Genomic DNA, 121,896 nt, shown 5'->3' with positions numbered 1-121,896 from the left:
ACAAGAAGACATTTTCCATTCCTGAGCCAGGTGATTCCATAGGTAAACTCAACTGTAGCCTTGACCATTTGCTTCCCTGGGTGAAGAAACGATGCTTTTGGCAAGGGTCTCTTGATCTGCTTTCACTCTCCTTTTGCCCCAGACAGGGATGCTCTTCCGTTCATTGCTAGCTTCTAGCTAAGAAAAGCCATTCCAGAAACCCAAGTAAAGAAAGATTTTTATTAATGAATACAAAACTACAAAGACGTAGCCTTCAGAATAGTTTTGTTCGGCATTTACAAAACTTGGGACAAAATTAAGGTGGGAAGAAGAGAGCGTTGGCTCCCTGTATCGCCGTTCCTCACACCAACCCCTGCCCTTGTGTCCTGCCTCTCAGTCCCTTCTTCCCCCTGCTGCCACCACACGCTCCCTCCCCTCTCAGCTTCCTCCTCAGCGCTCTTCTCTCTCCTCTTTGCTACCAATGAGTGAACATTTGCTGCTAGAAACTGCACATAAACAGACCATTTTTATTTTGACTGAGGGAACCGAATGTAGTATCTAATTTGTTGCTTTATCCCTTGCCCATATGTGCACGCATACACTTTCCCTCTCTTGGAAAATACTTTAGTATCTGGGAGAAATGTTTTAATAGTCAAAAAGTAATAAGATGACTACAAGGGGTTATGAGGGACCCCGAAATTAAATTGGAGTTTGTGATTACAAGAAAGGAAGAGGCAAAGGGAAAAATGAAAAGATAATGTCCAATGAGTGGACTTTGGAGGCGGTGGGCTAACTTCCCAAACTCTCCTGAAGAGGGTTTCCCAACACTACCAGACCTCTCTCTCTTGTGGCGCAGAAACGGGCCGAGGTCCTTGCTTCTCTCATGGCATGTTAATTGAATTCTTCTTATAGTGAACACATAGGTTAGGTCTTGTGCAACCAAAATGGGAAATGGGTCTGATTTAGAGCAGTTCAGAGTATGTCCAGGTTACTATGGTTTTAAAAATACCCCTTCACCACTTTCCTCTTTGAAATTCATAGATTCGTAGGTACTTAGCATTCCCAAAGGCTTATTTTCTGGTAAATAGTAGAATTTCAGTTGGAAGGGACCTGCGATGATCATCTAGTCTGACTGCCTGACCACTTCAGGGCTGACATTGCAAATGTTAAGGGAGGAAAAGGGAGCTGGTTTACGGGGCTGAACAGGCAGCAGGAAAGGTTTGATTCTGCATATCAGTGATACAGAATACTCTGATCCATGGGGCCTTGATAAAGGGGCGTAAAACAGCGCTGGATTCAAAGTGAGAGACTGGTAACACCTTGTGACAGCCTAGCTGCAAGGAGTGGCAGGCATTTCAGTCTCTTTAAATACTCGGTGTGAAAAAGCTGCACAAGGCTTAAAATGATTTCAGAAATGTAAGTGTATTACAGGACATCGGGAAAAACAGGGTTTCTTTTTATTTTTTTTTTTTCTCTGCCATTTATAGCCATTTATAAAAAGAAGAGCTTTCTCTCTTCACTGCTGGCTGCTGCAAGTTGAATGTGGAATGGGGCACCCTTGTGTGACATTCAAGCTAATTGAGAATTACTGCTTTCCTGTGCATTACAAGGTACAGCTTTTGGAATGCCCCTATTTTTTGTTATTCAAAATCAGCTTTTCTTCTGCTAAGAACATTAAGTTCTGCAAACTACTCCAGACAGTTGCAGCCACATGAATTTTCTTGCCCATCCTGAGAAGGAGATGGCACGCTTGTCTTTAAATGTACCAGAATTGTGCGATCACTAGAGGCTACCTTGCAGAGAAATGTTCCGTTTGTATTACTTGCTATCAGAGATATCATCTGTTCTCTCAAAGCAATTCATTTATGTACTGATTGTAGAGAGCTGCATCTTAGTTGGGATGAAATGTCCCGAACACCTGATCTGAGAAGTTCCCAGGCACTTTATGGGATAAGAGAGCAACGTTCAAAGGCAAATTAAAATGTTAGAGTGTGGGATCCTTTAGCTGCCACTTGACAATAATGCAAAGATGCTCTGATCGAAAGGTCCTAGCCCAAACTCAGTCTCGTGTGTATTTACCCATTCTCCAACTATGGGTGGTATGTCCGACATTCTCCAAAGTAGCTCTTAGGGGTTTATTTCTCTATTTGAAGAAAACCTGTCTGAATATTCATTACTTTATCTTAGGAAAGAAAAAATCTGTGTGATTTAGCACGGGCAGCAGATGCCAAGCGGACAGGTTGGTGTTCACCATCTCCTTACACAAAGAAGAGGCATCCATTTTTCTTCTACCCTACCTAGAAAAAGTGCCTGCAATGTAAGGGACTCTTCTATTTATCAACGTCCATCTTACCTCCCACTTCTCTGAGGCTGTTTCCACAAAACCCCAGGATCTGTGAAACACATCGGTTCATTCATTCTGAACAGATCTGGACTTTTCAGACGCCAGTTAAGAAAGGATGCTTCCTAACCAGTTGCACTGGATCTAAGCCAGCAGCCTAAAGGTCTACATCTCGATCATTGCCATGTTGCTACAAAAAGACTTGGAAAAGGGGAAGGGAGACCTGATGTGATTAGATTCTTGCTTTAGTGTTTTAAGTACCAGCAAAACACACACACAGCCCCAGCGGTGAAAAGGCTTAGTCATGCAGATAACAGCGACATACATGCAAAGAGTCCCACCCTGCAAGCTGGCCCAAAGTCAAGTTGACAAAGAGAGTTCCCTCCCTCCCGGGAGGAGTTTGCTTTCTCCCCTTTAGGGACTTCATGCCACTATCATCAGCCTGCATCAAACATGCCGCTCTTCCATACTACCTCCTGCAGAACCTCCTGCTTGGTTTTATCCCATGTGGTTGCACAGATTTTACAGGGCCACTGTTCAGCTTGCAGCTACTATCGGCTTAACCACAGAGATGTCTGTCTTTCCTGACTGGATGTTGGAGGCTGGTGGAAGGACATGGGGGGCCTGTAACCTCCTGAAGTTGGTGTTTTCTGGCCAAGCCAGTTGGTAGGACAGGACTGTGGAGGGAAGCCGCTGTTCTGTGGGCCTGGGAGGTTTTCTGCACATGTTGAGCAAAGCCTTCAGTTCTGATCGGAAGCTGTCATTGAGCCAGCAGTAGATGAAGGGGTTGTAGCAGGTGCTGCTCATTGCGAACCAGTGGAAGGCGAAGTACAGGGCATTATTGGTGTGGATGGTCTGGCTGGAGAGAAGGACAACGTAGCAATTCAAGGGGAACCAGCAGACTGCGAAGAGGATGACAACAAGCATCAGCATCTTTATGGTCTTCTTATTCTTTTTGCGAAGGGCGAAGTACTGCTCAGTGGTGACATCCCCGATGACATTGCGCAGCCAGAGTTTCTTGGCCACCGTCATGTAGGCAGCAGAAATGATCAGAAGGGGCAGGACATAGAGCAAAATGAAGGTTGTTAAGTCGAGGTACTTCCAAAAGAGGTCAGCAGGCTCGGGGAAATCCGGCAGGCACAGGCACCGGGTAACCTCCTCGCTGCAAGTGAAGATACCAGACAGGAGGTGAGAGAGCATGGGGCTGGCCACTGCGGGAGAAATACATCAGGAACGAGGAGGCAGATGCATGAGGGCTCCAGCCATGAAGCCTGGAGGCAGACACCTCGTTTAAGCACGTGTCACAGTCAAGCAGAACTCTGCTGTCCAAGGACTTCAGCCTGTGAGCAGCCTATGAGCAATATGGTGATAATTTCTCATAGGCATTCATGACCTTATGATAATTTTATGAATTTCATCAGTTACAAAATTTCCAGCTGCACAGAAGCAGGTTTTTATTGTCTGTGCTTTGGCAAACACAAACGCAGTATCTGCACACATTAAAGATCCTTCCCTCATTAAAGCACTTTCCAAATATCAAGGCTCATAACAGCATTTTATGGAACAATTATGGGACAAGCAGCTGAGGCAGGTTTTTTCACTTTCCCAGGGCTAAAGAGTAGATTAAAACCTGTTAGGTTTTAGGTTTTTTCCCCATTCCTGGTCTGCCCAAACAGGTCAAATTGGTACATCGTGTAAAACACCAGTGTCTAGAGGGGCCAGGCCAGACCCTCTAACTCCTTAGCCTATTTCATGGGATTAGTGTGACAGAATAAAGATAAAATAATTATAAGTAGAAACAAGGACAGGATATCAGCCATTGCAAAAGGAATCTGATGAAACTTATAGACTAGATCCATATTTGGCTGACCTCAACATAAGCTCAGGGCTTTCAATAGAAGATGCCAAAGTACAACCACTGAGAGTTTGGCCTCCAGGGAGGCTGTGGAGGAAATCAAGGCACAAAATTACCTGTATTCAAAGGTAAAGAGTTTCTGGTAGATAGCATGTGGTAGGGAAAAACAAGTTGCCATGATCCAGATTACTGAGATGTAGATAACACCTTTTGCAGTAGATATGCGAGGTTTCAGAGGGTGCATTATAACCTGTGCAAAATAAACGAATATTCAGGCTTATTGATATTTCAGGAAATAATTATATCATTTTTTCATGTGGTCTTTCAGCCTTAAATCTATTACTTAATGTGGAAATTTAGCATGCAAGCAGCACAGTCTTCACCCAGCTCCCATTGACTGTAAACTGTACATGAAAGCCTGAATTTTTGCTCCATGGAAACAGGTAAAGATGACAGCCCTACCCTCACATTTCAGTATTTGTGTCTAGGTGGGGAAAACTGGGTACTGGGGGGTCTTTCACACATGTTAATTTCCAGGTTCAATTTACTTAATAGCAGAAGAATGGTGGGGAGGGGGGGAGAAAAAAAAAAAAAAATGAGAGGAGAAAATAGTCTCAGACTCTTCAGTATTGGTGACCCAAAGAAACACAGGTTTGTGATTTGTCCAGATCTCCCTGGGGATGCTTCTGACAGCCAGTGTATTTTCTGGAAATGAGAAGCTTTCTAGCAGAAAATGTCAACTGTTTTGTGTGGTTGTTGGGTGACTCCAAACTGATAGTGCCTGACTGTCCGCAGTTTTGAGTCCATTATCAACAGCAAGCCACAGCTCTGCTAATGACCAACACCAGTGTGCTACAGCCAGCTCTGCAGTGTCTGGGGTAACAAGGGGTGAGACGTCCCAGAGCAAAGGGAGACAGAGCTGCAGAAGCTAACCGGGATGTCCCGACATCCATGGTGCTGGGCAAATCACCCCAGAGGAGAGCTGCCCGCGTGAATTCCAGTCAGGATCTTGAACTTTCTCCTTGTTTGAGAGCTCCTGGACTATCTACCGCAGAAAAGCTCCTGTTCCCCAGCTGGAAGCAGTCACAAGGCAATGGACATCTCCCATCTCCCACTTTGATGCAAGGCATCATAAACCGGGATATGTTAAACCGGGAGCTGAGAAGGAAAGGACACAGGATCATCCTTTCCCATTTTAATTACACCCTCCCAAGCTTTCCATCTGTCTTTCAGAGAGCTCTCACCTGGTGCCTGTCCAGGGCAATGGCTGTGAGGGTCAAGGCAGAGACGTGGAGGGAGCAGTACTGTGCAAACCTACTGACATGGCACATCCCCTTCCCAAAGATCCAGGTACTGTTCACAAAACGAGCCTAAAACCAGAACACCATTAGTTTTGTGCACCCCACGCACCATCTCCACATGCTTATAGATATCTGAGACACCTCTGGCACATAATTCCTTGTGCTATGTAAAAGGTATGTTTAAAATAGCAGGTATTTTGTATAATTGTTTCTTTTTCTGGCTTCTGAACCCTGAAGAGGTACATTAGTGCTGCTGAGTGGCCCAGCAATGCCCTCCAGGACAGTTCCACAGCACGGTACCAAAGCTCTGTTCTGTTTCATCCACAGCGTGTCCTTCTGCAGCCTAACTATTGAGTCAAATCATTTGCGTTTCCCTTTTAAGACCTCCTTACAGGATAGGGCTGACCTATACATCTTATCTCACTTTAAAGGAAACTACAGCTTTTCAACACAGCTTGTCAAACGATGGTGAGCATTAATTTTTTTGTCGAGAGGCTCATAGTACTACCTTAGAAATACCTCAGAGAGGGGAGGGAAAAAACCAGACCAGATACTACAAAGCACTAAGTAATCACTGTGAGGTGATTATTATTCAAGTACTCTTGAAAGGACCACTTTTAACAAATGGATAATTTCAAATCTTCAACTAGATGACAGGGATTAGAGAAGAAAAAGACACATTGAGTTTCCCATAACTCAGATCTCTGTGATTTGGACTGGACAGGTATCTGCAGAACATCCATGCACTGCCTATAGTGGCGTAAAAAAGAAAAGGTCACTGAAGTAACTGATGCCTTTACAGCACCTGTGCCCCAGTCTTACCAGCGTAAAAGGCGTGTTGAGGAGCGTGATCATGATATCGGCTACAGCCAGGTTCACAATAAACAAGCTAGTGGCAGAGTGCATGCGTTTGGTCTTGATGACAACGTGACAGACCAGGACATTGCCGAAGAGGGAGAAGACAATGATGAAGGAGTACGCCGCGATGAGCAGGACTTTCACTGTGACGCTCTGGGACTCCGCTCCGTACCGGCTCCTGCCCACAAAGCTCTGCCAGTCAGCCAGGCTGTCATTATCCCAGGAAAAGAAACCTGAGATGTTCGGGATTACAAAAGTCTTCTCCAGGCTCCCGTTGAGGGGCAGCTTTCCCAGCATTGCAAAGGCGTTAACCACGTCAGGGAGGAAGAGCCACACAAAACAGGACAACATCTCCGAAGCACCGCTCTGCTCCTCCAGTTTGGAAATAACTCATCGGCAAGAGCAGCGCTCACGCCGTCTCGCTCAGCCCAGGGGCTGCAAGCACAGCATGCAAGCAGCAGGAGCGGGTGGATGCTCCTGTCCTCCACAGCCTGTGCTTCTCTCCTGCGCAGCTCGCTGCTACTTTTGCTCTGTCTGCCGGCTTTATACCCCGAGGCGAGCTCCGGGCTGGGATCTTCTGCAGTCATTGGGCTGCATGACATTATTTCTGCTCTGACGTGCTGCTTTTCCACACAGTCACGCTCCCCCAGGCACTACTCCAAGACAAGCACATCTGTGAGAAAGGCAAATCAATCTCTCCAGTCATCAGCATCCTTTTTCGCTACAAGCAGCCCAGCTTAAGCAAATTCTGTGCCGTTTATAAACCAGCAGCATGTGTGGCAGCTCTGCTCTTTTCCAGGACACCATTCAAATTTTAAGCTGCTTTAAATATCTGGCAGGCAAGCTTCAGCCTATTTCACAGCATGACATTAGGGCGTAAAAGATGAACTGTGAATAACAAGCCAGCTTACTGTACTTAACAGTATTTTTCCAAAGACCTTTTTTCCCCTCAGAGAAATACTTCGGCTTTCCCTTGGCAGGGATTTCCTCTTGGCTGAGGGAATAAAAGTTCGATGCAAAACTGTGCTTTCTAGCTTTTGTAGCAATACAGAGGTGGTTACAAAGAGGTGACTATACAGGACAGAGGACAGGAAGGGATGTCCCACCCCGGTGAGTCCACTATCCAAAGCAACAGGCAGCATGCGCTGGACGCAAGCATTGACGAGACAGCAGCATGGGTTCCCTGTGCCTTCGCCCAAAAAACAGTAGGAAATCTAAAATGAGTATCAGGAGACAGAGCCACAAAACATACATAGCACAGAAAGACACGCCCCTCCTCCACAAGTGTACATGTAAGGTGCTGCCCCTCTGCTGGGGAGATTTGCTTGGGCGGCAGAGCGGGTTTTGATGGTTAAAGACTCTTATGTACAATTAAAAGGCTATTATCTGAAGAGCTTATAAGCTGGTCACTTACTGGTGAAAATAACACTTCCAGAAGACGGTTGTGACTCCCCCCAGTGAACCACTCAGGCTGCTTTCCCCTCACCACTGCTCAGGAGTTGGAATGTAGCAGGACAGGTGGTGTAGCCAGCCCACAGCGCTCCTCTGCAAAATGCTGCTGGCATCTATTTCTTGTCACCTCTCCCATGCTGTCTGTGTGCGCTTCTCTGCCTCACATCACCCCTTCTGGTTTAGTTTGTATTTAAACATACCCCAGTATGAACTGTCTAAACAGGTCACCTTGTGGTTGTTACTAGAGAACAGGCTGCAGTGGATTTGTCAGCTTGGTACACGCTCCTGCTGACTTCACCCTTACTCCACCATCCCCAGCACCCACCGACAGCAAAGGAAGCGGCTGCACAGGAATATCAGGATTTGGTATGCTTTATCTGGTTTCTGTAAAAGGTATCTGTGAAATGATGCAATTTATAAAGTGAACAGTATTTAGAAAATGGAATAAAGCTATAGAGCTCATGGAGTCAAGTAATGAAAAGAAGTCATCAAAAACATCCGTGCAATGGCACACTCAAACTTAAATTAGAAAACAGGCATGGTGAAAAAAAGGTTGTAAGAATAATTGAAAAAAAATAATCACCCAGATTCATTTTTTTAGTGTAATTTGGAAGCATTCAAGAAAAGGAGTAACACCTTTTTTTCCTTTTTAATTATACAGCAAGAATGTGCATTTCCCTCTGCCCCAGCTATTTCCCTGGGAACCATCTTTTGCTAGCATGGCTTTGCTGAATTTTTGAGTTTTCCTGGGGCAGGTGGATTGGAAGTTATGTGAGTGAGAAGTGACTTTTTAAAAAAATTTCCAGTGTGATCTCTGAGAAATAATGATTTTCTGACCATCTTACTCCCCCACCCCCATACAACTAACAGACATAAAAATTAGAAGTATCTGTTTATAGTACAGTCTTTCTACACACACCAGCGTACATTTTTCCCCTTGAAATGAAGTGTGCCATCTTTATCTTCTATATAAGACAATTTGAGAACTGCTGCCGTTTAACACTGCATACAAAGCCGCTGTGAATAGGACAGCTAACTGAAAAAAAATGTGGTTAACCTTTTTTTTTTTTTTTGGTTGGGTTAAACTCACAACAAAAAGGTAGAAACGTCCATTGATACAATTCCTATTAATCCTATATACATTTCTAAAATCTTTGTCTAGGATGTCTCCAACGTGAAAAGACAGTCCCCTTTGGCACCTCTTTAATTACACAGCAGACTTCATTCCCATATACTATGACCTTTAATAACAGTGCAATAGTGGGTTTAGTTCTACTAGAGTTGAAAGCATTATAACATTTTCCAGCTTCAATACTGAAAACTGTATTTTTTGGGTAAAGCTATTACTCTTCAGAGTTTTCAACTGTATCCATAGAAAATTGCAAATAAGTACATGTTCTGTTAAGCTGAGTGAGTCAGTGTCCATATCCATACTTGTATACTCTCATAAATTTCCTCCTCTTCAAAATTCAATCCCAAGAGATGGAGTTTTCTATAAAACAGATTACTTATTTGCATTATCATCGCAGAAAGAAAACAGGGTTTTAAAAGTTTTAGAAAGAACTTGCAGTTTCAGGCAGTACTTCAGAATATTAGACACTCTAGTCTAATGTATCAAGCAATGCAACACCCAAATTTCACCTCTGTGAAATATTTTTGGTTTGGTTTTTTTCAGTGGCACTGAATTTGGTGCAGATCGGAGGCAAGCCATCATTTACAGAGAAATATATAGGGTATGACTTGCATACTGCTTTGCATTTTCTTCACAAACTTCCACAGTCTCTCCTGTACAGCAAGCCAGAAATTACTTCACTCTTCTTGATGTTGCAGTGCTTTTGAATGGATCAAATTCCTCCTGCAATTTGTAAACAGATGTGTGTTACTAGAACTAGCATGCTTTCTGAGCCGTTAAAAGTAAAGCCACCATTAGATTAAACTAGAAAGCCTGGTCATGTTTTTTGACAGCCCTGGTTTGCTGGTTTTGATATGAAAGAAATTATCCATTGATTTAAAAGTCCAGATCACAGATGTGCAGAGAATAGAAACTGAGTTTAAGTCAGTATGTTCAGAACAGCTACTTAAAATGAGGAACAATCTGTATTTCAAGTGTGACCTAGGAAAACATTATCATTACCTGCAGCACATACCTCAATGAAGTTATATCCGTATACATATCACACATCATAATTTACCGAGATGTGCATGAATCAAAAATACTGTTCCTTTTGCATGTTCAAGAAAACATTTAGGTTTGTATTTCAGGTACCACAAGAAGAGATAGCATAGTGGAGGGAAGGGACAAGAATGTAACATCTTCTCTGAAGTGGTCTGACATTGTTAAGGCTAGGATCCTGACCATACATGACAGTCTGCTAGTCTGTGAAAACTTACTGCACAGTATTTGACGGTATAATGTATATTTTATTCAGTCCAATACTGTGAATAAAGTTAGACTTGTTTAATTATGGAGGAAACCATTTCCTAGCAGTTCAAATATACACCGCAAGAACAGACATCCTGAACTTGAAGATAGTGTTTTGGATTTTTTAAATGCATTTACATAATTTGCAACAACAATAAAATGTCCTGGAAAATAGCCATTTTTAAATGTAAAAAACCAAACTTATCCCTTTTTACAAGAATAAAATACATCAACAAACAAAAGGAAATAGCAAAGCACTAGAAGATCTTATGATTACCTCCTTCCCCCGGCAAAATAACCTGTTCCACACATTTCAGGAATGATAATTAACTGATTAGGAACTGAAAGGAAAAAGGACTGGATATTTTCCCGAGATCCCCTCTAGCCTGATTTTTTATTATTATGTATATATTGTAATTAAAGCTGGTTGCAATAATCCAGCCCTGTTAATGAAAAAAAAAATATTCAATTTTACTCTGAAATGTTTTATTCAAATAGCTGTAAAACAGTAAGCAATAGAAAAGAAAAAAAGACCACTATATACAATACCTCATCTGACTCAAAATCAACTCCTCTAGCTGTTTGGCTTTGTGAACCTCTTTTACTAAATGAAGGTGTACTTGACAACCTTGAAACATAGAAAGAAAAAAAAAAAAAGCATCACCATGTTCTCAAATACCAGGCATTCCAATAACTTGCTCTTTCACTTAGATTTGGACCACCAATCCAGGATTAAGAATTAACAGAAATAGCAGTAAGTAGAACGATTCAAATGCTCAAACTAACAAATTAATTGTAAAGCTCTGACCTAGCTTATTTCAGTCAGGAGACCAATATAAGAAGGACATGGACCTGTTGGAGCAAGTCCACAGAAGTCCATGAAGACAATCAGAGGGCTGGAGCACTTCTCCTGTGAAGACAGGCTGAGGGAGCTGGGGTTGTTCAGCCTGGAGAAAAGAAGGCTCCAGGGAGACCTTTCAGTGGCCTTTCAAGACATTAAAGGGGGGATCTTACCCTTGTAAGAAAGATGGGGACAGACTTTTTACCAGGCCCTAGAGCAACAGGAAAAGGGGTAATGGTTTTAAGCTGAAAGAGGGTAGATTTAGATTAGGTATTAGGAAGAAATTCTTTACTGTGAGGGCGGTGAGGCACTGGCACAGGTTGCCCAGAGCAGCTGTGGCTGCCCCATCCCTGGCAGTGCTCAAGGCCAGGCTGGATGGGGCTGGGAGCAACCTGGGCTGGTGGAAGGTGTCTGTGCCTGTGGCAGGGGGCTGGAACTAGATGATCTTTAGGTCCCTTCCAACCCAAACCATTCTGTGATCCCATGATTTATTGTTACAGAAAGATCAGCCACATTAACAGGTAAAATATTATATAAATTCCTAAGTAGCGTTACGACTTTCTTTAAAATCTGGTTTTTTTCAGGTAGTGGATCAGATCCCTGGACTCTGCTAATTGCCAATCAGAAATAAGGCAGCAATGGTAGCATTCATGAAGCAAACATACTGACCTTTGATTTACTTTGGAAGAAGGAACAATAGAAATATCTTCTAGGTCTGAGTCATCATCTATAATATCCTGAAAAAGTATATAATTTATAAAGCTTTTTCACAGAATTTATTCTTACAGAAACGTAGCACTTAATACTAAAGTACTGTAGCACAGAGCCTTTGGTTTTTTTCCAGGTATATACCTACCTATTTATACACTTCACAGGGTTCCAAGGCTAGAATTGTACAACATACAAATACAGCACAAGTTCTGCTCTTCAGATCTTTGCTCTTGCAGAACCCCCCAAAATACTCATGCATATACACTCTGTATCTTAGACTATGGTCACAAATAAAACATGGTCCTTGTTTTTCTCAGACAAACATCACACCAAAAAAGGGTACAAAAGGTCTACATATTAACATGCAGAATCTTACTGCTGGAACTCATAGCTTGGGAACATCTGCTGGTTTTGGCTAACATTTTGACAATATATTTATTTTTCAAATCAAATGGCAGCAAAAGGCAGTGCAATTTCACTCATGCAAGATGCTTCTTACCTCAGAGTAAGATTTAGATGAATTCAAGGAGGGCTCTGGTTTCAAAGACCTAAAGGCTAGAATAAAAGAAATTTAAAAATTTTAAAGTGCTCACACAATAAAATGCGAATGACACTATATCATTCTTTTTACTTAAAATCTGTTTAGCATGCATTTCTTCTGTAAAACAACCAAGCAACCCCCCCCAAACCCAACCCAAAACCTTTGCTAGAGTCTGACAACCCAGGGATCTAACCCTCTGCACAGCAGCAAGTGCTTCCCACTCTGGCCGATTACTTAGGAGGAAGAGAAAAATATTACTATAATTGATATTCCTGTATGTCTAACAGTTTAGACATGAACATAACTGCTAAAATTGATTTCTCTGTAGTATTTCAGGTCATTTGCTGACCAACCTAAAATTTCGGTAATTTACTAATTAATTTAAAACTCGCTCTACCTTCAGGTAGTTTGTGTGGGATTCAAGTATAGACTTGCGAGCAGTATTTTTTTCTTTAATACTATCACCTACGCCATTTCCTCAGAGCTTTTCCTGTGTAGCAAGGAAGGGCTACTCACACATGCAGCTTAAATTGCAGGTAGATTTCTCTGCCCTAGTAAAAACTGGCATTCTTAAAACTTGCTACAATACAAGATTAAATGGATTTTCATTAAAGCTTACTAACTTGTGAACATCAGTGAAGTTTAACTTTTTATCCACTGAGGAATGTTCTGCACAAAACAGATGCCATTAAGTCACATTCCTTCAGGAACTGCATACAGTAAGATCTTTCCTATTTTCAGTTCTAGCCAGAAGCCCCTGACACATTTCATTTTAACTCATGACAGCAGGATATCCCTATTCTTTCTCCTCCCCTCTCCATTTTTCTTTCTCTCATCACTGTTAGCTATTCTATTTCATTAGAACCAGAAGAATCTCTCACAGCTGAATTGGACTGATAGAAATAAAGGCAATAAGGCACTTCATTAAATAAACACCTTCATTACAATCTGAGAGAGCAGATTAGAGTAATGGACAGATCAAAGGCCTACCATCCAGGATAGACATATTTTTGGCAGGCGCAGTTACAGGCTTGTAGGTTCTGCTGCTAGTAGCTGACTCTTGGCTAGTGTTTCCTGTAGGGATAATAAACAATATGGAAATCAGTCATTTGGGTTTTTTTCACCATTTAGTCTACTATTACTGAGAGGGAAGTCACTCAAAACCCTACATTCCTCTTTACTCCTTGACTTTTTTCCTTGAATCAAAGCCCTCCTTACACGCAGAAGAACTGCTCTGGGCCAAGTGTTCAAAGCTCCACAGACTCGGCCTCCTAACACTCCCCCGGGCTCTGATGGCACCACAAGTGTTGGAGCACACGCTCACTGAACTAGTTTAAAGGCACTAACCAAATCAGTCCTAAGGTGACTGCCTTTGTTTCAACTCATCCTGCTCTTAGACCTTTGGGCTATTACGGAGACAACTCAAAGCAGTACATTACTGCAAGACCCCATCGGTTTTTTTTTATTTATATATATATATATATATATATAATGGAAGTACTGCTACCACCGTAAAGTGCATAATCACACATAACCAAAGAGCTATTTACTTCATTTTGCTAGGAAACACTCCCCATTTTCTCCGTCACTAGAGACAATGAAGTCTCTGGTAAATTGCATTAGGAGAGACAATCTTCATCTCCTCTCTGTACTGATCAAATGCATTACCTTTAGCAGTAACCAAGGTTTATCCATGCACTCCATTGCACAGACCTTCCCAACAATGCATCTGTTAAAGAGTCTGCTATGTTTCCATAGCTGGGAAGCAAGGTATTTTTCTTTTCATCACCCTGTGGAAAAGTCACAACTTAAGCCTCATAAGGCAGTCAACTGTACGCAATATGATACCAAAAATACCTGTGAAGAACTTTTTTTCCAGTAGAGTCCTTAAGTGACAAATTTCCACTTGATGGAAGCATCAGAACCAAGCTGCCTTTTCAAGAACTGCAGTACAAAGAAAGTGAAGTTTTTCTCACCTCTTCCCCTTCGAGATGAACCTCTTGCTGTTAAATTTTGTCCTCTTGCACCTCTTGCCCTTCCTCTTGCCCGACCCCTTCCTCGGCTCAGTGTTGCAGGAAGGCCATCATCTGAATCACCGGTGCCTTTCACTCCCATATCCATGAGTTCTTCATCACTGGAGGCGCTGACAAGGACTGCATCCTCAGACCTGTGGGCTCTAGCCCTGGTCATTGCCTGAAATGGAACAGTAAGTGCTACAGGAAAAAGAATCTTAAATGATGGAATGTACCACTGTTAAATCCTATTTGTGATATATACTTCTGAACCCCTGCGGCTTAGAACACCCAAATCCACAGCGTTATGGAAGGCAAGGAAGTCTGTCAAAAAGCAGGGACAGCCTTTAGTCTATTTAATTTAAGACATGCACATATAAAGTAGTTAGCTAAGCTCTGATAACAGAATGGAGCTAGTTAATATGATACACCGTCAGTGGAGTTTGGTGAACAGTTCAGGTCACCCTGTGTCAGATATGTACATCTGCTTGGAGGAAGCACCCTCTGGGCTCCATTGACTTCATCTTCACTGATGACAGTGGGTGCCTAGTTCATGTGAAGAGATCTCAGACCAGAAGAACTGAATCTCACCCCAGGTGTCCTTTTTCTCAAAATTTCATTCCAGTCCCACATAGCTTGCAAAGACAAAGGAGCATCAAAGCTGTCAGTGGTTGGCAATTCTCTTTGGGAAGACATATGCAACCTAGATACGAATCTCTGGGAGACCCAAGACTACCAATGAGAACAGAATTACCTAAAGATTTACCGATAATAACAATTTGTTCCAGTAGTATCACTCAATACAGCCCATCCACATGTCCACTGGTGATGGGATCACAAATAGTTTAAGCTGACAGATCCCTGAAGATCACCTGCCTGGTCTAACCTCAGTTCAAAGCAAGAACAACTGAATGCTCAGGTCCACAAATTTGCACAAGAAAAGAGATCTCAAAAGCCAAATCAAACAGTAGCTAGGCACATATTATACCAAAGAAGATTTTAAAAAAGACTTACTTATCTTGCCTAGGCAGACAGGCACTTCTTGGCAAGGACCGTTTGAAGTACTGCTAAGTGACTTCATATGCAGAAGTCACCATTTCATTTTTCAGCCTATTTTCAAAATTCAAAGGAGTTACCTCATGAACTTCCTCATCCTCTTCGTCAGTGTTCTTTTTTCTGCTCTCCCTGAATTTTCGCACCTGATTATAAAAAAAAAAAAGTTCCCATCAAAATAATAGTCCATTTCATACAATCAAAACACAGTAAGTGAGAAGTCAAGCTCATGTGAGAGGCAAAAAAAGAGCACAGAATAACTGAAGAGTTTGTCTAGAGTCTTTTCATGCTGTCCTACAGTTTAAGAATCTCACATTCTATTAATAACTGGAGCTACATCACTGGGGAGAAAAAAGCTTGGGACGTGATGAAAAACAGGAGATACTGTGTTCAAGAGAAGGAGAGTATATGTAATTTGACAATAAGGGACAGTGAAATATGAATAACTGGAAAACAAGGGGTACAGATGAAGAAGCAAGATAGAAAACAATGGTATTGGGAAGAGACAAATGTTCAATACATGTGTAACTAAGAAAGCTCAACTTGTCAAGTATGTAAAAAGATATGATGGGTGAGAGGGAAAGATAGTAGTCCAAAATACAAACAAAACAAAAAAACCCAAAGTGGCACAGAAAGCCTACAGGTACTGATTGTTTACGGTCTCTTCCAAACCCTTGTGAATGAAAGCAATCAGAAAGAAAGCAGGTAGACACAACCTTCCTCTCCCCACCAGATTATTCTTTATGCAGGGCACAGTTAAGCTAAAGAACAACTTGTCACACAATGCTTGAATATTACAACTAAATACCTAGCCTCATGTGGAACCTCAAAAAGTTGTCAGAGAAGTCTATTAAGGCTTACTAGATACACATAATCCAGGTTTGTCTCTGGGAGGCCCTGAGCCGCAAGCAGTTAGAAGCTTGTAGAGCACCTGAAGGATTAGTTTCCTTTATGCTTGTCCTGTTCTTGTACTCTTCCCTAAGCCAGTATGAAAGAGCTAAGAAGAGATTATATCTACATCTTTCTCACAGTAGTTCTACATATATTAGTGACATCTTTTCTACGCATGTGAATGCAAATAAAGTGAGAATCAGTACAAGCATACCTTGTATGTGAGAGTCAATACAAGCTTTTAAATTATGTATTTGAAACTTCATCACCATATTTATTAATTCCAGAAAATGACTAGAAGTGAGTTTGCACATGCTACACACATCACACAAATCTATTAAACCAGGTTTGAGCACTGTTTTTATTACTGTCTGTCTTGATCTCTCCTAAGGAATTAACACAGTATTACCTCTTCGTCTATTTTTGATTCCTCTGCATCAGCACAACGCTCCTTAAGAAACTTCTGTGTTTTTTCTAATTGAAATTTCACCAACTCTTCTATGGCATCTTTTTCGTCTTTGTCCACAAACTCCTGCACTGCTTCTCCCATTCCTCTTTCAGTTAGAAGTGAAAGCTGTCCTTTCTTCATAATTGGGGAAAACATTTTGTTAAGAAGCATTTGTCATCAAAGAAAGTGAGTAATATTCCTCCGGTTTCAGATAACTATTACATTAACTTGGTTCCAAAATCGGTAACATGCATTCAAGATTTCAATCAGATAAAAGCACAGTGATAAGCAAACATGTTACCCATCATAATATAGTTACAACCATCTGGCTACTAGCACGTTACACCTACCTAACCAAGTATTTTCAAGACTCAAAGAAAAAAGCTTCATAGACAGTAAAGAAACTATAATGCTAGCCATATCTAAAATGTATTGTTGAGAGAAGGTAAACTGTATTCTTTCCTAGTTCCCCTCTCTTATTCAAGCTAAAGTTAAGACCAACTTGCAGAGACATAAAAACGCTATTAAAAACAGGCTCTGAATTATTATGGATTCCAAATTAGTTTCACTGTCAAATTCTAACATTAAAAAAATGGCAGTTACATAGCAGGGCAAATTATTACAATGAAGCATCAAGAGCTATTAAACAGAAGTCTTACTCTATTGAAATGCAATTCTATAAATACCAATAGTTCTCATATGTTCACCAAGTGAGATGACATTCATCAAGATATTCTACATTAAGGTATTACTACAGACACTAATTAGTAATAGTAGTAGATGCTACTGGTGGTGTTTCGCAGACACTCTCTTCTCTACCCTCCTTCCCAATACAGTAAGAAGAGACATTCTGAGAATGAAACTCCCACACGGGCAGTATTGTTTAAATAGCAGCCTCTTTTGTCTAAATTACAGCACAGACAATTGATTAGTAATAAGCATTATATAAGCTTATCAACTATTTTTGATCCTTCCAGGTGTCCTTTAGGAACTGTTTTGAGGGTTGCATCAGAAACATAAATCCTTTCCTGAAATAATGCTGCACCAAGGAATAAATTTTACAGCGATTATAAAATATGAAGTTTACAAAAAAGTAAGGTAAGGATCTCAAAAGACCGAGTGATTGTAATGACACAGAACATTCACATTGACTTTCAGCAATTAAGCTTTCTCCCAAAGAAAAAAAAAAAAAAAAGCAAGCTTGCTAAAAGAGATAAATGGCAGTGACTTTAATTCCCAGGCCTCAGCTTACCAGCAACACCGGAACTGAACAAAGTCTGGTACTTGTTAGGTGGTTTTGGTCTAAATTTTTTTGAACATTCAACTATGGCCCTGTGCCACCTCAGGGTCTGAGGGCTCATTTGTTTCCCTCATCAGACAAGATCAGGTGTCTAGCAAAACCTAAACCACAAGCTACCTTAACACAATTTTAAGACCCCTATCATCCTTTTGGGGCACAATATGCTTTCCCCCTCCCCTCCTTCTTTCATTACCACTGTTAACTAATATATTATCCCCCTACTGCAAGCCTTCCCAGAACACCAACAGACTCTTTCCAGTCTTTACAGATGTTGAGCTGCTGAACAGGCCGCAAATGCAGGGACCAGTAACTGAGCTGTTTATACAACAGCATACAAAGTGGGAAGATGGTGTAACAGGGACGTTCTGTAGAATAAGGGAGGAAAAGAGAGTAAAAGCAAAATTTATTCTTCGCAGAATAATACAGTGCCCTGTCTTTGACACTGCTACCGCTCCCCATGGGATTTAGGGTTGGCACATGTTTGACAAGTACCTACTTCTGAACTAGTCACCCTGGGTTCCCTTATCATATTCAGAAGGCAAACAGCCCTTCCAGGGCATGATTTATGCCATCCTAGTACTGACACCTAATGTGTCTAAAGTTAGGCAAGATGATATAATCTGGGGGATCTTTACCTCAGGAATCCTTGCTCTAATGACCTTCTATAAGGCATGTTCTGAAGCAGCTTCTGAAAGTTACGGTTGATCATGTAAGCTCATGCATTTAGGCATCTGACTCACTGATGAGTATTTTTTACCTCTGAGAAGTTACTGCCCTGGTCTTGGGAAAGGGAAATAGATCAGGTTTAATGGAAGGGTAGAGAGAAGGCAAACTACTGGGGGGGCTCTCTTCCTTTTCCCCGCTCTGCTTTAAATATAACGTGGAATTGCACTATGTCTGAGGACACCAATACACTGCAAAGTTAATAAGCTATTCCAAGTCAGCTGGTCACTGTAAGTGGTACAGCCTCACACTGACCCTACAGTGTATTAAGGTAGCTTCTCACTCACAGCATGCTGCTCCTGTAAGAACATGACACATCATTTAGTACAGGGCAGACACCACAAGTTCACATGAAGGGTCACCATAATGTTCTCACACCAGCATGTGTTCAGGTACCCTATATAACATATATACAACAGTTACCTATTAACCTAAGACATACACTTCATACAGGAATTCACATACAGTTATGTAGAAAATAGATTCACTTCTTGATGAATGTCAAAGTCTTTTAAGGGTACACTACTTGCATTAAGGAAGAAAAAAAGATTAAAAAACTATATTTCACTAAAAAATATTTAATAAAAATCATAAAAGGTAGATACCTTCTCTGCTGTCTGAAAATATTGTTTTACAAGGTCTTCTACCCTCAGTGTCATCTCCTCAGAAGCAGGTCTGCCAAGCAGTTTTCCAAAATTAAGATCACTGTCTAGAACAGAAAAGCATGGTGGCACTGTCACCCACATTTGCAGCTTTTAATTATCATCCCACTGACAGTAATAAGATGCCTATGTTAACCTTTTTTCCTAACAATTGTGAACCCTTTTACATGTAAACGTTTTTTGTTCTAATTGTAGTCTGTTCTCTGGAAACACAGGTAAATATAATAGATGTGATAATTGTACAAGACAATTTCACGTCTAGCAGATACAAAGTGTTCTTCTAACTACCAAATGACTGGAATTATAAATTGAACACTAAGTCCTGAAGGTTATTATAATTGAAATCTAGAAGATCACAAATGGAAGAAAATCAAAGGACTCAAAGCATAAGGGTTGGGGTTTTTTTGCAGGTAATGGTTACTAGAGAAGAAATTTTCCTCCAAAGCACACCAATTGATTTACAGTAGAAAATGCTCTTAGCTCATTAAAGCTGCCCCCCCATTCTTGGGCAGCAAGATAGGAGTGACAGAGGGATGAAAGGGATAATCACCTGAGGTTACCACATACCATGCAAAGTAATATCAATGGACTACAGACTGCTTCCAGACATCCAGATGTTGTTTTGCTAGCCTTGCTATATGCAAGCAGCTATGACAAAGGAAACAACAGTAACTTCTGCACTCATGAAGTCTTTACATCACCTGTACTGAACCACATCATTATGTGCACATGTACTGACAACTCTCCTTTATTAGCTACCTCCCTTGTATTAGGGGACATCTAATAAAGCAATGCAAAGAACCATAGTATTGTTTTTACATCCTCTTCTTGAAGCTGAGATGCACATTAACTAGGAAAAAGTAAAACACTTTGATGAAACATGGTGACAGATGTGGTAGCTATCTGGTATTCTCAAAATGTTAATGAGATTACACAACTGTTAAAAAAACCAGAGCAAAATAAACCAAGATTAATACAACATAATTAAAAAAAGCCTCACTAAAAGCAGGTTTTATTAATGAAACATGATGTTTTGAACTTTGTAAAATTGACAGTGTACGTAAAAACTGTCAATGGAATTTGAGTACTTACAAAGCACTAGGATTAACAGTTCTTTAGCACAGTATGTTCTTGTGCAAGCTGTATCTTCATTAGTGACTATTACAAATCCAGTATTTGGGCAACATCTATTAAACATTTATTAAAAATTCTAGGCACAGTGAGAAATGCTACAATAGTAACAGCTATTATTTGTTTTCCACAATTGCTTGAATAGAGACGTACCTGGAACAGACAAGCCAAGAGCACCTCATACACATGATTAATTAGGGCAAACAAAATGCTGTCGTACACTCGGACCTTTTTTTTTTTTTTTTTTGGAATACAAACATCTCTCAAACCCATCCCTCTCCATTACTATTTTAGGTATAAACAAATTAATTGCTACTATGCTACTACAACAAAATTAAAAAACAAAAGGAAAAAGCACAACACCCATCTCTTTTCCTGCAGAGTGCTCCAAACCAACCAACTCACTCTGAGAAGCCTCAGGAGTGAAGTGTTTAATGCCTTTCATGGTACTTATCATAGAATCATAAAGTAACTCAGTCTGGTATGGAGCTATATGTATTACCATAAGCAACTTAATAAGGTTTGAGGCTGAAGAAAAAGGAATTATTTATCAATAACTGTCAGAAGATGCTGTGCTGAACATGAGAATTTTAGACAAACCCAGAAACAGAACAGAAATACCTGTGCAATATATATATTAAATGCATCTTTACTCCTTCTATAACATATTAAGATGGCAGACACCAAGGCTTTGCAAGTGCTGGGCAACTAAATGAAGGAAGAATAATGAAAACCAAAGCAAGTCAATGATCCCTTCTTTTATATTTACCTTTTTTCTCTTTTTGCTCACGCCGCCTGAAAAAGTGTATGATGTCTTTTGGGTTAGCCACCCTGTCCATGTACTTCTGGCTAAAACGATGGACACTGAACGGTTCAAAGCCACCCGCATAATCAACCTAAGAGAGGAAAGGAAAAACTTAGATGTGAAACACCCAGAAGTAGAGAAGCCACACAAATCAGGATTAGTTTCTTACCCTTCAAAGGAAAAATCAAAGTAAAATATAAGTCAACCTAAAATTAATGCTTTACCATACTATGCAGAACAGTTAATGAATAATAATAGCCCATAATAATATTAAAAAAAATAGCTAATAACAGCCCAGATTCATAACTTGTTCTATTTACTAGTCTTCAGGACAGTCTCCATAAATTAGGTTAGGAACAAACACAGGATAATATGGCCCAAGAAAAACTGTAAATAGCCACTTTTGATGCCCTTACTCAGGCCAGAAGTGAAGTACACCTATGACCAATCTTATCCTTTACCGTAGAATACTGGTTATAAGTAAACAGAATCAGGTATAAAGATTACTTATATTTGCCTGTACACAGTAAGAAATTTTATATATTATGTGTTTATACAAAAAGCATAACTTTGCCTTGAAACTTCTCACAGTAACCTTTCAAAACAAAGCAATCCAAACCAAACCATTTCTCACTCGTAATCTTATGAGAGGCTTCTCTGGCTGGCGTGGATTTCCCAAGCGTTCTCTTTCTGCATTGTCCAGTATCAATTCAACCTGTGAAGCAGAATTCAAAATTCAGTTCCACTTTGTTCTCTTATAGATGCCTGAACCCTTCAGGTATAACTTAAAATACATACAGCTGCAGGGGGCAGAGCTACAATAATAAGTATTTCTAGAATGTGCTCTCATTCCTGAACAGACATATAAACCAGTATCCAGAAAAAAACCACAAGAACAAGTGAGAAAAAAATCACAATGAAAGGCTTATCTTTCAGTTATAGGGCAGTCTGGCAGTATCTACGTCACTGATCTCTCATACTATTTTACTTTATAGCTATCATCCTTTGCTAAATTTCTAGTTCCGGGGAAAAGCAGGAAGAAACTTACACAGATTGAAGAATCAAGAGCAATTAATAAACGTGCCTAGTTACTTCTGCCACTTCGCAGAATCACAGAATGGTCAGGGTTGGAAGGGACCTCTAGCGATCATCTAGTCCAACCCCCTGCTAAAGCAGGGTCATCTAAAGCAGTTGCTCAGAGTCACGTCCAGGCAGGTTTTGAATGTCTCCAGAGAAGGAAGCCCCACAGCCTCTCTGGGCAGCCTGTGCCAGCACACAGCCCAGCTCTCAGGGTTTAGGTGCATGTATTTGTGCTGTTTCCAAAGTGCACACCCAACCAACACCCACTCTTAGGCAGGGGGTTTTGTACAACAATGATACGAAGCCCCATAAAGGCAGTTCCAGCCTACTTTAATAAGTTATCCCAGTCAAAGAATCTGGAAGCTAAGGCTGCAGTGAATGTCATGGAATTAGCTTCCTATGGAAACACTGACTAAGTTCATCTCAAATAACATGGGGCAAGACACAAGATTTCTCATCTTCCAGTCTTAAAACCAGTCACAGATCCTACTCCCTGTCCATACAGTTATCCGTATACTGTTAGCATTACAAGTTACCTTTTCCATGCAGAATGCTTGTATTGCCTGAGTTACTTTCGGATTGTCGGGATTAAAAAGATCTGGATGATCAGCTAGAACAATATCCTCTGTGTGGAAAGTTCGCACTGTCTCTAGAGCAATCTTCTGCATTTTCATTTTTTTCCCTTTAACATGCAGCAAACCAATGTGTCTAGAAGGAGAAAGGTAACTTACTAGAAGAGAGCTATAGCATAAAGATTTGTTTTAGATTAATGTTTACTTTCCGGGGCAAAAGTTTAAAAGCTATAGGAAGTTCTCAGAACTTCAGTTCTATTGTATTTAGATTTTGCTTGTTCCATACACAAGCACATGTACACAGTTCCTTGTATTCCAACTTACAAGGGTGTAACTCCTCTTAGATGTTCCATTTGCTTCAAATGTTAGGTTTAATCCTAAATAAAGCAAAAGTTATTTTAGGCACTAATTCCATCTACTTAATTTGTTACGTCTGAAGCTAACCCATGCTATAACACAAATCCTTTCATATTTAGAGGAAATATTTTTCCTTTCTCAACACAACACATGAGAGACATAAGGCAAGGGATAAACAAGAAGAAAAAGAGAAGATCACATACTTCTTCACAGCTTCTCCAGGGGACAGAGATGTCACCACTGAACTTCCTGGCTGAGTAACATAGAAACGTTGCTGTTCATTTTGAGATGGAGCGATTTTGCACTCATGTTCATGACCCCACACAACAAGATCAATAAAGTCAGCTAAAAACTGCTCTGGAATGTAGTTGGTAGCTCCATGTTTGCTCCTGTTAAAGAAAAGAGAAAAATAGTTAGAATGTGTACAGTCCTGGGCGGACAAAGAGGGAGTGAAGGAGGTGTGATTTAAAGTGATACAGAAACTCCAGCAAAAAATATCTGATATACATTTCATATCTGGTACTCCTCACATTTCTTCCGTACACAATTGTTTGGTTAAACAAAAAGGCAGCTTACACAGCTCATTCTTTTCTGCTCCCATCCTTTTGTACGGATCTCCCTTTTCTTAGTATTTGGCTTGTAAGACTTTAGGGGTTTTTCTGTACAAGTGCTTTCATAGCACCTCATGGCCTTTTTCGGGGTTTGTTTTTTGGGTTTTTGTGGGGGTTTTTTTGTTTGTTTGTTGTTGTTTTTTTAAATGGTGGGGTAAAAAGCACTGAATTAGACATGGGACACACCACCTCCCATCCCCTTCCAGAAGGCAGAGGAGATGGAGGATGAGTGAGCTCCATCAGCCTACTAGATAGAGATCAGTACACAGGATGATCTGAGCTGTATTTGTTTACTTCTGTCTCACCATTACTTGCACATAAGGATTGCATTCTTATTCAGGAAAAATTGTAAGAAAGGAATTCCGCCTGTTCCTACTACCACTGCTGGGAGAAGTGTGTAGGCAGAAAGAACATGTTACCTATCCTCTGTTCAAGAGAACCTGCAAAGTATAACAGTGCAAGGGAAGATATGGTACTCGTCAAATTATGGTTCAAACAAGGATAGAAAATACAATACGAAGTTTAATGCTTTCAGCTCTAAGCAGCACACAAGACTAAACTATAGGCATATTATACTACAAACCCTCCGCTGCCCCTAATTATAAAAGCTTAGGAAGCAGTTTCCCAACATCCCTAACTCATTTATTTACACTCTTTTCCTTTATGATTCTTCTGCAAGAAGAGCTGTAAAACAATGCTTTCATTTGGGAAAATCTTAAGAGACCAGCTACTCACAAGAAGCACCAACTAGCATAGCTGGCTTTCTCACCTACCCTTCTCAAGGCAGTTTAATGAAGTAACACAACAGATTTAAAAATCACTGAAATTCATTCAATACTGTCACCTATTTTGATGGATCACAAACAAGTTAAACCAACTATCTTCATCTTCCCTTGGTCTCAGCATGGTTACTTGTTTATTGACAAACATACGATACAACCTCTCATCCGGAATCGCTCCTGGAATGGATAAAACAAAACATTTAATCATTTTTGTGTGGTAAACCAACTCTTTTATTTTATAGCATTTTTATTAGCAACTCTATTAAAAAGATCATGAAGAATACAACTTTGTGGCCAGATCAGATCTTCATTTTCATGACCTAAGAAGTCCGAGGCATGATTATGAATTTGAACAAATCAAAGTATAAATAGGCTATTTTACTACATAGACTTCTGAAAATCAGACATTTTAACATTAAATCTACCTTTAAACAACTGCTAAAAGCAGTTTCATTAACTACTACATCTGGTTTAAGAACCCTTGCCAGTTTTCTGTGCCAAATAACTGCCTAAGGGCAGAAATAAAAATATTAGAAGAGGCGTTTTGTTTCTTGTTGACAGAGTAAGAAGTATATTTTGTTGTAGGGTGGCATCTAAAAACAGATCGTACTGAATAGAGATGGAGTTCTTAAAAATACTTTGAAGTTCTCTACAAAACAAGAAATAAACCATGAATTCTGCAAAGTCTGTGCTTTCCCACACAGCATGAAAAAGCCTGCAGTACTTCTGAACTGTTTGTCAATGATTATTTCCTTGATGTTTTTAACAAGGACAAAAAAACCCCCAAACCATCCATATCCAGGGTACACGACGCATTTTAGTAAAACCCCATATGGAGTTGACATATTTTGTATAAGAACAAGTGCTCTCTAAATCAGACAAAGTTAAGAGGGTATATAAATCTGGCACAAGCTCAAAGAAACACCACATGAACATTTTCATGAAGAAACACCCATACTTTTGAAAGTTGTTGAATTTCCCATGAATATTTGGGGTATTAAAAGTTCAAATGCTTTTTGAAAACTTTTGTATTGTGGCATTAGAACCTTCACTACTAACCCTTAGAACATCTAGTAAGCATTTAAAGTATCTCATTAAACACATGAAATCACAGCCAACTAGGACTTAACTTATAGCTATAAAGGTTGCTTGGAAATAAGTGTTTAAGTACTCATGACTGGACGTAAAATAAGGGGGAAAAATTAAGATCTTAATAGTTAACTTCTCCAGATGAAAACAGTCAAACATAACCATTCTAAGTAAGAAGTGAGGGTAGAGGAGAAAATAGAAAGCGACAAAATGAAGTTGAAAACCTACCATAGAATACCTTTAAATTATGAAGCTCTTTGTAAGCTTCTTTAAAGAAACTGAGGTTACCTGTGACAGATGTTACTTATGAACCACTTCAGGTATGTCAGACATTAGCTTTCTGCTCCGACAGTTTGTTTTTAAATATAACCAAAATGTCAAGTGAACACACAATGTTTAAGTTTTACCTGAACAGGAGGAAGTAAACTTAATACACAACAGCGAGAATTTAAGAGTGTCATTGCCCTGATTCAATACACAGGCACTATCTATGGCTGACTTAAGCAGGGTTCATTTAAGGCCAACAGAAGTATGGAAATGAAGTTACCGAAGGATTTATTTTAAAATTTAAAAAAGCAAACAAAAAAACTCCTGTCAGCCAGTGACAACAACAGGAGGAGAAACCTGACACTGTGACAGAATGATACACTTTGATTGAGCATTACTTAGGCTTTCATGTTTGTTGCAGCTCTGTTTGTTCCAACTTAATTTAGACCTATTGAGCTTCAGTAATACATGAACAGTGTAGCCACAGTCTGGCAGCCTAATACTTACCCAAGCCATACAGAGCAATTTTTGTTCTACCCTTACGCAATAAAATGGGACTAATATCTATTTTCTCCACAGAAGTTGAACGTCCAAAGTGATTCAACAATCCTGCACAGCTTAAAATATCCAACGCACATAGCGCATCTGCCTGTAGAAAATATTAAGAAACAAATATAAAAAATTTTAAATGAACATTTAATCTTTAAAGTATAAGTGAAACAGACTCAAAAGGGACAAGTAACTTCTGTGGTTGAAAAACCCCACCACACATATTAGTTTCGGTTTTCAGTACTCATGGGTATTGAAGAAAATCCCTTTTCCTTACAAGTTTTGTTTCATTTGAACAACATGAAATTAAATATTAAATCATTCAGAAAAACAAAAACAAAACAAAAAAACCCAAACAGTCAAAGTCTAAATTACTATAGAAAATTATCTGGTTAAGCTAACTACTTCACAGTGAGTCCAAAGTTAAACTTCTGTTGTTAAAACACTCATCTCCATGATACACTGCTATTTGAGATAAAATGCAACATTTTTAATTCAACACACACACTTTGCTGCTTTCTAAAAGTAATTTTCCAACTTACTTTTAGTAGCTGATTTTTAAACTAGCATTTCATCATTATTAGATTATATTCTTTGAAAATATAAGATTCATATCAATTGCATATGCACAAGTCCAAATATCAAAATTCCCCTTCTTTAAGAAAAAGGCTTTCAGTCTCAACAGATAGGATTTGTATTAGAAGTTTTCTGAAGGGCTGCCATTTCTTGGTATGAAAAGTGATTCTGTTCTCAATGAGAGAAATCTACATAAATTCAGAATTTAAACATAGTTCATATGGATCCCTTAACTTCTTTCCTCCCTCTTTTTTAATGTCATGCTTAACCTGTCACTAACTAATAGAATTCCTAAAGATACACAAAATATTTACGTGAAGAGTGGAGCAACTGACTAAAACTAGCCTGTTCTTCAAGAACAGTATTTCTATACAAATCTCTATTTCTATAATACTATTTTTGTAATATAACAGCCCAGTACACAATTATGATCATATTTACCCCTGTGGGATCATCATGATTGCCATGAATACTAAAAATTGGCATAGAAATGTTGAGATTCCCATCCTGATAATTCACCCATGGAAACCTGAACAAGAAGAGGAAAAAAAAAGTATTTTTTTTTTTAATTACATTTTTTAGAAGTTAAAAGCTAATCTGCAAAGTTGTGGAAAATTCTCAATATTCTCTTCAAATTAATGTCATCAAAAATATATTATGACAGCAGCACAAATGAGTACTATGTGGCTATGGATAAACTTAAGCTATACAATGTAAGAGGATTCTTATTCATGGACTGGAACAGCACTTCCCACTGTGAACAGGCTAGTAAAAAGATCCTGTTTTTTAGGGCAAGCCCAAACAGAATTGCACAACTTGTTGTGAGGTATGTGCAAGAGGAGCAGACTGAGCTGTGCAACCTTTGTTTGCACACAAAGAACTCTGCCAATTTTACCATAGCAATTCAATTAAATTGGTTTATTTGCATTGTACTTGCAGGATAGAAACTATAGATTACATAAATGTATCAACTGTCACAACACATCCAGAAGTTTCTTAAAAAATTCTGTGCATTCCATTATAGACTTAGATTACAAAAGATGACAAGTGAAGTCATCCTGTAAACTGTACCACACAAACAGGCCTAAACTTCAAGGTTCCAGTCATGGAGGATAGAAATCACAAAAATCACAATGCATTCACTCAATGTGCAAACCAAACCTTATACCGTAATTTATAGGAACATACTTACTTGCTATAATGAAAATTAACTGCCTGATCACTCAAAATTTCAAACTGAACAGGACGATCACCCATGCAGTATTTTCTTAGTGACTCCAAACAAGAGTGTACTGTTTTTCTGGAAGGTTTGTTGTCATGAAAAAGGTCCCCACCTAATAAAACAAAGTCCACCTGTACATAACAAAAAGTTGCATTATATTAATACAACATTCTGTATTACCTTGAAAGACTTCAAAACAAATTGTTTAAATTATTTCTTCTAAGGAGTTCCATGTATCTCCTCATATCTGGACTGCTAGGTAAAACAAGCTGGTAGTTGTCAACACAGTATTTAACTTCCTCATGAAAGAAACATTAACTAAAGTTATTCATTAAAACAAAATCAAACCAAAAAAGACCCATTTCTGAAGAGCTATAGGAAAAAATAACCGAAACAATTGAAAAAAAACCCCAACAAAAATTCCAGTGAAGTGTTTTAATAAGGGTCTCCAGATTGGCTCCTGAACATTTTCTTTGAAAGGCACAAAGAGATACATTATCTTTTCATTGCTGTGATGGCAAGTGGGAAGAAAGCAGTAGCTATCACCACATTACTTTGAGAAGTGTCCTGGTTTCAAATGGGACAGAGTTAATTTTCTTCCCAGTAGCTGGTGCAGTGCTGTGGTTTGGATTTGGTATGAGAATAACGTTGATACTACACTGATGGTTTTGGTTGTTGCTGGGTGATGTTTATACTAAGTCAAGGACTTTTCAGCTTCTCAGACCCTAGCAGCAAGAGGGCTGGGGGAAAATTGGGAGGAGACGCAGCCAGGACAGGTGACCCAAACTAGCTAAAGAGGCATTCCATACGACAGAACACCATCCTGAGTATATAAGCTGGGGGAAGTTGGATCACAGCTCAGGGACTGGCTGGGCGTTGGTCAGCGGGTCGTAAGCAATTGTACTGTACATCACTTCTTTTTTTTCCTTCCCTTTGGATTTTATTTGTCTCCTCCCTCCCTTTCATTGCAATTGTCATTATTATTTTATTAATAATTAAAATAACTCAATCCTTGAGTTTTACTTTTTTCCCCAATTCTCCTCCCCATCCCTCTGGGGTGGGGCTGAGGGGGGAGCGGGGCAGGGTAGAATGAGCAGCTTTGTGGTACTTAAGTTTCCAGCTGAGGTTAAAACACGACAAGAATGTACTAGCTGAGTTTCCGTATATATTAAGCTTTTGAAAAAGCATTAGGGAAAAACAAAAAAAACCCCTCTTCATCAAAATTACGAATAATTTCACTAAGAAACTTTCAATCCTTAAAAACAGATTTATAGAATAGAATCATATTATAGAATCCTAGAATCATTTAGGTTGGAAAAGGATAGAGTAGAACACTGCTTGTGGTCCTGGTCCCTTAACCAGTCATCCCAAGGCCCAGAAGCCTCCCAACTGCCCTCAGACTTCATGTTGCACCTTCATTGCTGCCTGCCTGAGAAATCAGCAATGGGTACTAATCTGAGGGCTGCACCAGGGTGGGAAGGTTTCTCTTCACATCTTTAACCCGGGCCCCAGGGAGGCCGCAGCCTTCCCTAAGAAGTGGGTTCGGTCTGTGCACTGGGCCTTCCGGTCCCATCAGAAGGGAGCCTGCTGACAAGGACCCGTCTTTTGTTCTTTATGAAGCAGTTCTGATGCAGGGTGTAGGCTGACTTAACCTCACCGACACCTCTGTGTTAGAGGAACCATCGTCCCCGTTATTGTTCGGTTCCACCTGCAGAGCCTCACGCCCATCACGCGAGGGCACCTGGGCAGGTGGGGCGGCCACAGAGGGGACGTGCCTGATGTGCCAGGCAGGGACTTGTCAGCATTGCCCCCTGTGTGCTCAGCCAGGCAGAGAGAGGATGGGGAATCCTCTGTACCACGCGTCCTGCCTGCCTGGACCCGCACAGGTCACACTAGCTGCTCTTGCATGAGCTGCAGGCTCCTAGCAGCACTCTCTGCTCCCCTGGCGTGGGAATCCCACTGCACACCACACTGGAGCACTCCACTGTCAATCCTGTCGGCACCGGAGCTGCTCATCTCAGCAACTCAACACCTCCTAACTTTTTTTTCTACTTTCCAAGTTGTCTAAAGACTTTGTATCATTACCCTTGCTCTCCATAATCACCTTCCCTTACCGCAGGGACACATCTTCTCCAAATACTACTGGAACTAGTGTAGGCAATCTAAAAACACCATTAGTCCAACCAGTGTCATAATTTAAGAAAAATGCTCTCAGAAAGGAATAGGCGTTCCTTTTACTAAACAGAAACATTACTGTTGGAATAAATAGTTTAGTAATATCAAATTAAATGACTAAAGATTGAACCAGGACTAAGCTTTATAGCTTCTGGCAGGTTGGAATGTACTTTGCATGGTCTCACTCCTTCACTTTCCAAAAAGCAGTACTTACTTCATTTTTCTGAGCATGCTCCAGAATTTCATTAAAAGTTACGAATGTGTCATTTCCACGCACTGGATCCTTCTCCAAATAGCCAAGATGAATATCAGTAGCAATAAGTATTTTAAAGGTATCTTCGTCATCCCTGAATAAAATAGGAAAATGTGTGTTGAGGGAAATATACTTAAGGATTTCAACACCAGCTTTCTTAAGGTAACCTTTTCTGTCTGAAGTCATTAAACACACAGGAGATTTGTTAATAAAACTCTACTAAAATATCACTCCTGTCAATATTCTCAAAGCATTTCACTACTTTTATTGTAAATAGCCCTTCCTTCACCAAACCAACCAGTTTGACGATTTGGTTTTCCCAATCAGCCTACTCTAGCAGAGGCTGCAACCACCTCTCTGAAATATTTAACAAAAACCTAAAGAATCCTTTGTATGTCTTCTGCCTTTAAAAAAATCTTGGTAAGCAAACACTCGATTTTTCTCTTTGTACATATGATCGTAAGGACCTGAGGGTAAACCCAAATGATGACCTTTGCTGTTCTCAACTCATTCCAAACATACAAAAGATTTGTTATATGATATGACAGAAGAACACAGAGCTGTAGACAGCAGCAGCTTACTGGGAGTTGATGGTACTCATCTTGGTTCCAAGGCTCCTCACAAACAGGCTCTGGACTCAGGTCAGGAAGTCGGTTCCGACCCTCGTAGATACTAAGTAAAGCCAGAGAGACAGGAACAGAACCGAATTAGAATGAACGGCACAGCGAGCTGAGCCGCCAGTTACCCAGCCTTTCACCGGCAATTACCCTCAGGATAGGGAAAGCCCCTCGCTTGGTTTAACCATCTCCTACCGCACCAGATGCGGGGCCGCCCCGCCCGCCCCCGCCCCGCCAAGGCCACCCGGAAGCGCGAAAAGAAAAGGGATTTCACGGGAACGGCTGCAAAACGCGGCGGGGCAGGAGGCGGGCGAGCGAGGACAGCGGCACCGGGTCCCCGGGACGAGCGCGACCGCCAAGAGGTTCAGCATCAGCGAACAGTAACGGCGGCGGCAGCCGGCCCGCTCCCCCGCCAGAGCGGCCAAGCAGAAGCCGAGCGGGGAGCCCGAGGCCCGGCGCAGCGCTCACCCCGCGGCCTAGCGCGGCCGTTTCCATGGCGCCGAAGGGGGCGGGCCCGCCGCCGCGGCCCATACGCTGCTCTCGCGAGAGCCGTCTCGTTCAAAGCGCGCGCGCTGGCGCCCCCCTGCCGCCTCTCCCGCGGGGCCGCCGTGGTTGGTCAGCCAGCCCCGGCAACCGCTGGCGTCACGTCCGCTAGCGGCGCGCGGGCCGGAAAAACGCCGCGGGCGGTGGGCGGGGTGTTCTTGGGGAGGCCCCGCCCCGGCGGGAGGCCCACCCCCCCGGCGCGTCCTGGCGGCGGAGGCGGCAGGTGCGGTACGGGGGGCGAGCGCGGCCCAGTGGGGCCGGGCCGGGCGGGCGGCGAGCGCTGGGGCAGCGGGGGGTGCGGGGCTCGGCCTCGGGGGCGGGCGTTGAGGCCCTGGCGGGGTGGTGCAGCCGCCGCGGAGGGGAGCAGGGCCGGTGCTACCGGGCTTGGCCCGCCCGGCCCTCGCTCGGGGCGCTCGGGGAGAGGGGGGCGGCGGGCAGCGCGTGGCGGGGCTGGGGCGCTGCTCTGGAGTCCCGTCGTTTCTCCCTTATCTTTTGTTTATACGGGGCGCAGTGCTCCCCGTGCGCCCCACGAAACGCCGTCTGAAGGCGGTGCTGCTTCGGGGGATGGGGCTAACACCGTGTGACCTGGGGATACCGGCAGAGCTGGCGAAGCCTCATTTAGTGGCGCAACATGGAGTTCGCTCCTGAGTTTTGCTGTTCGTGGTGTTGCTGGCGTCTGCGTCATTCGTCAGATGTTTTTATGGACAATTAGTTGCACAGGAAACAGTAAAAGTTATTACAGATATCGTTGTATGTCTGCTGCTTACAGATGCTGATTGAAAATGAGTAAAGACAAACAAATCGATGAAGATGATGATGACAGCGAGCAGTTTGAGGACTTTACAGAGAATTTTAACCAACTTGAACTGCTGGAGACACACAGGCATTTGATTCCTGTAGGAACTCAGAGCTGTTGGTCAGGACAGTCTGACGATGACGATGATGAACAGGAAAGAAGTGAGGAATGGTACGAAATGCAAGAAAAAAAAATGGAAAAAAATCCAGAGAAATTGCTGCTCTGGGCAGCTGAAAATAATCGGGTAAGGCATTTATTCTGTTCCTTTGTATCAACGACAAGAATGTTATTTTGAGCAAATATCTACAGTTCCATCCACAAACAAAAATTTACCTACACACTATTTTGATCTGGTTTTGCAAGCCACTGTATGTAAAACAGTTCACCCCAAAAAACTATCTCTAGATCCATTAGCTTTCAGAACAAAAGCTTTGAATTGTAGTTCAAAGTTACAGTAACAGCACTCTTCTTAAACTTCTATGAACTAAAAGCATGCCAGGCTCCTCCTTCATGGCAAGTAAGCCTTTTAACTGGGGTGGAGAGGGTGTGTCTGAAATCTTTTTTTCAAAAGCTGGATGTGCAGATAATGGGTGAATGTTTCCCTGTTGGGGGGGGCTTTTTATTTTTTGGTGTGAGGGAGAGATGATCAAGATACTTGTTACCTAGCTTATTACACCCTCGTGTACATTTATTTTCATTAATTACCTTTCTTACACACACAAGCTCCACCTACGGTTCTGTGGAGGTATTTATCTGTTCACAGTGAATGGAGAGAAGGTGTAAGGTAAAAAGGTACTCCAAAGGCACTGTAACTAATGTTCATTTTGTAGCTCTTTAAAAACAAAACAAAAAAAACCCCACCAATGTAAGAATAAATGGTTTCGTTTTAAAATTATTTGTTGCACTTAAGCCTTTTTGAGACTGACAGAAATTGCTTTCCCACAAAATTTCAGAACAGTAAAAGCCATACATCTTGTTTGTAGAGTCTTATTTTGAATTGCCCGTTTCCTTTAAATAGCTGAGTACAGTGAGGAGGCTCCTTTCTGAAAAACTGGCTCCAGTGAATGCTCGTGATGAAGATCAGTACACTCCTCTGCATCGAGCTGCCTACAGTGGGCACTTGGACGTTGCACATGAATTGGTTGCCCAAGGGGCAGACGTTCATGCGCAGACGGTGGATGGCTGGACACCTCTGCACAGCGCCTGTAAGTGGAACAACACAAAAGTGGCTGCGTTCTTACTTCAGCAGGGTGCAGACATCAACGCGCAGACAAATGGTTTGCTGACACCATTGCATATTGCTGCAGGAAACAAAAACAGTAGAGAAACCCTTGAACTCTTGCTGATGAATCGCTATGTGAAACCAGATCTGAAAAACAACTTGGATGAAACTGCCCTTGACATTGCTAGGAGGACTGACGTATATCACTATCTTTTTGAAATCGTAGAAGACTGCATAAATGCTGTGTCCCCTTAAAAGCTGTGGTTAAGCTTGTGAATGTGAGGTTTGCTGCCTCCTGTTTGTGTTCTGCATGCTTATCAGTGGTGGTCTGTCCCTTGGCAACAAGGTTTTTCTTTTATAATACTTTAGTATTCTCCTCAGGCAAAATGTCACTTCTTGCAACTCTGCTCCGTGGCCTCACGCATACTTAGAAGCGTTACTGCTGTTATTCGAGGTGTTCAGAAAGTGTCAGTAATTTCAGTGAGTTTCCATTTTGTTAGTGCAGCTTCCGAGGGGCCTTTGTAATTGCCCTGTACTGTCAAAGCAGGAGGGAAAACTGGAATATTTACTTGATGTGAAAGAATTCTGGCTTGGTTATGCAGTTTATTACAGCCCACTTGAAAATTATTTTTTGAGAAATTTTAACTTTTTTAAAGCTGCATGAAAGCTCAGAATGAATGTAACTTATTAGAGTGATACACAAAATGTTTAGTGATTCTCATGTAAGGAATATTATAAAATAAAATATTTAGCCCTAAGTATTTTTGTTGTCATATTTTTAACTGAAAGCTCAATTATTAATGCAATTGCTTGTTCATAAATCAGAAGTGTTATTCATAGGAAGATAAAGTAGTTTTGGTGAGGTTTTTTTCTGGTACTTTCAAGCAAATTACTTTCTGTGAAGATCCTGTTTAATTTTTGCTTGTAAATTAAGTTGAGGAGTAAAGTTTTAATGTCATGGATAGGGCATTAGAACAAATGAACCTCAGCTGTGTGAGGATAAACAGCCAACATAACGTTGTGTCTGATGTAGTTACAGCTAATTTAGTGCAGGATGCACTTGGCAGTGTTCCACTTCTGAATCCCCAAAGAGAATCCCTCATTCCAGCTCAAATATTCAGCATAGTTTAAAAACTTTACTGGTATTTTCCCTCAAAATTCCTTAATTTCCAGTCCATTCTTTTATTTGCTTATTTGATGCCTTTTTAATTTGCAATAGCCTGTGTTACTAATCCCAGGCATTCACATCTGAGCTGGACTTCTGAATGTGGCTGCCATCATTTAACCAAACTTAAGGTGGTGAGGGTGGGTTTGTTGGTTTGTTTCTTAAGATTTTGAGGCCTTCAGCACACACTTGAGTGCAGCTTCTCTGCAATCATGCCAGCTAGAATCTCACTGGTTTGCAGTGAAGACTTGGGGCCCTTAACCTGAAGCACACTAGGCAGCTCTTAGCACCAAGTACTGTTTGGTTTAGTTTAGCAGAAAAATGTTAATTAATGCTATAAATTTTCACAAGAGACATATTTTGCTGCTTCTGCTTGTCAGTTCAGCCTTTCTGCTAGCAAGTGGAAAATTCTATGATTTTTAGAATTGGTGTGAGAGTTTAATTTACCTGTGTTACTGTTCACATCATCTGTACTAGTCTGCATCTCTCAATCTTTCAACTTCTTTTGGAGAATCAGCATCTCTGGATTATTCAGCTATTTGTGAAAGGTCCAGTAAAATATGTACTTCCTGTCTTTTTTTTTTTCTTTCTACTGCCTCAGTTCAAGTGTAAATTTTTTGCCAAAAACAACTACTAAATGCAAGTAACTAACAGGTGAGGGTTTTTAAGTATCTCAAAACAATTACTCTGAGCAGGTAGATATTTTTTCATCAATAGTGGTTTAGAAGGATACTGGTAGAACTTCAGCAGTGCTGTCAGCCCAGTAGATGATCTGTATTGCGTGGGAATTAGCATACTAAAGGTTTCCCATGGTAATGGCATGCGGCATGGTTTTGAGCTTCATGCCATCTGTAATTCAGAGGGGAGAAACTTGCTTCTCCCTGTTAATCAACTGAATAAGACCTGAAGTACTGTAACTCCATACGAGGGCTGTAACAAAACACTTTGTTGCCCCATGCAGACACCTTAGTGATCCCAAGCTCCTTCCAGACACTACCAACAGAGCTGAAGTATATTTGCAACAGCAGCAGCAGGCTTGGGGTATGTTGGCCCACGTTTGGTGCTCTGATCAAGCAACTGTAGAGGGCACTTTTTAGAGGTCCGGTTCAGGACTTCTGTTACAAAACAGAGAACTGCCTCTGACCTATGAATGGTACAAGATGATTTTTAATGCTTACTATTTCGAAAGTTTGGTTTCAGGACACCTGTGGAAGATGAATACACCTTGAAGTGCATCAAGAAAAAATACAGAAATGGGTTACGTCATGCATTTGTGTAACTAAACTTGGTTTGTATTGTATAAAGTCTCACTACCGTATGCAAAGTCTTGATTTAAAGGAAGCTACTGCGGGGCACAGCCTGCAGCCAGGGGAGCAGGACAGCTTCCCTGTGCACCTGTCGGCAGCATTCTCTGCTTTTTTTTTTTTTTGGCCAGCCGCAGTTCTTTCTCAAAACTTTTAACAGTGGCAAAACAAGGGGAGTCAAGTCCACTTCAGTCCTATGAACAGCACCTCAATATGCCTCCTTTTATGAAAAGTGTTATTAAAACCAAGCTAGTACTTCTGAGTATTAGATCTACATGATCCATCCAGTTAAACCGGGCTCTTTTGTCTTTATTTCTGTTAGTCTGCTGCCGCCTCCGGGGGGGGGCGACGAGGCGTCCTTTCTCCAGGCAGGCCAGTAGTGACACCCCACAGGGGTATAAAACGTTTTTGATGTTTGTGCCGGTTTCTGAGTGCAGTGACACTGACAGAAACGAGGAGCTCCCGATGATACCTGGAGCCCTCACCCACCCTGTGACCCAAGCGGGCGTGAGGCGGCCGTGGCCCACTGTCCCCCGGGGATGGCGACCGGCCGCCCCCCGCCTCGGAGGCCGCTGCCGTTAACCCTGCCGGGTGGAAGGGGTAAAGCCCCCCCGCTGTGCCCGGGAGCGGCGGCCCCAGCCCGCCCGCCTCGGTACGAGGGGGCGGGGCGGCCCCGTCCGGCTCGGGGCCTGGGCGCAGGCCGCCGCCGCGCTGCCTCCCGCCGCCAGCGGGGCAGAGCCGCCCCGCCCCCGCTCCCCTGGCAGCGACCCGCCCGCCTCCTACCTGCCCGGGCGTCGGCGGCAGCCATGAGGGCGGCGAGAGAGGAGCAGCCGGTGGCGGCCGGAGGCGGGCAGCCCTGTGAGCGCGGCGGTGCCCCGGCCCGGCGGTGGGGCCCACCTCACTGTCCGTACCCCCCAACCCCCGCGCTGCGTCCTCCCTTCCCCGCGCCGGCGTGTCCCCCCGGGGGATCGGGCTTTGCGCGGCGGTCGCATGTCTCTCCTGGCAGGAACACGGGCAGTGCCCGGGCAGGTGGTGGCTGCCCCGCCGCCGCGGGGGCCCCTCGGGCCTCCTCAGCTCCTTGGAGAGTACCCTCAGCGAGGGCACCTCCTCGGAGGCCTCCGTGCGTGGCCGCGGCCCTGCCAGGGGTCGTTGGCCCGCTGAGGCACAGCACCCCGGGTGCCCAGGGGTGGCTCTGGCTCTTGTGTGGCGGCCCAGCTCGTCCCCTCGGCTCCTCACCGTGCTCCCGTCGTGAGATAGGGGGGAGCTGGGCCCGGCTCATGCCCTCGCTCCCTCCCCACGCTCTCATAGCGGGGAGCTGGGCCTGGCTGATGCCCTCGCTCCCTCACCATGCTCTCGTCAAGAGGAATCACTCGATACGGGGGAGCAGGGCCTGACTGAATGGTACCGTGCATTTATAAATTATTTGACTTGAAGCGTGTTAAAGACAGAAGTAGAGCAGCGTGAAATTATGTTAGATTTGGCAAAGCAACGTTAATGTTCAGGGGATTTTGAAATAACTGGTTCTTTTGTAATTTATCTTTACTAACAGGGGAAAAAATTGCGTATGTTGAGCCACCTAGGAGAGTTAAAGAAGTAATTGAAGAAGATCTTTATTTCTGGAAAGAAGCATGCCATACTAAACATCCAGCTGCAGGTAATCCTCCTTAGCAGCAAATGGGAAGTGTTTGCCAGGGAAATGACATATAAATTGTTTTGAAGAGTTGTGGCAAATTGTTACTTTAAAAACCAGCCTAACACATTTTGTAGTAGCCTGGGGAACATATAGAAATGCAAGAATTACATATAGTCTTTCGCACTTTTTTTTTCAGTCTAAAATTACAGCACCATAGAGAACATGGATAATTCTGTATGATCTGTCAGTTTAATAAAACAGTAACAAATGTCAAGCAGTAGGGAGGTTCTGCGACCTTTTTCTCTGAAAGAAGTGCTGTAGTTATTAGAATACTTTGTTCCCTTCTGCTGTTTGAAACTGAAGTTGGCGTTGAAAAGAAAGGGTTGAGGTAAGAATGACAAATGTAAATGAAAGACAGGAAAATAGTGAAAGCACTTAGAAAATCAGTCTGTTTAGGCAGCTTAAAGGTTATGGAAAGACTTGGTTACAGTAGGCAAATGAGGACATGGAAGTCTTAGAGGGAACAAGGTGTTCACTCTATTCTGAGAACCAGAGGTAAAACCAAGGTAAGATCAGAGAAGAAATAATTAGCAGTTTTTAACAGAAAGATAACTTAATGCTGGAACAATTTAATAAAGGTCACTTAGATTCAGCATTTGCAATACACAGTTTAAATACTGGCTCGTCTTGGTGCAGGAATGACCTGAAGCCACGTAGCCTATGCAAGACAAAACTTAAATCACGCTGGTGACCTCCTGCAGCCATGAGATATATTAATCTTATTGTAGAAAATCAATTTTCAGAAGTTTATAGTGTTTAAGGATCAGTCATCTGGTTGTCTATATGGTCTTATTGCCTTTATCAGCCAAGCCGTTGTATATTATTAGCCGCTTCTCTGTAGATTCCACTAAGTAAAGCTGTTTATTCCACAGCTTCCCTCATTAGTTTGTTCTAGTGGTTAGTGTATTTTAAAAAAAAAAAAAAAAAAAAAAAAAGCCTGATTAATAATTTGGGTTTGTATGGTTCAGCTCCTTGCTTTTCTTGGATATGTAATATGTATCCAGGATTTTCTTCCAGGGAAGGTATACATAAATTTTATTTTGGCTCTTTATGTACTCTGACCAGTTGTTTTGCCTCCTCTTTTAAAATGTGAATACCAAATCTGATCATGGAATTTCAGTATTTGTATCACTGGTAGCCTGTAGAGAGAGAGAATCATCTAATTTTAGAGCTGCCAGCACTAGGACCTTGAACTATTTGTCAACTGTTGCTGCTAAATCCATGATGCTTTTGCTTCACAATACACAGTCCTCATTCTTTAATGCCACATTCTCTTCCATAGAGTAAAGCTATTCCTTGATGATATTAAGCTGCATTTTGTTGGAATAAGTCCACCGCTATATCTCCTAATTATTACATCCTCCACATATGTAGTAAGGGCATTTTTGCCTTTGTTTCAAAATTTGGAACATTTTGAAAAAAGTCTGGTTTCTCTTATGTAGGATTAAGACCCAAGTCTAAACTCATTCAACGGTAATTTAAAACAGCTAGATCCACAGGCAAAAATGTACATAAGTTAGGTGATATAATCAGTATCCTATTGGATGTAAAGACCATTTGAACCTGCAACTCCATTAGTGTGATTAAGCTCCTTAGGCAATTACAGCACACCTGCAAATGAATGACTTATGTAGGCTCTCTTTATAGTAAATGGAGAGAAAAAGGCACTTTGAAAAGACAGTTCTTCTGACTTGCCCTAGATACCTGTCATTGCATGTGTCATGCTCTAAAAGTGCATGTTCTTTTCCCATTGACTGTAAAGGGCTTCTGGATTAGTAGCTGAATTGCAGATGTTAACTTTGGTCTGCTCAGTTGGCTCATGAGTCTAAAGTTACTAGGAGCTGAACGCAACTGTATTTCACTGTATCCATCTGCCAATGGATCAAAATTGTCTGGAACATTTCAGTCTGAAATGGTATGTATGGCATAATGTTATATGCATAGAATAACAATGCTATGTATAATAAGGTCAAACAGATGCTGGTGTACAGATTATTCAGCAAGTACCCAGTTCCTTTTTCATCTGTATGCATCTGGAAAATTAGAGATACTCCCCAAGTGGCCTGGGCTCTGATAAACGACGGTTGTCAGATGGGATGGTTACTGATTTACACAGATTATTACTAAGTTTCTTCTTTTACATATATTGATGGTTAGTAAATTATAACCTTTCCACCAAATAAATTAGCTGTTTTGTTTTGCTGGCATTGGTTTTGTTTGGGTTTTTTGTTGTGTGTTTTTGGTTTGGGGTTTTTTTGGGGGGTGGGGTGGGCACAGGGGTGTTGTTCTACTGTCTTTTTATGAAGGCCTTTGGTATTTCAGTATGACCAGTAAATTATGCTGGATGCGCTGGTGGTATTACTGCTGTTTCTTATACGTTATAAATCAGCTGCATCCTGCTTCAGTTAGGAGCCCAGCAGTCCTGAGCTGTTCTACAGACAGTAGAGAGCATCGTATACCCTCAGCAATCTGAATTGCTCTGTGAAGATGTCAATATCATTAACTATGGAGGAAGATTATAGTGTTCTGCTTAACTACTTCTAATTACTGTATAGACCAAAGGGACTGTCTTTTTAAAAGTTGCATTAATTCTAGAACAAGTTGAAATAATCAGTTGTAATGATATTATTTTGACAAACAGTGGCTCTGGACGGGATTTGCAGTGTGAAAAAGAATTTTGCCATTGGAAGCCTGAAACCAGTGTCACAGAACAGAAACAGTTTACTTTTACAGCCTCAGTTCTACTCAAGGCATGCAGGAATGAAAAGTAAGAGTCAATAATAAGAAACTTTTACTAAAACACCTCATTTTAAAGTTACAGGGTATTATTATTTTATAATTCATAGACATCTTGTAGGATTGCAGATTACCTATATGGTCTTACGGTAATTGCTTCTGGGCATTTTTCTGCAGAGTTAACCTACTTCTTCCTTTAGTAAGTAGCCAGCAGATTTGAAATCTTTGCATAAGAAACCTGTTTAGGACTGCTGTGTTGGGTCACCTGATTTCATTTTCGGAAACCTTTTGTAAATGTGTGGAATAATCACTTGTTTCCTACTGATAGGTGGTGAGTGTTGGTTTCATGTACGTAATGAACCTTACTGGCCTTTCTTAACATCCAACCTTAACAAATTAAAATGTTTGGAAAAGCCTCCTCCAACAGACCTCCTGAAAAGATACATATCTAGGTATCATTTCAGCTTTTGGAGTGTGGTCCACTTCTGTGGAGTATGGCTTTTGTGGAGAAGACCTGTTCCTTAGGAGCTGGTAGATTTTTAGCATAGTCTTCTCAATGTGCTCACTTTCTTTCCGTGAAATGTATAAACTTTGTAGTGGAAGGTGAAAGCTTCCAACCCTAAGGAAACAGAGCCCATTAGTTTTGGAAGAGGATGGTTGTTAGTTGCGCGATATATGAACTCGGCATATTTTGCTATTAAATGAAGCTCCTTAACTCATTCTCAGGAGCTGTTGGTTTAAAAATACAGCTAGCTGCATGACTAGCGCCTCTTTCTTCCTAACTTAATCTTGTAAGCTTTAGAGATATCAGCATCTTAGTTACAACAGCAGTATCAATTAAGTGATTGCTAGTATAAGTAGCATTTAATGAGTACAGCCTTCTGCCATGCTGCCTGTACTCTAGAGTTACTACTTGTAGGAATATTTTGGTTATAGAGCAGGCCTAATCTGTGCAAGTACTAACTGCAGTCACTATGTACTTAAACCAAGAAAATTTTAGCCACACCATAGAAAATACAGCCAAAGAATGCCTCAGAGTTTTGCTACATAAATTTAAAAAAATAATATTTTTTTTTAAATATTATTTTAAAACTCACGTACCTGAGGCTGCTAGTGAAAGCACACGGAGTATTCAAAGATCCTGATCTCCTCCATTTCCTATTAAGATCTGTGAGGAAAGAACAGCTGTAAAACAAAGCAGTTTATTCAAATTTATTTAGGTGCTAAAATTTATAGGCTCTATTGGTTTTCCTTTGGGAATTTAGATACACCTTCATTCCCAGGGACTGCTGCTAGAGACAAGTGGTGCTCTCCTTACTAGCTATATATACTGCCTGTTTTCCAACAGAACAGCCAGGTATCATGAGAGAAGGGGTGACAGAAAAGATACAAGACAGGAGAAAAACTGAGAGCAATCTGGCTTCAGCTTCTCTACTCACCAAACAGTTTCCATTCACACACCTGCCTCGATGTAAGGATCTGGGGAGGAAATGAGGTGGTAATATACTAACTGGGAGATGGAGAAGGTACAGGCTGTGGAAATGGGCCCAAAAGAAGAGGTGTTTCTAGAGAGGAGATGAGCCTACTGTGTTTAGTGCCAGAAGGAAAGGCATCAGCAAAAGGAAAAGAAGCAGCACAGACAAGGAGAATGAAAGGAGAGAGATACAGAACAGAAGGTTGGAAATTCCTGAAGGGAACTGGAGAGAGGAGAGAGAGGAGAACACAGTTCAGCAATGCAGAGATAGAAACTGTAAGAAATGAAGGGAAAACATGTAGAAGAAATAAATAGAAGAGAGAGGGGAAAAAAATCCATGCATAAGTTAATGCATTTGATTTTGCTTCTCCCTTTTACTGTCTTCCCCTAGAAGTGATTAGTGATTTGGGGGGCTCACTGTGTGCTATCTCATCCGTCCTTAGAGCGGATCTTGTTTTTCTACAGATTGCTGAACTTCAGTGCTGTGAAGACCTGAGCCTGTTGTGATGTGTCAAATCAAACACAAAAATGACTGGCTGCCTTTGGAAAAGCAGATCTGTAATTCTAAAATTTTGAAGGAAGTTCTGTTTGGATAGGGAGCTATTTCTTCGTTTGTTGTTTTATTCATATCCTCATGCCACTTTTTAATCTGATGTTGTAGTAGCCAACTCTGATCCATATTTCAGCCAGTGATGAAGATGTCATAATCCAAAGATTACAAAATGTTCTTGCTGACAAAAATGTACTACTGTGAAACTTGACATTTTCATAGGCTTCTTTGTTGCAAAGTGATTCTAAGTTCTGGCAGAAGATTGTAATGTAATTGAAGAGATGCCTTTAAGTGCCTTAGGCCGAGTCCTTTCATTGAACTGAGCAGTTCAGAAGCCAGGAGTTTGTGGTTTGATATCTAGCCTGATTTAATAAAAGTTTAACATAAATAAACCTCTCTCTGTATGTCTCTACATATGTTAGAGTTACTAAGAACCACAGAGGCAGCATGGAACCTGAAACGGAACCTGTCATTTAACTCTCACCCTTAACCATTATTACAGTGAGGTAATACCAAGTGATCGTTACTTTGTTTTGTATTATCATACCACTTAGAAGGATCCACATTTTTTTCCTAGGTGCTGTATATAACCAGAACAAAAGATAGCTTTCCAAGGTCATTGGTGGTTGGAAGAGGTACCAGAGACAGGAGTGACATTTGCAGCTGCAGCACAGCTCCAGTGCTCTGGTAGCAGATGAGAGGCTGGAACCTCTCTCCAGCAAAGCATCTGAGCTCGCTGAGCCTGAACCATGCAGGGGGAAGTGAAAAGTGAGAATAGCTGGAGACTCCCTGCTGTGGGAGATGGAAGCTCCCATTTGCTTCCCCAACGTGCTGTCTGGAAAGGTTTGTTGGGAGGCTGAGATCTGGGACAACATGGAGAGCGTGCTGAGTCTTGTCTGGGCCTTTTACTGGGACTTTTACTCCCTACTGCTCTTTCCACCTCTTTCCACATGGTCACCAACAATACTGCCAGGGCAGGCACGGAGCCTATCAAGCATGACTACATCGCTGTAAGGTGAGTCAAAGACACGGGTGCCCAGGTGGCTTCTCCTCAGTCCTACTGGTGAGGGGGTAGGGCTGGAGGAAGGCATGGATCCTGTAACTATTGTTTGCTCAGCTGGTGCTGAAAATGGGGAGTTGGCTTTTGTGACTATGGGATGTCCGCTCTTTGAGCACTAAGAACTGCTATGAAGAGATGAGATTCACCTCAACAGGTGGTACAAAAACTGTGTTTGTACCATACGTAGAAGGATCCCTGATTGTTTCCTAAGCATTGTGATAACATAAGAAATACACAGTAGTGATCATTTGCCTGGCCAACCCAGGGAGGAGAACTATAAGTAGGAGTGGAAGGGGAGGGAGATGACAACCCGCAGTCAGGTGAGGAGGTGGTGGACCAGGTTAGCAGACATGATAGTTCCTGTCTTCGTGTTTAACAATCTAACGTAATGATCAGACTTTGGTGTATTTCTAGAATAATTGTAGGACATTATTTTCCAGATTAATAATACTTAGTGCTTACCCTGCAGTTTTCACTGCCAGAATTCTTTCCAGACATCCCTGCAGCATGTTTGTGGGATAAATGTTACTGGCTTTTTAAAGGAGGGAATTAATTGTATTGTGCAGTGAGAACAATGAACTGGGACTGATGGATAATTTAAGATCTCCTTATTCCCATTTATACCTCAGATGATAGTTCACATCTTTTCTAAGGTGTGATCCTAAGAGGTGGAGATGGGAGTTCCTGGGGCTCTCGGATCCTAGGAAAGTGTTTAAACTACACTGAATGCTGTTAAAAATGAAGTCTCAGTGAAGGCTTTGTGAAGCTAGACTTTGTTTTCTTTTGCTGTTTTTACAGTTATCTGTGAATGAAATGGGATGCTTGTGGTTTAGGTTGTCAGGAACCCTTCTCTGACACTAAAAGTTTGGCTTTCTTTTTGTACCAGTGAGAAGGGAAAAAGAACACCCCACCCTTCGCTGGCTCCAAGCCAACTCTTTTCAGCATTTTCACTTCTAAAAGAAAAAAAAATATTGGCACTGGAAATGGCACCTGAGGCATGAGAGGACTAGCTGCTTTTGAAAACCTTATTCTCCCTTTTTAGATGCAAATTTGATGATGAACCACACAATACTGTTTGAGAATCACTGGGCTTTCAGATAGAGGCCTTTGATTAAGCTTGTTACATCTCACTACTGCTCCTTGCTTCATTTTTATTCTACTCCCCTCCCCCTGCTTTCTCATTCTTAGTAGTGTTTTTTTCATGATCTTGTTTTAAAATTTTCCAGATGAAAAGACTTTCTGGGTCTATCCTGGATTCCTGCATTAGCTCAGTTTTGCTGCAACAAAGGCAGATTTGTGAATCTCTTGCTCCTTTGCTCTCTCTTCCTTTTTGTGCAGCCTTGTACAATGGAGAAATGTCTTTTAGATCTTTTCTACTGAATGTTTTATTTAAATTATGAGGCTTGGGTAATTTTTAGCTAATCCAGTATATTTATGTTCATGACCTTTTTATGTGTCTCATCTTTCATTTGAATAAAACAAAGCAATTTAAAAAATATAATAACATTGCATAATATTATAGTAATGTTATTAATATTGCTATTATAATATATGTTTCATTAAATGGGGTGTCAGATAATTGAAATTAACTGCGGTCACATCTTATTGCAGTGACTTTTTTACTAACTGTCCAGCTACCCTTTTCTCGTTAGTTTTTTTTGGTATTATTTCTTTTTGAAACTAAACACTACTGTTTTAAAAGACAAATGTTATCGTTGCTTCCATGTATTAATAGCAATGTTCAAACACTGACATCTTTCAAAGGTCACGTCTACATTATCAAGCAATGAGGCACAATAGGAGGGGATCAAGTTTTTAAAGCAATGAGTATTGAGAGCCCCATAACTAGACTGTATGTGGTTTAGGAGATTCACTTCGAACTAGAGCTAGTCTTGTCTCTTGGACTGAAATGTCACCTTGTTGCTTGAGCTTCAAAGATGCTTGAAGAAAAGCTCCATTACAAACCCTTGCCCTCTGGCCTGGGGAATGCTCACTGGGTAAAATGGGAGCATCGGTGCTGACTGCACAGCACTGCCCCTGCCACTGCTGCTGCGTAAGATGAGAGACCAATGCTCAAAAAACCCAAGGAAAATGGAAAGTCAAGATAACTGCTAACAAATATCCACAGACCCAAATTCTGGCTTGCTGTACACACACACATCAAAGTGTCTGAGGATCATGTGGTTCTGGTAGGAAGTTTTCTGCTCTGATTTGGGCTCTGGTCTACCCTGGTGAACAACAAAGATGTTGCAACGGAAGGTCAAAGAGCGTCCTGGGATGGGATCCTCCATCCACAGTGTGCCACAGCACATTTGTTCATGCCTGTGCCTTGGTCTGGAAGTGTCAAGGTCACATAGTTTTAATCCAGCCCTGCTCACAGTCACAAGCAGAACTGTAGCGAGGCAGAATATTTTAATATCACATTTGCTGTGTGTGCAATAATGTGGTCTTGTCTGTCCAGAAGCTGTTCATCCAGTGAGGCAGGCATCACCTTTCAACTGAATCGCTTATGTCTAGTCATATTTCACAATTTTAAACTTCCATGCAGAAAAATAATAATCCTGAATATGAAACCCTAGGTAATCAAATTACACTAAAATACAGCGTGCCATTTATACAGAACTTTTATCACTCTTTTTCATACAGGATTTAGGATCTTAATTGGCAAAAACTTGCATTGAAACCATGGGGACTACTTACGAAGAAGAGATTTCAAAGTCATTCTTAGTGTCATTTTGGTACCAGGTAGCATGCTGCCATGCTTTGAAGATGATCAGGTTTTCTTAGGATAAAAAACTCCACAAGGTTTGCTTGGTCGACAGAATGTCTGACTCGATAGCTGTGGCTGAAAACGCAGCCACATGTTGCAGTAGCTTTTAAACTGTGTTTGCAAGAAGTTGACAAATAACTTCAAAGACTTTTCTAGGCTTAACTACTTCTCAAGTGTGACAAAATAGAATGAGTCAGAGTAGAAGAGGAATTCAGCTGGGAAGCTCTAGGTAAAAATGTTTACTGCTGTTAGAAATGGCAAACATTTAACCTTCAAAGCAGCAAAATATTTTTCTGTTTTGCAACAGCTTCGTTACTAGCAGCTAGCTTTTTATTTTAAATTCCTATCAGCAATGTTAGAGCTTAGTGTGGTTTCTACAGAGCAGTTAAACCACAGTTCCCCAATTTGTGTATACAGCTCCAAGAAGTCTGTGTGGTCCTCAGTCCATGGAGCTATCTGCTGGGCTGGTTTACCACTGAAGCAGACAAAACCAAGTGTGTTCCCTCTGGAAGATCTGCAGGCATCTGGTAACGCTACTCGAACATCATCATGTTGTACTTCCCCGTGACGTTTGTGGAGTTTTTCCCAAGTCAGAGTGAACAAAAATGCTTGACAAAACCCTACTAGTGCAGAGTAGCTCATCATGGTCATGCCATGTGTCTTACAGTGGAAATGAGGCAAACTGGAGCTGATGTGGGTTACTGCCAGGCTGGTTTTTCTTTTCTAGAAGAGAAATGAGACATTAAAAAGGAGAAATTCCTCACCAGCATGCAGGTCTGAGGACACTGGGCTTCTAACTGTGGTACTGACAGTGAGGTGACTCACTGTACAGCAACACATTGCACCTAACTTGTAAGCTTGCTACACCAAAATTTCTAGAAGGCTGCTAGATTCTTCAAAGAAGGCACAGCTATAATTATTTTCAGTAGTGACTATGATATCTAACTAAAATGTATTTCTGTGCTATCTCCCACATTGCAAGGGATTTGAAGACAGATAGCAACAGCAAGACATTTGGATCTTTAATTTGCAAAAAATCTAAAATATACCTTAAAAACAGGCTTTCTCATGCTCTAGATATAAATTCTGTTTAGATTTCTGAACTAGTGGACTATACACAACATGTAAATGTTTTAGTCTCACGTATTTAGTCTCCACAGAGGCGGGTATAACACGAAAATTAACTTACAGTGGCAGTATTATTCATAGAAACATTTCAGGCTACTTTCCTCTCATTTTGAATGGATCTAATCCTTATTTGCTGTAAGATGACAGATAGGAAACATTACAATACTGCATTTCCATCATGGTATATACCATCACAACTTACTGTGGATTTCAGTAATAGTTTTCTTCAATATGCAGCATAGAGCTTTAGCTGATAGTGTGTTGATGAATATAGAGAGCCTTGTTTTGATTTCATGCTAAATAATTCAGCAGATTTGTTCCCATGTGACAAGTCTTAAAATGGATGTCACTGCAGTGCAGCTGAATGTCACACTGAAGTTTCACTGCGAGACTGCAAAAACCCAAAAGTAACTAGCCAACTCTTGCTATTAATCTTCACAAGGAAAACATTTATATTTTATTTTCAGATTTGTCACTACTTGCCTTGAAAAGGCTTCCATGTTGAGTTGTTCTGAAACATTTCATAAACCCTGAATTAAAGCCAACGTTTTTGTTGAGTTTACCATATGCAGGATCAGGCCTGGCATCACCAATGTAGTTGGCTAGGCTTTGGAATTGGAATGGCTTAGCACCACATCTTCAAGCAATGGAAATGAAAACTTGACTAGACAAGGGCTCCTCCAAAGTCATATATCAATGCTGAAATTTAAGTTCCCGAAGGAAAATAGGAACTGCCATTGCAGCTGATACGATCAAATATATTGAGTGAATCAGAATTCCAAGGAAGTCAATTGAGCTCTCCCACTGACTTTCATGGGTCCCAAATCTCTTACGTTGTTTGCAAAAATGTCTAAGTAAACAAAATTACTAACAGAAGGGCTTTTAGACCACTGTGAATCCTTTGAATGCTTAATTAAGGCAGGCTAGGGATTGTGCTCATTTTAGGTAGTCTGTTGTATTGGATGAGCTCTGGATTGATTCTAGGTACAGCTCATGGCCTCAGAGGATTTCACTCTCCCTTGGCATTGTATTTCTACGTTTGTTGGCAGTTTTCTGCTGTGGTAGAAGAATTTTCCCAGATTCTCATTTTGTGACTAAAATCAGTGTTATCTGTCAAGACAGGTGCTATGTTTATTGCCCTAAAAAGTTTTTTTGCTACTATTGTCTATCATTATTTTGCAGACAGTACTAAATTAGAAAGCAGGGTTAAGATCTTGGCTTGTACAACTTCAACACAGAGAGGCCCTGGAGCAAGCCAACAGAAATCTTGGGAAGTTCAGCAAGGACAAAAAGCAAGTTCTACACACAGAGCAGAAAACTGCCATGCACTGGTACAGGCTGGGAACTGGCTGGCTGATAAACACCCGGGCTGGAAAGGAGCTGGGGGCTACGTGAACATCAAGCTGAGTGTGAGCTCACCTCAAAAATAAAGGAAGTCACTTGCTGGGCCACAGGAGAAGCACGTCCAGCAAACAGGAAAGTAATTATTCCCCCCCATTGGTGAAGGAGCACCTGGAATACTGTCTCCAGTTCCCAGCCTCCCAGTTCAAAAAGAACGTTGAGAACATGGTTCAGCAGAAGGCTACCAAGATGATGAGAGATCCTACAGCACACAAGGGGAGAGGTTAAGGGAGGTGGTCTTGTTTAGTCATGTGAAGAGGAGGCGATGGGATCATTTAATGGGAGCCAGCAACTACCTGAAGGTAAGTTATGAAAATGATGGAGCCACTCTCTTTGGATGTAACAAGGGACAACCACCAGAAATTCCAGGTTGGGAGGTTCAGGGTTGGACATTAGAAAAAATTCTTCTCCGAGAGGGTGACATAGCACTGGAACAGGCTGCCAGAGGTGATGTGGAGTCTCTCTCCTTGAACATTTTCAACATCCTGGTGCTAGTCCAGCCACCACCTTGGCCAGTGCTGGCAGTGATGCTCTTCTGAGTGGGAGGGTGGATTAGTGACTCCCAGAGACCCCTTCCAACCAAGGCTGTATGTTGGAGCAGGGGAAGCAAGATACTGGCTATGACCACAACTGTTGGTGTTTCTTATATTTCATGAGTGCTTACAACATGGACAATGGAAATCTGCAAGCACTTTTATGTGCAATTAATAACTTTATAGATGCACACTACCTAGCTCCTAACCTAACACCAACGTCACACACAACTGTTCTTCATTTTGCGGAGTAAACAGGCTTGAACCACTTCTTTTTCCTAATATAGAGACAAGGCCTTGGTCTATGTGGTATGTGAAAGCTATGCTACAATCCAAATGGTCAGTGAGAACTTAGGCCTGGTGTAACTCCGCTGCCTTCAGTAGATCCATGTGAGAGGACCTTGGATTTATGGCTGTTGGATATGAAAATGCGTAGGTCAGAGCTGGAAACTCTCCAGTTCTGTACAAACAGTCTCTGAACTGTGTGAATCAATGATCTCTCAGTTCACTGAAGCAAATGACGGGGGCGGGAGGGGGGGGGGGAAGTTTTGAGCTGATCTGATACACTTTTCCACACACAGAGCTGGAAAAAGTAATTTTCTGGCAACCACAGGGTTCTGTAGCTTTTAAATGGGTGTGACATTTTATTGTAAATGTATGTATTTCTAAGAAAGTTTTAAAAGGACAAAAAAAGTCCTCTAATTTCTTTACTTTTAGTTTTCCACATTGTAGATCCTTTTAGAGGTGCTTGACACTGAATTTGACAGGAATTCAAAGCTACTGTGGCTGATGTAACTTTTTTTTTTTTTTGCTTTATTCAAAGCTTCTCTCAACTTCGTTGTCTAAATTGCAACTGTTTTAAAGGAAAACCCTCTGCATCTTCCAAAGTACTTCCCCGCAAGGCCACAGAATACAGCACATAAACCATAGTTCAGCTGCTGTGGGAAAACCCTTTTGCTGGAGTTTAAACCCTCTGACTGTTCCAGGTGTGGGCGGGGAGAAAAAAGCGAGAAGGGCTCAGAGGAAGCAGCGGGGCAGCCCGCGCCTCCCAGGGTAGGGAGATGTGAGGCTGGGTCGGCCTTCGTGGCAGGGCTGTCCTCCGCCGGTGGTCCCTTGCCTCACGCGCCCACCTGCGCACATGTAGGGGGTCTGCGCGGCCGGGTGTCGGTGCCGGGGGCCGGCTGCAGCGGGGGGCTGCGGGCAGCTCCCCCCGGCCGGCAGAGCCGCTGCCCCCCGGCTCCAGGCCGGGCCCGCCGCTGGCCGAGGCCGAGCCCCGCAGCCGCGGGGGCAGCGCCGCGGGGAGAAGGGGCTGAGAAGGGGAAAACCCCCCGCGGGGGGGAACAGCGGCGGCAGCGAGGGGGGCCGGGAGGGGCGAGCAGCAGCCCCGCAGCCCCCCGGGGCAGGGCCGGGCCGGGCCGGGCCGGGCCGGGCCGGAGGAGGCCGGGGGGGCTCCGGGCGCCGCAGCAGAGGCTCCCCGGCAGCCCGCGGGGAAGGGCAGGGCCGGGCAGGGCAGGGCAGCCCCCGGCGGGGCAGGCTGTGCCCCTCAGCCCACGGAGCCCGCGGGGGAGCAGCTCCCCCCCGCAGCCCGGGGCAGGGGGTGCCCGCGGGGGGCTGTGACCCGCGGGGGCCGCGCTGGAGCCGGCTCCGGGCAGGGCCCGTGGCCCCGCGGGGAGGAGCCCGGGCCGGGGCCGGGCTGCGGGCAGGGCCGGTGCCCCCGGGGGGGCTGGAGCCGGCTGGGCCTGAGGGGCTGCGCCCCGCGGGGGGCCCCGCCGGGACAGGCCGTGAGGAGCCGCAGCCCCGGGAGGGCCCCGCGCTGCAGAAGCCCGTGCAGGGCTGTCTCCCGTGGGAGGGCCCCGCACCGGGGCAGGGGCAGAGGGCGAGGGGGAAGGAGCCGCAGAGACAGCGGGTGATGCGCTCACCGCAGCCCCGTTCCTGCCCCCTTTGCACCGCTCGGGATGAGAGGAGTGAGACAATATGGGAGTGAAGTGGAATTGAGCTCGGGAAAAAGGGAGGAGTGCGGGGAAGGTGTTTTAAGGTTTGGTTTTGACTTCTCATTAGCCTACTGTGGTTTGAATGTTAATACATTAAACTAATTTCCCCAGGCGGAGCCGATTTTGCCTGTGACGGCAATTGCTGAGCAACCCCTCCCTGTCCGCATCCCGACCCACGGGCCGTTCTTTACGTTTTCCCTCCCCTGCCCAGCCGAAGGAGCGCCAGCCCGCCACAGCCCGCAGGGTGCGGGTGCCCCGCTGCCCCATGCGAGCCATCCCCACGACCCTTCTTCTGTTCCCTGGGGTCTGGCCTCTAGCCGGGGGGGGGCTTCCCCAGTGCAGGCACACGGGTTCCCTCTGCAGCTCCCAGTCGGGGACGACCAACCGAGCGGCCCGGGGAGCGCGGGCTGCCGTTGCTCGGACCTGCTGGCGGCCCCCTGGGCGAGCCCCGGGCTGCCATTGCCCATACGCTGCCCGCGGCCCCTCAACGCCCCGCGGCGGCAGCCACCCGGGGACGGACGGACGAGGCCCCGCGGCGCGGCCGGCAGCCTCAGGGCGGCTCTCCCCGCTGGCCAAGCGGCCGCGGGCCGGCGGGGGCGCGGCAGGGCGGTGCCCCGGGGCGGGCCGGCACGGCCGGGAGGGGCGGCGGCCGCGGCACCTCCCCGCCGCCGGGGCCGGGGGCGGAGAGGCGGCGGCGGCGGCTGCCGCAGCCCCGGCCGCAACATGCGCTGGCCGACCCCGGCCCCGCGGCTGCCCCACGGCGGCCGCGAAGGGCAGAGCGGCGGCAGCGGGCGGCGCGGATGGAGTCGGCCCCGCGCCGCTGCCCCGCCGGCCGGCCCGCCTGCCCGCGGCGGTGGCGCCGGCGGCTGCGCGGGCGGCGGTGGGCGCTGGCGGCCGGGCTGCTGGGCGCCGCCGCCGCCCTGGCCCTCTACGCCCGCCTGCCGGAGCCCGCGGCGACGGCGGGAGGCCGGCCGGGCGGCGAGGTGACCGTGCTGCTGTGGTGGGAGCCCTTCGGCCGCCCGCGGCGCACGGCCGACTGCCGGCGGCGCTACAACATCACGGGCTGCCGCCTGAGCGCCGACCGGAGCCGCCTGGGCGAGGCGCAGGCGGTGCTGTTCCACCACCGCGACCTGGCGCTGCACGGCGCCGAGGGGCTGCCCCGCGGGCCCCCGCCGCGCTCCCCGCGGCAGCTCTGGGTCTGGATGAACTTCGAGTCGCCGTCGCACTCGCCCGGCCTGCGGGGGCTGGCCGGCCTCTTCAACTGGACCATGTCCTACCGGCGGGACTCGGACATCTTTGTGCCCTACGGGTACCTGTACGCCCCGCCGGCGCCCCGGCCCTTCGTGCTGCCCCGCAAGACACGGCTGGTGGCCTGGGTCATCAGCAACTGGAACGAGGAGCACGCCCGGGTGCGCTACTACCGCCAGCTGAAGGAGCACCTGGCCATCGACGTGTACGGGGCGTGGGGGCTGGCGCTGGCCGAGGGCGGCGTGGTGGAGACCGTCTCGGCCTACAAGTTCTACCTGGCCTTTGAGAACTCCCAGCACACCGACTACATCACTGAGAAGCTTTGGAGAAATGCCTTCGCTGCCAGCACTGTGCCCATCGTCCTGGGGCCCCACAGGGCCAACTACGAGCGCTTCATCCCCCCCGACTCCTTCATCCATGTCGACGACTTCCCCAGCCCCCAGCTGCTGGCCACCTACCTGAAATTCCTCGATAAAAACAAAACCAACTACAGGAGGTATTTTGCCTGGAGGAAGAAGTACGAGGTACACGTCACCTCATTCTGGGACGAGCACTTCTGCAAGGTTTGCGAGGCCGTGAGGGCAGCCGGGAACCAAATCAAGACTGTACAAAATCTGGCTGGCTGGTTTGAAAGCTGATGCTCCTGGCAGTGAGGCTGGGCTGGGCTGCGTGGGGAAGGATGGGGCTGGCAGGGGTGGGTGGCCGAGGTGGGACGCAGCAGGCTGTTGTCAGCCCGTGAGGCGCGCAGGTATGGGTGAAGAAGCTGTGAAAAGCCTACAAAAGAATGGTTTTCCTTAAAGTGCAAAATAAGGAGAGTACAAAGAAACATCTGGCAAGATGATTCTTCAAGAGCAAAGATAAATTTCCAGAGGTTGAACAGATCCGTAAAGGTTTCAGTTGTGCACAGCTCAACAAAAAGCCGATGCCAAGTTCTTCAGCTGTACAGCTGAAACCAATTTTGTTGGCTATGACAGCTTCCTGGACCACGAAACTTTCTTCTGCTTACAGGGGATACATCATCAGCCCTGGCTTTCCGTACTCTGAAGACGAAAGTGAATATTTTTAACAGTGATTTTTATGCATGTGAAAACTCTTTGCAGACAAATTCTGAGCCGCAAATGTTGAACGTAAGAATGTAATGATACAGTAGCACTTTTTAGCGATGTTTGAAATTGCAGCAGCCACCTTTTTTGCTTTGAGCCAAATAATAATTCCATTTAGGAAAAAGTGTATGGAGGGGAGTGGATCCAAGTGGAACAAACTGCTCAGATGATGCAGAGTATTACTTCCACTGCCTACCAAAACCATAGGCACATTTATCCTGTATAAAAGTGAAGAACTTTTAAGTATGGGAAAAGATAGATTGTAGAAAAGAAGTTAGAACATTGCCACCCTCCTTCATTCAGGAATTAGAAAATGTTTACAGGAATCTGCTTGTTTTTCTTCGCAAAATTACTGCCGTATAGGAAAAAGCAGGGAAAGGCTCAAACTACAGAGTTTTTATTACTATATTGAACATGTATACAGAGAGGCTAACTTAATTCTTTAGTATCATGAGACAGTCCTGTTGTTTAGTGATGGTTTTGGTTTAGGGCACACATTTTTAAAAATTCTGCTGGGTGACAGACTACTCAGAATGCCACTTTGATGTTTGTAAACCAGTAATTACCCACCCCCCGCTAGCTAAACTGAAGTCCCAAATCACTGACTTCCAAAAAGGCTAGTAAGATCTAAGAACAAGATCTGCTGGTAAAATACAGATTGTGTGTGTGAGGAGAGAGTATCAAAAGGGCAAAAAATTACTATTCTTTTTCCTTGACTTTGAGGGGGGGTTTCCGGCTCAGTTTTTCAGTCGTTAAATAGGTTCCTAAGATTAAAATTCCTTCTCTTAGTGCTTACCGGGAACATTTATGGTAGTTATTCCCTTTCAGACTGCCATTCTGCCAGAGTCTTCCTAATAGTCAGCGTACAGTTACTTTTTGTTTATGTGTGATCTTGCTTGGTGAAATCCATCAAGAAACTTCAGTCGTGATTACACAGCCTCAGGAAGCTGAGCCCTCCCTGCCCTTTGCAACTATAAGGTTTGGTGGCAAAAAATGATAACCCACAAGAGTCCTGCACAAATGATTAAGGGATTCATCCAGCTTCTATTTAAGGAGCTGGGTAATCCATGGAGTTAGCCAGAGGCTTCACTTGAAGTAAAATCATGGGCACAGAACAGGTGGGGAAAAGGGAAAGTCAGTTACAAATAAAAGGTGGGCGTCAGAACAGGTGAGTTTATTGGCATTTGTGAGTCATATATAGATTAGAAGAGGATTAGACTTGACTTGAGCGGTACAGGTTGTCAGGTAGTTGCTTTTAAGATTTATGAGCTGGCAGCCTACTGTAATTTATTTTAAATTTTATGTTCCCCATGATTAGGTAAGCATAGAGCCAAGGATTGTTGGAAAAAAACCTAATAATAAAGAAGTTCATTAATAATGCACACAGATTTACCAGATCGGATCTTGCTGGCCCCTATGTTTATTCACTTCATTTTTTGTGCAAGGAAGGATGGCTGAAAGTACTTCAGGAACCTTTCTGTTGTTAGTGCCAGAGTTGCTGTAGAAATTTTGTTAGGAAAGGAGAGAAGGCAGTCAATGCAATGTGGAGTGTAGTAGGGCTGGTCCCTAATGGTGCATTTTCACTTGAACTGGTCTTAAGTGATTGTTTAAAGCAAAAGCATGTTCTTCTTGGTGTGCCTATCTTGTTTCGCTACCAGTGGCTACTACTCCCTTAAAATTGGTTTTGATAATCTTACAAATCTAATTTAAGTATAGCATTAATAGCTAAGTGTCAGGATGATAGAATCTGTCTCGCTTTGAATTAGCCTTTTTTTCTGGTCAGTTTTTATTGCAGTTCGTGTAAATGTATACAAACCTCTGATCTTAAAAGTGGTGGAATAATATTTAAGATTGTACTACTTTTTATCACTCTTGCTGAAACTAGTGCATTTTTTTCAGTCCTTCTAAATTTTTTAGCATTTTCTGAAAGTTTCCAGACACACAGTTCTGTGTATTAGTGATGCCACAGGCAGAAGATCAGGCTACGGGAGCACGGGAATTTCCACGGATGGCAGCTGATACTTTTTTTTTCAGCCTCTCTAAGAAAAGCAGTTGAAATCTTTGATGAACTAGTGTTCTGTAAAATTCAGAGAAGAGCTATGCAATAATTAAACCATCATGTTTGAATAAGATGATCACATTGTGCTATATTTGTAAGTTACATATTGAGTATTTTCGAGAGTTGTATAATGAAAACTGCAGTCTTGCAATAATTATTGCAGAGTACTTGTGTTGGGAGAAAAGCAGCCTTTTCTAGTTTCAGCATTCTTACATGCGCGTTGCACGCTTTTCCCTTTAGATTTGGAAGGAATTCAGTCTTGGTCTACAGCTGCTGAAGTTGGTAATACAGCACCTCTGTAAATCTGCTTTGCTTCTTGGCTCATCCACTCCACTGGCTAATAGCTAGTGTAGGCTAAGAACTGTTTCTTGTAATTCACTTTGTAGAGCTGAAGTTTAATGATGAATAAAACATTTGCTTGAGCAAATTGGTTTGTAGATCAGGTACCAGACTCCACAAAATGTTGCGGGTGACATATATAATCCATCTGTAAAAATTAAGCAAAGTTATTTTCTATTTTAAGTAGAAGAGTCTTTCTGAATATGCTTTGAAAAAGTGTTTTATTCCATGCCTTAAAATATTGGGGTGGAGGGAAAAAAAGGAAGATAATTTTCTTCTGGTTTTTATAAGGAGAAGAAGTAATGTTACTTTTTGATTATGGTGTAAACAGAATAGAGAAGTATGTGATCCTTTAAGTTACATATTGTATCTCAGGGAATTTTATACTGTAAAGTCTCTTGATCTTCCTAGAATGAAGTAACTTTGTATATGTATTAATTATTTAGATTGACACTCCATAAAATTAAAGAAAGGCAGTAGCACAAAATGACCCTATTTTTTAATTTTGTTTTCCATGTTATGAAAGCTGTAGAAAACTGTTTTTTAAAGAGAATTAATTTATTTTCATGTTTGTTTAATCAATAGAAGTGGCTGACTGTTCTCAAAGTAGTCAGACTGTCTGAGGTTAGAAATGAAACCTGGTTGTGCAAGGAGAAAAATATTTTTATAGGAGAGGCAGTGCTGAGTTATTTTCTGTATCAAAAGGAGCATTTATTGAAGCTGGATGTCTGCTGGAAAAATGTCATTCCAAACAACACCAAAACCAAACTTTCTCTTGACCAACAGAATTTGAATGTGGTTGGATTCTTCTTCCCCCTCAAATTTCAAAATGAAATTGAGATTGTGGTTATTTTGATGCTCGATGCAGAGTGCTACAGTTACCTTTTTAGCTGCAGCTTTTTTCAAAAAGCTTTAAGCTTTTGTTAACATTGATTGCAGCACAGGTGATCGCTTACTTCTCACTTTACTCATCTTCAGTACTGCCTAGTGCATAGTATTGAGAAATTTTAGCATTTCTGAAACTCTCTGCCCAGCCAGGGTAAGTGCTACAGTGCTTACTCTCCCCTCCCCTGCCTCAGGAGACTGATGTTTTATCACCATCACATTTCACTTTTTTAAGTAGAGCTTAAACTGACTACTTGTTCACTCGTGCCTGAAAGGGGAAATGTGTGTTTGCTGGTTTTCCAGATGTGGTTGAACTCTGGATTGAGGAAACTGGTGGAAATACTTTTCTGCCAGATGTTGGGTACCATTTGTTCAAGCTTGTTTGGTGACTTTTGAAGAAGTGGGTTACATCTGATTAAACTCACTTGCACAGCTCTCTATCCAACAGTCATATAAAATGGTATTTGTTTTAAGAGTGTAAACAGTCCTTTGTAGGGAGCATGTAGCTGACTCAATCTAAAATGCATTGATGAGAACACAACGACTTAACATGGATTTAACTGGTATGTAGCTAAAGATAAATAAGGATCCAAGTATAAAAGCCTATTTCTAATCAATAAAATAGTCACTATTTTAATAACTCAGGTGTTGCTTGTAACCAACTCAGTTTAACAATTATGATCTGTATAATTCTCTGTTTTCTTCTATATGGTCAGTTTAAACAGTCCTTGAGGCCAGAGTATCTATGTCTGCTCTACGTTCTGCAGATGTCTTGCTTTATGATCTTGAGCTAATTTAGCGCAGTGGCGGCTGTCCCTGAGAGTCTCACCCCAAAGAATATCTGAGAGGAATAAGACAAAGCTTGTTTTTCAGGAGTGCTTTGAGAGCTGCAAGGATTTCACACCACCAGTGGTAAGATGCTCAGTGTGTTCAGGAAGCTATGAGCCCGTTTTAATTGGAAAGTTTTCTTTGAAGGATTAAATACTTGTCTAAAGTCCTTCAGTGACTTTAGGTCCTTGGCATTATAATTGCACAGGTTTAAATTTGCGGACAGTTAAAACTGGTACATTCATAACACTGCCAAATAACTGTGCAGTGTTAAAGATGCTTGATTTATTTGAAGCATACACAACAGGACTACATGAATCAAAATTATTGTCCTAAAGGCAAATCTGGATTTTAAATGGAAAAATTATACTGAAATTTAAAAAAATAATAAAAAAAAGGCTTGCAATTGCAGGAAAGCATGGATATACGTTTTTAATTCTTGACTGTGAACAAAGACAATTTTCTTGGAAATGCTGACTCTAACTCCAATTAAAAACAGAGAACATAAGTTCAGAGTTGTACTTGTGCTTATGCTTACATCTGTTTCTGAATAGGAATGGCCTGCTGAGATTAAGGCAGAGCTCTGACTGTTTTTATTTCCCTTCCAGTCCCAAACCTACATTTCGCTTGGCTTAATGCTTCTTTCCCCTTCTCTGTCATTCATGTGTTGCTCCTCAAATGTGCACAGACCTGTGGCTCTAATGGCTTCTTACTTTGGAGAGAATTGCTGCTCACTTTGGAGAAGCAACGCTAAGAAGAGAAAAGTTAATATACAGATTTTTGCTGAGAATTTTGGTCATGTTTTGCAGTAGCCCTGGGATAAATGCAAGCAAGCAGCAGAGGCTGAAGGCAAAACAGAGAAGCATGTTTTATGGTGCTATTTTGTCTGAGACCCCAGCCTGGAGAGAAGCATCTCATTGGATTTTAAGGCTGAGACTTTATGCTGTGAGTTTTCTATTTATTGGTGAAGATTATTTTATCAGGTACCCTTGAAGATTCCCACTGCTGTAGTACCTCAGAACACGAAGACTTATGCAGTATGTCCGTGCTGTGAAAAAAATTAGTTAGGGTAATCAGAGCAGAATTTGTACTGGGTTCAGGCTCTGATAAAGCACCAGCAGCCACACTAATGAAAAAACACAGGTTTGCTGCCCTGTCTGTTACAGGAACTGTAGTGAGGAATGTTTTCTGCACTCGGTCTTCAGAGAAAAGCTAGAGCCTGCATGATGCTGAATTACTCTTCCTCATAATTGAGAGCGGCATTTTATTCTGTTGTACTGTCATTATGTCAAACCCAGATTTTATTCTTAAATACAGATATTAAATGTATTCTACCATTTTACAAAAGTACTTTAAAATAATAACAAATTTATTTCACTGATGTAACTGGGAGAAGAAAGTTATTCAAGGATTTATAGCAGAGAGCTAAGAACCAGGAGGTTTTTGCTTTAGAAGCTTCTGCTGTAGTTGTGGCCAAGTTATTTGTGAATACAGGGCTGGTCTGAAGCACTGGGTCCTGTCTTCTGCAGACATCACCTTACGTCTTCTGGGACTGATCCTCACTTTTGCAGGAGCACATTTGATGCCCAGAGATACTCCAGGCATGCATAGCTGCAGTCAGCTGTGTGCACCCTGGGCTTTGTCTGCTTGTTTCTACTTCTGCTACTGCATGACAAAAAGAAGAGAACAAGGCTACCACCAGCTCCTCTGTCTCTTCTGCAGTCTTCTGTCTCTTTCCCATCCTCATTCTAGATGATGCTCTTATTGCTGGAGGAGGGTGAAGATGGACACATCTATTGTAGCCAGCGTGTGTGCAAGCTCAACAGAGAGACTGAGTGTGCAGCAGGTTAATGAAGGGAAAGAGGGAGACAGATTTTCCTAATCATGCTTCCCAACATAAAACCTTCTTAAACCTTTGCAGCAAAGATGACTGAAGGCGAGGGAAGGCACAGGCTAGTTTCAGTCCTTTTTCAGACCTGGAGAATTGCTGGTTTGTCTGGGATCACTGTAGGAATAGAGAGAAAATGCATCCCCGCTCCTGCCCTCTTCCCTCTTGTAGGCTGAGGTCGCCTCTAGTGAAACAACTACCCCATGGAATGTGAGCCTTCAGAATATCGCAGAAGGCTCTAACCCAACTACAACTATAGCTGCTTCTCAGAAGGTAAAGTGCTTATGGCTCCACTTAACATCAGTAGGTGTTTTGGCACTGCTGTCATTGGAAACACAGTTTCATTCAGCCTGTGTCTGTTTAGTAATGAATGAAATTAATCACTAAAAACGCTTTTTCCAGAACGTAAAAAGTTATCATTCTGCAGAGTTCTTGTCAAGTTATTAAGGTAACTTAATCCTACATATTATGGCCATTTCCTTTGGTTTTGTCCTCAATGCTGAATATTCAATTCAGTCAAATACCTATTATGTCTTGTAAAACCTCCTAGAAGGGGCAGACCAGAATGGCCATGCTCAGCGCAGGAAGATGCAGGTTGCATATCAGCAGCAAAAGAAAGGAGGCAATTCACATCAGTAAAACCACAAAAAGAGAGGTTAGCCGGGGCAGGGATGGCAAGTGAAATGTTCACATGGGGAGCCCCAATTAATACAAAAACATCATTCTTTTTTGTTTATTTTGGTTTATTTCAATATTAACCCTATAGGGAAAGATGCCTCCTGGAACTTCATTGATTCTAGCAGACCCTTGCTGGGTAACCTCTCCCGTAGGAGGTATCTTTCTGCTTTGGAGTTTATGAATAACTAGAAATACAAGGGCAAGTTCTCAACCGATGGAAACCAACATGCCCACCTTTACCTCCCGAGGTGCTTCATTTAATTTTTGGAATGTTATGTACCAATTACTTATGTCTTCAGAAAGCCACATTAAATAAATAACTTTAGGTTTATAGAACATATCATGCCTTTGTTTTTTGTATTTACTTTTCCTTTCAGATTCTATGCCTGAAGTGGTATTGTAACTTATCATTACAGTTGAGTCATTTCTGTTTCTACTAGTTAGGAAGTTACTGAAGTAAAGAATAATCCACAGGAGCTGGTGAGTTCTTAGTAAACTTTTTGTTTGGGGTGGGTTTTTTTGCACCCCCCAATACAGAGGAGAGGAAATCTGGCTTCCTGCTCAGAGTCAAGGAGTGAGGAAGATGTGTGTTATTATGGCTCTGCTTCATGGTGTGTTGCAGATCACTGAGAAGCAACAGTGGGATACCATTAACCGCTGGTTTGTTGGGAGTGGTTCACAGTCCAATGCACACCCCAAAACTCTTGTCTTCTTACTTCATTGAAGTTGCTGACAAATCCTGCCCAGCCCTTGCAGCAATGTTGTACAGTGCTTCAGGGACATATCCCATGCCTGCTCTCTACAGGGTGGCAACACCGGGATAGGTGGGACAGAGCAATGGGAGGTTTCTGGTCCATGTTTCTGTCAACACAGTACATGGGCAGAAGCTGAAGCTTTGGGCATTTTTGGTCCCTTCTGGACCACTGGCTTAGGTCATTCTTGAGCAGCCCCCAAGGGCACCATCACTGCAGGTAGTACTGAATGAGCGGCAGACCTGGGCTTAACTCCATGTGTGAGATGGAGAAGATAAACAAATGTCACCAAAGATATATTTTTTTTAAGTTTCTGAAGCACTTTGAACCCCATCGCCTAAAGAATTTGAGGAATGCAAGGAACTTCACAATAACACAAGAGGAGACCATTTTGGTGACAGGCACAGACTTTGCTAAAGCCTCAGAATGTTTCCATGCCTCAAACCTGCAGAAACAAGCTGGAAAAGCCCCATAAGCTTTTTCTCATGTGCAGGAGCCAGAAGAGAGCAGAAGAAAGCAAGGATCAAGGCTGTAAAAAAAAAAAAAAAAAAGTGTTAGATGAAAAGTTTGCAGGAGCCTGGAAGGCTGACTAGCAGCCTTGGTGACCTGACCAGGTTGGGGTGATTTCCTTTTGGATCTCACATCTGGGAGTAATTTTACCCTGACCACACAAGCAAGATATATGACCCATTCAGCTGCTAAGTTGAGTATCATCAGAAGGACCATCAGGGCACTGAACAACAAGTTAAGGTTCATCTCCAGCGTTTCAGAAGAAAAATGAATCTTGCTCCTCCATTTTGTAGATGCGTGAGGTACAGAGGCATAGACCACTTCTCTCACGCTGGTTACTGACTTGTGACGTATTGTGGGGAAAATCCTCTTTCTGACATTGCCTCAAGGGCAGAAGTGATTTTAACTAACCCTTTTGTATAACAAATGGGTCTTACAACTCTATAAACTCTCAACAACTGTCTAACCTCTGCAGCTGGCTGAGCTATGGACTCTTTAACCCACAGGGTCTGCTGGCTGTGGGACAGCTATTTAGGCATTTGGATAGACTTTTTACGATGTTAAATGTTCTCTCTCTTCCTGTTGCTCTAGTGATTGGTGTGTCTCCATGTGCACTTAAATGTTACATTTCTGCTGTGGGCCATCTTCCCTCTTTTGCTCTCATTTCCCTCTTAATGGACGGCTCCCCAGCTCAGCCTCTTGGGCCGCTTAGTCTGATCTGGCAGGTTGTGATACTCAACGGAAAAGTAGCATCATGAAATGACAGGTAGATATGTGATTTTTTTGTTTTGATGGCCTTTGGGTATTGTGGATAACCAGGCAGGGAAGTTACCAAGTGGCTGGGAGGAGGAGGAAACTGAGATAAAGAACTGAATGATGCATCTCCTTGCCTTAACCAAAGCTAATCACACCCAAAGAACGGATGACATTCTAGGAGGCAAGTGTCCCTAAATGGCAAATTGAAAAAACTCTCCATATTTGCATGTTAACGCTCCTCATGATGGTAGCAGGAACGGGGATGGAAAAATCTCCATTTCTTTTTTCTGAACAGCTGCTTCTCCACAAATTTAGGTTCGGTCCTTGACTGCCTCAGAGCACTCCCTCATTTTGTGCCTCTTCCCCTAACTTGTTCACCTGCTTGATCCTGCATAACTGCAAGGGGATCTGGACTATTATAACCCACACTTGGGGACATCCACCTTCATCTAGCAGATGCATAGGGCCCGGGGCAGGCAGTGAGCTCTGTGTGGGAACGTTGATGGCTCAGATTCCATGCTCCCAACTACCTAGGGGACGCAGAGACAGACCTGACCGTATGGTTCAGCTCTGTGAGATGCCTGCTTCTTCCAGGCATCCCTATACCCCTGCATCTTGTAGCTTGTCTAAATACTTGAGCAGAGTTACTTGTGGGGACATTGGCTCTGCACAGAAAAGCAGTGAGTGCAGTGGCAGATCGTATCTTGGCCCTACATCCTCAATCAAGTCCAAAAGCTAAACCCACAAGTTAGCAGTTATCTCTAGATAAACCGTTTGCAAGGCATTGGATACCTCAGAAAGACTCTGCCATTTAGGACATCTCCTGATTGTTTGCTAATGAATGACCTAAGGGTTTTTTTTGCAAAGGCAGAGTATTAACATTGTCCAAAAAGAAAGTAGTTTTCTTTTTTTCCTGATGTTAACTGTTGCAGTATGTGCAGGCTGCCAAAACAATAAATAAATCTTGCTGCTTGGGATATTGGTCAGCCCCATGCAGCTTGTATTGTTCTGTCAACCTACACATAGCCCATGGATTTCACAAGTGATTTTTGGAGTATATAACACTTGATAACAAGTGTTATCAACTCTTGTGGAAGTTCCTGCTTATTATCAGTCTAGACCACACTGTATCCTAGGAAGCTGGCAATCTGAGCAAGACTTCTAAAAACAGATAAACTTTTGCATGTCGTGTCCATCTCTCTTGGTCTAGATTGGGATCAGTGTTTTAAATGATGCTGGGAGAGTGCAGTTACTGCACTGGCATACCGTGCTCTGCTACTTTCGCATATCTGGCACAGTGTAGCAGCTTTAAGGCTGCCACAAAAAAAAAAAAAAAAAAAAAAGTGCAAATGAGCAAAGAAATAGAACAGATTTCATGAGTTCAGATGAAACTGTCCCTTTATAACTCTTAGATTAAAACTTGAGAATGGAGAGGATAATGTCAAATGGCTTATCTGAAGTTACACAAATAAAAGGCAGCTTTGGGATTGGGAACCTGCTGTCTTGTGTTCAAGTGATTCTATGGTCACTTCCACTTAGAAGTTTAAATCTGACCCTTTCAGCTTCAAGACAGACTGGATGAGCACCCATATGTTAAGGCAGGGCTTGCTTGACAGAATACAATTGAGAAGTGGACAACACATTTCATCACTACCCTGTGATTACCCGTTACTGGTCATCACTTTTTTAGGCTGGGTGGCAGGTCCACCAGGTCTGGCAATGTGGAGGTTATGAAGTTTTGTGCTTGCAAGCTCATTTTTGCTGCTCTTCAGGTGAAACAAGAGATCCTAATGAGTGCTTATTTATTTACAGCTTTACTATGTCATGTGGAAGCATATATTGATTCCCTGCAGCTTACCTACAGGCATTAGTTTGAGGTTTGTTATGAAAGAGCAACGTGGATATATCATTATTTTACAAATGTGTGTTTGCTGCAAGATGCTTCAGCATCAAAGATCCCACAGGCAAAGCAGACTGCTATACCTTTAAGACTGGGATGTGGAAGGACTCGGTCACTTCACCTGATACTGAAATTAAACCTGATTTGCACATCTGTAGGAATCTGTACTGAAGCTCCCACTCCAAGTCCTGTCTCCATGTATCCCTACCAGCATTCACCAGGGTGTTCTTAGGAAGACTGAAGTCCTCCCTTGGGCTTGCAATCTAGACATACCTACGTGCATGTAAATGCTGAAGGAATATGGCCTGGGTGACTGACAGGTCCATAAGAGAACAAAAAGTATCTGGTTGGCTGTCTGGAGCCTGAATCTGGCCCAAAACCTCACTGCAGGGAAATGACAGCTTTGTTCTCACTGAGGGGTCTGGCCACATAGTCCCTTCTTGAATCATCTTCTTTCTCATGGTGTTTACAGTACATTAAAGCCTTCTATATTGATCTTCTGACATGCCACTGCTGGATCAAAGGAAAAGTATGCATTTGTTTCAGTGGCATCTCATCCATCTGGTTCTATCACAGCCGGATAAGAACATCAGCAAGGCAGTCTACTGTACCTATTTTCCAGGGCTGTCAATCATCTGATTTTACCGGTACTTCTCCATGCTGCTAAAAGAAACTAAGTTCAATTACATCTCAGTTTACTTGGTTTATATGATGAAAAGTCAGCATTAGCATTAAGCTAAAAGAGTGTATGGCTTTAGTGAAATGTTACAGAAATTTATCTTTGCTTCAGTGTCCACAAAGTCTGATATAAAACATGGGAGAGGTATCTGAGGGGTTTCAAAGTCCCGTGACCAGCCATGACATCTTTCCTGACCTTGACTCTTAAGACCATATTCTAGATATTTCATTGTCTTCTCAAAAGGCAACTTGTGCTATGTTGCTTCTTGTTGATAGTAGGAATTCATTTTCTTCAGGCCATGAGGGTGCATGGATGTGGTATTGTGGCAGTGTGCTCCCCCCACCCCATCCTGACCTGGCAATGAATGACTGCCCTCAGCTCAAAGCCGGTTCGGGAGTGTGACTTGAGCAGCGCGTCAATCTCACGGGACAGGTAACGGATGCAGTCTAACAAGCAAACCAACGGAGTGATGCCCGGGGTGCGGCTGGGGCCTTACAGCCTGCTGTCCCTTCAGTGAAGGCCAGAAGACCCCCGCACATCTATAACCATAAATCTGTCTGCACTGAATCCTCCCAACTCTGCGCTGAACCATTGGGTCCAACTGACCTTCCTGAATTGACACCCTGCTAAGGGCCAATTGGCACACAATAATTGACTTAGTCCCACCTCGCCACAAGTATAAACTCTGGCATTTTAGGTTGGTTTTGGTTTTTTTTCCTGAGGATGAGAACTGTAACTGCAGGAAGGGTTGATGCGCCTGGACCTCTCGCCTCCCCAGGCAGGGATGCCTCGTTAGTAAGACTTGCGCCTCCAACAACATGGGATGTTACCTGGGACGATATTACTGACAAAAGCCCTGTTCTTTTAACTCGAGCTTGATTTTTGCAGTAAGTGTATTCATCAATAGCAGTTCTGAACTTTTTGTATCTGTCGCCTTAATAATAATCTATTTTTCTGGGTTTTTTTCAACTTTGCGAAACTGTTTCCGTAGAAGTCCTTCAGCTGGGCTCTGGCAGGCAAACGTTGACTGATGAGCGGCTGTACATACAATCCTTCAGATTTAAAACCGTTGACCAAGTCTAAGACTAGGATTGGATCTAGTCTTAGATCCTAGACTCCTCTCTGAGAAGGAGCTTAGAAAGCAAGGGGATCCTTTGTCCCCCCACCCCTAGCCACTCCTCAGACTCTTAACATGACAGCTTTCTACACACAGCTGCTGCAGAAGGGGACACCACCTTCCTGAAACTATTTCATTTGTTCCTTGGACTTATTCCAGCTGCTCAGTGGAGTGGAAAGAGCTTAATCTGTGTCTCCTGCCCTTCCCAGTGCAACAGGGTGGATGTGCTTGCTGCCTCCTTAGGTATGACAAGCTCCTTGGGAACTCACAGGATCCATGGCGTGATTCTCTGTCTGTGCCAGTTAGACATTTTTTTCTGCTCTTGTCTTATGAAAACAGCTCTCAAACTAGTCTCTGCAATTTATATGAGGCAGTCTTTTTTTTGTCCTTTTGTTGCGCTGGAGAAAGTGCTGGGAACTGAGGCTTTTGTTCAAGTGCCATGGTGCTCTGGGATACAGATTCACCATGATCTGTGTGAGAAGTGCCTCATCATTAGCCAGCAACCTTGAAAACATTCTTGTCCCAAGCCAGACTGAGGTAGAATGCGAGTCAAGTCCCTATTGATTTTAAACATCCTTTAAGGCATTAAGGCAGCATATTTGTTCAAGTCACAAACAGCAACGTAGAAGGCCAGCTAGCTGTAGGGAGAGTCTCCTGTAGGAGTAGTCCAGGAGGCACAAGTAGTTTTCATCTTTTTTTGAAGTCTTACACATTTCTAACTCGTTGGAAGTCATTCTTGTCTGACTTTCCTGGAGTCCAGTGCCAGTTTCTAGGTTAGACACCTCCCTGGCACTTAACCTCCTCCTTCAGCCAGTGACCCAGCGCATGAGTTGCAGTGGGGAGGGTCTCCCCTTGGCTTTACGCTGCAGATCCGTGTCCTGCTCACCACTGTCCTTCACACAAAACTGTATTTGAAAGAGATAGAGGTACCTCAGGATCAGTTCTTACCTGAGCTCAGAGATGGTAGTAATTAATCGTGGTGGGGTGCTGGTGGGTTTGGGAGAGCTGCTCCTTCCCCCCAGGAACACCACAGTGGAGTAAGACGGGACCTGCTCAGACTGTTCCTTGTTCTTATTTTCCCCTCACTTTGATCTCAGTAAGCTGCAAAGAACTCCTCTGTTTGTAAATGGACCTAAGATTAACTTGTTTCCTAGGGGGACTGTGAGATATTTCCCCCCATTAATAAAGTCTTTGAGATCTACAAAGAAAAAGCTACCGCAGTGGTATGAAGGAGCTGATGCTGGAGACTAATGGAGTGCATGGCAGTCAAAAAAAAAGAAGATAAAAGAATGCTCTATTAAAGCTGCCTGGATCTGTGATTTCTGCTGGGATAAGTCACATGCATCTCTGCTAAGCTGAGGCTCTGGCAGGACTTGTCCCTTCTCCCCTGGCATGCTATCACCTTCACCCCCATCCCTTGCATTTTGCCTTTGAGAGGAACCTTGTGGCCCAATGGAGATGGGAGCATCTCCTTCGTGCCAGTGCTTCCCCATAAGCTTGACCTGGTTCAGTTAAAGGTGTCTATTCACCCAAGTCTCACCGAAGAACAAGGGAAATTTCTCCAGAGACTTTCTTGGTGTATCACCCTACATATAAGTGCTGTATTTGCCTACAGGGCCACAGAAATGATCACAGGGGACTCAGCAACAGGACTGCTCCAATACTAACCAGAGTGACTGTGCTGATGCGGTGTTTGTTCTGAAAGCAGCAGAAAGTGAAACAAGGTCAAACTGTTCCTTCCATGTGCACTGTTTACATTGTGTTAATTTAGTAATATGTTTACATACTCCAGGTGCTTTGCATCTCTTTGATCTCTGCAATTGCACAAGGTATAGCACAAACAGAACAGGGTCTGCGAGAAATAATACTGCCCTGTGTGCCTGTTTGCAGCAAGCAGGAGCTCATGGACAGCATTTCAGATGGGTCTACAAGAACCTTGGCTGTGTTAAGAAACAGGTGCTGCAGAATAAAAATAGTAAACCCACTCATTCTGCTATTTTCCAGTGGAATGTCCTATAAAGGACATGTGACAATGTGTTTTAAGTAAACTTTGAATCAGACGAAAAATGCAGTCAAAGTATTTAACATCATAAATACAATATTGTGGGATTCTGGGTTGTAAAATAAGCTTTGTCCTGTCTTTAAAAGGCAGGTTTTCTTCAATACCTCAGGCTGATTCTTAACAGGAGCAATACATATCAGTGTAGGTTCTTAGCAAAATTTTAGGGAATTTTCCATCAAACTCATGAAGCAAAGAAGCTTAAAGTGCCAGAGAAGCCCATAGCCCTGGAGTAGAAGACAGGTTTCTATTCTTCACCACTTAGATACACCCTGTATAAAGAAGAGGTGTCAGTTGGTCATGTGTTCTGATTTTCAAGGCCCACATCAAGATTTTCAATGACCTGATGCTCTACCCATCATCTGCTATGTTTCGTTTGCACCCTGAGGACACACTCTGGCAATGGGGAATGTGTTTGTCTGCACACAGCAAAGCGCATGTGATCTCAGAGGCCACGGGGAAGAGGAGGTGCTGGATCAGAACAGCAGGCCATTGCCTCTTGGAGCAAACAGCGATGCAGAGAGCTGCTTGGTGCCAGTGGCAGCCATTGTCACCCATCCTTGGCCAGGCTACTACATATATGGGGTAAAATGAAGTGATTTTCTTAATCTCTGAAGATGGGATTCCCTATTGTCTTCAAAGTTTAATAGAGATTTAATTTTTTCTCCCATGCATGGGTATCCAGAGTGAAACTTCAAGAGTAATGAGCTAAAGTGAACAGAAAAAATGTGACCTAGAAAGTAAAGAACAACTTTCCATAATTCTCAGCCCAGCTTTGAGATAAAAGTGCCCTGAAGAGTAATACATGTACTAGCTAATGAAATTCACTGCTGACAATGCTCTTCTTTTATAGGAAGGGTGGCCTTCTACCTCAAAAGCTGCTGCCAATTTTAAGTAAGACAGCATCAAACAAGAAGAATCACAGGCTCTTTGATAGCCCATACCAGGTCCCAAAGACCATTATGAATGTTTGGAGTTAAAATCAACATCTTGGATTTTATCCATGACTTGGTCAGTGTCTCCTAGAACATAAGGGTCAAAGGTACAGGTGAAATTCAATTACAGAAGTGAAATTCGGACCCATGGGGTCACCTTGGGAAAAGTTTGGAGACCATCCTAGATCTCAGTTGGCTTGTTTTTCATACTGTTGGCCTTATTTGAGAGCAGTCTTCCAGCCTGTCTATGTGTTACCATTTGTTACTGTGATCTAGTTCTAATGTAAGATAAGGACAGATAACTGTGGCAAAGCCTGAATAGAAAAAGGCATGGCTGGAAAAAGGCCTAGGCCTGCCGAACACTCCTCTTTCTGCTGGAGCAGGTCAGGCTGTCGTAATACTTCTGTTTTGTTATGTGCTTATATTACAAGTGGCAGCTGAGTCCCGTCAGGTGGGTACATGGATATAGTTGTCACTTTTGCTTCTGGTTCCTTTCCAGAAATGAGGTAGGCTTCTCAGCCCTCGCCGTGCCGAGGCATTGCCAGGTGGCTCTCACCCAAGGCCAGGACCCACCTGAATACTGAATCCTTTGTTCCACTGCCCTTCCTTGGGTCAGACAAGGAACAAATAACCAGATCACTGTTCACTGATAACCTGTTCTCCTTAGAACATGCCCAAAGAGACTGAGATCAGAAGATTTGACAGCTGGGTTTCTTTTGCCAAATCTTCATCTAGCCTCCACTATTTTTGATGTAATTAAAGTGCTAAGCTCCTAAATGGAGACAACCATATGTGCAGTTAACTGCGTTAAGTGTTTTACTCTAAATAGGATGTATGTCCATGGGTAGATAGAAGTACTGACTTGCTTTGTTTAGAAAACACTTTTCGTGTTTGTGGACCAGCAGCAGAATTGCTTTTCTTCTGACTGTCACACCAGTAAGGATGGCCGGAGGGTCCCTGCTCTTGAAAACTGAATGGTTCCTATTAAAAGCCAAACAACGTGGCTCATTTCCTCTGTGGGTATCGATAAATGCACTTTACTTGCTTATTAGCTCTCTAACAGTATAGCTGTGTCATGCTTTAACCCGGCAGGTGGCTAAACACCACACAGCCATTCACTCGCTCCCCACCAGTGGCATGGGGGAGGGAATCAGAAAAAAGGTAAAACTCGTGGGCTGAGGTAAAGACAGTTTAATAGGAGAGAGAAGGAAGGGAAAATAATGATAATGATAAAAGAATATACAAAACAAGTGCTGTACAATGCAATTACCACCTGCTGACCGATGCCCAGCCAATTCCTGAGCAGTGATCAGCCACCGCTCCCCCGCCTAACTCCCCCCAGATTTATTGTTCAGCATGATGCCATATGGTATGGAATATCCCTTTGGTCATTCGGGGTCAGCTGTCCCAGCTGTGTCCCCTCACAGCTTCTAATGCACCCAAGCCTGCTCATGCTGGCAGGGCAGCATGAGCAGCTGAAAAGTCCTTGACTTAGTGTAAGCACTGCTCAGCAATAACTGAAACATCAGTGTGTTATCAACATTATTCTAATCCTAAATCCAAACCACAGCACCGCACCAGCTACTAAGAATAAAATTAACTCCATCCCAGCCGAAACCAGGACAAACTGATATCTTGTATTTTGAAGCCCTTTGTGTTACCTGTGCACTAAGAGTTATAAAAAGAAAGAACAAAGGGCTGCCTGTGTCTCACCTCTGTTAACAACATAAGGATTGCATGTGTCAAACAAGAAGCCATCCAGACTTTCTGAAACCTCAAATAAGAAAAAAAGTCATATTAACAACAGACTTTCATTACTGAGCTCAGCTTATTCAGTCCTCAAAAGTCCAACAATAGAGATGAGCACGGCAGCAGGCTGTAGCCGTTAGCAGATTTGAGTCATTTTGTTTTCAGGAGGTGAGGAACTGACTTCCAATGTCAGATTGTAAAACCTACTCCACTAGCACCTGCCAGAGTGGCTGTGGGAGCATGTCCCCTGCCGTAACTACCAAGATCAGAGATCTCAGATTTCAGGCATTTCGGATTCAGCAGAAAACAGCTCAAACTTAGTCCCCTAACCTGCACGCTCTTAGTATGGAATACGGGACCTGGGGTTTTGTGCAGTACAAGGATGCTACACGTTCTTGTGTATCTTGTGTGCTTACAGGTGTATTTATAGGACCCCGTGGAGGGAGAGCCATCAGGTTGCAGGTAGCAGTGTGCAAAAATTGCTGCTCGTAATGAAGCCTGTGGTGTCTTGGGTACAAGAGGTGGGTGGGATTGGGTGAGGGCATTAGGTTCAGCAGGCATTTGCAAGTGCAGAAGGGAAGTGCCACAGCCTGGCATCCTGCAAGCAGTAATCAGTGTCTGTACATAGCTGAGGATAGGCAGGGGAAAAGGTTTTAGCCTCTTTCCTTGTCTTTATTGATTTCCCCTCTTTGAGCTTGCTGGTTTAGGTGAAGTATTGTGTATCGAACATCAGTTTTGTGGCCTCTTTCATGTCACTGCTTTTATACTGTCTTGGCTTTGGGGTATTAAAGCTTTCAGTGAGGAGCAAGGTAAAGCTGAGCTTTGGTGTTCTTGCACATTCTTTAGTGTCTTGTATCTATAGCTAGAGTGTGAGAGTTTGGATGGGAGGATGGAATCAATGCTCACATATATTAGCAGAAGGTGACAGCAGAGCCAGCCCTGCTCCTCTGTTTCTTGCTGCTACAGTAGAAGCCAGGTCCAGACAGATAAAGCAAGAATAGTATGAATTAGGACAGTGTTAATACAAAAAAATGAAAATCCTAATTCACTTTCTTGTATTAGACACTGACATTATGAAAAGGTGCACTCTACATGCCTCTAACTGAAAAAAAAAAAAAAGCTGGATTAATTTGGGGGAGACTTGCTTTTCTTGTAGCTCTTGAAAGACATTACTGTACTAAATACACAACAAAGCCCGTGTTTTGTCTATGTTGCAGAAAAATGTATATGAAGAATGAATATTTCTCATCCTTTAGCATAATTCATCTGTGCCTCTCTAGCCAGTTATTTTTAGGATGAGATGAATCATGGCCTGTTTCTGCCCAGTGACTATAAAAGGAGCCTAAAATGACCATCTCAGATGTAGGTGTCTTTTGTAACCATTTTTGTTTTATTACTCTTCCTTAATCTAGTTTCACAGTTAGGCTTGGTTAGAAAAAGCTGTTGGTAAACCAGAAGGCATCAGATCTGTTATGCCAAAACTAGACATGAAATTAATCTATTTTATATAATAAAATATGATCTGGAGAGTATTAAAAAATTGTAGGTGGTAAAGTAACCCACCCAAAGATTTCCAGAGTCATGGTTTCCTGAGTCAGGTGCTCTGGCAGCTCTTGTGTGCAGTGGGTGGTGCGGAGGTACTGGGGCTCTCCCTGCCCATCATCTTGCCAGTGGCAAGCCTTCCTACAACCAGCAGAAGGGACAGCATTTCTTAAACTGTCTTCTTCTGACCTGTTTTAGACATCTGTGCCAAAGTGAGCTGAAGTTGCTCGAAGGGCTTGTTTCCATCCCTCTGGGCTCCCTTTGCAGTTGGGGACCACTGCAGAAGTAGGTGTTTGCAGCATCGGCATCCCTCTGTGACATGATGGACCTGGTCAGAGGGTGCATGAGGCAGGCGAGCCTGCAGCAAGGCTGCATCCTGAAGGAGCTCGCATGGGGGAAACATGAAGTGAAACATGCTGGGATAGTGCTGGCAGAAGGGCACGCACCATACAGCACAGATACGGCTGGCTGTTACTTGCTGTTTCACGGACAGATAAACAGGATCTCGCTAGATTGCCGTAGACGTGCTGAACTCAGCTGCTCGGGCTTTGCAGCTGTGGGAGTAGCTTCCACCAGGGCTGACCACAGGGGAGCATCAAACCTGACTCCAAAATATGAGCATGCAATCAGCCACCCTGCTCTGATTAAACAAATTAGTGGTAAACAGCATTATAAGCTCACCAGGGCAGGAACCATCTCTTTTGTTCTCTGTCTTGTTCTCTGCTTTTTTTCTGACATGATCATTGCAGAGATAATGATTCTGTCATTAAAACATATTACAGGATTGGCGTAACATAACATTTTCTGACCAAAGGTATTGGTATTTATGAGCGTTAGGCACAGAATGCTGTAAATAAATTAATTTCAATGTGTACAAGAATAAAAGACTGGATTCTTTTTGCAAAATAATTTATCTTTGTTTTATAAAATAATTTCTTATTGTTTATTCTTTTGTAAAAAAATTGTAAATTATTTTGCAATATTTTGTAAAATAATTTATCTTTTACATTTGTGAAAAAAATAATTGATAGATTATAATGCCATACTAGTCATTAAGCCAATTGGGACAAGTTTAGTAAGATTAATTTTACATTCTGATGCCGTGTACTCTGCTGGCCAAATGAAAACCAATTAACTATAACAAACATTGAGGGTTTTGCAAAACCAGGGAAACCAGAAGACTGCAATACTACCTGCATCTGAACTTTGTTGATCCCACTAGACCCATCAAGAATGAATAATTTTAGGCTTTTCTCCATATTTCCATTTTCTCTGTGCACTTTTTCCACACAGGAGAGATCAGGTTCACAATGCCAAAGGGGGGATGGAAGGCTCACTGTAAGGTTCAGGACTGAGACATAAATACCAGAGAGACAGTATCAGATGTCAGAGATCATAAAATAGGTAGAATGATGCCTTTTTTAATTGCATTTCCCTGCATTTCTGGGGTGTGATTTGGACAGTGGCTGAGCACTGGAAGGGGGGACCTGGCCAGTTTTGCTCTGAGTGGCTCATAAGGCTGAAGCTTTAAATCAGCACTTGGAAACACAAAAGCAAGCTTGTGCAAAGTACTCATCTCTGATCTTAGGTAGTCATTATCTTTGAGAGTGTTCAGAACATGTGTAGGAGTTTCCCTCTGCCAAAAGTATTTTGAATTGTCTGGTTTTTGACAACCCGATTTTCTTTGTATGTTTGAACTCCTTGGCTTCACTTCCTGACAAGACAAGCCTCTGTCAAGCTTTTGCAATTTTTTGATTCAAGGAATAAGTAAGTCAAACCAGGGTGACATCTAGCTGAAAAAATAGTAGAGAAGGCTTTCTATTTTATGTAGTAAATATTATTCGTATTTTTTAAATAAAAAATTAAGTACAATTTTTTAAAAAGCACAGCTGTGTGTCATTTTGGCTGTCTTCTAGCATTGCTCAGAATTAGGAACAAGGTATTGGGATTATTTGGATGCACAGGACCAAGGTGGTCCCCTGTGGCTCATCCTCCTCTCCCTGGCAAACACCAAGCACTTCCCAAATTCATCAGACACTCCGATGCTGTTAGCCCATCAGCAACCCCTTTGCTCCTTAAAAGTAGATGCTTGCTGCCACTTGTCCCCTTCTTTGACACCAGCACAGGGAAGAGGGGATGAGAAAGAGGTCTTTAGAGGAGGTCTGAAGGCCATGCTTAAGACATAAAGTTACTTTCCACTGCTGCTGGCACGCACAGCGTTGCGCTCCCTCTCTCACTGCTGTTCCTGTTCCCTTAGAATCATAGAATCATTTAGGTTGGAAAAGACCTTTAAGATCATCGAGTCCAACTGTTAACCCAGGACTGCCAAGTCCATCACTAAACCACCCATCACGTTGCTAAGCACCACATCTACGCATTTTTAAAATACCTCCAGGGATCATGATTCTACCACTTCCCTGGGCAGCCTGTTCCAGTGCTTGACAACCCTTTCAGTGAAGACATTTTTCCTAATATCCAGTCTAAACCTCCCCTGCCACAACTTGAGACTGTTTCCTCTTGTCCTGTCACTTGTTACTTGGGAGAACAGACCAACACCCACCTGCCTACAACCTCCCCTCAGCCTCCTTCTCTCCAGGCTAAACCACCCCAGTTCCCGCAGCCGCTCCCCATCAGACTTGTGCTCCAGCCCCTTCCCCAGCCCCGTTGCCCATCTCTGGACACGCTCCAGCACCTCAGTGTCCCTCTTGCAGTGAGGGGCCCAGAACTGAACCCAGCATTCGAGGTGCGGCCTCACCAGTGCCCAGTACAGGGGGACGATCACTGCCCTTGTCCTGCTGGCCACTCTGTTTCTGATACAAGCCAGGATGCTACTGGCCTTCTGGGCCAGCTGGGCACACTGGGGGCTCATGCCCAGCCGGCTGTCGACCAGCACCCCCAGGTCCTTTCCCACCAGGCAGCTTTCCAGCTACTCTTCCCCAGGCCTGTAGCACTGTATAGGGTTGTTGTGACCCAAGTGCAGGACCTGGCATGGAGCCATGTTGAACTTCATACACCTAGCCTCAACCCATGGGTCCAGCCTGTCCAGATCGCTCTGCAGAGCCTTCCTGCCCCCCAGCAGATCAACACTCCCCTCTCAGCTTGGTGTCATCTACAAACTTACTGAGGGTGCACTTGATCCCCTCGTCCACATCATCAATAAAGACATGAAAGAGCACTGGCCCCAGTACTGAGCCCTGGGAACACCGCTTGTGACCGGCCACCAGCTGGATGTATCTCCCTTCACCACCACTCCGGGCTCAGCCGTCCAGCCACCTTTTAGCCCAGCATAAAGCACACCCATCCAAGCCATGAGCAGCCAGTTTCTCCAGGAGAATGATGTGGGAGATGGTGTCAAAGGCTTTATGAAGGTGCAGGTAGACAACATCCACAGCCTTTCCCTCATCAGCTAAGCAGGTCATCTTGTTGTAGAAGGAGGTCAGGTTCGTCAAGCAGGACCTGCCTTTCCTAAACCCACGCTGTCTGGGCCTGATCCCCCGGTTGTCCTGCATGTGCCGTGTGATGGTGTTCAGGGTCATCTGCTCCATAACCTTCCCCAGCACTGAGGTCAGGCTGACAGGCCTGTAGTTTCCCAGTTCCTCCTTCCTGTAGATGGGCGTCACATTGGCTGACCTCCAGTCTTCTGGCGCCTCCCCAGTTAGCCAGGACTGTTGATAGATGACGGTGAGTGGCTTGGTGAGCTCCTCCGCCAGCTCCCTCAGTACCCTCAGGTGGATCCCATCCGGCCCCATAGACTTGTGCCTGTTTATGTGGAGCAGCAGGTCACTGACGGTTTCCTCCTGGACTGTGGGGACATCATTCTGCTCCTCATCCCTGCCTTCCAGCTCAGGGGGCCGAGCACTCTGAGGGTAACTGGTCTTACCATTAAAGACTGAGGCAAAGAAGGCGTTAGTTACCTCCGCCTTCTCCTCATCCTTTGTGGCAATGTTCCCTGCCACATCCAATAAAGGCTGGAGATTATCCTTGGCCCTCCGCTTGTTTCTAATGTGTTCTAATGTATTTAGAACTTTTCCTCTGGCTTTCTTTCATGCCTTCCTCCAGCTTGCTCTCCTCTCAGCATGATGGACATCTGTTTGTTTGTCTCTTGTAATAGGTTTTAAATCTGCTCAAAGTGTTTGGTAATTTTTAGAAATACTGTGATTTTTTTCATACTGGTATTGTGCGGGAGGAAAATGCAGGGCCCATTGCTACTGTCAGCAGTTATCTGAAGGATGTTTTGGGTTAGATCTGCAGGAAGATATTGCTAAAAATCACTGTAGGGTGAAATGAGATCTTGTAAGGAAGCACATCTGGCTGTTTTCTGTTCCTGCCTTTTCAGTGTTACGGATTTGGATGGGATGCCCCCCTGTGCCTGCCCTAATCCCTACTCAGGGGATTATGGCATTACGCTTCATGAGGGGTTTTGGCTGATATAATCCACTGCTATGTGAGAGATTCACTGTAGGATGAAGTCGAAATGGAAAGTAGTACTTTTACTCAGAAGATGCTGTTATGTTGTAGCAGGCCTGTTATGTTTGGAGCTATGAAAAATCAGTGCAGTGTAACAGAATCTCAGAATGACAGAACGGTCAGGGTTGGAAGGGGCTTCTGGAGATCATCCTGTCCAACCCCTGCTAAAGCAGGGCCACCCAGAGCAGGCTGCACAGGATCACGTCCAGGCAGGTTCTGAATGTCTCCAGAGAAGGAGACCCCACAGCATCTCTGGGCAGCCTGTGCCAGGGCTCTGTCACCCTCAAGCTAACAATGTTCTTCCTTGTTCCTCCCTCGACCTGCTCTAGCGATGTGCTGCTGGTTGCAATGTGTATCAGATGGAATTTGAGTTCTGCAGGGAACACTTCAGCCCCATTTCACTGTTTTATTTTAACAATGTGACAATAAGCATTTTACAGGCACCTGCCTCCTGTGACAGAGATTTGCAGAGCTCTCTGATTTTGCTTTCAGTGCCGTTGTCTTTTATTGTGAGTTTTGTTTCCACAGCCCTTCAGAAGACTCCTGAAGGTTAGGTCAGTGTCAATTTCCCATATTTACTTGTAGTTTTAGAGTTAATTTTTTCTATTTCTTCTCTTACTTTTGCTATCTTCATAGTTTCCATAAGGCGGTACATGTTGATAGTGGAAAATTATTTTTTTTGTTTTCACTACAGGCTTCTTCTAACTTCTTATATTTCACCAGAGAACTAACTTCTTATATTTCATCACAAATTAATAAGAGCTAAGATATTACTACCAATGATATCTTAAAACAAGATTTTTCATTTAAAACTGACTTCTGTAGTGGAATTGCAGGGAAAGTGGACATAAGCCTCCACAGTTAAGGTTTGTTCAGGATTCTGCAGTTGTATCAATACCACATAATGATAGACTCAAAATTGGATTCAAGGTGCCTGCTACTTGTTTGGCTTTAAAACTTTGAGGAATTTCATGGAAAAGCTGAAGCATCTGGTGGTGCTGCCCTTTTTCTGCCACAAAATCTAGAAACCTTTAACCCTGCTGAGGTAGATAAATAGGCATGCAATTTTGCATACATGTTTTGCAAGAAAATTACGGCTTATCTGCTTTGTGAGTGCCTTAAAAATTATGCTTTCTGAACCTGAGTGTGTCATGATGCTATTGGCCAAAATGCCCCTATGGACCACCTCCTGTCCTGCCAAAATTTTATGATGTGACAGTTTTTCCCAGCTGGTTTTCTCCTCTCCAGAGCTGGCTGTGTTTCATAACTAATAGGCAAATTTTGGATGTGCTTAATGGAATTAACTTTTGTCCTGTTTGTGTTATAAGGCCCATAAGCTTTACTTTCAGGACTGCCTACCTTGTGTTTTTACACACTTGAACATACCTCAGGATATAAAATATAAACCCTACAGGACTATAATAAATCAGAGCTCTACCACATGCCTTAAAACGGTGCCTCTGTACCATATTGATATTTTTACAGTGCATGGCTGTCTTCAGTTGGCTTGCAGGCACTTTACTTGGGTGGCCTAATCTCCACAGCAGAAGAAGACTTCTGAGCTGTGGTGGAGTGTTGTACTCTCAGTGGTAACCAGCCCCTGCTCCCCAGGCAGGGCTTCTTTCCCCTCAGCATCGGTGGGTTTCTGGTGTAGAGTCACTGGTCGTGCTCCTCATTTCCAGCAGCCCACTGCTCCTCCTGTTTGCATGTGGGCCTGCTGAGGTTTCTGAGATGCTTTGCTTTCTCGCACACTCTCAGGGCATGGCCAGAGTAGCTCAGTAAGTGGAATAAAAACCACTCATCAATGATACTGACTTGTAATTTTTGTTTTGCTCTAAACTGTGCAAAAGTTTTGCACTGTGTGACTTAATAGAGGAAATTTTCAATTTAGTTCCAAATTAATCGCTTTTACATCCTTAGATGTAATTTCTCTGTAGGATAATTTTGTTTAACTGCCCCATCTCATTTCCTGAGATGAGCTATCCCTTGTGTTTCATGTGTTGCCATCATTCTGACCAGTGGTTTTCCCATTTTCAATGTCTTTTGGTAGGTCTTCTTCTGCTGTGTGATTTGTGGGAATGTTTTGAAGAAATTAATTTAGCAGACTGGAGAGAAATTCTCCTCCCACAGACCTGATGGCAATTCTCTAGCACAAGCCCATTTCTGTGTTTCCTTTTTTTCTCCTCTTGCTTTTGTTATCCAGGGATTTGATATTTTTAAAGAAACTTCCGAGTTTCAAAAGACTTTGCTCATTTTTTCTTGCTGCAAATCAGCTTTATTGATGAGTTTTATCTGGAAACTGAATGCCCCCCACCATACTAAACCCCAGCATTTTGTTATGGTGTTTTAGATATTCCAGATTCTTGATAGAAATTCTTGTTCCCATCAGTAGTATCTCTAACAGAAGGGAAAGAAATGTAGGGGAAAACTGGTAGTGCAGCTGTTTTGTGGGTAAGAACAGGAAATCTGAATTTTGCTTATATGTTGGTTTCTGGAGATAACGATGTTGAATGTATTATAAGCATGACCAAAATTTGTAATGATTGACGCACATGGAAACATATTAGACAATGCATGGCTATTCTTTTATTTATTTATTTTTACTGCTGAGATGTGTATTATGAGTCATGTTGGAAGGACCTTCTTGGTTTTGACATATGCTTGTCCACCTTACAGTGATTTCACTGACATACGCAGGCACTCCGTTCAACCCACCTTACTTCTGGAAACTGCATGGAGCATCCCAGGCAGCTGTGGGTGGCTGTTGGTCTCACACAGGACCTTATGGGAGATTTGGCTCAGCAAGGGGAACCAGGCAGGATTGTCTCAGCACATCTTAAATGCAGCCGAGGCCCACAGAAGTGCTTGGATCAGCTTCCCACACTAGTGACATCCCATATCACAATGGGGGGCTCTAGGGACACCCTATCTGATGGACAGCTACTGCTGATCTGTCCATTAGAGATTTGACACTCCAGGGCATCTCAAACAGCGCTTGACAATTGAAACAAGCCTTGAATTTCTCCTGCTGCCAATTGATGTTTTCCCCTTTTCCTGTGGATATGGAAAGAGATTTTCTTCTGCCTTTTACATGTTTAATGATCATGGCTGTGTATCTTCAGACTAGATAAAAGTAAGTAATTTTTATCATGAAGGTAGTGAAATACTGGCACAGGTTACCCAGAGAGGTGGTAGATGCCCCATCCCTGGAAACATTCAAGGTCAGGCTGGACGGGGCTTTGAGCAACCTGATCTAGTTGAAGATGCCCCTGCTCATTGCAGGGGGTTGGACTAGGTGACCTTCAAAGGTCCCTTCCAACCCAAACTATTCCGTGATTCTATGATGATATGATAATGAAGATTTTTATTTCTGTTAGATGTAAGAAGTAACTGGACCCAATGTTTGGAAACAAACTGAGCACCAACTGTTTCAGTGTGCCAATACACTCTTTAATCACTATATTTCACCCTCTACTAATGAACATAGTTACAGGTATCTAAGTATGCTATCTATATGTAGTTACTACCACATATCGTATTCTACGAACAATCTAAATTTGTGCTTCATTTGATTCAAAGGACATTAGTCCTAATATGGACAAATATTTAAATATATATCATAACTGATTTTTAAACCATTGATCTCAGTGTGGTAAGTGCAGGTAGCATACATTAGTTAATGTCACTTTTCCCATTTTTATGCTTGTGGATAAGTTTAAGAACAGACATGTATTTATTCTTGCTGCAGAAATTTGTTTCTAATCACATTTTTGAGAGAACAGAAAAAAAGATTTCCCTCAGTTTATCATGAAAAAGGAGATTAATATGTTTCCCATGTCATTGTAGTATGGAAATAATCCTTTCCTTTCAGTAAAATTTCCTCTAACTTACACTAATAAAACAGATCAGAATCCTGTCTGTTCTCTGATACTCCTCACATGGGCATAAAATACAGCTGGCTAATAGGATAGATTTGCTTATTTCACCAGGAATAAAGCCATACATGAATTGTTTGTCTGTATAATGAACTTTGCTGAGGAGATAGCAAATTGAACTTTTGCTTCTGTCACATTAACAAGTTTGTAAACACAGGGAAAGCATGGACCAGCCACATGCTGACAGAGAAGACAGCTCACAGCCCTCCGAGTGCCTGGAAATGAGTCATCGTCTATGGAGTTAAATACAGGAATCATTAAGCAACTGTTGCCAACTGCCAGATCTTTTTCTGAGGTAGTACAGCATCCTCTCCAATGCAGCTGTGTTAAATACAGAAAAACATTTTTTTTCTTTTTTGCTACCTTCAGCTTGCTTGTTGGCAGTTGCCTGCCAACACCTATAGAACTGCCTGCCAAGCATTCAGAAATTGTAGTTGATAACGAAATGGGGGAATCCCCATCTGGTACATGGCAATATCATATTGCACCTCTTTCTAACAGGCAGGAGTAATTTTTATCTAAAACTTCATGAGGCACCAGTGCTGGTGCTCCTCCGGCTTTGTGTTCATGGTAAAAGAGAAGGTGGCACTCCCCAGTTGTAGATATACTTGGACGGTTACACATACCGAGTTTCCAAAACTAGCACGCCTGCTTCCATAAGCTGTGACAGACATAAAGCAGGCAATTCTGTGTGCACTTGGATCTCCTCTGGCTTATCCTCCCCCATGCTAAAAGATCATGTTCCTACAAACATATGAAAAATGTTGGAAAAAGAAGCAGGATATAGATAACACGACAAAAACCCTCCCAAGGGTGCAAGTGCTTTATTCTAAGCAAACGCATTGGAGTCAGAGCATGAAACGAATGCTTTTTGTTATTCGTGAGGTCTAAAGGGTGGTTCCTTCCAAGTATAACATCTATAAAATGGATGGCCTTCAGCCTGCAGACCCCTAAGAAATTGTTGTGCAAGGGCACGGGTGTAGGGCAGGAAACCCCAGTCCCTGCCTGACCGTCCGTGACCAGAGTGATGCTGTGTAGCCTAATAATGCAAATTTCTACATGAATGCAAAATAGTTGTTTAAATTGAAATGGCTTCCTGTATGATGTGTTTCAAGTGTCTTTTTTTTGCTGGTAACATTCAAATGCTAATAACACACATTAATTTATATATGCATGATACCATATTTCAGGCCACAGGGTTGCTGTGTGACTCTCTGCATGTGCCTCTGTGTAGGATTTAGGATTCCCTGATGCTTTTCCAGTAAGGGCTTGGTGCACATCAGGTTGATGGTCTTATTCGGTCAGGATTTGGCAGTCACATTTTCTTCTTCCACAGAGCTTCTTCAATATCAATGAGCATGGTGTTGTCATTGTTTATGCTAGTGAGGTATAGGCTCCTATCTTAGGAACTGAGAAAGTAGAAGATACTGTTAAACTCTCCTTGCAGGAAAATGAGCTGTTACCTGTAGTCTATATACAAACCATTACACTTTTAAACATGAAACTCACGAGGTTCAACAAGGCCAAGTGCGAAGTCTGGCACCTGGGTTGGGGCAACCCCCGGTATCAATACAGGCTGGGGGATGAAGGGATGGAGAGCAGCCCTGAGAAGAAGGACTTGGGGGTGCTGGTGGATGAAAAGCTGGACATAAACCAACGATGTGCACTCACAGCCCAGAAAACCAACCATATCCTGGGCTGCATCAAAAGCAGTGTGGCCAGAAGGTTGAGGGAGGTTATTCTGCCCCTCTGCTCTGGTGAGACCCCACCTGCAGTACTGTGTCCAGCTCCGGGGTCCTCAGCACAGGAAAGACATGGACCTGTTGGAGTCGTCCACAGGAGTCCATGAAAATGGTCAGAGGCTGGAGCACCTCTCCTAGGAAGAAAGGCTGAGAGAGTTGGGATTGTTCAGCCTGGAGAAGAGAAGGCTCCGGGGAGCTTTTCAATGTTTAAACAGCACTTATGAGAAAGATGAAAGAGAGACTTTTTACCAAGGCCTGTAGTCACAGGAGAAAAGGCAGCAGTATTAAAAAGGGAAAGGGTTGATTTAGACTGGATGTAAGGAAGAATTTTTTGTGATGAAGGTGTTGAGCCATTGGAACAGGTTGCCTGGAGAAGCTGTGGATGCCCCATTGCTGGAAGTGTTCAAGGCCAGGTTGGATGGGGCTTTGAGCAACCTGGTCTAGTGGAAGATGTCCTTGCTTATGGTAGGGGGCTTGGACTAGATCATCTTTAAAAGTCCCTTCCAACCCAAACCATTCTATGATTCTACCTTTTTCAGGCATTGTGAGACCCAGAGTGCCCATGCATCACACGAACTGAGGACTTTGGCTGCAAATGCACACAGTAAAGTCTGGGATGAACAGAAAGAAGGAGATGCACTGTGCTCCTCAGTGCTAATCTGACGTGAACAGAAGCTGAATGTTCATTTTTGAAAGTCAGGTTTGATTTTACTTTTTCTTGATATAGGAAGTTGTTATGCATTCATGGGTTTACTGGCTTTTTAAAATAATTTTTGTTTCAATTGTGTTTAACTAGCCTAATCCCTCTTAAAGTATTTGGTTTTGTATAGCACATACTTAGATTTATATATAATTGGTACTTATTAGTGGCAACAGGCAGGGAAAATGAAGACTAGAATAGCACAATAGATGGTAAAATTAGATGAATACTGAAAAAAAGGGTGAGCAAGATGTAGTGCAGGTAAAAACAGGAGGGTTTAAGAGCTGTGTGGGACATCAGTCATATGGAAAAGGCAGGGAAAGTGGATGTTTGGGGCTGGAAGAGTGCTATTTTATTTAACAGCCGTGTCCTTCTCACCTAGCGCTGGGCTGCAGCTGCACGTGACTCTCTCATGAGCTGGGATGTGACTGAGTCCCCTAGATGGTGTTATAGCACTACGGTTCTTGTTACCTCTTGCTTGTTCTGCACTCTCAAGGGACTAGGTGATAAAATAGACAATATCCTAAGAATGTCTTGTCTTCGGAGGGGTCACATTGTGTTGGCAAACGCCACCCAACCTAATCAGCTAGTATTGGGTTGTTTTTCTCGTGTAATAGTGTGGCATAAAACCAGATTCTCTGAAAACTGAAGTTTGCTTATTTGATAGCTGCTTTTCAATTTTGTTAGTGTGCCTTGTCTTTTATATCAAATAAAATGCTTCTGCAGAATCAGACGCTTGTTTATATTGGAGATCTGGCCCTGCAGCTTGTGTGCCAAATTTCTTTGAGTGGACAAGATCTTCCAACTGAGAAATCTTAACAGAAGAGCAAGAGTAAGTTCACAAACCTAACTTTCACCATAAATTGCATATTTCTGTGCATCTCCACAGTCTGGGCCTGTCTGTCAATTGTTCTTTGTGGCTTTTATCTGAGCTTTCAAAGCCCAGGGAGAAAAGCCTGCTACTGGAGAAAGGCCAGCTATGCCTTTGTCTCAGTTATAAAGAAAAAAGATGGTCTTTGAATGGCCATAGGGGATTGCTATTTAACGTTATACAGTTTGCATCTGCATTGTACCTTCTTCTGAATAGAAAGAGCTGCCTTGGCTGCAGCAGGTGACCTTTCCATGCAGGTGTTCCACTCTCAGCATTGTGCCTAAAGAGTGCAGCACTTTCTAATGTGAAATGATTGATCCATATTGAGGAATCTCATTGTAAGCTGTTGATGTGGAAGAGTCAGCTGTGTGCCTTAATAATGCGAAAGAAAGGCTTGAACCTAAATTCCTTGTAACAGATACCAGAGCTATACTCGCCCAGATGCCACAGTGAGCTACCACGGGCTATCAAGTTTATATCTGAGGAAATCTTGTGTTCCCAAGCTGCAGGTGGTGGACCCGAATGAGGTGGGAAGCCACTGTGCTGGTGCCATCAGAGCACCCCCTGCACTGCCAAAGCCCTCCCTGTTCGTGCTTCCCAACCCTGCTCTAGGGCATACTCCCACCCTGCTATGCAAAATGGCTCTTTTTTCCGGATATTGCTCATGTATTTGAGCTTTCCTTTGGAAGAAGGGGCTTTCCTTCTGTCATTTAATATTCATTACTTACATGGCTTTAGGAAAATTGTTCCTGAGCTCTTAATAAACACGACATCTGGTGTCCGTGACCATGGCAGGGCGGGTAGAACTAGATGTCCTTTAAAGGACCCTTCCAACCCAAACCATTCTGTAATTCTATGATTTCTGTCAAATCTGGGTACTCATCAGCTCCTTGCTTCTTACTCCAGTCATGGAGTCAGGGTTATTATAGGATCACAGAATCACAGAATGGTTCAATGTTCTTGCATTCGTGTGCCTATTTCATGCAGCAGCATGTAAAGACCTTCCACATGGTTTTAAAATAAAAACAAAGACCACAACATTTCTGAATGACAAATGAAGGTAGCTTCTTCCCTCAACCTGCTTCTTTCTCCAGTGTTGTGTTTGCTTTTGGCGTGCTTCCCACTGACTGAGCAGCAGTCCCAGCCAACATCAGTAAAAAAAGGGACCAGTCTTGTCTTCCTTTAGATCTTCTCTCCAAAGATGCTTCCTCCCTACCACAGCTATTAAACTGCATTTTCATAACAGATGAGTAGCAGCCTCAGGTAGCTGGTGTGGGGCACTCCTTCCTTTTCACGTGTCTTCCCCAGGATGGCTAAGCTATTTGACTTCACAAGCCCAGAGCTGTGATAGGTTTTAAGCTGCTTGGGGCAGTTACTGCTGGGCTAGAGATGTCATCGAGTCAGAGGTAGGTGCTGCAGCTTAATAACTGTCTGCCTGCCTGCCAAGCCAGAGCAACTGTCTGTGCATGTCCTTCGCTGGTCTGAGCTGTAAACTGTGAAACACTGTCACTCAAATCAGCATTCCCTGTGACTCCAGGTGTCTGGCTGCACGATGCACAAGTGCAGCATTGTTAAATGGATGGGCAACAGCACGTTTGGTTATGGTGACCTGACTTGCAATTTTGGTCCTGTGTTGTGTGCTGCTCTCAAACTCCCTGTGCAGAACAGGGGTGAATTACAAATTTTAAGATAAAGTTAAATACAGATTTTAAGGTGCAGACCATCTCACCTATGAGTAGAGAATGAGTTGGTCACCCCTGGGGTATGGTGCATCACGCACTCTGCAACGTGGTGACTTGGCTGTGCAGTTCCCCTGAGGTTTGAAAAGGCTGTGCTAGTTTTGGAAATGCGTGAGGGTGAATGAGTGGCATCACTAGGCAGTAAAGCAGTGACAACATCCTCAGTCTGCCATGTCTTCTGATAATGAAATAAGTAATGCTTGGTTTTGTGATTATTTTGGGTCTCATCCTCTCCTCCTGGGCTTCCAGGCTGCCAGCTGGGCTGCAACAGGGCTATTAGATAAAAAGGGTCAGGGTTCCCCTTGCCTCTGAGAGCAAGCTGCACAGCACAGCTCCCGTCCGCATGGCTAAATGCTCTTCCCTGCTCAAAACTGGGTGATCTGAGCCCTGTTGCCTGCCAGGGAGGTCTCTGGCCTGTGTGCACATTTTGAAAAACACAGCAAGGGTGACAGCATCTGCAGGTGACAGTGTCTTCACGCCCTGATTCCCTGGCACTCAGAGCTTGGCCAGACCTGCCTTGTGCAGGAGTAAGACCCAAATGGTCCTGTTCATCTTATCTCTTTTTTGGCATGTTTAGAAATAGGAAAACAAATAAAAGGGAAAAAGAAATTAAACCAGAAAGGAAAACAAAATCTGACATTCTGCTTCTGAGCTTCTCAACCCAGGGTTCATGGCTTTATGTGCACTGGGGATGGTCTCCAATGAAATGCTCAGCTGTAGAGAGCTGCTGGAGTGTAGTGGGCCTGGCTGCATCTCCAAGCCAGCCTCTGCCAGCCACTGGCACTGCTTCCATGTCTTCATCAGGATGGGAGCACGCAGGCTGGAGAGCTGATTTTGTTCCAGCTATGAGCTCCCTGTCCTCTGGGAACACTGCACTGGCCATCTGCATGTATCCCCCAGCAAGAAGATAACTGGTGTTATCTTGAAACACATTGAATTACCATGTTTGGCAGCTTGGCCTTTTGAGCTGGAACTGTAATGTGAGTCTTTCCTCTGTGATTCACTTGCCCACTCTTCTCTGAACATGCCATTAGCTCTCACTGGGTGGGAGGTGGGTGTGGAGATCGGGTGCTCCTTGGCAATGATGCCGGTGGGCAGCTCAGCACTGGCTGTGTGGCCACCTTCTTCCTTTTGCAAGGTGACTGCAAGCAGCTCTGTGAACTGCCCTGTGGATTTCACCCAGCTGTATGACACCTAGGTTTCCTTCAAAAGTAACAGCCATGATCAGAGGAGAGCCGAGACGGCAGGGCTGGGTGCAGATCTTGGTGCTGTCCCAGCTGCAGGGACGCATGCACAGACCAAGCATTGGCCAGGAGCTTGTGCAGGTCCTGCACCCACAACTGCTGTGCTGGTATCTCTGCTTTGCTGGTGCTCGTTACTGAGCATGTTTCCTAGGTTCAGCTCCTGCTAGAGGTGGGCTTACTTGGGGTTGTTAGCTGGTTTTGACCACCAAATCATAGAATTTTTGCGTTGGAAGGGACCTTAGAGATCATGTAGGCCAACCTCCCTGCTGTGGGCAAGAACACCTTCAACTAGATAAGGTTGCTCAGAGCCCCATCCAGCCTGGCCTTGAACACTTCCAGGGCATCCACAGCTTCTCTGGGCAACCTGTTCCAGTGTCTCATCACCCTCACAGTATAGAATTTCTTTGTAATATCTAATCTAAATCTACCCTCTTGCTTAAAACATTACTCCCCATCCTATCACTACATGCCCTTGTAAGAAGCCCCTCCCCACCTTTCCTGTAGGCCCCCTTTAGGTACTGGCAGCTGCTATAAGGTGTCCCTGGAGCCTTCTCCTCTCCAGGCTGAACAACCCCAGCTCCCTCAGCCTGGCTTCATGGGAAAGGTGGCTCCAGCCCCCTGATCATCTTCATGGCCCTCCTCTGAACCTGCTCCAACAGGTCCATGTTTGAACAAGGTGTGTATGTCTGCAAAGCCTCAATTTCCAGGGTCAGAGTGGCCAAAGTTACTGCTGCCACCTCAAGAAGCTGCTGCTGGGCACACTGCAGCATGCAAGTATTATTGCAGCATCCTTTATAGACTCATTGTGGAAGGAATTAATTCCTTTTAAAGACTAGTTACCCCTAAAAATCAGGTTAAAAACCCCCAAACAACTAACACACACACCCCACCCCCCAAACCTGGAAGGTTTATGAGCTTTAAGTTGGATAGATGTGATATCATCCTGGTGACTGGTCCTCATCTCGTCTTGGAAGACGAGCAGCAAACTGATATATGCACAGTCAGTGCACAGCTGGATGTGTTCACTGCATGTGTTTTTGTTCTGATTACAAGTGCCTGAGCGCCGGGTGGCATTCGCACAGGCAAGGCGGCAGCACGTAAATTCTGGTGCGCAGCTAGGGTTACTGTCTTTTATTTACTCAGGCACCCGTTGGTACTATATTTGAAGAAGATGCAGCCCGACTTCTGGCCCTTAGGGAGAGGAGATGGAGAAGGAAGTGAGTGTTTACAGCTCAGAGATCCGAAACCTTAAAGCACTTAGTTTGGATACTGGTAGTGCAAGGGAGAGGGGGCTGCATTCTGCCCTGCAACCTGTACTGGAGGCTTAGCTCCCATGGCATGGCTGCGACTGGTATTTGGAGTAGTTGATTGAAAGCTGTATAAGGCATATTTGTGCAAGGGGCTGTCATTATTTTTTAGGATAGACTTGAGGAAATTGTGGAGGGAGTGAGGTGGAAGCACAGTATGTGCAGGGGTGGCAGCTACAGGAACACCATGCAAACATTGAATCATTTAGTCGTTTAGTTGGAGTCGTTTAGGTTGGAAAAGACCTTTAAGATCATCAAGTCCAGCCATTAACTGAAGACAGCTCTTTGCATCTCATCTCGTTACTGATGCAGAATAGAGGTATTCTTGGATTATTGGTAACAAATTTCAAAAATTCATGTCCTGCTACACTTCTTCTAATGAAGTTTATTTGCTTTATTTCCCCCTCCCCAGAACAGGGCTACAGTAAGCATGCAGCATTTGCTTACCTGCCTGGAACCGTGACCATCACAGGGGTCTCACCCTCCAGTGCTTTAGCTCATTTGTTCCTGGCAGGATTTTGCTTGGAGCTAAAATAAAGTGGAATAAAGTGGAGTCACCAGTTTATTCATCATGGTCCATTTAGGTAGATATCTTCAGCCCCATTATATGGATCTCATTTTCCAGCTGTCATCTTGCATGAAAAAGAAGTTTGCAGGACAACCAGGTCAGTCAGACTTCATAAATTCTTCCTGTCTCATGGGAAAAAAAAACTCTGTATGTGTTTAAAAATAATGGAAAAACCTCCAGCCTGAGGAGATGTATGGAAGTGGAGCACTGCACCACCGCCTCCATGTCTCCTGGGAAGGAATGTGGGTGCTGTGAAGTTTATATGCAGATACAACTATAACATTGCTTGAATAAAAAAACTGGAGGCATCTGAGACTATCAGCATAAAGGGTAGGAAAAGGCACGTGCCAGGGCCCAGAGCAGACAGCAGGGAGTGTTACCACCAGGACTACCTGGCCAGGGACACTGTCCTCCTGCGCAAGCAGAAAGACAAGCAGAGATAACCTCTTTCTCTGCAAATTGGGTGCTGGAAATATTTTAGCCTACTCTTCACGTAGGTCCCAGAGGCATGGTGATCTACCAAGTGATGTAGGAGGTTTTCATAGGTAGACTTGACCCTGGGTGCAGCACCAGAACCAGTGCAAGGTGCCTGGCCCCTGGGGTCACCGTGTGTCCTGCTGGCGCTTTGGCATTGCAGAGCCTGAAGCCAGAAGGGGCTGTGTGTAGGATGTTTCAGCCAGGTCACGTGAAGCAGCTGACATGGAAGAATCCTATAAAACTGATTAGCTTTTTCCATTCATCAACAGATCAGAAATTAATTATATCTCCTTTTCTAATTGGTCATTTGAGGATGGATTGGCCATACATTAAAATGTTTCTTGCTCTTCAAAAATAAGCAGATGCTGTTAGACAATTAGACAGTTATTTAGACAATATTGCACATTTTATCAGTGTATTAGCAATAGGAAAAGTTTGTCTCTATGTTATTGACATACCAATGGTAAATCTGGATATCTTTACTGTTTTTCTCCCCATCTTAGTTATTAAAAAAAGGTTTTTCAGCACCGTAGAAGTCTAAACACTGGTATAATTGGGTCGCACCATTTGATTTGAAGTGACCCATTATTCATTATTGGCCTCATTCTTGAAATCTGCCCGCCTGGTTTGACTTCTGTGCATGGGGGTGTCAGGGACCAACTCCAGTACAGGCCGCATGCCCACCTCAGTTATAGCCATAAATCCAATTGTTTTCTTCAGCGCCTCTAACAGCGCACAGGGATTGTGCAAGGTGCAGGAAGTAGCATCAGGCATTATAAAAAACCTAGTGTATAAAATGTAATAATGCATTAGCAGCTGCTCAAAACCAGGTTATCACTAAATCACTCCAAATTTAAATATGTTATTTCACAGTTCACATCACTGCTGATGATTGATGCTGGTAAAGACCCCATCGATGCAGAAGGCTGGATAATGAGGTTGGTGGCCCACCCTAATTCCAGCATCATGAGGTAAGGCTTTGCTAACACTGCCACTATTATCACCGTGTCTGCCTTCCTTATTAGGGGAGTCTGAGGTTTAATTTCTACTTGAACTGCCTCAGACAAATCAGATCATCACTGAACTGGAAAACAGCAAAATCCTTACTGGTAAAACTCACAGCTGACCCAAGCTTCAGGAAATGGGTAAAAGAAGAGGAAGGACAGCCTACAGATGCTGAGCAGCCCAAAATGCCTCCGGCAGTGGCCAGATTCTCACTGAGGAGCAAAAGGTAGTGACTCATATGGTGAACCTGGTTATACGGCATGGGGCTTTGCTCCTGCCCAAAAGCACGTGCCTTTGTGAGGGACACACAGGCAGCCCCAGTACCTGTGGGGAGTGCACAGGGAAATTGGAGCCAGGCTCTGCACAGTGGTGCAGGGCAGGAGGATGAGAGGCAATGGGTACCAGTTAAAATGTAAGAAAGAGGTTTGGATGGGCATAAGGAGAAGCTTCTTCCCCATGAGGACACCCACCCACGCACCCAGCAAGGCTCTGCAGCCTCCCTCCTTGGAGGCTTTCAAGACCCAATTGAGTGAAGCTCTGAGAAGTTTTGGCTGATCTTGGATCTTGGGCCTCCTGAGGTCCTGTCCAGACTGATTTTTCCTCTCATACTATGGAAAAACCTAATGCTACCAGGGGAAATGCAGGTGGGCAGGAAAATATCAAATAGGAGTAGATGAGTTACTGTACCTCCTCACTTGGCAGTGTTGTGGTAATTCTTGAGCAGTGATGCTTTTGGTAAACATTTCACACTGGGGCAGTTTAGGGGTTGAGTCACAGATTTAATGAAGTATTGGGAAAACTGCCTTGTTGTGAGACTCTTAATAAGCTCATCTACTTAGCTTAATGAAGTGAAGATTGAAAGTCAGCTTTGATCCCTGTAGCTGTTTATTTGAGGAACAAATTTGATTATGCACTTTCCAGTGTATCAGATAAAGTCACAGGAAAATTCAGTAGCTGAAGTCAAAGATAGAGGGATTCAGGAGAGAGGTCATCATTAATCATTAATAAATCATTTTAATAAGATATTTTATTTTTGGAAAAAAACTGCCATGGGTCATGATCAGTCCTCCACTATGAGCCATCTTTAAATCAAATATATTTATTTGACACATGTGATCTACCTTAAAGAGGAATGCATTTGGGTGAGTTCCTTGTCCCACATGATGCAAGCTGAGGTGGTCAAATGGCTGAACCTGAGCAGCTGGTGTTGACCTCATCCCCTGGACCGGTGCAAACAAGGGAAGGCACACAAAACTGTGCTCAGGAGCCTGGCACAAAACCTCACCTTTGTCTCTGATGCTCTATTTAGACACTTGGATAGAGATTCAGCAAAATACTTAGTCTTACTCTAACGTTGTAAATACATCATGAAGAAATGCCTTAAACAACACTTAGTTCCCATGACTTGGTTGCATGGATGGTCTAGCTTTCTGTGCTTCACTTTCTATCACTGTCAGTGACAGATGTCACAGACAATGACTGGCTAAAATGCAGGATTTCGTTGCTCATCTCTCTGTAATTCACCAAATGTGAAACAGTTTTGATGAAAGCCACATATGAACATTACTGTGTGGCAACTGATGGACAGTCACAGGCTTAACCTATATTTCAAATAATGCAAACTTAACCTGAGCTCACAGTAGAAAATGTACACACTTTGTCCTTTGCATATTTAACCAGCGCTCATGATGTACTCCACTTTATAGAGCAGTTTTCATCTAGAGGTTTAAATACGTTTAAATATTAACTAATTGACTGCCCAGCATTTTTATGAGAAGGATGAGCAACAGTATGCTAATGTTTTGATTTTAAGAGCGTGTGCTGAGGACCAGCGGTACACTGAGTGTAATTCCTCACACTAATACTGGTCTCTGCAATGCTGGGCACCATCTTTTCAGGAGTTTTTTTATTTAGGAAAGTGCCTTTACATTTTCATCCATCTAGTGTTGGCTATTGTCACAATAATTGTCAGCTAACGGTCGCCAGGGTGCTGCCAGCTGAGGTGTGAATGAGTATTAGGAAGCACAGATGGATAAGCAGAGTCATGAGAAATGACTCATGTGGAAGTTGTGGGAGCCGGGGAATAGAGCCCTAACCAGGAATCAGGCCTCCCAGGCCACCCGCTTTATATGTCACTGCCATCCATGATGGTTGAGAAATGTGAAGACATTTTCTTCTCAGTCCACAAACAACTCCCATCATTGCTGCTGAGCATGGAGAAGTGATTTCTAATAAACTGAGAGTATGGCATCATCTTAAACAATGAGGATGTCTGAAATGTCACATGTCACAGTGGATAATCTCACATGCCTTATACACCCATTCTGTTCTTTATCCTGATAGTAAAATCAGCCAGGGATGGTCATGGTTGCTGAGGTTCCCCAGCTGCTAAACGTCACCACAGGATTCAGCACAGGGACAGATACAGAAGATTTCTTCTTTTCCTTTTCACACTCTAGGAGCCCAAGCAGGTTCAGCTCTTACCTGCTCTGAGAGTTTTGGGGTTTTTTGCCCAGAAAATATATACACAAAACCTTTAAGTTTTAATGTTTCTTAATTCTATAAGGAAACTGGATGTAAGGAGACACTGCCGAGTTTTATATCAGTGGATGTCTTTCTCCTTTCATGCCTAACACATTGCTTAGATGCAGAGGCTGCATTCACAGCGAAGAGTCATGGTGTCACACACGCGGAATGACTCTCTCTGCTGTTAGCTGCACGTTTGCCTCCCCATCTCCCGACACATAGCTCAGATAGACACCTATATGAGATGCGTTGTTGCTGTAGGCTCCACCGTTAGACAGTGAAGAAGACCATGCAGCTCCAGGAAGGAAACCAGATCTTATAAGGACTGATCCCCCCTTCAGTGGCGCTCAGCTTGTGCAGTGACTGCATAGGGATCCTGGCGCCAGGTCAGGATCCTAGGACTTAGCTGCTACGAGTGCATCCTTAGGTGAGATATAGCTAAGCTTAAATTCACTTACATTTAGGAAATATAACTTATTTAAGTACCTGGGGTTGTGTGCTTTTGTCTTCTCTGTTGTTTCAAGACCCAAAGTGTCACAGCTGTGGTCTGGAAGAAATGCACCCCTTAGTTCCTTGCATGCACTCTGAATGGCAAGGGAAGATTCACATCATGCTGAGCAAATGTTTAGCATCTGCATATGGCCCAGCAAAGAGAGCCAGGCTGAGGGGGGTATGGTTGTTCAGAGGGTATCTGCCATCACTCAGTCTTTTGAGAAAATATTCAGTTCAAAACCAGGCCATATACCCGGACCGAATGAAGAACTGCATGACTATTTTTAGCATTTCTTCTTCTAATAAAACTTGCCTTGCTTTAATAAATTTACAAAAATTCTCATATTTTTAAAATTACAGATATATATATATATATCTCAAAATTCCAATATGGAACTTGCTGACAGGGTTGTTAGTTAGGTTGCAAAGGGTGCATTGCAATCCATATTAACTTTTTTATTGCTTTAGGAGGATCACAGTTCATTAAAAATAGAAGACATTGCATATAAACCAATTTCACCACTGTAGTCTTAGATTTTAAAGGTAATGCATAATACATGTCCCTCCTGGAAGAGAAAAATACAACTGCAGAGTTTCTCTTAAAGTAATTCATATAAATCTGATTCCACAGTTTCTCACAGCAGTTCTGCGTTGCTGCCAATACAATTTCAGAGTGAAGTGTTGTAATAACCTTAATGGCCAAGAAACTATATTAAATAGGTATTGCAACAGGTAATATATTCTGAAATCATACATGGAAGAAGTCTGCATTTGGATATTTCATAACATTCAAAATCAGAATTGAAGGCATCTCAGAGAAGACAGACTTTCTTAGAATATAAACAAGAGGGTTGCCACACAACTCATATAGGTATCTGAGCTATGAGTCAGGAGACAGGGAAGGTGAACATGGAGCTAACAACAGAGGCACTCGATGCGTGTGACACTGTGGCCATTCATTGCCCCTGTTGCAGCCTCTGCATCAAAGTAATTTCACGCTTATGTGCACAAAATACTCTTCCACGTCCTGCAGCGCAGGTTCAGCAGGCACAAGCAGTGCTGCCTGCACAGGAGCTCCTTTCTGATGCCCCAGGGGTCCACGGGGGCCTTGGGAGAGCTAAGCAAGATGCAACTTTCTCTACGGTGAATAGCAGGGTTCATTTGGGATATGGCATGGGATTCTCTGTCCAAGCTGGAACTGGCCACAGGGAAGCCTTTCCCTTGACAGAGCTGCCTGAAGGTCCTCAGGGGCATGGGGGGCATTGGCAGGCACTGCAAAGTCTTCCCAGAAATCCTTCAGCTGCTGAAAAACTCCTAAACATGCCTGTGGTCCAAACCTGTTGTTAGTGTGCCTGTGTCAGGGCTGCTGGCTGTAAAAAGCATCGCTGGTAGTAGCAGGAGAAGGTCTAACAGCTAATAGCTGCTCTTTCCCTGCTTAGGGTTCAGGGAAGACTGAATGCCTTTGTAAGGGCTGGCTGGAAACATGGCTTTGGAGCCTGGGCTGCCTGGGACCACTCCTTCAGGAACAAAACAGAGCCTGTAAAAACAAATATTTAAATATATCTGCACATCTGCACACAGCGCACAAGCACATGGTGAAAGAAAAAAATCACAAAGATTTAAAAGCTTGGTCTCACTTGTCTTGAAAGACGGCTAAACACAGAAAGCATCACAGGAGACATCCCACCAGGTGTGGCCCCAGTAGGCAGCACAGCGGGTATCAGTGTGAGCATCCCACCAGTGCATCTCAGCAGGCATGAGAGCAGGCATCTGACCAGACATCACTCCACCTCACCAAGGACATCACAGCAGGAACCACAACAGGGTGGTGCTTTGCTGCCAGCCCTGCTATTGAGCCTGGCAGGGGCAGATGGATGAGGAAGGCAGGGCCCCTGCATGGGCAGAAGCAGGCAGGCAGGTGACTTATCACCCGTCAGGTTAACTTGAGCAGGATAAGGAAAGCTCAGGAAGGGAGAAGCAGCAGCCTCCGAGAGCATCCAGTTGTTGTGTTGGTGGAAAGAAGAGCCCTGAAGGCGTCATGTCTGCTCCTCAGCTGACTTGTAAGGAGCTTTATGCATGTTTATTCACAAAATGCTAAAAACTGGATTTCCTTCCACCAACTACATAGATCATGTCCCCAAAACCCACAGTTTTCATAGTGAAATCGAGCCTCTGGTTGAACACGCAGAATGTGACCTTGGGTGGCCCATGCCCATCAGCAGTGAGGAGAGCAGTGCTGCAACAGCACCGTGTACAGAAGCGGTGTTTCCCTGGGGCCTGTCTCTCTCAGAAAAAAGAGAAAAAAGAAGCAGTGGTGCAGATAAGAAACGACCATTTATTTACTTTTCTCAAATGCTTCTTTCACAGGGTCTAGTTGGCTTTTGAGCACCCCATGCCCATGGAATGGGGGGACAGAGGAGCCATGGGGCTGCCCAGCCAGCTTCTCTGTCTAGCAAAGGGAATAACCTCATACTGTAAAAATTATTTTCAGAACCCTCGCTGGAATCTCAAGGCTGCCAATATAGTCTTGCTCCAACTCTTTCTTGCATTAGAGAGGGGAAAATACTTGGTTTTATATTTAAAATGAGGAATAATCTGTTCTCTGAATTAGGACGGCTGAGGACTTTGTGTGCCCAGTGTAGCACAGCATCAGGAATTATGGTATTTAAATTCACATTCTGGTGTCCAGGGGTAAACCCCTTGCTGGTGCCCTAAGACACAGGACATAAATAGATGGAGTCTTACTCTGCAGGCACACACATTTCACTTCTGGCTTCCTTTTCAAAGTCACTTCTTCATTTATAGAATTTTTTTACTGTCTGTTTACACGAGATTTCAACGCTTCTTTAAGAAATAAAGTTCCATTGCATCACAGGAGTATTTTTGATACATAATATGAACATTAGATTACTAAAAATATATTATGTTGATCTTTTTTCTGAGCTCATTCTGTTATTAATCTTGATACTGAGGTAATCTTGGTAAGGAAACAGGCACTGGCACAGATGGTTTGGAAAATGAACCCTAATGTCGATGCAGCGCAGTGTAGGAACAGATGAATATATTAAAACACACTGACACATGGGCTGGAAATGGAGGAAATGCTCCAGGCCTTGCTCTGGGCTCAGTTTGTACAACTCAAGAGAGTCATTATGTTCTTGCTGTCTCCCCGCCACGGTTACTTGAATTAGGACTGTGCTCAGGCAGTGCCTGCAGTGCAGATTTGGCTCCCAAAAGACTTAATTTCTAATGATGAACTAGGAACTAAGCCTTTTTTTGCAGGGAGTTCATAAATTTCCAGTCAAGCCTTGCTGGACACCAGTGAGTTTCTGTCCAAACAGCTTCCACATCAAAAGCACAGCATTTGGCTGTGCAAAATACGGCATTAAATAACCCTTCTACTGTGGTTTGAATTTTATGTACTTATAAGCATTGCTATTCAGTGATGAGTCCAAGGAGCTAAAAAGATCATGTCACGCATTTCAAATGGCAGTATTTTGAGGATTTCCTGCTTATAATGCAAATATTAGGAGGCTAACGAGTTGCCTAACAACATTTTATTTGTAGCTGGTTTGGCTGATGCTGGCATCCAGTGTTTGCCCACCTCTTGCCATTTCCTGGACTGGACAATCTCCCTGTGTTTTAGCCCCATGCTGGGCCAAGCTCTTTCCCCAGCTCTTATCCACAAGATGGTTATAGGAGAAGTGAGCCATGCGTGACTCTGAGTTTAAATACTGACACATGAACAGCCGACATGCTCTTTAACAGTAGGAAAACTTTCTGGAAATTATTTTCAAGGAGGAGTGAAGGGAAAAGGATCACATGAGTTTATTTGAGGGCTGAGAGAACTGTCAAGGACAAGGAACACCTGTCTTTATTAATAGATCAATAAGACATCTCTCAATATCCAAATGTATTTAAGTTCTTACTATCGTGCCGTACCCAGCCGGATCAGAAGTTCTTTAAGTCAATCCAGTGGGGCTAATAAACACTTGTACTTTGTGCAAAGGCAATACTTTTGCTTCTGTGCTATCTTTTCAAATTATTTTTGAAAGAATTCCTTTCAAAATGAATAAACTCTTCAAAATAGGAGTGAGTGGGAGTTTTAACAGGGTGAAACTAGGTTTGACTCGATGTTTTTATTCCCTGATAACATTGCAGCATAATAATTTGTGGATCAAGGAAAGCTATGGGATCTTCAACCATCAGTATGCAATACTTCGCATCTTTATTGAAAGAACCTACTTCTACAGCAAACGGCCAACTCGCAGAGGGGGTGAGGACCAGGAGATGAATGTCACCTTGCAATCTCTCACCTTGCATTTCACCCACGGCCACGAGTGGCCTGGACTCTGCCCTGGCAGTCCCAGGACGAGAGGTGGATCCAGCAGCACGGCCTGGCAGGGACCCCACTCCTGGAGCCCGGGAGCGCCGCTGGGGCTGGGCATGCGTGGGCACGGCAGCCCCCCTGCCCCCCGCACCACGTTCCCATATGCAGTAAATTGGTTAATAACAGTAGAATTGCAAAAGCCTTTTTTTTAACCGCAGAGAGTAAATAAAGCCAAAAACTGGACGTGAGCTTTGATTCAACTGATTTTATTCGGGACAGCTGCGAATCCAGTGTCTAATTTAGCCAATGTACTTTGAATTATAGATTTAACATTTACTATTCAGAAACGTAAGGTTCCTTAAAAGGTCGTAATTCATTTTGTATTTGTATCGCGTTTGCGCGGCCGGGTGTCGGTGCCGGGGGCCGGCTGCTGCGGGGGGCTGCGGGCAGCTCCCCCCGGTCGGCAGAGCCGCTGCCCCCCGGCTCCAGGCCGGGCCCGCCGCTGGCCGAGGCCGAGCCCCGCAGCCGCGGGGGCAGCGCCGCGGGGAGAAGGGGCTGAGAAGGGGAAAAACCCCCGCGGGGGGGAACAGCGGCGGCAGCGAGGGGGGCCGGGAGGGGCGAGCAGCAGCCCCGCAGCCCCCCGGGGCAGGGCCGGGCCGGGCCGGGCCGGAGGAGGCCGGGGGGGCTCCGGGCGCCGCAGCAGAGGCTCCCCGGCAGCCCGCGGGGAAGGGCAGGGCCGGGCAGGGCAGGGCAGCCCCCGGCGGGGCAGGCTGTGCCCCTCAGCCCACGGAGCCCGCGGGGGAGCAGCTCCCCCCCGCAGCCCGGGGCAGGGGGTGCCCGCGGGGGGCTGTGACCCGCGGGGGCCGCGCTGGAGCCGGCTCCGGGCAGGGCCCGTGGCCCCGCGGGGAGGAGCCCGGGCCGGGGCCGGGCTGCGGGCAGGGCCGGTGCCCCCGGGGGGGCTGGAGCCGGCTGGGCCTGAGGGGCTGCGCCCCGCGGGGGGCCCCGCGCTGGGGCCGGGCAGGGGGTGAGGACCCTCCCCCGGCGGGGCAGCAGCGGCCGGGACAGCCCGGGGTGCGCCCACCGCAGCCCCCGGCCCGGCGCCGCTCAGGGAGGAGGGACAGCGGGAGCGGAGCCGGGCCCGGGGAGGAGGGAGGGGTGGGGGGCGGCGGGTTTAATTTGTTTTATTTCTCATTATCCCACTCTGGTGCGATCGGTAACGCATTTAACTGGTTTCCCCAAGCCGAGCCCGTGCTGGCGAGTGTCTCCCTGCCCTTGCCTCGCCCCGCGGCCCGGCCCTTACGCCCCCGGCCCGGCTGAGGGGCAGGGACAGGGACAGGGACAGGGGCAGGGGCAGGGGCGGGGGCGGCACCTGCCTCCAGCCGGGGCCGACACACCGCAATCCTTTCCCAGCGAATTTGTTTTCTACTCCCAAAGGCAGCAAGTGTACAGACACTTAATAAAAAAATAATTTCTTCTTGCCCATTCCTGGTCTGTCGGAATTTCTCCTCTCGCTGTTGAGCAGCAGGGTAGAGGAATCCAGGCAGATTTCTTCAGGTTTCTGTCTCATATTCTTCAGAGACCAATGAATATCACAATAATACAAAGTTATTCTTCATGTTCAGCACCATTCCCCAACGATTTGCCAGCTTTGTTTTTATGAGTTCTGGGAAATCAAAACACTAACCAATTTTGCTTCAGCAGTTGTAGCTTCAGCCAGACAAGAAACAAAGTGTGTGCCAGTTCCCCTCCCTTCCCCTCAGGTTTAGCAGAAGCGTGACTGAAGGGAATGGAGTAATGCCTGCTTTGCATCTACCAGAGTAAACCAGAAAAGAATGAGGCCCGTGATACTCCAAATTTTACAAGAGTGGTCTGGTTTTGACTCTGTTAAACTGAGTGTGGACCCAGCTGTGTCATGGTGAAGTTCAGTACGAAACTGAAAGATGGATCTGCTTAAACATGCAGCATTGCACTGCTTCAATTAAACTGGCGCAACCCTGGGTGTGCAGGCTTCTGACAACGGTGGCTATCATATGAGGGTCCACACCAATTTGTAGTTTATTCAGATTTAAATGGATCAAACAGTAGAGCTTTGCCAGTCATCTGACCTGTTTTGGTTCAAGTAGCTGAGGGAATCTGCATGTAGGTCCCAGCTGGCAGGTGCAGGAGGCTGTGCTCTGAGCAGCACCCTGGCCCGCGCTGTCTCTCCAGAGGATGTCACCTGTTCACAGCAGAGCTACAAAGCTGCAGCTCCTGTGTTTGGAGCAGCCCTTAATGAAGCTCCGGAGTCAAGTGGCCAGAAAAAAATGGTATGGTGCCTGCAGTCATGGAGCTGTAAAGAAAAGTCAGCTCTGAAACTGAGAAAGTGTGAAGTGTCTCTGAAGTGAAACTGAAATCACTGCAAAGTGCAAGGAGAAGAATTGGAGAATGGAGAAAGAGGACCAAATGCAGGTGCGCGCGTGTGTGCGCGCGCGCATGTGTGAGAGGCAGAGACACAGCTATGCTACACAAAGAAACGCTGTCTTCCACCCAATGTGTCAGCTTTACTTCAAGTTTCCTGAATTCACCTGCTAATTGCAGTCCAGAGAATAGGCACAGTCTCCTGCTTGCTTCTTTAGAGATTTGTGGATGACTCAACTGAAGTGTGATATTTTGGTTTAATAGCAGGCAAAGGAACATAATTTTTCTATCACACCAGTCTGTAGGGAAGCTTCTCTCTGGAGCCAGCTGCTGCCTTGTGCACATGCAACTACTGTGTGGAGCATCCCTCTGCCATGCTCACCAAGGCACCAGTCTGCCTGAACACACCAGCAGTAAAAATAGACTGAAGAAATACCAAAAGGGAAAACTCTAAAACTCCAGGAGAAAACAAAGTTTGCAGAACATCATGTCTTCCTGGGAAAACCCTCATAGCTTAGCAGCATGATTCATGGAGCAGGCGTGGTAGGGTCATGCGCATGCCTAATTTAGCTTTGCAAATATGTCAGTGGACATGGGATGAAAATCTACCTAAAGTTTAAGAAACAAATAGAATTCAGAAGATCCCAACTTCTAACCACAAAGAATATAAACCCAAGGTGACTGTAGGTGCCCCAGCTCCAGCCCTCCTGGTGCACAGTGACTGCAGGGAGTGGCCATCTTCTGCCAGCTATGGCTCATCTAAACTGGCCAGCTGGGTGCTGGTGTTGGGTGAAGTGAGAAAGGCATGCCCGTTTTGAGGGTGAATCAGCCCATCAGCTCAAGTCAGGAATTTGGTGTGATTCACCTCGTCCTGAAAGTAAGTCGGCACCTCTGTTCAGGTGGGATGAATGTAACAGCTTAAATCAGGTGAAGCTAATCCCATACATGTAACAACCCCTTCCAGATTAGAAAGCTTTGAAAGTAGTCTGCACCTGTAGATCCATTTTAGGTGGGAATCATCTCCCCCTCTTTAGGACATTCAAAAATCAGATACCCAAGTCTGTGTAGTTGCTTTAGGTCTGAAGTAGTTGCTTTAGGTTTCCTTTGTCATCGGTGGAGAAGAGCAGGCACCTCTGGAGGGAGATGAATGTTTTAGGAGAGCTGGTAGGCTGGTTGGCTGAATCATCCACTGGAAATGCTCGCTGCCTTCTGTTAAGGCAGGTCACTCTTAACAAAAACTGCTTAAAAATAAGAAAAAAAGGCCTCTTGGGAATACAGAAACTATTTTATGAGCTGGAAATGCAGGGGTTTACTAGCAGGCAGAGAACTGGAGAATGATTTGGTAGTTGTAAGCATGGGACAGAAGTGCAGGAGCGTAGCCTAAGGCTGATTTACACATGCCAACCAAATAAACCCCCACAAATTATCAGATCTCTGACAAAATAAGAAGTGTGACTCCCAGAGTAGCCTCTGAGGATGGGACTTCAAGCACTGTTCAATCAGACTATTCAAGCAGTGTTGGATGCAGCTTCACAGGGCTGACACCTGAAGCAAGGTGCTAACCTGGGAATTGGCTGTCTAGCCCTGCATATATATGTATGTATGTATGTATGTATGTATATACATGCACCCAGAGAGTGTGTTGTTAACTTGGCCAAAGTTTTCCTAGCTTTTTATTATTAAATTGCATGATAGAATCCACATATAGCAATCAGAAATTATAGAGCACTGCGTACTGAGCAAAAAGGAGCTAGCCTTGTTAAAGCTGTGTATCCTTTGCCCTCTTCTACACCTTGCTGGATGAAGGGGTTTGCTGGATGAAGGGGTTTGGGTTTGCTTTTGTATTACTCTTAACCCAAGATTATTGAAACAGTGCTACAGCTTTAGATAGGCTTGTAACATCTTTTAAACCTGAATGATTGTATTAATTTGTCATAGAACTCTGTAACTTCATAATGAAAGAAGACTAATTAAAGAATATTTGTTTCTATCAACAGAAAATGCATATTAAAACCTTTTTGAAAAGCAGCGCAGACTTTTTAGATGCAGAATATACATAGATGCAGTAATTCCACAACCAATGTTCATGCAAAGTTATGCTTCATTTATTTATGAGTAGTCCCTTTAATTTTAATAGGCCTACATGCTAGAATAAAATTAAGCAGATGAATGTTTGCATGTCACAGCCTTAGGGGGCCAGTATATAGCAGCCAAATGTGTAATACAGCTCACTGCTGTATATACAGGTTACGACTGCTCTTTTAAAAATAAATTCCTGGGTTAAAAAAAGGGGATGGGACTGAACTATTTAAACTAAAAGAGAACATAGGCTTCAGAAAAAATGGACGTAAACTGACCATAAATGTATTTAGATTGGAAATGAGAAGAATATCTTTAACCATCAGAGGGTGAGAACATCCTTCTAATAGGAAAAATGGATGTAGAGAATGAAACTAGCTCTGAGATATACCTTGGTTGGTTTAGCACAATCTCATGATGTGATTCCTTGTGGCAGCAATGGAGTATGATGACCCAGGAGCTCTGCTCCAGCCATCTTCTTGTTCTAGTATAATGTAATGAGTACTTTTTATGTAAATAACCTCCATGTTTTTTCACGAGTGCTTGGATCCACACTAATCGCCATCAAGCTCATTATGTTCAAGCATTTCAACATGAAAGCTGCGAGGCAGAACCAGGTCTTCTTCTGTGGAGGTAATTGTGCCTGTGGAAATAGCTGACAACCTCCAGTGAATGCAGCGGGAGGTAGGAAGATGAAGGCGCTTGCAATGTGTCCCTGAGCGTGAGCGGCATCAAAGGAGAACACATTAATCAAAGGAGGAACAAAAAAGGGCAGAAGAATGACTGATCTGAGAACAACACCACATTTTGCTCATTAGCTGGAGAGTCAAATTGCAGGAAATGTCCTCAGTAGTAACAGACTGTGAAAACCTGGAGGATGATGTGTAGTGAAGGGTGGTTGTGAAATAGGTAAATTAGTGGCTAGATGCAGAAGTAGCAACATTGGAAAGAAAATGAAAGTGATGGTACCTGATCCTTGAAGATGCCAGGTGTTTGTTCCCGAAGAGTGAAACATGGGCATTTCAGTGAAGAGTATTTGAATTTTGCAATGATGGCTATTCCAGATTTTTGAGAAACACATCACCCCTTTATGGAATGAGCATATTATTCCCTTGCACAGTGCTGATAAGTCTGGGCTCGGCTGTGGAAGGAAGACCCTAAACTTGAGCCTCTCAGATCCCGCAGTCACGGAGGAAGCTGTGGTGATGATTTTCCTAGAGACAGAGAAATTTGGAAATGCTGTCAGCAGCCCTTCCATGTACCGAATAAATTCGATTAAGATCTGAAGAAAATTTCATTATACTAATAATAAGCTCTACAACTCGTTGGCCAGATTACATTAGTGTCCTCTAAGGCATCATTAATGTCAGAAACAAGAGGCTGGACTTGAAGGCGATCAGCCTGCTCAGCTCCACTGCTTTTGTTATTAGCACGGGCTAGGAACAAATACTGAGAATGCAGTTAAGGGTTATCTTGCTTCTCATGGTTTGGCTTGGAAATTAATTGCTTCCTGTGTCTGCTGTTTCACCAGCTGTTTGGTGGCTGCAGAGCTACTCCTTCAGGAAAGCAAACAGATGGCACTTCTCTCACACCCAAAATGCTCCAGTCTCCATTATTCAGGTGCCACACAACTGCAGCAAAACAAGGCAGTTGCTCATGCAAGATGGTACACTCAGAAACAGAGAGCTGCTGCTTCTGGTCACGTCCAATGTGGGTGCCCCACAACCTCCATACTGAAGGTATGTGAAAATTCAAAGGTATTATTGCAATAGCTTTCTGGGATGTTCTTCACACAAAGACACACAAAGATTAGAGAGGGCTTGGCAAGAATCAATGAAGAATCAAGAGAAAAAAAGTGTCCATGAAAGACACCATACACTGTAGAAGCCATCTTCTGTAAGCACTGAAGTTGCCAAAACCAACCAGAGTTGCAATTTCACAGCTACAGCTTCCACCCACCTCTACAAACAGCAGACAGACTTGGGATTCAAAGACTTCTTGGATTTTAGAGTTTCCTCTTCATCTTTTGGGGAGAGCTGCCTCCTTTGTGACTGTTTTCCATGCCTTTTCTTTGGAAGGATGCTCCTCTTGGGGTTGGGCTGATCAGTGAGAGCTGCAGCAACCCCTGGGGAGGGGACACTGTGGCTGCAAGAGGCTGTTGGAGGAGTCCGTGGGCTGGGACTTGCTTGGCATCACCTCCCCTCCCACCTCACTGCCACGTGGGGGGCACCTCTGTCACCCCACAACCTTCCACCCCGACCAGCAGAGCAGGACTAGCAGCTCCATGGGGCTGAGCGGTTTCAGGAGGGTCCCCTTGGCCCCGCCATGGGCAAGGCGAGGGAGGCCATCAGCTTTTGTGCTGTGGCAAGGTACACCTTGGAGTTTCTGCCAGGAGTTTCTGCACCAGCCTCACTGCTATGCCATGTCACCCCTTCAAAAATAACCCTGTGGCAACGTACACAAGGGGTGACATGGCATAGCAGTGAGGCTGGTGCAGAAACTCCTGGCGCCATCCACTGCCCTGTGCTTGGGTGGGAGGTGGCTGCAGGGTGCTGTCTTTCTCCTGTCAGCCTGGCAGTAGCTTTTCTCCAGACCATTTTAGGACTGTGCTAATCCCCTAAATTTAACCAGTGATGTCAAAGGCTCATGTTAGCTCCCTGCACTGAGTCCTGCTCCCACACCCGCCGACGTGAGCCAGGAATAACTCCACCACCACCACCACCACGTAGATTTGAATCCTGTCCCGAGCAATGCTGCCTGATGCCCACTTTCATACACAGACCCCTGAGGCATCACTGTGCAGGTGGAACAGCACCACAGCTGCGGGGAAGGAGGTGCTGGGGCTGGGCAAACTCACAGCAGGAGAGCTGGATACGGCCGACAGCGCAAGGAGAGACCTCTCAAGGTAAGCTGGAAACGGAGCGGTGTTATTTATTGATCCAGTGGTGACCGGAGAGCAGGCATGGGGACAGCTGTGTTTGGTTTGGCTGCTGAACTGACAAATTGAAGGAGGAAAGAAAACCCACTCCGGTGTGGATTTAAATGGATGTTACTTTTTTTGTTGTTGTTTTTGTCATCAAAACTGCAAAGGAAAGAAGAGACAGCTCTGTTCAAAACTAAACGTTGAATGGGGCTGGAAAAGGCTGTTTCCACTTTGGGTGCTGGTAAAAGGAAAACAAGGGAAACAAAGGGCTCATTTCACAAAAATGCTGGAAGGGTGGCAGCCCTCCCAGCCAGCTCCCTGTCCACCCCCATCCTTCTTTTCCTGCCCCCGAGAGGTGGTGCAGCACCCCGCCAGTGTTCGAGACACAGAAAAGTTCCCACCCATCTCCTCCTGGAGCTGCCCTGCGAGGTGGTGCCCAGGAAGACTTTCCGAGGAAAAAGTGTCTGCTTTCAGACAGAATTTGCCAACCACGGTGCGATGGCCTTTCGCATCCCATTGCCCGGTGTGGCTCTCTGTCTCCATTTGCCCTTTTCTGCTGGGGGAGGCACGGTGCTTGCAGCTGGGCAGATGTTTAGCAGAAGACAGGCCCCGGTGTGAAGACCTTCCCCCACCAGTTCCAAAGAACTGGTGAGCAGGACGAGTGGTGAGGGATGGGAATTTTGACATGAAGGCATTTCAGTGGGACGTTGTGAGGATGGACTTCTTTGTCTGCTATTAGGGAAAAGCAGTCACAGCCACGCATGATGTTTTGCTGCCCGGGCAGGACATAGGTGGTCAGAAGGCTTGAGCCAAGTTAGCACTGGAGAACCATCACCTCTGCATTTCAGTCTGGCTGCAGGCTGTTAAACACCCGCTGAAGGACGTAGCCCTTCTTGTCTCCCAGAGCTGAGTGGCAGAGAGCAGCCGCAGCATGGATGGTGCAATCTTAGCTCAGGACATGCAGCCATCATGTGAAACATGTGAAGAACATTCCCTGGGTGTAAAACAGCCTGTGCTATGGCTGGGAAGAAACGCTTTTCTAGCTTTACCCTTTTTCTCCAGCTTCACAGGAGGAGCAAACCTCATCTTTTATTTTTTTTATTTATTGATTCTGTTGGGAAAAGAGGTAGGGCCCAAGATCATAACCAAAGGGTTAAGGATGTGGGAAGCTCAGGTCTGAGCATTTGAAACAGGCTGTCTGAGGTCCCACCATTGCCCTTGCCCTAGCTGCTGGCTGCTTTTCTACACGTGGACTAAGAATTCCAGCCTAAGAAACTTTTCCTGGCAGAAGTTTTATTGAAAGTGGTATACTCCTAAAATGAGAAAAACAAAAGATTAATTGAAATTTTCCAGGGGAATATTGATTTCTCTGGCAATTGTGAGGCAGCAGGGTGGGCACAGGGGCTGCGGGAGCTGCTGTGGGCCCCCTTGTGTGCAGCATCAGGTAGATGAGGCTCTTCCATAGGCAGGGAGCAGCCCTGAGGCTTCCATGTGTCCTGACCACTGCTGACACAAATGACAGCCCTTTGGAAAACTGTGGAGGCTGGTGTGCATGCCCCAGTGCCTGGGAAAAAAAAAACCCAGCAGTGGAAACCCTACAGGCACAGCCCAAGCCACAGATAGCCAAGAATGAGCTGTTATAGCTTGCTCATGGGAGAAAAGAGGTTGATTTTGTCTCCTTCAGTTCCCATCCAGGGCAGATACGCAATGTTTCATCCTTCATGGAAAAATCTTGGAGGAAAAGCCTAATTCTTGGCTTTTCAGATAACTCAAGCTGTATATCCAGTGTGGCTTATTGTCCCCATAGGGAGCAGAAGGTGGGTTTGCAGTGGATCCTGCCTGCTCAGTCGGGAGAGAAGAGTTTGAGATAAGGAAGGAATCAAGGAGTGCCACCATTTTGGCGGGGGGAGCTTGAGGTAAGCAGCTACTGGAAGAAGAGAAAAGGGAAAGGGCAGCCTTTGTCACACCATCTTTTGGAGAAGAGCCAAGGGATTGCTCCATGCCCTAGAAGAAGGTGCCTCCAATTTGCTCAGACCTACCAGGCATGCTTCCAGCATGTGGGTCACAGCAAGAACAGAAGGCTTGAGAGCAGTTGCTTTCTTTGGAGGAGAAAGACTCAGGCAAAAATTGATGTTTTTAATAGAATTTAAAGCTTATTCTTCTTTTACGAGTAGTAGCAAAAAAACCCCCTAAACAACCCTTTGAAAAGAGTTCATATCTATGATATCTCTGATTAGAGAATCATAGTGACCAGCGTGTGTAGGATTGACTGTTATGGTGAACTGCCTGGTAAAGCCACAGAAAGTTTTTCAGTTTATTGGCAGCATCACTGTTAAAGGAGGTGTCATCTTGGCTACTAAGAAGTATAGGACAGCTATTGTGTATCATAAAGTAAAAAAAGAGAGCTATCCCCATCCACTCAGTCTGTTGCAACTGGGGGGTCTGGTCCATCTTCTCTTGAAGTCAACAGGGACAACACTGGAGGTCTGAGGAGGTCTCTCTTTGCCCCGCACCTGGAGCTGTTTCTGCTTCAGAAGTGTTACCCACCAACATCGGATTGCTGATGAATTTTTCAGTAATGTGCCTGTGAAAGTAATGGTTGGCTTGTAATTACCTCAAGAGATTATTAAATCATCCAGTGTCTCAGTCTCCAGGATGCAGCTGGACACATCCTGTTAGATGCTGTTCTTCCATAATTGGCCTGAGCAGATGTACTTTATGGTTGTTCCTCACCAATAGCTCATACTAGTTACATGGCATCACGGTGTTAGTCAGTCTCTCGTGAATCACCAGACCATGGGGTGATAATTGTTACTTTGGTTCCTTGCTGAGAGTTTAAATCACATGCACAAATCAAAAGCCCCTTATGGCTACAAAACACAAGTCTAAAGAATACTCAAGCAGTAAAGTGAAAGGAGAAGAGGAGCTGGCGTGCTTCGCATTTCAGCTGGAATAAATGCCACTGCAATGCTGATATTTTTATGGTGGAGACAGTTTTGTTTTCTTAAGCAGCAAGTAGACTGGCTGGAAAACAGCATTTTTCTTTTAGGAGATATTTATAGGTTTCAGCTTTTGGGTTTGTTCTGATGTGGAGCAAAACCAAGGTTGGCTTTATTTTTTCACAAGAACAGAAGGGAGTGAGGCAGGGGCTTGGGGACAGGGACTCACCCTTCACCATGCCATGTCAGAGACTGGTGGCCAAAGCCTTACTCAGTGTAATTAGTGGTGGGGGCTTATAGTTGCGCCATCTTCATGTCCAGTGAGCAGCCCCGACTTCTCCTATGCCAGCAGGAAGAGGGGACTTTGCGTCAAGTGGGGCTGAGCCTTGGATGGGCTGAGCCTTGGATGAATCCAGGTCTTCCCGCAGTTAGAGGAGGGAGCTGCAGAGAGTGTGGGGTGAGAGCTGGCTGCAGCATCCCATGAAGGGTGGGAAGCCAGGAGAAAATCAGGAGAAAGTGGCTGACGGTTGCATCCCAGCAGCAAGACATGAGGTGTCTGTGCCATGACTGATCCTGGAGGCAGGGATCACACCCTCATGAATTGGCAGTAGACTCTTGGGAGTAAGGAGACTTATTTCTTTTGGGGGAAGGAGGAGGGAGACTTGTTTCTTTTCTCCCCACCACCACAGCAGGGCTTTCATGCTCCATTTTATGTGGTAGACATGAGCTAGCTTGCAGTTTACTGTTATCTGGAGGTGCCACTTTATATGCTTTTTAAATATCCCAGCCTACCCAAGCAAGACTTGAGTCTTCCTTCTTCCACCATGTGAGACCATCAATGAGCACGCATCCAGGTGCCTGTCTAACAGGCATGCCACAAGGCTGGCTAGGTGGTCAGCCAGGACCAGGGGCCCTGCACCAGCACCTCCTGAGGACCAGCGTCTTTCCCTGATGGAGCTGGGGCTGGGATGCCCGGTGGCCCAGCTCCCGTAGCCCGGGGAGAGGCACATTGGGTGCCAGCTGTGCCAGGACCAAGCATGGGCTTGCCCTTGGATGGCAAAATACGGGACTGGGGAAGGTCATTGCCATGCGTGGGTGAGCTGTAGTGGGCAAAGGTTAACCCCGAACGGAGGGAGGATGGTTTAGGAGCCAGGCCAGGTGTGGGAGCCATATCCCCTATATGCAGCCAGGTGAGGAGGGAAGGACAAGCATCCTTTACACTGGCCACTGAGGTCTGGTTTTGCCATGTAACTCCTCCCACAGTCACCACCACCACCACCTCACCAGCCCCTTGTCTGCTCTTGTCTGACCCTGGGGAAGCCATCTGACGAGAGGTCGGAGTCCCTCTTTATTTTCCCTGCAGAGCTTTGGTGTTTTTTCAGCACAGAATGATATCCCCGAAAGCAGCTTCCTCTGAAGAGACAGCTGGAAATGTTTGATGTCTAACTTAGTTCTCTGAAAAATACTGCAGCTTAAACAAAAAGCTAAAGTATTTCCCATCTGCCAGCGAGATCCTCCCTGGAATTGAATGAGGTACTTGGGTTCTTGAGCAAAGAACCTTCCTCAGGCTGCTCTCGTCCTTCACCAGGGAGAAAATGATGATGATTATGGCTGTGGTGTCTGTCAGGGTCTCGGTGAGACAGAGCTCTGCTTTGACTCTCCCACTGCTGAGTAACCGAAGAGCTGCTGCCTGTCTCTGCCTGCCCCACGAGTAACCTGAGACTCCTGCTGCCTGCGGCTGGCCCAGGGCTTACCTCCTTCCTCCCACCAGCCACGCTTCCCTCCTCTCCCTCGCTCAGCACAGGTAACCCAACAGTGTTACTGAATGGGAGAGCACGATGTGCACGGGCGTGGGGACAGGGGACAAGCCAGCCTTCAGCCACAAGGGTCTGCAGCACCCCCCCATGTTGGGGACATGGACAAGCTCGCACCCAGCTCCTCTGTGAGCTGCCCTGCGAGGTGGTGCCCAGGAAGACTTTCCGAGGAAAAAGTGTCTGCTTGCAGACAGAATTTGCCAACCATGGTGCGATGGCCTTTCGCATCCCATTGCCCGGTGTGGCTCTCTGTCTCCATTTGCCCTTTTCTGCTGGGGGAGCATGGTGCTTGCAGCTGGGCAGATGTTTACCAGAAGACAGGCCCCGGTGTGAAGACCTTCCCCCACCAGTTCCGAAGAACTGGTGAGCAGGACGAGCGGTGAGGGACAGGAGTTTTGACCTGGTCACCCAGGTGCAAGGCTCAGGCAATATGGCTGGAGAAGGGACAGGAGGCTGGTGACTTCCAGCACCACCTCCTGTCCCAGCACGTGGCAGGAAGAGGTGAGAGACACCCATGTGGTGGGCAAGCTCTCCCGCAGCAGATGCAATGCCGTGCAATGACTGCTCATAGTCGCCTCACCCTGTCTCACCTGGGAGCTTGGCTTGGGCTGCAACTGTCCGCTCCATTTGTCTCCAAGGCAGATCGGTGGCTGTAAGTGTGCCAGGGAGCTCATGACTCACAGTGTAGGAGCCATGGAGCACGGTGAATAACGCAGCGCCGGCTGCTCACCTTTCTGAAGGCAGTTTTGGCTCCCCGGGATGTTTGTGCAGGACTGAATGAGCCTGTGCCACAGCAGGGCGACCGCAGCCTCGCGCAGACACGTCAGGAGGTGGGTAAGAGCGTGCTCCGTGTCAGCAGGCCTGGAAAAGCCATCAGGACTCAGTGTCGCTGTAATTACAAGCCTGCTATGTAGGACTTTTTTGGAAAAAACAAGCTTAATCCAAAGCTTCCATCAGTTGACTTCTGTCCAAGTGCAGTGGTTTCTCTCATTACAGAGTTGAAGCTTTGGGACATCCCCATCCTCGGGGTGTGCCCTGGGGCACCAGCATCCCAGGGGCTTGGTGGGAGAGCTTCAACACTGCCAGGGCTGCTCCTGCTGCTTTGCAGCAGGTAAGCCTGGATGTGAGGATGGCCTTGGGACATCCCAGAACAGCCAGGGCTCCTCTCAGCTCCTCACCAGCACAGAGGTGGTGGCACAGCCTGAATCTTTCACCACCCCACACACCGGCTGCTGCTGCAGCTGGGACCAGTTGGCACTGTGCTGGCAGCCCCTGGAATGCCTCTTGGGAAGAGCTTGGATGCTTTCTCCTTTGTGATCAGAGCTGGGACATGCCTCTGGAGGAGGTGTGGGAACTCAGGGTCTTTGAGGGTCTTTGAAGGTCTTTGTTCCCTGGCTGATGGCTGCTGCTCTGGGACCCGCTGGCTTTCTAAATGCACAGGCAGCCTGCAACCCACCTCATGCCTAGCAGTGTCCCAACCTGCTCACACCACACGAAGGAGCCAAGCACAGACTGATACTGTCAGAGGTGCTAGGCAATGCTGGCCAAAGCCAGGATGGGGTGATAAAACCAACCCCAGCTGGAAAGAGTAAATGTCACTACTGATCAGAGCTGGTTCAAAGGCTGCACAGCACATTTCTCTTTGTCATTCAGTGCACATGGGTGTCTGAAGTCCTCCTGGTCCTGGGAATGGGAGCTATTTGCCTCCCAGGTATGAGGTTTTCTGTCTGATCTGGTGGCTGAGCTCGTAATTTTGAAATCACTTCCTAAGTACCGTAAGCTATCAAGAGAGATGATGGATGAAGCTGGTCTTTTGGGAGTCGGAGCAAACACCAAGATCCATTCATATCTGCCTCAGGTGCACGGACTGCCTGTGCTCAAGTGAGCTTGCTGCTGTCATGCATGAATTGGAGCTTCACTTCAGAGATGTCCTTGTTACAGGTCATCCGGGAAAACGGCAACTCTGAAAAAACATTGCAGGGTGTGAATGTCTGCTGGAGCCATTCACTCAATAGTAAGCCCATATTTTTCCTTGCGAGAAGATGATGTAATCCAGGCCCCCTTCACTGTTTGCTCTCCATTCTCAGCCTTGTCTCCTCCCTTATGCTTGGCACAAGAGGCTTCTCTGGTATCCCATTCTCTCGTGGTATCTATCACTCTTCTGAGACTGCCTGAGGTGGCATTTGATCATGGCAGAAGTCCCTTTCCTGCCGTCACCTTTCCCCAGGTGCTTCTGACTCAATGGAAAACCCAGAAAGACACCCACCATCCTTATCAAGATGTAACTAGCCCAGACACTGCCGCATCACATCATTTTTCCAGCCCGTATCACTGATGACTCAGCCTCCATTAACAGCAGTCATCAGGGACCATTTCACCCTACCTTTCCTCCTGGCCAGAGGCCACCCTGTGCAACCCGCTGAGCTTCAGATCAGCTCTTCCAGCGCTGGGGCTGCTTTCGAGACCGTGCTGCTCCTTCACCTCAGCACTCCCTGCGTGTGCTGCCGCAAACCGCCGAGGAAGGCAAGAATGAAAGCGGACAGCTCAGCACCTCTGCTAGCTTTGACGTTTGGGACATAGGAATTATCAAAGCCTCTGTGTGAGGTGATGTCCTTGCTGGGCTACTGCTGACAATCGAGGGATTTACAAGGCCAGTTGTTGGGTTTTTTTTTTCTTTTTCTCCCTCCGCTGTGCTTCCGTGGGTTACTTTCCCAAAGATAATTATATGACTCAGGAAGACAAACGCATACCTCGCATACTTGAGGAAACCATAATGCCGATAGGTGGTGTAGAGCATTTTGAAGCCCTTTGAACACACAAGAGCAGCTGAATTCCCGTGACTTACCTACCCAAACCAAAGCAAGTCCAGGCAATGGCTGCATAGTTTTCGTGGAGCCCTTACCTGACGGAGGACAACCATCTCCCCAAGAAAGCTTTGGTCTTGCAGCACTAAGGCACGGACACTTTTTGTCACCAGAGAAATCACGGGTGCTTTGTCAGGTAGGATTTGCTGTTTCTGTTTTATTGGGTTTTGAAAGATCTTTTCCAAACTGAGGCTGGAATGGAACATTTTCTGCTATGAATGTAAAAAAAAAAAAAAAAAAAAGGCAGTTGTGTGCTTTCTGAGAGGTCACGGGAACAGCAGAGAGAAATTGTCCTCTCTCAAACAGATAAGTGGTTGTTATGGCTAAAACAACCTGGCAGCTAATTGCCTGTGAAGATAACTGGCAGAAATGAGGTGCGGTGGTGTTTGGTGTTGCTGGTTTAGTGCAGACGGCTCTGAAAAAGACACAAAGGGACACAAGCTTTGCTTCAAGTGCTTTAACAATTGAATTGTTGAGTTGTAATTCAATTTGCTGATTTTGGAAGAAATAAGAAAATAAGAAAGAGAAATTTTATTCCATGTGGTAACTTGGAGGACCTTACAGATCTTAAAACCAGCCCAAATCTGGGTCCACATGCACACCCAGTATCTCCTGTACCTTGTCATCAAAGCGGTGGTCCTGGAGCATTGCGAGGTGGCTCCTGGTGTCTGGCCGTGCCTGTGCGATGGCTGGGACAGGCTGGTGAGCTCCTTCAGGGGTGTTTTGGGGGGTACTCTTGCACTGGAGTGAGAGCAAGGGCTTGGCTGAAATTGAAGCTAGTGTTTTCAAAGCTTTTCAAGCTTTTTGTTCTGGTTCCTGGGTATCTGTGTAGACATGTGTCCCTAGCTAGGGATGAGCTGTTTAAATAAAATCATGCCAGGTGAATAGGGATGTATTTATGGATTTACCTCCTACCTTTAAATTCAGAGGGAGATAGAGGATATAGAGGAGCTTCTAGCACTTGTCCCCATATGGCGGCACAGGTGACTTGAAACTAGCCACCTACCAATATCTCTCCTGAGTCCAGACTGGGACACATCCTCCAAAAGGGCTTCATCATATAGGGGGCTTATCAGAAATGCCTTGGGGGACCTGAGCAATGCTGGCAGCCTGTCCCTGAGCCCCTTCCTGCTCTGGCCATCCTCACAGCCCTGAACCTCACCGTCCCAAAGGCAGGGGGATGGCCGCTGCGCTTTGGGGTATGCACCCTTCAGAGGAGGTGGTGTGTTTCCTGGCTCCTGAATGTGTTTGTTCATCAGGGTGAGGGGAGCGATACAGCTTGCAGCTTGTCCTGACATGTGCCTGCTATGTGTAAACCCACAGCTTTTATAAAAAGGGCTTCTGTTCTGGGGACTGTGGAGCCTTCAAGTGCTTCTTGGCTCTGGACTTCTCCTTTAGCTGTCGTAAGATCAGATTAATGATGTATTAGTTTGAGATAACTGCCATGAGATCATGTAATTAACTTGTGATCATGCTCTGTGCCAGTTGGCTGAAACTTGTTGCTTTTAAAAAAACCTCTTTCAGACCAGCTACAAATAGAGCTTTTTGATTGATTGCATTAACAAATAGCTCATTAGTCACCTTTTGGGCTAATTAAGGGAGAGCACATCCAAGGCAGTAAAGAACAGCAGTGGGTGATTAAAGGCAGCGTCAGGCTGAGTTCTGTGGTATGGGGGAAGCAGTTTATCACCTTGTGTCCTTTGCTGTGGCCATTGTGCTCCCAGTTACACGTGTCTGTAAGGCTTGGTCAGACCTTCTCATTCCTGCTCACACTGGGATGCTCATCCTTGGGCAGATGAATATCTGCGGAGAGGTGGGTGCAGGTGGGTGAAACCTTCGCAGGGCAGTGATACCTGCCCAAAGCAGCTGCTGCTTGCCAAGGAGATCTGACTTCACCTCTGCACTGCTCCCACATGTGGCATACACGGCCTTTTCGACACAAAAAAGTTTTGCTCTGAGCAAAACTGAGGATCAGGGGATGCTTTAAGTTCTCTGGACTCATTGGGAGTGGGAAGAATCCAGGTTAACATGTAGGCACCATGCTCTGCTGCCCAGGAACCAGCTGTGTGCACCCTGTGCTGCCGAGTTCCCCCAGGCCAGAACCTGCTCAGAAGGGTTCACACGTGAGCTCTTCTTAGGTGCTACAAGGGGTTGGAAAGGTTGTTCATCTAAACAAAACAGATCATTAAGCACAAGAGACTCCTGAGTGCTGCTCTGGGGGCTTGGACCGGCAAGGTGGTGTAATGTGGTTAACACCAGCCCTAGCAATGCCTGGGTTAGCTTGGACTGGGCATCTCACAAAACTGTGCCTTCCTTCATTCCTCATGGAGGAGAGGAGAAGTAGCTGAGTCTGCACCTTCTGGAAGATGCCACTGATTTTTAACCTCGAGTAAGTTGACGCTGCTAGAGCCCTGAAGTTGAACTGTATACAAGGAAATATGACAGCTCAGAGAAATGGGGGATCCTTCCTACGGCATCTGCATCTCTGCTCAGCCGTGCCTGGTTTTGGTGAGCCACATGGATGGAGCTAATTTTGAGGGCAATGCTTGGGCAAATGCTGCCAGTTTCTTCTTGTCCTCTAGATCAAGCCCTTGCATGCTGAAGCATTTAGGGTTTGACGCTTTAATCTCTTGTCTGTCTGGGTTAGTCTCAGGTCATTAACTTTTATTTTCCTGCTGTTCTGGCCGTGTGAATTTTGCAGTTTATGGTACTACAAAAAAAAAATCAAAAAAAAAAATCCCCATGCAGCTGCTGAGTGCCCAGAGAGGCTGTGGCAGATTGTCTTAAACTGGAAGTGCTCCAGAAGGGAAGCTTAACTGAGTCCTGTCCTCCAACAGCCACTTCTTACAGATTAGAGAGTTTGTAAGATATTGCTAAAATGGTCATTTCAATATTACACTATTTTATTCTGCAGTTTGGAAGACATTTGCAGGTTAGGCCAAAAATGGACAGTGGTTTGTGATCTGTGTGGGTGTTATTGAGGTGTAGTGAAAGCTGTGAAATGAAAGGGGTTTTAATTCATTCCACCCCTTTTATTTTTGTATATTGTATCAGGATACGACATATAGCAGGAACATGAGTCAAGTCTTTTCTCGTCTTGTTTTTTCTTAGAGGATTGGTGGAAGCCGTAGGTGTGCAAAATGAGCTCCCCTGCCCTAAGTGAAGACTGAATGCAGGATCAAAGTGCAGACACTTTGGAAAATCTGACATTTGATTTGTCTTCTTCTTAAAAGATGGAGGCAATAGGGGTCAGCTATTGACTGTAACGAGGCTGAGCGCTTCAAGCAGCTAAAGCATAAATCCCAGCCCCCGTGAGACACCAGGCTGAATGGCAATGCTGCTTTCTTCAGCTGTGCATTTTAGCGAGATGTCTATTGCATGGACGTTAATGCAGCTGGTGGGCCCTGGTCTGTGTTCGTACCCATCCCTTTCCCTCCCACCCCATTCTGCTGGGTGGCTGCAGTGGAGGGTGGGCACAACGAATGATCTGTAGTAAGACAGGGACCGCAGACCCATCCCTGATCCTGTGATGCTGGCCATGAGGACCTGGCACCACCAGCCTCTGCTGTCACCCAAGCTCTGCTGTGAAGGGAAGGGATGGATGCCCCAAAGCTACAGCAATGACTGAGGTTTATGATCTTTTAGGTGTTTCTCATTGCTGGTATTATTGTCCTAAGTAAAAGTTGGCTTTTGCTTTCTCTAACATTGACTGGACCTTATGTGTTGGTAAAGTCAGAAATGTTACATTTGCAATTAATCTTCTGTATGATGGGAGCTCAGGACTCGTGTCTATATGATTTCTTGTCTATATGATTCTATGCAGAGAGCGACAGAGGGCAAAGAGCTGAGTTCCAGACATTTGCTTTTTATTTCTTTCAGAGAAATGAGTAAATGTGGAAAAGCCATTTTATCTTCTATGTTACATTGATAAATTGCCCTTTCTTTTTTTCTGTCTTATACTTTTACTGAACTTGCTGACAAACCTCTCGCTTGGCAGGTGGAAAGAAGAAATTGCCAGCAGTACACATTGATGAGATGCCTTTCAGTAGTGGAGCTGTACAAATAATAGGTTTTCATTTCAGTGGCTGAACAGAAAAATTGAAAATACTTTTTGTTGTGGGTCACCCCCTAAAGGAGAATGTTTCTTTTCTTCTTTGAATTCATAAGCATGACATGAGACATTCTGGTTTGAGATTATTTAGTGCTTTTCATAACTTAAAAAAAACGAAGAAAAAAGAAAAGAAAAGAAAACAAAAAGCAAACTAGGTCACTTGCAAACCAAAAACATCTTTTGAAAGGACAACAAAAAAAAAAATTCATGTTTTATATGTCAAAATGGAGTCTTGCGGCTTTTCTCAGAACTTTTTTTCTTCTCTTTGTGCTAAAACTAATTAAATATTCAACCCAAATTTGCCCAGAATCTCAGTGTCTCTTAATTGCACTTCAGGTAAATTTGCTACATAAAAAAAACTCCAATCAAACTCTGCCTGCATGTGGCAGTGACCTGTCCTTTTTGCTGCTCAGCAAACGTATATGCACAAGTATTTAATTCTACTTAATTAAGGTGTTGAGCAAGATACTACGTGAAATGACCTCTCATGGGTCTGGCCAGCCAGTGAAGCATCAGCATAGCCATGATTCACCCTGGTGAGAGGGACTTCGGCTCTTCTGTGCTGGGAACCACCAGGGCGATACACCAATGTGGGGCTGCTGCCCCTTCCCGCAGCCCCCCTGGCTTCAGCATCTCCCCTGATGAGACGAGGTGGCTGAGAGGTACTGGCGTGTACCACATGCACTGGAAGTGCAGTGGTTGGCTTGGCCATGCCTCGCTTCCCCATGGAGACAGGGCCCATCCATCTCTTTCTTTGCCTGGTTTCCTAAGGAAATGGTGATGGTGTCTCTCCATCACTACCTGCCTGTCACTCCCAGCAGCACTGCGAATTAGGGTCCTGGCAGCATTAAATGACAACAGATTCCTACAAATGATGATGAAGAAAATCAGAGGCTGAGTAGAGATGCACAACTGCCACTGTGGTGGGTCTCAGGGGACTCATCTTGCCATGACACAAGGTCCATTGGTGCCACTTGGGGTCCCAGTTTGCCTCAGACAGCATTAGAGAAAGTCCTGTTGTTACCTTCTCTTCAGCATCTTCCCACAGAGGCAAAAAAGCTCTGCAGTAACTTTTTCTTGCATCCCAACACAGTTATGTGCTTCCTTGATAAATTAGAGGTTGTTGATGCTGGAAGGACTCTATTCCCTCCATAATCCATGTAATCCTGAAAACGCAGGGGTGCATGAAATGCCCTGTGTGCCTGCCCCACCAGGGATACACAGGTCCAAGGGGGCAGGGAGGGAAAATGTCCCCACATACCCCCATCTACTGCCAGCTGCAGCAAACATGTAGGTAGCACTGAGTGGCTGATGGTCAGGAAAATAATTCAGTGTCTACATCAGAAAGGGACTTCTTGGGTTTAGGAGTTCCATCTTTAACTGCTCAACAATCTCCATCCTTCCCTGGTGGCTCACAGCCACTGCTCTGGGGCTAGGGCAGCTGCAAGAGCCAAGCAGCCAGTGGTAGCATCGGCTTGTAACGTGTAACTGATAACTGCCAGCCTGTAACTCCTGTCCATGGAGAGGGTGGGACACGGGAGCAAGGGCCAGCAGCACTGCCCACTCCCCCCGCTGTCCAGGACCCCATAACAGTCAGGCTGGGCATGTAAAGCCAAGACGCACATCCCTGATGGATGCCCTCATGGCACATCACCCTGCTCAGAAATAAAACCCCATGCCTGCGAGTATCATGGGGCATTAGGAATTTCTAAGTGTTGGTCAGACTGACAACAGAAAATGGAAGAGGTCCAAGCATTGGTGGCCTTTTGACACAGCTGGAAGACTTGCTGATACGATAAATTGAAGCTTGGCAGAGTCAGCTACTCCTTGATCCAATAGTACCCTGTGAGCCATGTGGGGTTTTTCTTGGTTGTTTTTTTTTTTTTCTTTTACTTTTTTTTTCCTGAAATATTGAGATTTTCCTCTGCTGAGGTAAGCTTCTCAGCAGCTGGCCGTGACGCAGACCACAACGGGCACTCAGAGTATCTTCTGGTTATTCCCCAGACAGAACGGCAGGAGGCATTGCAAGCAGATCTTTGATGCTGTCGAGCAGAGATGGACCCTGCTGAAAACTGGAAGCTGGATGAAACCAACTGGTTGTCTCATGGTGGGATCCATCCCTTTGCCAGTGTGAAAGGAGGTAGGACATGACTGCTGGCTTTTAATCCACCCAGTGAATGTGCTGGGAGCCTTCCCGATGTGCTGCTGCCATTCACTGTGCTTGCAGTGGTCCCAGGGGTTTTGCTGGGCTACGTCCAGGGCAAGGCAGTAGTCCCTAAGGAGGTGGGAAAGGTCTGACCCAAACTGCAGTGTCTTGCCAGGAGCTGGCACACTGACACAGGCACGCGTTCTGTGGCTTACCTTCCCTCTCTGGAGTGGCCTTTTGCAAAAAAAGCAAACCCAACACCCACCTTTTGGCAATTTAGTGTGCCACTTGTGCTAGATGTGACCATCTTCATTCTCCACAAGCAGGACTCTGCAGATGACAGTGGTTGGGGAGGAGTGAGGAGGACAGCTGGGAAAATATTCCCTTCTCTCTTCCATCATATTTGCGTGGCACAATTTAGGCTGGCTCCAGGGAGACACGCTGTCCCAGCAGTGACAGGAGGGTGAGGGCTGCCCCGGCTGGGGCTCCCTGTGCGGGACCATTCAAGGTTTCAGCCCACCTTAGCATGACAAAAGGTGTCCCACCCCAAGGCTGGGGTCTGTTGCTCTCCAAAAATTGCCAGTCTCCAGAAAGCATTCAGGGCAGATACAGTGGGAAACAGCCAGCAGACCTATTTCCTCTATCAATTCATCTCTACCTAATTTCCAGCCAGCTGCTGTAATTTGCTTTGTAATCCCCATTTGAACATATGGCAGAAGCAGCCACATGTGCTCCCTGCTCAGTCCCTGCTCATCTTTGTCACCGGAGGTCCCCATCCCCTGGGCCAGCACAATCTGCCCCTCCTTGGGCAAAGCTCCTTCTTTGGCTGGGACGTGCTGTGCCCCGGACTAAAACCAAAATAAACCCACAGCCTTCCAGACAACAGCACCTTGGGAACGGAAACACTTTGCTTTGGTAAAATGCTTTGCTTATCTCCATCTGTTTCCCTTGGCTTCCCGCTGATAAACCACGTGCCTGGGGAAGGGGAAAGGGACAGTCTGAGATGCAATATCATCTCCTTTTCCCTGAGAGCTGAATTAGACAAGTAGGTTTATGCTTTCGAACGTGGCAGCCCTGGGTTCAAGCTCCCCAGCCCAGCACCACTGGGTGGCATCCTTATGATAGCACATCTGCTGCTGCTGCAGGTGCCCGCTCAGGGTCCCTCCAAGGGACCAACACGGGGATGCTTGCTGCAGTCCATCTTTCTTCCCCATTAGGACAAACTCTGCTTGTTATGTTTTAAAAATCTTCGCCATGTGCATGGTCTGTGTTAGTGTTTATAGCTGTAGTGGTCAAATGCCTGTCAAGTTTAGGATCCCACTGTGCTTGGTCTGTAAAGTAGAGGAGGGCAGAGTCGCTGCTATCAGTTTATAAAAATCCAAAACAGTTAAATGTGGATATACACTGGCTTTCAGTTTTGTATGCAGCCCATTGCTATCCTAAACTGGTGGCTCACAGCTTTTTTTCTAACTGACGTAAGCTAACAGTGTTTCATAGTAGAGGGCAAGATTTCTTAGAAAGGTCACAGGTATGGATTACTGTAAGGTGTCATGCACCTACTCTTCTTAAACATCCTCCTTGAACCTCCTAGGAACAGTCCACAGATTCCAGACCAAAAGGTTTTTCAGTCCAACCCATGCATTGAACAAATGCCATGAACCTGAAAGAAAAAGAAAAAACACCAAGAAACAAAAAAACAACAGAAAAAAGCCCACCCTGATTTTTTTTTTTAAATTGCATTGAGTTTTTGCAATGTAGCAGCATTTTTACATTGCAAGAAATGTTTGAAGGTAACAAAATCCCTGCCAACTCGAAGGCACAAATGGTATTTAACACTTGGCCATGTGCTCTATGGGGCTGCAAGTGTTTCTGGCAGTGAGGGATCCATGTGTGCTGTGCTTTGCAGCTGGGAGCAGGCAAGAATGAGTGGGCTTGTGGTGGCTTTGGTCCTGGGATCCAAATTAATCTCCTGCAAGCTTTTGGTGAGAGATGCTACCAGCTCAGTGGTTTCCAGAGCCCGTGGTATGACGTGCCACAGGCACTGAGTTACAGCAATATTATTATGAGATAACTCAAGAGTTTGCCCAGCCTCTGAAAAATCCCAGACGGAGCATTTTCCTGCTCCCTCTAGTTAAACCTACTCCAACTGCCGTTGTTAGAGGAGACTGTAGCAGACGGAAAAGCTTTGCTGCAGGCAGGATGCTCCTGGCCTGAGCAGTGGGCAAGCCAGGGAAAGGGAGAGGAGTGCTGTGGCACAGCTAAAAAGGGGAGTATGGCCAGGGATCCCAGCTTGGGCAGAGATGAGGCAGCAGACTACAGCAATGTTCAAGAGGGCATAAGGGTTCATCCTG

General features: G+C 44.5%; 5 protein-coding genes across 6 annotated transcripts; 3 read left to right on the top strand and 2 right to left on the bottom strand.

The window, feature by feature from the left end:
* Positions 1 to 205: 205 nt before the first annotated feature.
* Positions 206 to 8,028, bottom strand: GPR83 (G protein-coupled receptor 83). Its single transcript, XM_013305258.3, has 4 exons — positions 6,299 to 8,028; positions 5,420 to 5,545; positions 4,292 to 4,425; positions 206 to 3,482 (listed from the first exon to the last, which is right to left on the bottom strand). Exons 1-4 carry the CDS (start codon positions 6,683 to 6,685, stop codon positions 2,858 to 2,860), a joined length of 1,272 nt encoding a protein of 423 aa, XP_013160712.2. The 5' UTR covers positions 6,686 to 8,028; the 3' UTR covers positions 206 to 2,857.
* Positions 8,029 to 8,142: 114 nt separating this feature from the next.
* MRE11 (MRE11 homolog, double strand break repair nuclease) lies at positions 8,143 to 32,072 on the bottom strand. 2 transcript variants are annotated; one of them, XM_055802095.1, is made up of 20 exons: positions 31,945 to 32,072; positions 31,441 to 31,531; positions 30,821 to 30,953; positions 28,402 to 28,562; positions 27,651 to 27,738; positions 26,592 to 26,733; positions 24,791 to 24,905; positions 23,539 to 23,724; positions 22,943 to 23,114; positions 21,961 to 22,041; positions 21,291 to 21,417; positions 19,334 to 19,437; positions 16,667 to 16,840; positions 15,450 to 15,512; positions 14,278 to 14,494; positions 13,292 to 13,375; positions 12,260 to 12,315; positions 11,719 to 11,786; positions 10,758 to 10,836; positions 8,143 to 9,641 (listed from the first exon to the last, which is right to left on the bottom strand). In XM_055802095.1, exons 2-20 carry the CDS (start codon positions 31,458 to 31,460, stop codon positions 9,591 to 9,593), a joined length of 2,121 nt encoding a protein of 706 aa, XP_055658070.1. In that variant the 5' UTR covers positions 31,461 to 31,531; positions 31,945 to 32,072; the 3' UTR covers positions 8,143 to 9,590. The 2 variants fall into 2 exon arrangements, with proteins under 2 accessions (XP_055658070.1, XP_013160730.1); XM_013305276.3 differs by lacking the exon at positions 31,945 to 32,072 and adding an exon at positions 31,627 to 31,784.
* Positions 32,073 to 32,142: 70 nt separating this feature from the next.
* On the top strand, positions 32,143 to 34,795 carry ANKRD49 (ankyrin repeat domain 49). Its single transcript, XM_055802096.1, has 3 exons — positions 32,143 to 32,242; positions 32,789 to 33,059; positions 33,834 to 34,795. Exons 2-3 carry the CDS (start codon positions 32,802 to 32,804, stop codon positions 34,290 to 34,292), a joined length of 717 nt encoding a protein of 238 aa, XP_055658071.1. The 5' UTR covers positions 32,143 to 32,242; positions 32,789 to 32,801; the 3' UTR covers positions 34,293 to 34,795.
* Positions 34,796 to 37,146: 2,351 nt separating this feature from the next.
* On the top strand, positions 37,147 to 43,351 carry C4H11orf97 (chromosome 4 C11orf97 homolog). The gene is made up of 4 exons (XM_055803126.1): positions 37,147 to 37,364; positions 38,056 to 38,160; positions 40,841 to 40,966; positions 42,875 to 43,351. The coding sequence occupies exons 1-4, from the start codon at positions 37,313 to 37,315 to the stop codon at positions 42,880 to 42,882; spliced, it is 291 nt and encodes a 96-aa protein (XP_055659101.1). The 5' UTR covers positions 37,147 to 37,312; the 3' UTR covers positions 42,883 to 43,351.
* A 9,210-nt stretch (positions 43,352 to 52,561) lies between these two features.
* FUT4 (fucosyltransferase 4) lies at positions 52,562 to 57,081 on the top strand. Its single transcript, XM_005230567.4, has one exon. It carries the CDS (start codon positions 52,643 to 52,645, stop codon positions 53,726 to 53,728), a length of 1,086 nt encoding a protein of 361 aa, XP_005230624.3. The 5' UTR covers positions 52,562 to 52,642; the 3' UTR covers positions 53,729 to 57,081.
* The last annotated feature ends 64,815 nt before the right edge of the window (positions 57,082 to 121,896 follow it).

The sequence above is a fragment of the Falco peregrinus genome, chromosome 4 (genome assembly GCF_023634155.1).
Source record: "Falco peregrinus isolate bFalPer1 chromosome 4, bFalPer1.pri, whole genome shotgun sequence".
Classification (NCBI taxonomy): domain Eukaryota; kingdom Metazoa; phylum Chordata; class Aves; order Falconiformes; family Falconidae; genus Falco; species Falco peregrinus.
Note: the sequence above shows the minus strand (reverse complement) of the source record. Positions and strands in the feature narration are given on the sequence as shown.

Coding starts and splice junctions, on each gene's coding strand:
- MRE11 (XM_055802095.1), bottom strand. CDS start 31,460: ATGAGTACCATCAACTCCCA. Junction 15,513..16,666: donor AATCAAAAATAGACGAAGAG/GTAATACTGTGT, acceptor TTTTATAATCAG/GTGCGAAAATTCAGGGAGAG. Junction 9,642..10,757: donor TTGATTTTGAGTCAGATGAG/GTATTGTATATA, acceptor TACAAATTGCAG/GAGGAATTTGATCCATTCAA.
- GPR83 (XM_013305258.3), bottom strand. CDS start 6,685: ATGTTGTCCTGTTTTGTGTGGCTCTTCCTCCCTGACGTGGTTAACGCC. Junction 5,546..6,298: donor TCAACACGCCTTTTACGCTG/GTAAGACTGGGG, acceptor TTCTGGTTTTAG/GCTCGTTTTGTGAACAGTAC. Junction 4,426..5,419: donor TTGCCCTGGACAGGCACCAG/GTGAGAGCTCTC, acceptor TATTTTGCACAG/GTTATAATGCACCCTCTGAA.
- FUT4 (XM_005230567.4), top strand. CDS start 52,643: ATGGAGTCGGCCCCGCGCCGCTGCCCCGCCGGCCGGCCCGCCTGCCCG.
- ANKRD49 (XM_055802096.1), top strand. CDS start 32,802: ATGAGTAAAGACAAACAAATCGATGAAGATGATGATGACAGCGAGCAG. Junction 33,060..33,833: donor GGGCAGCTGAAAATAATCGG/GTAAGGCATTTA, acceptor TCCTTTAAATAG/CTGAGTACAGTGAGGAGGCT.
- C4H11orf97 (XM_055803126.1), top strand. CDS start 37,313: ATGAGGGCGGCGAGAGAGGAGCAGCCGGTGGCGGCCGGAGGCGGGCAG. Junction 37,365..38,055: donor GGCCGGAGGCGGGCAGCCCT/GTGAGCGCGGCG, acceptor CTTTACTAACAG/GGGAAAAAATTGCGTATGTT. Junction 38,161..40,840: donor TACTAAACATCCAGCTGCAG/GTAATCCTCCTT, acceptor TTTGACAAACAG/TGGCTCTGGACGGGATTTGC.